The sequence below is a fragment of the Lissotriton helveticus genome, chromosome 5_1, assembly GCF_964261635.1.
Source record: "Lissotriton helveticus chromosome 5_1, aLisHel1.1, whole genome shotgun sequence".
NCBI classification, from domain to species: Eukaryota; Metazoa; Chordata; class Amphibia; order Caudata; family Salamandridae; genus Lissotriton; species Lissotriton helveticus.
Window position 1 is genome coordinate 1209819563 of NC_136065.1, and position 144179 is coordinate 1209963741.

General features: G+C 46.2%; 1 protein-coding gene across 1 annotated transcript; it reads right to left on the reverse strand.

Annotated features, from left to right (window-relative positions):
* Positions 1-42331: 42331 nt before the first annotated feature.
* Positions 42332-110535, reverse strand: PRDX3 (peroxiredoxin 3). Its single transcript, XM_078641200.1, has 7 exons — positions 110392-110535; positions 104725-104839; positions 102415-102556; positions 90628-90763; positions 82847-82950; positions 49795-49960; positions 42332-42618 (listed from the first exon to the last, which is right to left on the reverse strand). Exons 1-7 carry the CDS (start codon positions 110425-110427, stop codon positions 42568-42570), a joined length of 750 nt encoding a protein of 249 aa, XP_078497326.1. The 5' UTR covers positions 110428-110535; the 3' UTR covers positions 42332-42567.
* Positions 110536-144179: the final 33644 nt, after the last annotated feature.

Genomic DNA, 144179 nt, shown 5'->3' on the forward strand with positions numbered 1-144179 from the left:
TCCTTGCCCTCATCCTCGGTTTTGCGTATGGCTAGTATTTTCTTTCTTATTTTGGTCGTCATATTGTCTGTCTGTCCTACCTTATCATGTTTGCCGGCATCTATGTTATCACTGCATTCTATTAAACCAGCTTCTACATCCCCATCGCCCTCATCGAGTTCCCGGATCAAGCAGTTAATAATAAAACGGAGAATATCGTTCTTAGCTTTTATTTTTCTACCTTCCATAGCCTGAGCTATAGATTCGGGATTTTGACCACTTCTGATGAAACTGTATATATTATCCAAGAGATCTTTCATGTTAGGTATGTCGTCTAATTCTGTAACAGCCTGTCTTAATCTCCTCGATATGACGAGCATTGTCCCTTTACCCTGCTCGGGGTCGTATCTACACTTAGGGAGTACAATATCGTCTTTGTCTTCGTTATCCACCCCTCCTCCCCCCGCCCCTCCCTCCGCACCCCCGGAAGCCTGTTGGTCCGGGACTTGTTGGTTCTGAACCTCCGGTGGGGTTGGAGGAAATGGCGCATCAATGTAAGCTGGGGGGGCTCTGCTAGTTAGGCTGATAGGAACGCCTCTGGTGTCGTGTGTTTTTTAGTTCTACCGTATACATCCTGGGGAACCTCTCCCGTAATTTCTTCTGAGAGGACGGGGTAGATGCCAGTAACAACAGCGTTCCTTTCTCTGCCCATCTGTTCTGATCGGACCTGTTCACCCTCTTCTTGTAGTTTCTCCTCTTTCGCCTGCTCCGACATTCGTCTACCTTTCTCTATTTTGCTAAGTTCTTTCTGGGCCCTCCTATTCGCCTCTCTGCGCTATAACTCGATGGCCTCTTTTTGTGAGGGCCTAGACTTCCTTTTGTGTAATTGCTCCTCTATTCTCATAAAACATTCCGTATCCCAGGTGCCAGTAACAGGCCATTTTAAGTGTGTCCAGTTTGTGTGTCCCCATCCCGTTCCCGGAGTATTGGTACCTGTGTCATGTGGTGGTCAAGTTGAGAAATCAGGGGCGGTAGAAACTGTCTTACCAGTCTTGAGAGGGGTTTGGGGAGGAATGTGTGATGCGCTGGATGAATGTGAACGTCCCAGTCCCCGGTCCCGGAGTAATGGTACCTGTGTCACGTGTGGTCAGGTTGAGGAATCAGGGGCGGTAGAAACTGCCTTACCAGTCCGAGCTGTGTGGCTGAATGTCGTGTTGCACTGAATAATTGGGTGAAAGTTCTCTGGTATGGGGAGCTTGCTGAATCAGCGATAAGGGTGTCCCGTGCATGTGTTCCCCGTCCCGTCCCGGAGTAATGGTACCTGTGTCACATGGTGGTCAGGTTGAGAAATCAGGGGCGGTAAAAACTGTCTTACCAGTCTTGAGAGGGGTGGGGATGGATGAATGGTGTGTTCGGCTGAATACTTTGGTGTAAGTGATGCGCTGGATGGATGAGAATGTCCCATTCCCCGTTCCCGGAGTAATGGTACCTGTGTCACGCATGGTCAGGTTGAGAAATAAGGGGCGGTAGAAACTGCCTTACCAGTCCGAGAGGGTGTGTGTGTGGATGAATGGTGTGTTGTGCTGAATACTCTGGTGTAAGTTCTCTGAGATAGGGAGCTTGCTGAATACTTTGGTGTGTACTCCGGTTTTAGCTCAGACACCTAGGTCCCCTGTGTTAAACTTTTCTCAAGAACGTCCGCGAAGTGGAGCCCGCTTTGGATTTCTGTGGTCTGTTTAGATACAGCATGTTTGAGTTGGTAAGGTTCTGTGAGGAGGGAGACATAGAGACGAAAGGTTCAGAGTAGCTCAGCTAGGCCTGGGTGTAGGGGCTCACGTCCTGTCCTAGAGGAGAAGGAGTGGGTGGGACTGCGTGTCTCCAGGTGCCCGAAACCCAGTCTCAGGACCTGGATTGTTTCTTCAGGGAACATCAGGTCAGGGGCCTAGGCTGTACTAATAAGCCGTTTGAGGAGGATCTTTCAGTGTGTAGAGAATGTGGAGCACCTGAAAGCAGGTTTCCAGTAGTTCTGGTGTCTGGCAGTACCGTTCCAGTTGGGAGGGTGCGAACTCTGGAAGGGGGTGCAGAGGGAGAGAGACCTCGCCTCTGACCCCTGTACGTCCGGTGAATTTGGATCCCAGGATGTAGACCGGTTGAGGGAGAGAGGTCCTGAACTGGTGGGAGTGTGGTGTTCTGGAGGGTGCTTCTCCTGGGAGAGTGCGCAACCCCAGAAGTAGAGGTAGGGTGGGGCATTCTTACCCGTGACCCCTGGTCAGCCTGAGGGTGCGGACCCCAGGTTGAAGGATCAGTGGCGGTTTGGAACTACACTGAGAAGGGGAGTAGAGAATGGCTATTATATGCCAGGGGTTACCACCCCCCACTCTGCGGAGGGACAAGGGCCAGTGGTATCTGGGTGGACTAGGGCCTGGTCCTAGCCGTGGACAACTAAGGGGTACCGGTGGGGTAGCCTAGTTGGGCCTGAATTTTTTGTAGTTGTTTTTTTAGTGTGCTTGTTTTGTTGAACGATGTGGCGTAGAACCGGAGGGTGTCCTTACCGTGCGGGCCCGCGTCCATGTTCTATCGCCCAAAGCAGGGAAGCCCATCACAGTGGTGATTGGTCTGCCCTGCGTTTTGGCTGGAAGGGGGTTGTGTTGGACTTGGCCCTTCTTCCCAACCTCTAGGACCTTTTGTGGGATGGGAACGCTGGGCTCCTTTCCCTTGTGGCCCCTTCGCCGCAGGTGGCCACCCAGCATTGGTCCCGCATTTTTGTGTTCTAAGTCGCATGTGGCCACCCCACTATTTACTTTGTATGGCGAGGGAGCCTACCCCTCTAATTCTGCCCCTGAAAATAACCGCGGCCCACCTGACTGTGGGCGGGGCCGCAGGACGGAAGTCCAGAGGGCGGCCGGAAGTGAGGTCAGGGGAGAGGAGGTGGGGAGCTCGCCCGCCTCCTCGCCAGAGAGAGCAGGGAGGCAGCGTGGACAGGGATGGCGCCGGCCTGTGCGGGGCTCCCATGCGGAGGGGGAGCCCCGCCTGCACTAGCAAGTGCGGCAGAGTCCTGAGGAAGCTGTGTGGTCTACGGGGAGGAGGACGGGAGCCTACACCGCCTCCCCGAGAGGCCATGAGGAGTCCGGAGCCTTGCGGGCTCCATCGGCGAAGTCCCGGTCCCGAGATGGGGGACCGGGTGAAGATGCGACCGTGTGGTGGCCTGCGGGGTTCCCAGGCAGAAGGGAGAGCCCCGCGATGGCGCCGGGCCAGGAGAGGAGCCGCCCCGTGACCCCCCGAGACAGCCGGTAAGCGTAGACGGCTGGGGGGCGGAAGGTAGTGTCAGAGCGGCCCCGGGTGTTCAGTGGGCCACTCCGACGTCTGGCCACATATCTTCAAAGCTACGAGCCCCCCCCCTGATTTGGGGGCAGTTGTATGTTGAGCCTGTGGCTCCCACGCCATTTTGTCCCCCCCGAGCCCTGTAGCTCCAACGCCATTTTGTTCCCCTGAGCCCTTTGGCTCCAACGCCATTTTGTCCCCCCGAGCCCTGTGGCTCCAATGCCATTTTGTTCACCCGAGCCCTGTGGCTCCAACGCCATTTTGTCCCCCCGAGCCCTGTGGCTCCAACACCATTTGGTCCGGCCGAGCCCTGTGGCTCCAACAAAGGCCTCCATTGTGCTCAGAGCCTAGATGGCTCCCCACCTTTGGCGACCCGTCTTTGCCCAGGCCCAGAGGGGCCCACGCTTTATTAGGGGACCACAGTTTTTTTCAGAGCCTAGAGGACTCAGTTTGGCGCAATGTGTTTAAAGTACCCGTGAGAGCCCATGGTGCAGTTCTCGCTCCAGAGGGCCAGGAAGGGCCCATGTCGCAGTGCTTCACAGCTGCCCAGCAATTAGTGGGCAGCTGCACCGTTTAGGTTCTTCTATTAGGGGGGACATATCTTTTTTAATTCAAGAGCGAGGCGCACTCCTTTGCCCCAATCTCTGCCTGCAGAGCTGCGCAGCACTTAGTGCCAGCTGCAACGTTTAGGCATTCATTGAGACTCCCAGCTGCCCAGCAAGTAGTGGGCAGCTGCCACGTTTAGGTCTGCGCCAAGTGCGCCCCCGTGACTGTCGCTGCTCAGGCAGCAGCCCTGACTTTGTGGACAGAGGGCATTTGAGCCCCTTATAGATGGCCAGTTGGCCCTGGGGACTCTCAGGGTTATAGGGCGCAAGGCCCTAATGTCATTTTTATTTAGGTGCTAGGCAATGTAATGTTTGTAGAATGATTTTTGCACCTTGATGTATGCGCATAGATGTGCTTTTATGATTATTAGGTTTTACCTACTGTCTGATGTTTTATTGTGATTCTCTACTGGGGTCTAGGGGTGATTTATTCCCTACTGCAGGGGATGTGAGTAAGTGTTTCCTGATGCACGTTATGCTAGGAGATTATGGTCTACTATGTCTAGGCTTATGAGGTGGCGTAGAATAGAGTTCTCGCCTTAGATGATACTGTGCCTGTTAGGATTTATATTACAGGTTGACGCTGAGTATAGTGTCTTGCCAGTGATTACTGGCTGTGTTCTAAGTTCATATCTTCTGACTTTTACTAGTTCTTCCCAAGCGCTAATTCTGACAGTGGCCCACGTGGCCCTGTCTTGTGTAAATAATTCGGACAAGTGGCCCCCGTGGCCCTGTCCTGTGTAAATAATTTGGACAGTGGCCCTGTCCGGTGTCCATATCCCCTTGTAAATATTGCCCCGTGCCAGATGGCACCGTGTACATGATGTGGTTACTACTCTAAGGTGTTTTGAGAATATAAAGGCTATTCGTGCGATAACCTTGTGTGGAGTTCCTTTTGTGGGGAGCCTGGGATGTTGTTGTTGGTGGGTGCGTGCGCAAATACTTAACTCACAACGCCTCCGGGATCAGCCTTTCTACTCGTGTCACGTTGCCAAGGGGGTGAGTAGGGGTTATCGTTGGAGTGTAATTCCCTTGCCCTAACTAGAGTGGTGGTTTTTGCCTTGCTTTGGCGCAAGCCTCAGTCCGCCAGAAATCCCATTTCTAACAATAATAATACAAAACGTGGTGAACTTTAAATGTGATGTCACTTTCTTTGACATTATTGGGGCGTTATGCGCTTGCGGGTCATATGGTGTCACTTCCTGCGATGCTATCAACTCTGATAATTAGTACTAAGTCATAAGGATTTCTGAAACTTGAGAGTTCTGCTACTGTTATGGAGCCTTGCTTCTAGAAACAATTTTAGTCGGTTTATTCTTCATCCTTGTCAAGCCCTTTCAACAGAGACAGATTTAAGTCAAAGTGCTTACGTATAAAAGATAAAGCAGATGTCCCTGTGTGAGGGCCGACTAGGAGTAGATGCTTGTGTTTGGGGAGATAATGTTTAAAACACATGCTAACATTTGGATATAAAAAGAATTTGAAAAATATAAGTGAGGGGATTTATTTTCTCCATTGGCTTCCATTGAATTGGGGAAGTTTTGGGCGGGAGAAAGCCAAATTAAAGTTGTTTTGGGCTTTAACAAACATTAGTCCCCGTCCTGAATTGGGTTACTTACATACATGGCAACATTTGGAAACAGGAAAGAGGGGGATTTTGGGAAAAATATTCGGAAGGATTTATTTTTCCCATTAACTTGCAATGAAGAAGGACAATTTTAGATGGGATTGAAGAACCTTTCATTTGTTAATCAAAATTGTGCATTATCACAATGTGCAAAATAGTAATTTACATTCAAATTCACATGTGTATACTGATTTTCAGCTATTGCCTTTAAAACGATTTTGATATCATCTGTGCAAGTATATTTTCCTGGCTTTTGTGCTAACCAGGTCTCAGCTAGGCCTCGATGCGACCTTGTTCCAAATGGATGTCACATTCATTGCTAATGTTTCTGCTGCAGATAGTCAAGCCAGTTGACTACCTGCAGCAGAAACATTAGCAATGCATGTGGCATCCATTTTGAACAAGGTTTGATCGATGACTAGCTGAGAGCTAGTTAGCACAAAAGCCAGGAAAATATACTTATTGGGCTCACTATTGTAACATTACTCCAAGGATCTTCTGCTTGTACGCATTATTGCATTTTTCATAATGGTTCACTGCTGTTTGTGTAACTAGTTTGTTCTGAGATCTTTGGATGACATTAGGTCAGAAGCTCTGAATCAATATTAATGTAGTAGATTAGTGCTTAGATGGTAGGGCAGTATGACGATTTTAAAATCCTTATTCTGATTGGTTAAAAATATATTTTGCTCGCACCTCAAGGATTCTAAATTTTCTATGCCGTTCTATAGGGACATTTCCAATGTAAACTCTCGATTTTGGGAGCGAGCAAGAGACCTTTCCAATGCTGCTAAGGATGCTGTGTGGATCCTTAGTGATTTTGCTGCAATTTGGGACTTAGTCTCATTTCGATTTTGCCTATAATTATGTATTGTTCTATTCCTGAGAGCCTTAATGTCAATGAATTTATACTAAATAAGATGAGTTTAAAAATAGGGAGTCTATCGCCTGGGTCTGTTGGCAAGGATGCTGTTCGTATGCATGGCATACCTGCATTAGCATAGCTCAGTGCAGTACTTTGTCTTGCTGTGGTACCACGCACATCTATGCGATCAGAACACATGCCAACATTTAGGAACACCTATGAGAGATTAAAAGAAAAGAATTCAGAGAATGTAATTTCTCCATTAACTTGAACCGGAGTGGAGCTAAACAGTGTTATGGAGTGTGAATGGCCTGAATCATAGTTCAGGTTACGATTACAGTGACTTGCTATATGAAGCATTCTGCACATGCAAATAGCCTCACCAATCGCATGTCACAAGGCTTTTTCAAAGTCCAAATATGAGGCGAGATACCTATATTCCTAGAGAAAACGCCTGACTCGACAGAGGTAATATTCGAACACCAAAACACGTTGATGGGAAAGAAAAGTACGGTCCATTGTTTAGCCCTCCTGAGCTCAGACTTCTGGTAGGGAGACACCAGTAAAAGACCTTCTTAGCTCCCTCACATAAAATGAACATAGGTCAGACAGCTTAACAAAGGGAGATCATATGTGACATAACCTCACCCAAACTAGGCAACTCATAACTAGTAGACTGTACAACCAGTGAAAAGTAGTACTCTCAGATGCTTCCCAACAAAATATGTAAACCACCTATAAAGTATACTACACTAGGTAAGTAAGCATTCATCTTATAAGGGTTTGATGACAGAATAACGTGTAAAAAAAACAGAGATACAAAAATATAACCTCAAAAATATCATGGACATTATTATCATCTTCATATATATATATATAACAGGAATGACAAAAATATTGTGGCAGAAATACAGTGGAAGGAAATATCATCAAAAACAAGGTAAGGATATCGATTTTTAATAAATTTAAACTGTAAAGTTATATTTAAAAAATACTTCAGTTAAACATAATACATTGTAAACAATATCGTTTTAATCAATTATATATCTAGCTATATATTTATATATCTATCTATCTCTCTCGCACGAATTAACAATAAACTGTACAAGCAGTATTTTTGACACAAAATATAACTATTGGTGTATTGCTGATATATCATTAGCCCACTAGGACGGAATTGGAATATATGGATCTAACAATATTAATTCGGCTGAATTATTGATATTGAGATCATTTGAATTTGCATCAGATTGATGAGCTGTACATCTGAACAATGTATATAAACAATGATGTAATGCTGATAAATTCACTCAATACTAAGCATCAACATGATATTGCCTAATATTTTAAAGGCAGAATAACCCTTTTAAAATGGATGTCAATTAGCACTATGATGTGGATGATTTGGTAGTCCTACCTTAATTTTTGTAATTATGTGCATTGTATGTGAATGGTGGTAACAAACGTTGTTAGACCCATGACCAAGGAGCAGTTACTCCGAACCTCCTCAGGCGTTTTTCGCTGTAGGAAATAAAATACATCCACGCTTTAAGGAATTGGTTATGGCATTAGTTTTGTACAAAGAAACTAAGGAGTTGGTTATATATATATATTACTATTACCACAAAACAGTAGGGAAAGTGTTGGACTCACGACGGGTTAGATTTACTATTCAAACTGCTGTGTAACCAACAGTATTGAACTACTGAAGGGGGAATGCTTTATGAAACCCTCTGGCTTTTCCCAAGGGTGGAGGGATCTTCTTATTCTTTTGTACTCCCTTGCATGTGATCGGGTAAAAGAACTCAAAAAGCCAGAGCAGCATCATGTCTCCACTAATTCATATACCTAAATATTTAATTGTGTCCTCCACCCACATCCGAGGATATTTCTTAGGGTATCAGGCTGTAGCTTTGGCTAAGGGGAACATCACCTTTTTTGGACCAGTTTATCATGACTCCAGTAAGGTCACAGAATAATGTAAATTCATGCAATATTGGATTTAGGTTTCGACTGGGTCTCGCACATATATTGGAAAGAGATCCACATATAGCGACACCACTAATCTGTGGGCCGTTTAGTTAAGGCTTTGGTCCGAGTGGTGTCGTAGATATCAGCAGCTAATGGTTTCATGATAATTGCATGTAAAATGGGTGAGAGTGGGCAGTCCTGTTGGTTGCCTTTGCAAATTAGTATGGGTTCAGAAATTATGCCATCGACTCGAAGCCTAGCCGCAGGAGATGCATACAGGAGCTTAATCAAATGAAGGAAGGAAGGCATGAGCCATATGCTTTGCAATAATACGAAAAGGAACTGCCACTCGAGTGAGTCGAAGGTCTTCATGGCATCCTGGAAAACAGCTACTGCCGGGAACTGAGGTTGCAATGTATGGAGCAGGGCAATGAGAGTTAGTAAAAATTGTGAGCAGTGGAGCACATGAAGACAAGACGCGATTGGTCTGGTCGAAAAATGAGGGGGTGTATCTTGGTCGCAAGTATGCGAGCCAGTATTTGTGGGAGCAAAGGTTAAAGTAGTATTCTAACTTGAGAAGAACTTAAGTTTTTAGTTTTGCACTGGTGTCGCAACTATTTCACCTCTTTCAACCAAAACACTACTTTAAAAGGAGCACACACTTGGGCTTCTCATCATAGCACAACCCAATGTATTCCTAAATTTGACATTTTTAGGATATAGCCAGTAATGCATTACTATGTTCATCCCTTATTCGAATTCCTAGGGGTCACGAAGAGAGGGAGGCAAAATGAAATATAATAATAAAAATGAAAAGAAACGTACCTGCAGCCGGCCGCATCTGCATCGTGCCCTTCTGCTCCTCTTCTTCAGGCACAGGCTCCCAGCCTGACCTGCGGCCAATCCAGAAGCTTCTCTCGCATGAGAGCAGCTTCAGGATTGACCTAAGTGCTCTTGATTAGCGCTCCAGGACAGACTGGGAGCCTGTGCCTGCTTTCTCCAACCCCAGCAATGAAGCTGGGGTTGGCGAGAGCTTCACTGAGCATGTGGGTTTGGCCGACCTGAAACGGCCATCCAAACCGTCATGCGCAGTGACGGGAGTGCACTACCACTCCCCTCTGTGCTGTCTCCCCCCAGGCCCCGCTTGCAATACTGGGCAGGAAAGGAGAAATAAAACGAGTATTAATAATAATAATAATAATAATAATAATTTTTTCTTTCCTGACTCTTTTTGTTGGGGGGTGGGGGGAGGCACATTCCTCGGCCATAGCGGAGGAGCTGCCGCTGATGCCACAACTTTGTACAGATTTGTGTCACTGTGTCACCTTAGCTAGTAAACATCTCCAAGCCTGCCACATGTTTTGGGTACTATGATCACAAGACAGCAAGTCTGAGTCCTACTGGACAAATTCGCCATTGAGACCCTTCAATGAGCCCTTAGTCTAGGTTTCTCTCTGGTCCCAATCTGGTTATGATTGCGTATAGACCAGGGCTATAACACAAGCGCAGCAGCCCCAGTGGCGCAGGTAGGCCCCCTAATCCTTTAGGGGTTCCCAAACATTTCAGAGGGACCCCGGTCAGCCAAGGCCAATAAATATTTGTGACACATGGGGGACTCAGAGGGCCCTTTTTTTGACATCCTGCAGGTGAGAGGCCTTCATTTGTTGCCAGTGGACAGTCTTCTTCCTGGTCACAGCTTCAGCAATCTCTAGTATGCACCTCTAAGGTAGGCAGCTGTCTAGTACCCTATACAGTTCCCTGACAGTACCCCTTTAATATTATAAGAATGTTCTGGTTTATCATGAAGTTTGTCATACAAATGTGGTATCAGCTGGTTATTTTAAACTTAGTCTGCTCCTTCATGTGACCTACTCTCTGGACGAAAACCCTTCCAAACATCAGATAGTGCATACCGCAGATCAGTGAGTGAAAAACAGTTGTAATATTATATTTAGAGGCACCCAGAAGCATAACTACAAACTGAGTCTTCACAGCAAACATTCTAAATGCCAATAATTGTTCTGTAAAAAGAAGAATTGATGGACAGAATAAAGAACAATATCATACATACACCCCAGTACAGAGACCTAGGCCTAAATCCATCATTTGTTTGTTCTGTGACAATCTAAATAATGAGGCGCTATCTCTGCAAACACTAGAAGAGCTTTCTCAAAAACTGTATACCATCTTCCCAATGATCACGGTAAGAGAAAAAACGTAACTAGACAGATTTAATGAATTCTGCAAATTTAGAAGATTTATGTAAATACATTCTGTGCCATGGTATTAACTAGACTTAAAAAGAATGAAACAAACAGTTACCATGTGTTATAAAAAATATGGCGTCCAAGAAATGGTAATATATAAGGAATTGATGAGGTTCTGCCAAAAAGCCATGAAAGAAGAAAACAAAAATAGCGAGGCTCCACTATTGTTTCCTCCAAAACAGTGACTCATATCTATCCCTTTTATAGGACAGACATGCGTCTTAGAATCAGGTGCATTGATGGAATGGGTAGGCATTCCCCACTGAAGGTCATCAGGGCGACGTCTAAATCCTAATCCCTCTCAAAAGCGCAGCTGCAAATGTAGGAATACACTCTAAATGGGATGAAAGGAACTTGGGCCACACAGGGATGGACTGAGAAGCCTCGAATGGCCCAGGCTGGACATCCTCGGGTGAAGAAGTGCCTGTCAGGGCCCAACAGTTCCTTACTGGGAGGGAGTGTTAAGAGATTTTCATGGGCTTGCATTTTTTTGAGTATCATCAAAAGTGTGAAGTTTACATTTGAACACCCCAAATTCACATGTACAGTCCGATATATGACTGGGTTTTAAACAAATTTCCAATTATGTGTAGTAGTGAATTTTTCTAAGGATATTAACTATGATATATATATATATATATATATATATATATATATATATATATATATATATATTTGTATAAAACACAATCTTGTCCAAGATGGAAGACATCACTGCCACTCATTCAGTGCTTCTACTCCTTTGCCTCTCCCCTCAAACTCTGCAGCTCAGTCAATACAGTGTACCGAGGCATTTTCCATTGTTAATATTGCTGTTCTACTTTAACTTGAAAGATGTATTATTTCTTTCCGCTGGTTTACTATGACCTATTCATTCACATAAGATGTTATCGTTCATGGATCTTGTTCTGTTCTAGCTTCTCCAAATGACATTACCGTAGAGGGTGCTGAATAATTATTCATGTATTGGGTAAGTGTATAGGTGTTACACAATATGACATTTATTTTTCATGTGCTCTGATTTGCTGAATAAATTATACATTTGCTAACAGCACGATGAATCAGCAGAAATGTTGAATTAATATGCACGAATAATGTATAAAAACCTCTTGATTTTGGGGGTGAGCTAGATTTTTAGGAGCTTCCCTAAATTCTGCTAGGGATTTTACATACTCTGTTTAACACTTGAAACTCGTTATAATACCCTTTAACTTCTCATTGAACTAGAACTCAGTTCTTGTTTGGGCCCGTTTAATGTATCCATTCGATTTTAAATTAGAATTATTTAACAAGCTGTATTTTTCTGTTTTTATGCTTGTGATGTGCCTTAACGCAGGGACACATTGCCTCATTAAATGGAGGTTCAACACCGTCTCTGATCTAATTAAATGTAGGAACACTGTACAAAGTAAATTTTGGGGTGTCTTGATTTTGGTATACAGTGTTTTACTCCCACAGGAGGTACCACATCACAGATGACGTGCTACAAAATGCAGTTTCAGGACCACGTTGTTGGTAGTAGGCACTGGCTCCAACAATCCGAAATGTATAGTTGCTTTTTTGTATGCATGAACTATCGTGCCTTGCTGCTACGATGTACAGGAGGGAATAGTGCCTTCTTGCCCTTACGCGGCTCCACTCTCAGCACGATAGTCCCCACGTTAAGAGCCTCATGAGGCATTTCAGATGGAATCAACAAGTTTTGCGATTAGCAGAAACCATCGATTACCGAGCTGTAGGTACATTTTAGCCTGCATTACACTTCACTTTTCTGTAATATTAACAGATTTTTTAATACAAACACGTGAGTAAGGTAGGGGATTTGGTCACCCCGTCCTGAAGAAGGGGCCCAGACCCCGAAACATGTTGACGCACACAGGAGATATTGCATATAATACTGCATAAACACCTCCAATCTCACACCTTTTAATAGTACCAGCCCGGGGGCGCATTACATTTTTGTGTCTACCCCACGAGCCAGGTCCTTTTTAAATTTTCACTCACCTGAATAACCCCACCACTCACGCACATTACTCTTTTAAAAAAAACCTCATAAGCACCACACATAGATACCAAAGTAAGTACTCCCACGTAGTCATAGGTCGCAGCACGCCGCATCCCGTAGAGGGGTGCGAAGACCCCAATGATGAAGTATGACACCAAGGGTCCTTTTGGTGCGTGAGGGGTATTTTACAAACACTGTGTGCTCCCCACCACTGTAGGGAACACCACCCCCTTTTTCACAGTTGGATTCTCTTTGTTTATACGTATACGGTTAGGGAGAACAAATCCATACGTTAACACTCTCTCTCCCCCTTTTGTTACTTATATGTTGATCTTACACTACCTGATTATTTAATACACTTCAATTAGTTCAAAATGAGGCCACAAGGTTGGTGCTGGGACTAAAAGGTAAAGACCACATGCTTTGGCTTCTTTTCATTGGCTCCTTTTTACAGAGTCCATTGTTTTGAAATCACTCTGACTTGTTTACAAAGCAGGTATTCATCTAGCTGTTCTGTTCTTAAAAAACATTTTAAATTGTATCATCATTTATGCTCCCTAAGATGTAGTGATCAGTCCCTGCTAGTTGTCTGTTAGTCCATCGTTCTTCGCTCGGAGGTTGTGCTTTTTTGAAGCACAAAGATGGAACGGATTATCTGTGTATCCTAGACAAAGGAAACCTCTCCTGAGGTTCAGGAATGATCTGAAGATCTGTTCACCCCACCAGGTCCCAAAAGAGCCCTATCAACTGCTAAGTCGTCGAGGGTTCCATCCCGTCCAGTCACATTTAACCTCTACATGGAGCCGCTTGGTGCTCTACACACAGACAACAGTATCAAGATTAACGAATATGCAGCTGGTACAAAGCTCTTCTTGAAAGTCTCCCCTGCTTCAGCTAACGAATGTCCCAAACACTGTCGGCACATCGTCCAGTGCCTACCTGAAGTTCAACCCAACCAAGACTGATTTCCTGTAATTTGCCAACAAGAAACAACATACATTGCTGCACAGCAGAAGTCTCCTGTGTACCAGAGTACAACGTTGTAGCGGGATACTTTATCACAGTGGCATGCACACTCCACAGCAAGGGCTAAGACAACTTTTGTGGAATTGCACCAGTGTTCTTCTGCATGTTATTAGAAAAGGAGCCACTTGTGTCATATTACAGTCATTCTGTAGCTAGTGTACACTGGACTTTCACTTCAGATTAGAAACTTTGCTTAGTCAAGCAAGCTTGATAAATACATTCGGATAGGTCTCAGGAGTTTGGCATTAAAACGGCTTGCCTCAACAGGATTTTTGTACTTAAAATTATTTTCATGTGTATAGAAGAGCATGTATGAGGGAACTCAAACTACTCTGCTTAATGACTGCTGTGCGTCTACTCCTCTTTCCTTTTTAGGTCTCGTTTGAGGCAGCGCAAACGCTGCTCTGGCGAGACATTTAGTTAGTGGGCTTTAAAAAGCCAAGCACAGCTTTTTGTGTGGCCTAGAGCGCGCGGTTACGCGCACAGTTACACGCATTCCTCACATCGCTCGCGGGCACCCTTACAGCGCGCGATCAGGCGCCATCTGGCTTTCTTCTCATAGCTCATTAAGCGTATCGCTCGTGGCGTGCGATCACTTTCACTTACGCGACCACATCACTTTCAAGGCCAATGCTTGTCTGACAACTTGCTGTAGCTCCCTAGCCCCTCAAATGCTGTGTCTGCTTCCCGACTTCTTCTCTGGCTAACTGCCCCCATATGTCATTTCCTGGCGTTCCCTATCTAGCACAACCTTCTCTGCCTTGGTAATATTTATATCTCTCTCATTAACATGTGCCTCCCGCCCGTACAAAGGCAGCCAGTGTTAACTTGGTGTACCTCCCTAGCCCCTCAAATGCTGTGTCTGCTTCCTGACTTCTTCTCTGGCTCACTGCCCCCATACGTCATTTATCCACCCCATCACGTTTTCCCTTTGTCGGGAGCTCAGCCTTGCGTGATACGGCGCACGCAGTCTGCACTCATTGGCACCTGCTGTCTAAACTGGTCACGTTATGTCTGCCTCCCATCTCTCTTCTATGCTTCTTCCCGCCTCTTCCCCTTACTCCAGTCTCTTTCCCCCTCGTTCAATATCCCTCCTGCATTTTCCCATTCCACCCCACTCTCTGCCCTCCCTATCTCCCAACCAATCCTTTCTCCCCGATTTCCTTCTCCTAAGCCCCGTCCACGTTTCCTCCTTCCCTCTCTCTCGTCCTCCTTACCTCGCCACCCCGCTACTCCCCCTCCCCTCTTTCTTTCTGCTCCTCCTCTTGTTCCTGGAGCCCCTCATCTTGCCCCGTGTTGCCTTGCCCCCCAATGCTGCCCCTCTGCTGGCTTGGGGGCGGGGGGAAGTTTCTGGGCTGAAAGCGGACACCCCTCTGGGCTTTACTTGTGATGACGTTTGAGTCAGTTGGGTGCACACTATGCCTTGTGTGTAAACATCCCAGACAGTCCTGGGGCTGCAGGCAGAGACACACCCTTTGCACCTCCCAAAAGGCCCTGGCTCTCCGGAGCTGGGCACTGCCTGACCTCCCTGGCTGGTCCTGGTAAGTCCCTCGGAGTGCTCCCCGTGCAGCATGGCATGGTGACATCCGTGCCTATGCATGCCAGTGGCGCGTCTGTTCTCACCTCTGGCCGGTCTTACCTGTCTGCCCTCGTTGTGCTAATCTCTGCCTGTCCTAACTTCCGCCCTGCCCTATGTATGTCCGCACCTTTGAGGGTCCTTGCCTGAGGTGCGTCAACTTACCTGTGTGCCCACCTCTGATTTGCGTCGCGTGTCCTCGCCTCTCCGTGTCATCATTTCTACCCTCGTGGTGCCCACGTTCTCGCCTGCCTGCTCTTACTGTGCCCACTTCCGTCTGCCCTCTTGAGCTCTCACCTGCCTGTCCTCACCCCTGTCCGCCCACTTGAGCTCTCACCTTCCTCTCCTCACCCCTGCCTGCCCACTTGAGCTCTCACCTGCCTGTCCTCACCCCTGCCTGCCCACTTGAGCTCTCACCTGTCTGTCCTCACCCTGCCTGCCTACTGAGCTCTCACCTGCCTGTCGTCACCCCTGCCTGCCCACTGAGCTCTCACCTGCCTGTCCTCACCCTCACCTGCCTGTCCTCACCCTTGCCTACCCACTTGAGCTCTCACCTGCCTGTTCTCACCCCTACCTACCCACTTGAGCTCTCACCTGCCTGTCCTCACCCCTGCTGGCCCACTGAGCTCTCACCTGCCTGTCCTCACCCCTGCCTGCCCACTTGAGCTCACTGAGCTCTCACCTACCTGACCTCGCCCCTGCCTGCCCACTTGAGCTCTCACCTGCCTGTCCACTGAGCTCTCACCTGCCTGTTCTCGCGCCTGCCCGCCCACTTGAGCTCTCACCTGCCCGCCCACTGAGTTCTCACCTGCCTGTCCTCACCCCTGCCTACCCACTTGAGCTCTCACCTGCCTGTCCTCACTCCTGCCTGCCCACTTGAGCTCTCACCTGCCTGCCCACTGAGCTCTCACCTGCCTTTCCTCACCCCTGCCTACCCACTTGAGCTCTCACCTGCCTGTCCTCACTCCTGCCTACCCACTTGAGCTCTCAACTGCCTGTCCTCACTCCTGCCTGTCCACTTGAGCTCTCACCTGCCTGTCCTCACCCCCGTCTGACCTCTTGAGCTCTCACCTGCCTGTCCTCACCCGTCTGACCTCTTCGGCTCTCACCTGCCTGTCCTCACCCCTCCCTACCCACTTGAGCTCTCAACTGCCTGTCCCCACTCCTGCCTGCCCACTTGAACTCTCACCTGCCTGTCCTCACCCCTGCCTTCCCACTGAGCTCTCACTTGCCTGTCTTCACTCCTGCCTACCCACTTGAGCTCTCACCTGCCTGGCCTCACCCCTGCCTACCCACTTGAGCTCTCACCTGCCTGTCCTCACTCCTGCCTACCCGCTTGAGCTCTCAACTGCCTATCCTCACTCCTGCCCACTTGAGCTCTCACCTGCCTGTCCTCACCCCTGCCTGCCCACTGAGCTCTCACCTGCTGGTCCTCACCCCTGCCTACCCACTTGAGCTCTTACCTGCCTGCCCACTGAGCTCTCACCTGCCTGTCCTCACCCCTGCCTGCCCACTGAGCTCTCACCTGCCTGTCGTCACCCCTGCCTGCCCACTTGAGCTCTCACCTGCCTGTCCTCACCACTGCCTGCCCACTTGAGCTCACTGAGCTCTCACCTGCCTGACCTCGCCCCTGCCTGCCCACTTGAGCTCTCATCTGCCTGCCCACTGAGTTCTCACCTGCCTGTCCTCACCCCTGTCTACCCACTTGAGCTCTCACCTGCCTGTCCTCACTCCTGCCTGCCCACTTGAGCTTTCACCTGCCTGCCCACTGAGCTCTCACCTGCCTGTCCTCACCCCTGCCTGCCCACTGAGCTCTCACCTGCTGGTCCTCACCCCTGCCTATCCACTTGAGCTCTCACCTGCCTGCCCACTGAGCTCTCACCTCCTGTCCTCACCCCTGCCTGTCCACGGAGCTCTCACCTGCCTGTCCTCACCCCTGCCTGCCCACTTGAGCTCTCACCTGCCTGTCCTCACCCCTGCCTGCCCACTGAGGGGAGGGCAAACTAAATAACTATCAAACTCACTCTTACATACTAACTCACTAAATCCCACACTCTATCACTAAATAACTAACTCTCTAAAAAAGTATCTCAATCTCACTCACTCTCCTACTACTTCAATAACTCGCAAAAAATCGAATAAAACAATTAACTAACTGTAAATATTACCCAGTGTTACCTGGCACAGTGTATATTGTATAAAAACTATTCTAATAGGTTTAAAAAAATACAAAGGGTATTCTTCATATAGCCTTCTATGGAGTACCTTTGGTGGGGTGCCTACTATGTTGTTGCTATGTAAATTTGGCACAAACGCTTTATACTAACTCCAGGGTAAGCCTAACTGCTCGTCCAAAACTAACAAGGGTGTAAGCAGAGATTATCTTTAGCCTATCGCTACATTGCACTCACTAAAATAATGGTTAAAAAAATACATTCAATTAGACTATAAGAGTAGGGTGAACGGTAAGAATGTAGTGGGAAGGAGCAATTACAGATGGGTAGAGCCAGTGTTTAAACTGGGCTGGTACTGTTTCAGGGTTAAACTTTATTTTATTTTGCTTAACTAATTAACGACATTGCAAACTATGTAAAACAGCATACTTCGATATAGTTTCTAATAGGTTAGAATATTTAAATAATTGATATAAATCCATACCACATTAAACAAACATTGGCATAGCCAATAGGTCTCGCCTTAGGAACCTTATACATGTTTAACCATTCAACAGTTAATTTTGTTGCACAAAGGATATTGTGCTGGCTAACTAAACACTTATAAGGTCCTAAAAGTGAGACCTATTGGCTATGCCAATGCTTGTCACAATCTATCTACGATCACTGTTTTCTGTTTATTATCAATATGAATGTTAAGAGGTTTAAGGTACCAACCTGAAAGCAGGCACTTGAAAATCCAACATAGTGCTAAAGTCTGTGCAGATAACACGAGGAGCAGGTGTTCATTTATGCTATTCCTAGTCAAAATGTCACTTCAAAATAGCTGTATAGTGAAAGTCAGATCAAGATCCACAAATAGCTCCTTTCAAATTCAGATGGGCAATATTTTACTAAGATAGTTGTATGAAGGGCATCAATATTGACGACTTTTGAGCATGAGAACTCACCTCTTTTTATAGGGGCACAGGTCCACGGATCAATTAAAACCATTTTGCAGTAGAGAAAATACATAAGCATATAAAAAAAAAAATCCTAAAATCCCTCGCTCTAATTAATTGAGGTTTTAAATGGAAAGCACTGTACACCTGGCATATTACAATTTCCAGTAAGATGTAAAATTGGATTGAAAACGTTTAATCAATCCCTTTGACAAATGTTAAACTCAAATGCCCCCAAAGATGTTGCAATCTAGAGGTTAGCAATGTAAAAGTGCTGTCTCTCCACCACTCTAGAATTTATGAACTTTCTCACATACAACATTAGAGGTAGCACAGCAGCTCAAGCCCGAATATTAAAAAAACAGGAGCTGCTTAAAACTTATTACATGGATGGCATTATTTTAGATTCAAAAGGAAAAGCTGGAAATGTCAGGAATTTAAGAGAGACAATCAGAACCCTGATTCGAGATAGATTTGTGATCCATATGAAATACCTAGAAAATATTGAATACAGTTTCACATGCTGGTGAAGATGTAGAAATATTACCAAAAGAACTATACATTTCCATTACTAAACAAAAGGGAGACATAATGGTATACGAATCTACAATAGCAGAAGATATGAAACAAACATAGCAAGGAAAGTAGAGTAAATCTCATTAATAGGTCAAAATAAAAAAATGCTTGTATTAAAAAAAAATAAAAACACAGTTGCACTGACCCTAAATATTTGCGTGACAGACATTTGGATAGTTTAAATGAAATTACATTCAAGGTACAGTAAGAAAGTCGTATTTGTAGTGTATATTTTTCAGATTGGAAATTTCTATGACCTAAAATATTCAGTAACATCCAACTACACCAATATGTCATGCTACGTATAATACAATTGGATATGAAGCAGGTATTTATAAAATTGTGTAAATCATATAGGGTCATAAAGTTTGGCATATATTTTGAATTCAAGCACATTGTACAATCCAAAATACTCTATTTTTCATGTACCTACGATCCGTGTGGCTTTCTTTTAAAAAACATATGTCGACATCCTAAAATACCATTTTCAGAAAAAGGGTAAGTTGTTTGAAACATGCTACTGCTGCAGCTAAATGTCTTTTCCTAGTCCATCCTGTATTCCTTTTTGAAAGCAATTCCACTAAGAATGATTCAATTTAACTGTAAAAATCTGACAAACATTTGTGTAGCAGCTATGCATGATGGGAGTCTGTTAACCCAGAGGGTATATTACATTTTGTGCCATGTGTCACAGAAAGGGTCTACCACATATTGTGGAATGTGGCCTTGCTGTTCCATTTTTCCCTATTCTACCCATATGCATCATAACATAACCCCTCTCTCAGTGTGCACACCTCCCTAGCCCAACCCAGAGGGGTGGCTACAGGCCCCTGGAAAACTGGTTTGGCAACTGGTTTCCCCTCTCTGCCCCTAGTGCCAGCCTGTCTACCTAAACAATAGAGCAATTCCTCTCACAAGTGTTGGCAATTAGCCCTTTAAAGGCAGCTTCTCCGTTGAAGCTCGCCGTTAAGGGCGAGTTGAAGTGCTGTTGAAGTAACACCGATCCCTCTTGCAGATTTCTATTGTGTTCTGTCCTAGGAGTCATTTGCACATCTCGACAGGAGGGCAGACAACTGTCTTGGGGACAGACCCAGTATGCATCTGTGAATGGGAAAGGAGAATTTGTGCAACAAATTTGCAACTTTGTCAAAGTTGCACACTGCAACATGTAACATTAATTTCAAGTGGAGTTTCAAGTCAGGCTTAATGTAAGAAGTTGTTTGATACCTTGGAGTATCAACTTTGCTCATTCTTTTCACGTGTTAGCACAGCGGAGGGATCCATGTGTATCCCTGTACTTGCCAATGAGGCTACCAAGTCCTTCCACAGTAAACACAAGTTTTATATTTTTACTGTCAGAACAGGCAACATACATGTTCTGCTCCTAAAATATGTTCCATCCTGCCTTAGGGCTCATTAGGCTTGCCACAAGGTTGACTTACTCATATTAAAAAGCGAGGTTTGGACTTTCACGTGCATTTAAATGGCAAAGTCGGGCAAGTAGTTTGAAACTGCTCTTCCAGACCGGTCAGACGGAGAGGCTTCGTCACACCCATGATGGCATAATTAGTTCTGCAATCCCTGGGGAGAGCCTCTAACTTACAGGCTCTAGGTACCATATGCTAGGGACTTACAAGTAAGTTAGCTTATGCAAATGTAGTATAAGCCAATCTAACATACATGTTTTAAGGTCAGGGCACTGGCACTGGGGTCTGGTTAGCAGGCCTCGGTGCACTCAGAGTCAGAAAAACAACAGCATCAGTCCAAAATTATGGGGGTTGTGAGAAGTTGGCCTGATATATGATGCTCACTAGTTCTAGTGATCACCTTGTATCAGTCCAAACAACCCTTATGGTGATTGGTTGTAAAGTCAACCGTATAGACCAACTATCCTAGTAGCGTGGACAAAAGCAGTCTTTTAGGCTAATCTCTTTTGGCATGTGAAGCCAGCTGTTTTACCATAGTATAACCCCTTGAATACCAAATGAAAGGACACCACACAGGTTGTTATGAAAATAAACAGTCTATTTATTAATAACAACACCTCTGACCTCTTTATGAGATCAGAGGGCTAAGCACATGACAATACTAAAAAAGAAATACGAGTTCGCACAATATTTACACAAGTGCCTTAGGGGCACGACAAACCATATACTCAAAACAATGGAATGCGAGGAAAGAAAGTACTGTAAGGAGATCCAGAGGCTGGAGGATCGGTGGGACTATGCTACAAACTAGGTAAGTAAGGAGCAGGAGGCCCACGGGACTCACGTGCAGAGTGGGAACTCTCACGCGGGATGCATACCAACGTCTATGGATGCAACAGTTTACAAAGTTACGGATTCCGGACGAACCTGGCTGGATGGAGGGAAAACAACAGTGGACCTGGACACTAGGATAGTGGACACAGACTTCAGGACCTAGAAGCTTTAGTTACCTAACCCACAGGCTGCGGGTGCATAGGGCTGAAGTAGTGTCGGGTTTGCTGCGTTGATCCCGGTGATGCCTGAAACAAGAAGTTGCTGGCAGGCAGCCAGATGGAGGAGTCCGGTGATTCCAAGGATGGAACTAGGAAGAAGGAAGTCCTGAAAAGGAAGGGGACAGAGTCTTGGTCACTAGCCAGTGACGGTGTTGGAACCAGGAGGGAACCAGATGCTGTCGCCGCGTTCAGGTGAAGTAAGGGTCGCTTCTCTCTGTAGCTGCGCGGACCAGGAGCTGTTCTTCACGACCAGGCTGGAGGCACGAGCAGTCCCACGTAGTCTGCTGCTGTTGGCGGTGTCGGATCGTCGATCTGGACAACAAGCCTTGGCTAATGCAAGCCACGCGGTGAAACAAAGATGGCGTCTTGAGTGGACCAGGAGGGTCCGGGTGCTCCTCTTTTACAAGGAAGCAAGGGCCAGTCTGGGGGACCAGACTAGCAGTGTTGAAATCTTCGGGTCGTCGTCTCAGAGGGCACAAGCCAGCCGGCAAGTGACCAGACAACAGGAAGGGCAGCAACCAGGCAAAAGGGCCCCAGGCAGATCACGGGGATGCTGGGGGGCTGGTCTTTGGTGCAGGAGCTGCGTCGGTGTGGGGCTTCTCAGTCCCCAATGCACTCACTTGAGGAACCCTCAGGGGTCGTGCAGGAAGCGCTGTGCAGGTTTCTTCAAGATGGCCGTCTCCACGTTGCTCGTCGCACCCACGGGTCCCAGCTGTGCTGTGGATGTGGGTAGAGGTCAGAGAGGTCTGGAGGTCCGGGTCTTGTCGAGCTGGGTCGTCGGATTCCGGGATGGAAGGACTTTACAGCAAACCGCACAGGAGCTTGATGGTGCCTGCGAAGCAGGATGGTCACTCCCTGACCATAGGGGAGATTCTTCAGTCTTCTGATGTTCAGGAGGTCGAAGGTCAAGAGTTTCTTCGTGGAAGGTTGTCAAGATTAATCTAACTTGGAATGGGACCAGCTCCTACCTTTATCCGGCTAAAGGGGGCTGCACTACGACTAGGTCCCTCCCCTGGGTGGGACCAGGAAGGGGGGTGGCTACACCCCCTTTCCTTTGTCCAGTTTCCTGCCAGAGCTGGGGCTGGAGTTCCCCAGCAACTGGTTGGAACCGGTGTATGCACAGGGCACCTTGTGTGCCCCAGGCATGTCTCATTCCTTTCAGCCTGGCCCTACCTAATACACAAAATGCTGTCTGGGGTGGTGCTAGCACCTCCCAAGGCAGGAAACCCTTTGTCCAAGCCACCCTCGCTGGAAGGACTCCCAGCAGCAGGAGGTCAGACTTGTGTCTGTGGTGGCAGCATCCATTTTGTGATGCTGAGGCTCGAGTTAACTTTAACCGGGGTTTACAGTTACAGACATGTCGTGTCCCTCTAGAAGGGTGGAATGCTAACCCCGTCGCCAGAATTGGCGAGGGGTTAGTATTCCAATTCGTATGACACCTTACTCGACATGTTTTGATAATGCTATGCCAAAGTTAGCATTTAACCGCGAGGATTATAATGCACTTAAGAGTATATGGTATAGCGTTATCATGGAACAGCTATTAGGACTTGGTTCCGCAAGCTGCAAACGGGCTCAGCTCATGCCAGAGCACCATTTCACATAATTCCAAGCACTCTGCCTTCAGGATTGATAAGGCCTGCCATAGGAGTGACTGACAGGAATATATGTGTCCATTTTAGGGTTAGATATAGGAATACTATATCTAAAGCAAAGGGTGTTTACACCACCTTGCCCCAGCTGTCGTGCAGCCAGTTGTGTCAGATTTGGGTGGCCAGCCAGGGGTGGCATAATACATGCTGCAGCCCCTGGTAGGCCCTGGGTACACCTATGCCCTGGATACCTAAGGTATACTGTACAGGGACTGATAAGGTGGCCCAGTACCAATTGGTAAATGCACCTAAGGTACATGCTTGTCAATTTAGAGAGAGAACAGCTAGGCTGTGGGTCTGATTGGCAGGCCCACAGCCAGGGAAAGTCGTAAACCAGTGAAGCAAAAAAAGCAAAAATCTGGGGTGGCCATGGGATTGCAGACCCCACTCTCCTACATACCCCCCCCCCCAAACTTAGGGACATTAAACTAACCTTGACCAGGTGAGTCTTCTTGCTCTAAGTGGAAGTACCTGGAGAGACCATCTGCATTACCATGGTCAGTCCCTGGGCGGTGCTCCACTGTAAAGTCCATCCCCTGTAGGGAAATGGACCACCTAAGAAGTTTGGGGTTTTCACCCTTCATTTGATTTAGCCATAAGAGGGGCTTATGGTCGATCTGAACTTTGAAGTGAGTACCAAACAAGTATGGCCTCAACTTCTTCAGGGCCCAAACCACAGCAAAGGCCTCCCTCTCAATAGCTGACCAACGTTGCTCTCTAGGGGTCAGCCTTCTACTTATAAAAGCAATGGGCTGGTCATGACCATCAATATTCAGCTGAGATAGAACAGCTCCCACACCCAACTCAGAAGCATCTGTTTGGACAATGAAAGGTTTGGAGTAGTCTGGACTCTTGAGAATAGGTGCAGTGCACATGGCCTGCTTTAGGTCATCGAATGCCTTCTGACAGCTAACTGTCCACTGAACTTTCTTTGGCATTTTCTTACTTGTCAGGTCATTAAGTGGAGTCACAATGGTTCCATAATTTCTGACAAATTTCCTGTAATAACCAGACAGGCCCAAGAAAGCTCTGACCTGTGTCTGGGTGGTTGGAGGAGCCCAGTCCTTTATGGCCTGTATCTTGCTCTCCAGAGGTTGAACTTGGCCTCCACCTACAAGGTGGCCCAAGTATACAACTTGACTCTGCCCTATCTGGCACTTACTAGCCTTGATAGTGAGGCCTGCCTTTTGCAGGGCCTCTAACACTTTCCTCAGGTGGATCAGGTGATCCTCCCAGGTGGAGCTAAAGACAGCAATATCATCTAGATATGCTGCACAAAAGTCATCCAACCCAGTGAGAACTTGGTTCACCAACCTTTGAAAAGTGGCAGGGGCATTTTTCAAACCAAAGGGCATCACCACAAATTGGTAATGACCTCCTGGGGTAGAAAATGCTGTCTTGGCCTTGGCATCCTCAGCTAACCTGATTTGCCAATAGCCAGCTGTCAGGTCAAATGTACTCAAGAACTTGGCAGAAGCCAATCTGTCAATGAGTTCATCTGCTCTTGGTATTGGATGGACATCTGTCGTAGTGACAGCATTGAGACCCCTGTAGTCTACACAAAACCTCATCTCTCTCTTACCATCCTGGGTGTGAGGTTTAGGCACTAGTACTACAGGACTAGCCCAAGGGCTCTCTGAGGGTTCAATGACTCCCAATTCCAACATCTTTTGTACTTCAGTTTTTATGCAGTCCCTGAGGTGGTCAGGTTGCCTGTAGATTTTACTCTTTATAGGCAGACTGTCTCCAGTGTCCACCTCATGTGTGCACCAGTTTGTCTGACTGGGGGTCAGAGAAAACATTTGTCTGAAGGATTGAAGGACTTGCTTACAATCCTTTTGCTGATGCTCAGAGAGGCTGTCAGAAAAGACTACACCATCTACTGACCCATCATCAGGGTTCTGAGTGAGCAGGTCAGGGAGAGGGTCACTCTCTTCCTCCTGTCCCTCATCTGTGGCCATGAGCAAGCCCATGTCCTCCCTGTCAACAAATGCTTTGAGCCTATTCACATGAAGTACTCTGTGAGGGCTCCTGGGAGTTCCCATGTCCACCAAATAGGTGACTTCTCCCTTTTGTTCAATGATGATGTGGGGTCCAGACCATTTGTCTTGGAGAGCTGCTGGGGCCACTGGCTCCAACACCCACACCTTCTGTCCTGCATGGTAAACAGTTAGGACAGCCTTTTGGTCATGCCAAGCTTTTTGAAGTTCTTGGCTGGCCTCCAGGTATTAGATGCCTTCTCCATGTACTCTGCCATCCTGGAGCGGAGACCAAGTACATAGTCCACTATGTCAAGTTTAGGCTTTTTGAGAGGTAACTCCCACCCTTCCTTCACAAGACATAGGGGTCCTCTTACAGGATATCCAAACAAAAGCTCAAAAGGGCTGTAACCAACCCCCTTCTGTGGGACCTCTCGGTAAGCAAACAGAAGGCAGGGTAAAAGGATGTCCCATCTTCGCCTAAGCTTTTCAGGTAACCCTTTTATCATCCCTTTGAGGGTCTTGTTGAACCTTTCAACAAGCCCATTGCATTGTGGGTGATAGGGTGTGGTGAATTTGTAATTGACACCACATTCCTTCCACATAGCAGTCAAGTATCCTGACATGAAGTTTGCACCTCTGTCAGAGATCACCTCCTTAGGGAACCCCACTCTGAAGAAAACTCCAACCAGGGCCCTTGCCACAACAGGAGCTGTAGTGGTTCTAAGGGGAATAGCTTCTGGATACCTGGTGGAATGATCCACTACCACCAGTATAAATCTGTGCCCAGATGCTGTTGGGGGGTCCATTGGTCCAACAATGTCAATCCCCACTCTCTCAAAGGGAACCCCCACCACAGGTAGTGGTATAAGGGGGGCCTTTGTTGTGCCACCTGATTTGCCACTGGCTTGGCAGGTGATACATGAACGACAAAAGTCCTTAGTGTCCTCAGACATGTGAGGCCAGTGAAAGTGTGGGGCAAGCCTGTCCCAAGTCTTGTTCTGGCCTAAGTGACCTGCAAGGGGAATTTCATGGGCTAAGGTGAGAAGGAAACCTCTAAGAGACAAGGGGATGACCATCCTCCTGGTAGCACCAGGCTTGTGGTCTCTTGCCTCAGAGTATAGGAGTCCATCGTCCCAATATACCTTATGGGCACCTGTAGCATTCCCTGCAGCCTCAGCAGCAGCCTGCTGTCTGAGGGGTTCAAGAGATGGGCAGTCTAACTGTGCCTGCCTCAAGTCTGCCCTGGAAGGTCCCCCTGTCCCAAGAAACTCAACCTGTTCAGGCTCAAGCTCTTCTAGGACAGTTCCTTCTGGGGTCTTGGGATAAGTCTCCTGAGAGAGCTGATCCTCCACCTGAGGCAGGGGGGAAGAGTCAACCTTACCCCTACTGCTCTTTCTCTTGGTTAGTGTCTGGTCCATTCTTCCAGGATCCAGCACTAGTTCAGCTGGGCATTTCTTGGCCTGTGACTTAGTCACAGCAAGGACATGTGCTGACAAACCTAACATTTCCACATGAGTCCTATACTCCACATCTGACCATAAGGAGGATTCCAAATCATTGCCCAAAAGACAGTCCACTGGGAGGTCTGAACTAACAACAACCCTTTTGAGGCCATTTACCCCTCCCCAGGAGAAATTAACAAGTGCCATACTATGGAAGGTAGTGGCATTGCTCACCAGGTAGTCTGAACCCAGTATTACCTGGTCAGTGGCCACAAAGTTTGGTGTCACCATAGTGACACTGGCACAAGTGTCCCTGTAGGCCTGAGCCATTTTTCCATTAATCAAAGGCGTTTGCCTGTACTTGCCCAGAGTACTGGGACTTATTGTAGGGGTCATATCCATGTCCCCAGTACAAACAAGAACAGCCTGAGTAGGTGTTCTGACTAAGTCAGAGCCCGCCTCAGTTCCCAGGGTTAACCCCACTATAGCCTTAGGAGGATTACTACCACTACTAACTGTACTAGGGGGTGCAGATGCCTTAGGGGCAGTAGTGGTAGGAGTTGGGCCTTTCTTGGTGCACTCACTAAACCAGTGAGTATTACTTTTACAGTATTGGCACCATGGTTTCTTCTGACCATTATTCTTCTTCTTTTGGGAATTCTGGGACCCACCCTCTTTAGATTGTTGGGGCCCTGTTGAAGACTTCTGCTCATTTTGTTTATTCTCATTACCCTTGGGATCTCCTTTCTTCTGGCCACCACCCTGGTTCTGGTTCTGCTGCTTGACCCTTGTCCTGACCCATCTGTCTGCCTTCTTTCCCAATTCTTGGGGAGAGGTCAGATCTGAGTCAATAAGGTGCTGATGCAACAACTGATTTTGACAATTACTTAAGATTTGTTCTCTCATAATGAGATTATACAATCCTGTGTAATCAGTAACTTTACTTCCCAGTAACCAGCCTTCAAAAGCCTTAGTGGCACAATAAACAAAGTCAGCCCAATCTTGAGACTGAATTTTCTGGGTGTCTCTGAACAGCAACCTGTACTGCTCAGTGGTTAAGCCAACCCCATCAATCAGTGTATTCTTCAAGACTTGGTAATTGTTAGCATCCTCAGCTCTAGTAGTGAGGAGCTTATCTCTACCTTTACCTTCAAAGGAGAGCCACAACATAGCTGCCCACTGACTCTGGGGGATGCACTGGACAGTGCAGGCCCTCTCCAAAGCAGTCATCCATTTGTGGATGTCATCCCCTTGTTTAAAGGGGGGCACTATTTTACTCAAGTGTCTAGTATCAAAACTCCTGTCTTTATCCTTAGGGATATTGCTGCCACCAGTGGGGACTACCCCACTTAACTGTTGCTCTCTAGCAAAGGCAAGCTTCTCCTTGGCAAGGGCAAGTTCTTCCCTCTGAATCCTCAGATTAGCCTGTTTCATCCTTGCTTCATGTTCTCTTCTCTGAGGGGAAGTCATTCTCCTCTGGGGAGAAGTCATTCTCCTCTGAGCAGAGGCATGAGAGTGCACAGATCTATTGGGGTCCCTAGAATGAGACCTATCTCTTCTAACTCCAAAGTTAGGCCTGCTTAGGGTCAGTACTGGGGGTCCCCCAGATCCTTCCCTATGTAGGTCTAAGTTGGCCCTAGTAAGTCTGCTGACTAGCTCAGGACCATTGTCTGCCTCATCCCCAGAAATAACCTCTTCATCCTCTTCCTCCTCTACTTCCTCAGTTTCAGGGAGGTCAGGATCACCAAGGGTACCTTCTAAGGCTGGCATGCTCCCATCTGTATGAGTAGCTCTTCTAGCATCATAAGTCTCTAAGATACCTAACAGAAAAGGAGTGGTAGGGTTAGAACCCTGTTTTAGTTTCCTGGAGGTACACAATTGTCTCATCTCCTGGAAGCTAAGGGCTGCATATCTGGAAGTGACCTGTGGAGGGTCAACAACCACAAGGGGAGTCTCTGAAGACTCTCCATGGGTAGACATGCTTCTAGTGTGGTGTAAGTGATGCACCTACCTACACTATGGGTTTACCTACTGATCCCTTGCTAAGAGTTGTAGTCAGGGTGTGCTAGGCCCTTTCTACTACAACAGCTGGTTCAGTAGAACTCAGAGTATTTCTAAGCTTGTCATATGTACCTAGGTACCTATGTGATTTTTCAAATGATATTTTCAAGATTATACGTGGTAAAACAACAGCAAGCTCAAATCCCAACCGCTGCACACCAATGTGAGAAGTTGGCCTGATATATGGTGCTCACTAGTTCTAGTGATCACCTTGTATCAGTCCAAACAACCCTTATGGTGATTGGTTGTAAAGTCAACCGTATAGACCAGCTATCCTAGTAGCGTGGACAAAAGCAGTCTTTTAGGCTAATCTCTTTTGGCATGTGAAGCCAGCTGTTTTACCATAGTATAACCCCTTGAATACCAAATGAAAGGACACCACACAGGTTGTTATGAAAATAAACAGTCTATTTATTAATAACAACACCTCTGAACTCTTTATGAGATCAGAGGGCTAAGCACATGACAATACTAAAAAGGAAGTACGAGTTCGCACAATATTTACACAAGTGCCTTAGGGGCACGACAAACCATATACTCAAAACAATGGAATGCGAGGAAAGAAAGTACTGTAAGGAGATCCAGAGGCTGGAGGATCGGTGGGACTATGCTAAAACTAGGTAAGTAAGGAGCAGGAGGCCCACGGGACTCACGTGCAGAGTGGGAACTCTCACGCGGGATGCGTACCAACGTCTATGGATGCAACAGTTTACAAAGTTACGGATTCCGGACGAACCCGGCTGGATGGAGGTAAAACAACAGTGGACCTGGACACTAGGATAGTGGACACAGACTTCAGGACCTAGAAGCTTTAGTTACCTAACCCACAGGCTGCGGGTGCATAGGGCTGAAGTAGTGTCGGGTTTGCTGCGTTGATCCCGGTGATGCCTGAAACAAGAAGTTGCTGGCAGGCAGCCAGATGGAGGAGTCCGGTGATTCCAAGGATGGAACTAGGAAGAAGGAAGTCCTGAAAAGGAAGGGGACAGAGTCTTGGTCACTAGCCAGTGACGGTGCTGGAACCAGGAGGGAACCAGATGCTGTCGCCGCGTTCAGGTGAAGTAAGGGTCGCTTCTCTCTGTAGCTGCGCGGACCAGGAGCTGTTCTTCACGACCAGGCTGGAGGCACGAGCTGTCCCACGTAGTCTGCTGCTGTTGGCGGTGTCGGATCGTCGATCTGGACAACAGGCCTTGGCTAATGCAAGCCACGCGGTGAAACAAAGATGGCGTCTTGAGTGGACCAGGAGGGTCCGGGGTGCTCCTCTTTTACAAGGAAGCAAGGGCCAGTCTGGGGGACCAGACTAGCAGTGTTGAAATCTTCGGGTCGTCGTCTCAGAGGGCACAAGCCAGCCGGCAAGTGACCAGACAACAGGAAGGGCAGCAACCAGGCAAAAGGGCCCCAGGCAGATCATGAGGATGCTGGGGGGCTGGTCTTTGGTGCAGGAGCTGCGTCGGTGTGGGGCTTCTCAGTCCCCAAGGCACTCACTCGAGGAACCCTCAGGGGTCGTGCAGGAAGCGCTGTGTAGGTTTCTTCAAGATGGCCGTCTCCACGTTGCTCGTCGCACCCACGGGTCCCAGCTGTGCTGTGGATGTGGGTAGAGGTCAGAGAGGTCTGGAGGTCCGGGTCTTGTCGAGCTGGGTCGTCAGATTCCGGGATGGAAGGACTTTACAGCAAACCGCACAGGAGCTTGATGGTGCCTGCGAAGCAGGATGGTCACTCCCTGACCATAGGGGAGATTCTTCAGTCTTCTGATGTTCAGGAGGTCGAAGGTCAAGAGTTTCTTCGTGGAAGGTTGTCAAGATTAATCTAACTTGGAATGGGACCAGCTCCTACCTTTATCCGGCTAAAGGGGGCTGCACTACGACTAGGTCCCTCCCCTGGGTGGGACCAGGAAGGGGGGTGGCTACACCCCCTTTCCTTTGTCCAGTTTCCTGCCAGAGCTGGGGCTGGAGTTCCCCAGCAACTGGTTGGAACCGGTGTATGCACAGGGCACCTTGTGTGCCCCAGGCATGTCTCATTCCTTTCAGCCTGGCCCTACCTAATACACAAAATCCTGTCTGGGGTGGTGCTAGCACCTCCCAAGGCAGGAAACCCTTTGTCCAAGCCACCCTCGCTGGAAGGACTCCCAGCAGCAGGAGGTCAGACTTGTGTCTGTGGTGGCAGCATCCATTTTGTGATGCTGAGGCTCGAGTTAACTTTAACCGGGGTTTACAGTTACAGACATGTCGTGTCCCTCTAGAAGGGTGGAATGCTAACCCCGTCGCCAGAATTGGCGAGGGGTTAGTATTCCAATTCGTATGACACCTTACTCGACATGTTTTGATAATGCTATGCCAAAGTTAGCATTTAACCGCGAGGATTATAATGCACTTAAGAGTATATGGTATAGCGTTATCATGGAACAGCTATTAGGACTTGGTTCCGCAAGCTGCAAACGGGCTCAGCTCATGCCAGAGCACCATTTCACATAATTCCAAGCACTCTGCCTTCAGGATTGATAAGGCCTGCCATAGGAGTGACTGACAGGAATATATGTGTCCATTTTAGGGTTAGATATAGGAATACTATATCTAAAGCAAAGGGTGTTTACACCACCTTGCCCCAGCTGTCGTGCAGCCAGTTGTGTCAGATTTGGGTGGCCAGCCAGGGGTGGCATAATACATGCTGCAGCCCCTGGTAGGCCCTGGGTACACCTATGCCCTGGATACCTAAGGTATACTGTACAGGGACTGATAAGGTGGCCCAGTACCAATTGGTAAATGCACGTAAGGTACATGCTTGTCAATTTAGAGAGAGAACAGCTAGGCTGTGGGTCTGATTGGCAGGCCCACAGCCAGGGAAAGTCGTAAACCAGTGAAGCAAAAAAAGCAAAAATCTGGGGTGGCCATGGGATTGCAGACCCCACTCTCCTACAGGGGTTATCTACCAACATGATTCCTCCATCCACCCAGCAAATTTTAGTTTCCATCACTTACACACCCATGGACACCTCTGGTCATTTTCACTCCAGGGTCCCTACCACCTCTACAACTGCACTCACTCTCACACAAGCCAACACTCTAACATCAACCATTCTTTCTTTTCCATCTTTGTAGTAGCTACAACACTGCAATCTCCAATTGCTTAGTTTAAAAAATACATACGGTGAGGAAGCAAAGAGTTTCTTAGGTGCCCACCAACAGTGATGCCAAATGCCAGTGTTGCCTGAACTTGATTCAGCCTTGTGCCTTTTTTCATCACCCTGCACTTCCTCGCTCTACCTCATTCTTGCAAGTACGGGTCATCCCTGCTTTCTTCCTTAGGTGTTGGCTTCCGGTAACCCTTCTTTCTTAATTTTATACTTTTCTCTCTTGCTCGGTGTTAGAAATCAGGTCTCTAGTAGGCAGTGAGTTGCACCCTATCCAAGTAAGCATCCGTTCTGCATCATGTTGACTTGCTTTTTGTCTGCTATGCTTTTTGATGCTATTATCATGATCCTGCATATCTTTTAATGTATTGTATAACTAAACTCATTTACTGTAAAGCGCTCTGATACCCGCAAGGGTCTTGTCCGCGCTCTATAAAACATTCTAAATAAATGAATACTCTAGTCTGTCAGTGTAGTACACACTAAGTTTACCTGTGCTCACCCTCGGGTAGCTTGGCTCAGAGCAGTCAGGCTAAACTAAAGAGGCAATGTGTAAAGAATTTGTACACACGCACACACAAAAAAACACAAAAGTACTACACACCAGTTTAGAAGAAAAGCCAATATTTAGCTAAGTAAAACAAGACCACAGCGACAAAAATCCAACATACAAGAGTCAAGATATGAATTGTTTCAAGATTAAATCAAAACAGTGCATAGAAAACAATAGCTCCAACTGGGGCTATCTGGTCACGCTTGACCAAGACAAATCCACAAGTTCAGTGTGACCGCGATGGAGCACGGGCCACCTACAGGAGTCGCGCGGACCATGGTACAGTACCTCGAATGTGTCAAAAAGTCAAAGACAGTGCGATGCGCAGAGGTGGTGAGGCGTTGCGAAGGAAGGTGATGCGTTGGTTGTTTACTGCTATGCAGGTCGTTGGCACTCAGGAACGGGGCATCACTGTAGCAAAATGCTGAGTCGGTTCTTGGAGCTGGTCAGGGTCGTTGAGCCACTAATGCCCGGGACGATGCAGGCGCAGAGGAGGGGATGCAGCGGTTGCAGGTGAAGACCTCAGGTTCTGATGGCAACACAGTGTCTATGTGACAGTGTGGTGCATCGATTCCACGGAGTCGATGACGAACCACCAGGCTGCAGGCTCTGCATCAAAGCAGGGAGTCAAAGACTACAGTGAAGCCGTGCTCGAGACTCATGTAGCAGCGGTACTTCAGAGGTACAGTGGCAAAGTCGGGGTTGCATTGTAAGTTGCAGTCGCTGCGTACTCAGTGAGCAGGGACCATTGCTTCAGTGCAGGCAGCAGCAATGCATCGATTTGCGAGATGCGCCAGTTCCGAAGTGGCGCTTGGAGTCGATGCATTGATTTCTTGGTTGCACCACCAGAAATTACCTCAACAATTTGGACCCCTGCTATTATCATTCTATTTCCCTCACTGATTCGTCGGCGAAAACTCCTGGGAGAGTGATTTTTTAAATCCAATTAGATCTTGGACCGACAATCGAAATATTATTAGTTCTTGTCAATTGGTTTTCAGGAGGGCCTGGGTACAATTAGAGCACTGCCAGAATCTCCATCTCGTAGTTAAATTTGTGGTACCCAGGCACTGACCGCTGTACCTAGCCTTTATAGTACCTTTGACTAGGTTAACCAGTCTAAAGTTTGGCATATATTAATAGAGGTCTGGATGCTGCTTTGGTCAACTTTTCACTCTGATCTAACAAGAAAGGTTCGCTTCGGCTCAGTGTGTACTAAGCGGTTTGTGTAACAGGGGGTTCACTAGGAATGCATTTTAATGTCCGTATTATTTGTACTATATTTAATTTAACAAATCATTTGATCCTAAGTGGACAGGATGTACTAAAGATAGGTCAGCAGCATGTTCCAGCATTACTGTAGGCTGATGATGCTGTGTTAGTAGCTCAGATACCCCGTTGTTTAAAACAGTTAATACAGTCCTTCCTTCTTTTATGTCAAACCTCGAGATGAACATTAACTACTCCATGTCCCATATTATGGATTGTGGTGCCCAAAAAACGAAATCTGAGACCTACTCACTGTAATGATAATATCAGCTGTGACTGAGGAATTTTCTGGGAGTCTATTCACTCGAACAGGACTTGGAACACAAGTATCACTGCTAGGCGTCTCAAACACTCACAGGTGGTTGATGTTCTCTTTAATCTAATACCTCTGGTCCGGGACAAACAGATAGTGGCCTTCCTTGAAATTTATAATGCACAGTGTGTGCCAGCAGCTACTTATGGTGCTGGAGTTAGGGGGTTTACAACAGCCACTTGTCTTTAGACAGAAGAAATTCGCTTCAATCAAAGGTTATTGTCCCAACCCCTTGTCCCCATTTTTTTGCCATGAGGAACTTGGTTTAAGTTTCATTGAGGACCATGTAATACTTGCTCCTCAGACTTTGGCTGACAATTTGGAAGATTTGTAAGGCCATCTTAAACCAACAAGTTATCATGGACTGCATAATTTGTGGTAAGGGTGGGCATATCCCTTAGCTTGCATATTTCACATCAGACTTATCGTTTGGGTAGGCCATCTCTTGTTAATGACCCTAAAAGCGTTACCAAGTCTGACATGCATGGATGACGTGCACTTTCCAGCATGACAGCAAGCGGCTGAGGGATAAGGTTGAACTTAAGTCGACTAATAGGCAATATATTCATTTGTTATTAGTATCAAACTGTATTTGCAGTTTATATCAAACCATTGGGAACGTGCACCGTTGTTGAGATTTAGTTTCGGTACTATACGGAGTCTTCTCTATTTCCCTTTGGGCCAATATGGGAAGTCAAATGTTCCTGTTGACACTAGTTCTCGCCAAACACTTTTGCATTTCATTCTTTTCCTGTAAGTTTTACTTTAAATATACAATGTTTTTTCTTTTCACCAGCTTTGAAAATGTATAAGTTTAGATTATGTAGGCCTTCTTTATTTTTTCTTCAGATTCTATAGGATCCTTATATCGTTGCAGCAACGTGCTAAAATGTACTACCCGAGGTCATAAAATCATGCAGTTTTAATGTAATTATTTTTGCTTTTAAAAGAAATCCTTGAAGCATTTTGAGCGGTCGTACTTTTATGATAAATTTATTTAATCAAATAAAGTATTTTTGATTGAGTGATTAATATCCCCATTCATTTTTTTTTTTTTTTTTTAAAAAGACTTTATTGTAAGTATGCCAATAATACAAGGTAGTAGTCAGCGAATCAACAGTTACTGATACACATGCGATATCACCTCTATGAATGTACACAGCTGTTTAGCCGACAACTCTCTGGTCCGGCAGCAAATTCGAACAATGTTGCTAGGCAATACATAAGTAGTCTCGGATCATGCATCGTCTCATTTTTATATAAATCAAACAAAACTTTAGACTCTTACAGATCAAATAGTCATCGTTAGACATTTCGTGGCATCCCTGTCGCCACTTGCCGGTGTAGGTGTTGCAGTATGTGTCCTAATCCCCTCCTGAGCTCTAGGCCGGGCGTTCCCCATGTCATACGGTCGCTATCTTCCCTTCTGCCCCTGTCCCACCTCCCAATGTTCATTCATCCAGTTCCCCTTCATCTCCCGAACTGTCTTCCACTTCCTCAGAAAGGGGTTCACACAGTCCCCCTCTATATCTATTCCATGCTTTCCAGATCTCGTTCCATTTGCGAGGGTTGGCTCTCAGTTCGTACACTGCCCGTTCAGTTAACATGAGTTTATCCATCGTTCTGCACCACAGTGTCAACGTAGGTATGTCAGGCACTCCCCACCGCTGCGCGATGTCTCGCTTGGCTACCATGAGCCCAATAGTTATCCACTGCCGCTTCCGATGTGTCAAGTCGGTTCCCTCCCACACATTCAGCAGACACACACGCGCATCTGGCGTCAATGAGGTTTCAAGGGTTTGGGAGATAGTGCGCATGATCTGTTGCCAATATGTCAAAATAATGGGACAATCCCAAAGTGTGTGCAGTAATGTCCCCTCCTCCCCACATCCCCTAAGACAATACGGGTGTTCTGCCCTGTGCATTCTATGCAGGGCGGTTCTGGTGTAGTATACCCTGTGAAGTATTTTGAATTGTATCAGTCGGAATCGAGCTGAAACGCCCGCCTCTCGAGGTGATGCTAGTGCGGCGTTCCAGTCTGTCTCATCCATGGCCCCTAATTCAGTTTCCCACTTCTCCCTCAGCTTGAGCAGGGGGTCTGGGAGATTATTCAGCAATTTACGATAGGTGAGTGAGGTGGCACCTGTTTGCATAAAATCTGTGAGCAGTCTGTCTTCCAGAGGCGAGGAGTCCGGGACAGTCGACCCTGGCTCAATCGCTGCCATCAATGCATGCTTTATTTGTAAATATCGGTACGTTTCATTGGGGCCCAGCTCGTATTGCTGCTGTAATTGGGAGAAAGGGATCACACCCGTAGCGGTCCAGAGATCTCCCACTGTCGAGATTCCAATGGTGTCCCACTGATTAAAGCCTTTGTATGTCCGAAGACAGCCTAGGCGCTCGGTGTCCCATAATGGAGTGAGCTTAGTTATGACCCCTTTCCATTTAAGTCGCGACGTCGCCCTGTGCCACAGCGATACGGTATGTTTGGTTGGGCCGAACAGCGTCGCCATTTGGCTAGAATTGTAGAGAGGAGCCAACATGCTGCGCGTTCCTAATTGCGCTCTATCTGCTAAATATGCTGGGTCAGCCTGTGGTGCGTGGATCCACTGATTAATGACTTTGAGCTGTGAAGCCCAATAATAAAGCTGCATGTTTGGCAAAGCTATCCCTCCGTCGTACCACCCACGATTGAGTTTGGCATGCGCTATTCTGGGAGGGCGTTCTCCCCACAGCAGGTCCGTCATCACCGCCGTTACTTTCCGGAAATAGGAAGGCGGTATCAAGACCGGAGTGTTTTCCAGTACATATAGAAGGCGCGGCAGAGCCATCATTTTGAATAATGCCGCGCGTCCCAGCAGTGTGAGAGGCAGGGCTTTCCAATGTCTCACGTCCGCCTTCAGGCGGGCAAGTGGGGGCAACAGGTTCTTATCATAGAACACATCCACCTCACAGGCAATGTGTATACCCAGATACCTAAATGAGGTGGCGGCTATCATCAACGGACAGCTATCAGGAAGAATGGGTAGCGGACCTTTCAGGACATAAATGACAGATTTTGTCCAGTTGATTGTGTATCCGGAGGTCTGACCATGAGCATCACAGATCTCCAATAGCTTTGGAATACCAGCCATCGGGTCCGATAGGTACACCAACATATCGTCAGCGTACAGGGAGACTCTATCCTCCCATCCATCACCCCATTGCAGTCCTTTCAATAACGGGGTAGTCCGAAGGGCGGAGGCCAGAGGTTCCAGTACTAGTGCGAACAGTAGGGGGGATAGCGGGCATCCCTGGCGCGTCCCCCTAGCCAGGGGGATCGTACGGGAGACGTGGCCGTTGGCCGTTACATGTGCTACAGGGCTCGCGTACAACAATTTAATCCAAGAAAGGAACTTGGGGCCGAAGCCCATGCGAGCCAATACCGCAAACATGTACTGCCATTCCACCATGTCAAATGCCATTCTGGCATCCAATGATAGTATGGCCGCTGGTTCCGATAGTTGATGGGCTCGCGCCAATACTCCGTGCACCCGCCGGAGGTTCAGTGTTGTGCTCCTATGTGGCATAAAGCCCGACTGATCCGGGTGGATTAAGTGCGCCAGGTACGGGAGCAGTCTGTTTGCTAGAAGTTTCGCCAGAATCTTCGCCTCGGCGTTAAGCAGGGAGATTGGGCGATATGACGTACAGTCTATGGGCGGTTTACCTGGTTTTGGGATGGCCACTATGGTTGCCACCCGTTGATCTAGGGGTAGAGTCCCCACCTCCCGGCATTCCGTGAACATGGCCAGCAGAGGAGAGCTCAGGGTGTCCGTCATAGCCTGGAACCACTCAATCGGAATCCCATTAGGGCCCAGCGCCTTGCCTGTGCGCAATGCGCCTATCGCCGCTCGAATCTCGTCCTCCGTCAGATCTGCCTCTAGCTCAGTAACTGCTTCCGGAGGTAGAGTCTCGACCCGTGCAGCCTGAAGCGCCGACATTGCCGCTTCAGCCGTAACCATGGCTCTGGGGGTGTAGACATCTTGGAAGTGATCAGCTAAGATTTCTATAATCTTAGAGGGACATGAGTGAAGTAAGCCGTTTGAGTCTTTTAGTTGCAAAATGTGCCTAGTGCCCTCTTTTTTTTTTATCTAGCCATGCTAGTAGTTTACTGGCCTTGTCCCCTATGTCATATACCCTATGTGTAGTCGCCTCAATATTGCCTAGTGTTTGTCGCCTGAGGAGATCGTCATGTAATTGCTGGCAAATGTGGAGTGAATGAAGTGTGTCCTCTGACGGGTGCGCCATATGGGCCGTATTTGCTTGTTCTAGCTGCAGTTCCAGATGTAACTGCTCCTGCTTTTGTGAGCGCTTGTGTCCCGCTATTGTTGTGATCGCCTGCCCCCGTAACACTGTTTTGTACGCTTCCCAGAGGGTCGTCGGGGAGGCCACTGAATCTGAATTCTCCGAAAAATAGTACCTAGTTGTCCTCTTCAGATCCTTACGGATGCGAGGTACTTTAAGGTACCCCGGGTAAATAGGGTAGATTCTCCTTCGGGCAATCGCCGAGCATGTCAGATTCATCGTCAAAGGGGAGTGGTCTGAGATACCCCGGGGCCCTATCTTCACATCAGTAATCGCGAGGCGGCCGTCCCCAGTGTAAGGAAATAGTCAATACGGGACAGACAGTTGTGAACGGCTGAATAATAAGAGTATTGCTGATCCTCGGGGTGCATGCACCGCCATATATCTACTAGACCCTGTGCTTCCAGGAACTCACCGAATCGGGTTGGACCGGATGTGGGCGCCCGAGCCGGGAACCTATCTCGCGCAGCGTCAGCCACCGCATTAAAGTCCCCTCCCACCACTAGATCTCCATCAGGGAGTTCTAACAGGAACCTTCCCAGGTCCGGAAGTGCAGCCGCATGTAGCGCTGGTGGGATATAGACAGACACCACGTTAAGGGATGTTCCCTCCCATTGTCCACATACTGCTGCAAAGCGGCCATGAGCGTCAGTCTTAGTAGTCTGTAAAATAAATCGGGAGGACTTCTTCATCCAAATGCCCGTTCCCCTGGACCCTGACGTGAAGTCTGAGTGTACTAACATGCGGTACCCTCGCCTATCTAGAGCCCTGCTGGCCGCTCCCACTAGATGAGTTTCCTGAAGGAGGACTAAGTCACGATTCACCCTTTTGATACTCTGGAGCACCAACCCTCTCTTCACCTTGTCTCCCAGACCTCTGACATTCCAGGACATCAATTGCAACGGTGGCACAGGCCCCGTGTTAGGATTGTCTACTACGGTATCAGGCTGTGACATGTGTGCCATTGTGTGCCTACAAGTACATACATGAGATCGACATGGTGAAGTGTCAGCGCATCCACGCCGCATTCATTCACACGGACGCACTCACTCGCTTGCAGAGACGGGCCGTCCCTCCCCGGGCTATTGCCGGCCTGGCCAGCGTGCAGTCTCCGGCGTATTGTGACTATTGCTGCCATCTGTGCATTCTGCAGAGTCAAACAATTCAAACAGTTAAACATTACCATTACCCCAAATCCCATAACTCCCCCCCTCCCTGCTCCCCTGCTACACGGACTCAAAACTGCCCGCCCCCCCAATTTAGCAGAGTGCTTGTCCCCACCCAAACGGAAACACAGAGTTACTTGCTCGTTGGGGGTGAAGAGTTCTCCGGAGTCAGCGACCTCTCATACCCTCAGCAGAGGTCCACAGCCCGGTGTCCATGGCAGCCACAGCGGCAAGCACATTAATAATAAACAAGGGGTGCCATTGTAACTGTCGGGTTATTAATCTTGTTCTTCCAGAGTCCCAGTCGCACTGTCTCTCAGCGGTGAGCGTCGTTCGTCTTCCGGTCCCTCTGATCGGACGTCCCCCTGGTCCCTTACATTGTGGCCCTTTTTTGTTCGTCCCACGCGGCGGGGTTGAGAGGCAGGTCGCCAGCCGTCCAGCCAGTCCCGGGCCACCTCCGGATTGTCAAAAAACCACGTTCTGTTTTCTGCCACCACTCGCAGTTTAGCCGGGAAGAGCATGGAATATTGGATCTCTCTCTTCCTGAGCTCCTGTTTTATGTCCAGAAACGTCTTTCTTTTCCGGGCCACTTCCGCCGTGTAGTCTGGGAAGAAGGCCAGTGTGGAGTTCTGAATCTTCACAGGGGGGGGACACCCGCGCCGCCTGCAGGATGGCATCTCTATCTCGGAAATTAAATAATCTTGCCAGGATAGGCCTCGGAGACGCCCCGGGCTTTGGCTGGCCACCCGGCACTCTGTGTGCTCTTTCAACCGAGAAGAACGCCGACAGTCCTTTAGGTTGGAGTTGTGACTTGATTACCTCTTCCACGAAGAGATCAGTAGCTCTAGTTCCTTCCGATTCAGGAACTCCAAGAATTCGGATATTGTTCCTTCTAGAGCGCCCTTCCTGGTCATCAAGCTTGTCCTTTAGCATTTTATTTTCCGCCGTTATTTTCTCCATCGCCGTCTGAAGCTCTGAGACATCCTCCACCAGCGATTTCGTGACCAGTTCCAGCGAACCCACCTTTTCAGCCATTTTGTGGAGATCCGCTCTGATAAGGGTTATTTCGGTAGAGATTGAGCCTACCGTGGTCTGGACTTGCGTAAGTGCACGCATCACGTCGTCAAGCGTCGCTTTTTTAGTCCCCGCGCCATCCACTGATTTCCCAGAGGCGTGCCGTCCGTCTGCTGGAGGGGACGCGGTTTTGTCACACGTGTAGCGTTCAATGCGTGTTTGCGTTGTGCCGCCTTTGGGGCCTCTTCCCGCCATGACGTCCAGAAGTGGTCAGGCAGTTGTGTGTAGAGTTAGCCTGTAGGAAGGACGGAGCACGGAGAGGGAAGGGGGGGCGGACCAGTCCCAGTTGTGGTATAGCCTGTGGTAGAGTTGTAGCGCTCAAGGCAGGTCACTAGTCCAAATCAGACAAGGGCCCCTATCTGTGATAGTATGAGGCTGGGGCCTCGGTGGTCCGTCCCCCTCAAATGTATCTCACTCCCCAGCGCTACAATCGCGACAGTGCGTGGAACCTCCTGGCTATATTAAACAGTGTCCGGTTGCAGTTGGGGACACACACGTCTCTGGCGGTCTCTAGTGGTGTCAGAGCGGGCCAATGTGTATCAGCCAGGCATGCCACCAGTGATTCCTGGGCCCGGGGTCAGTTAACGAACGGTCCCTCTGTGCACTGCTGCCCCCCCGGTCCGCTCCGCGGCGGCACCTCCAGGCTTCAATCAGGCGTGTTGTTTCAGCAGTTCTTGCACGGGAGGGAGGGTGGGGGGGGCCTCTCTCATCCGCCCGCGGCCCCCGCTGGTCAGTCCCGCTTTGCCGGTATGGGTATGCGGTGCCTCACCTCCGTAATGCAGGCTGTTGCAGGGTGGCGTTCTGGCTGCAAACACTTTCACTGCCCCTCCAGACGCATCGCAGCCGTCGGATCCGGACACGGGCACAGGAGGGGAGATATGAAATGACGGCCAGAGCTCCTCCGACGCCGCTCTCGGGTCCTCGGCCACTTCCGGTCCACCTCCGCCGTCCAGGGCTCACTTCCGGTCGGCGCTTCCAAGCACTGGGCTCCCTGGTTACCAGCCTGTGCTCGGGCCTCGCGGACAGCCGGTCAGATCTTCGTCACCCGGTGTCCGATTTTCATCCGGATGCTCGCCGCTTATGCCGCCCGGTCCCGGGCCTTCGGTCCCTCCGACTGAGGTCTAAGATAGCCACGGATAATGGGTCGGATCAATGGAGAGGCCGCTTCGTCTGCCGGAGCTGGTCTTCTAGGCTGCCGCCATGCTTGGCTGCTAGCCACGCCCCCCATCCCCATTCATTTTAAAATCATTATCACTCCATAACCATCAACTCACCCTGCAGTAGTTGTCCTCCATCTCCAAGGACATCCTTACATTGCACCTGCTCTTTCAGTCACTTCTCCTTTTCCTGTACAAAGCTTCCCTATTGTGAGTAGGGGTGGGCGGAATTTGCATAACCGCGTTAAGCAAATCTCCGCGAAACGGTAAAAAATCTCAGCAAACACGCGGAATTGCTTGTCTGCGATGCTTTTTTCCTGTTCACAATTGCTGTTTGCGTGCTCGGGGGAAATATCTTGCAAACATGCATTTTGAGAACGCGAACAAGCAAAAAATTTCGCGAAGACGCGGAACGCCGAATTTTGGGCAATTTTGCGTTCGAGGGGAACGCAAAATTCCACGAGCGGAACAGAATTTACCGACCAGACCTAATTGTGAGTTAGATTCACTTAGAGAGGTCGCAGCAGGCACCTGTACCCATCGCTCTCAACCAGCTCAGCTCCGCTTTTATACTATCCGTTCACTTGGTCTGTAAATTATGAAAGGGCACGGTCCCTACACCCCTGCCGCCGTGATCAGTGTTGGCATAGTACCTACGAAGAAACCCTTACTGTACGCTGAAGTTACTTCTGTGAGATACTGTTATCATACAGTCGTGTTCTCTAGGCAACTGCAGAACGCCTGGTGCAGCACTGTTATTTGAAATGTAGGAGCCAGACAAATGGAATCCATGATCTTTAATTACAATAAAATCTCTCAGCCATCTACTTAGCAGTCACAGAAAATCAAATCTCTTCTTTTCCATTATTCTTCACTGTGAAAATGAAATGTTATGCGCCAGGTCATTTCCTAATGCCATCCCTGGAAACAGGCACAGCTCCTTCAATATGGTGATCTGGTTCTTTCAGCAGCAGCAGACTGTCTTCATCAGCAGTGTGGTGACCCAATCTTGATACCCTCAGTTCACCATCTCAAAATACTCCTTGGAGCCCTGTGGGCTGGGTTTGATCTGCAAGTGTGAGATGAGAGACGGGGACAAATGTTATTTGCGCAAACTTTGTTCAAGTGAATTTTAAACATTGCAGGTGCAAAATCCAAAGAACACTAAACTTTGAAGCCCGCCTCACATTTAGAACATCCAGTAACCCAAATCCCTCAGTCCATTCTCCTATGCTACACGGAGGGTACATATTGGAGGCATCTCTGGATTTAATCTCAAACTGACATCTGTTATGGACTAGCTTACTAGACAAAATACACCAGACATGGCTTTGCTAAAAATGTAGAGGTGTTGTAAAGTCACCCTACCTGCTCCTTAATAATTGATGTATCAAGAAAAACCTCCAGCTAATTTTGCATCTCTGTCCAATGAAAGCCAGCACACCTCTTTTCGTTCTACTCAAGGAACTACAGGTCTAGTTTTCAACCAGGGGCCGGGAAGGGTGGGTTTATGGTTGGTATTCATATGTGTTCAGACTCTTCATGATCGCTTCCCCACCTGCTTGGCCATGATCCCATCACTCTTCCCTCCCGGACATGATCTAATGGCCTGGGAGCAAGGAATGGTGGTTTTACAGAAAACATGATGTGGCCCTCAGCTTTCAACTTTCCCAAGTGTATGTTGTTCATACAGAAGATCTATGTTTAACCGCATACAATGTAACTGCATCTCGCAGTGTGATCCACAAGAACTGGTGTGTTTTGTCTTTCTTGAAAAATAGGCAGAGACCAGCCTAAAAGCGCAAAAAAGGTATGGGGAAAGGATATGCGCACAGCAGCAGTCCACAATGAGGTGAGCCAGTGGTGGTGAGGGGCACATGGACACTGGATTTCCCCCTGCTCATTTCCTTACATGGACAGACTCAGCGTTCAAGCTTGGATAAGTTCACTTTTTGTTTTAGTTCTGTGGCCTGGGATCTCTCATATCATTAATGAAATAGGACGAATTTTATAGTCTACTTGAGATAATGTCTTCAAAGGCCGTAGAAACCACCTACCACTCGGTCGCCTTTTTATGCAGAGCACTGAAAGGACTGCTGTGTTTCTATCCTGGTGTAGTTTTGGGATATATCAGGTAGGTTACCAAACTCATTTACAAACAAAACATGTTTATGCAAAATCAGCACGAAAACAAAGCTGAATCATACTGGAAGTTCAACAGGATCGACAGACTGACAGCAATTCACCCATGAATCTTACGACTCCTTGAATAAGAGACACTGGCTCGAAATGCTTTTGAGTTATTTTAAATCAAGTCCACACAAATCTAACACACTACACTTTTACAGGATACCTTACACAGGAAGAATAAAAAAGTGAAGCATTACTTAATAAATCAATGCTTTGAAGTATTCATTCTTGTAGCAAGCCATCTTTCAAACTGAGCAGGCACCTCTATGAGCGTTATCAAGCAGGTCCTTACAATTCATCATGGGATAGCCTAGTTTGCCGGAAAAATGAACTAGGTGGACACTCCAGATGTCACGTGTTATACATTGCTACATTCTGTTAAGTACATTTATTTGTGCTGCTTAGAATTTTTGTTCTTAGGGAAGAGTTGGTATGTGTTTGAAGCTTTTAATGACAATATACTTTTTGTAAAGCTGTTTATTACAACATGTGTACAAAATATTATAACCTGAAGCTTGATTACCAATGACAAAGGGTACTTGAGCGAAACAAATATATGTGGATTGCGATCTAAATATGAAACATTTATTTATTCATTTTGAAAGTTTTATAGAGCGTGGACAAGACCCTTGCGGGTATCAGAGCGCTTTACAGTAAATGAGTTTAGTTATACAATACATTAAAGATATGCAGGATCATAATAATAGCATCAAAAAGCATAGCAGACAAAAAGCAAGTCAACATGATGCAGAACAGGAGCGGCCTGATGAGTCATGGGAGAACAACAATGATAAGAACATCGAATATATAGAACATCACTGAGCATACAAAAAGCAAAGCAGCAAGGTGCAGAGCTAGGGCGAACAGCCGAAGAATGGTAATGGCAAATATATTGATTAGGTTGACAAGTTTGATAAAGGGTATGGAAGTTCTCACAGACACATGAGGCTGTGTTTACGTGAATTTTGCCATAAGGATGCCTTTTACTTCCAATTTGAAGGATGAGGTGGAGGGGTTCAGTCTTGTTTCTGGTGGAAGGGCATTCCATATCCTGGGTACCATTCCTGAGGATCGTTTATAAGTTTTTTTCTTGTTGAATTTTTGTGGTTTCAAAAGGAGGTTTTTCGCACTTCTTGTAGATCTTGTCCCACCGGATATTGTGAGTTTTTGTGTGAGATAACTGGGTGCATTATGATGTAAGGCCTTATGCATCATGCATGCTATCTTCATGTGGATTCTGGCTTCAAATGGCAGCCAGTTTAGAGGTTTTAGGTCAGGGGAGATGTGGGCCCTTCTTTTCGAGCCATTGATGAGTCTTGCTGCCGCTTTGGTAGAGGCTCTTAGGGGAGCTGTAATGGCTTGGAGCACATCTGGACACGGATGCATCCTTTAAAAGCCTTTGTGGCCCTTTTATGGCAGCTCCCCATTGGTCAGTATGTAGCAGCAGGATGCCCTGAGTCAAGCACTTCAAACTTGCTTTTCTTCAAAGCCATGCTTTTCTTTGGTATGTATTTATTTACGCTGGAAAGTGACTGTGAATTTTATCACTTTGTGCATTCCACAGAGTGTTCGTGTTTTCATTTTCACTCCCTCTGTCCTCCGTTGCGCCTTTACCCCTCCCAATAAACCCCAGCCAGACCGCCCTCACATCCAAACATGCTTTATTCAAACACTCTACAGAGTGCATCTTTTCATCCCCCCCTCCGGAACCTGAAATAACTTCTTCCATTCCTTTTTATTTTTTTGCATTTTTATATAGCACAAATAAAGATTTCAAAGCGCTTTACATGAGCACTAATTCAATCACAGAAATGTGCCCAGTGGGGGGATAATGTGCTGCAATGGCTAATGAGTATAATGGCCCCAAAGGAGCGACCTATTGGCTATGCCAATGTTTGTTTTCTCCACTTCCGGACATGTGTCCTCTTAACTTTCCTCCATCAATGGCTGAGTGGCTAATCATTTTCTAAAAGTTCTATTAAGACTGAGGTTCTGTTCAATTCTGGCTAATCTCCCCCCTCCTTCCCCAAAAAATCATTTATTCTTCCTCTGCTCTTAGTTTCATCTTCAATAGTCCCCTTAATTTCGCTCTGATACCCGTAAGGGTCATGTTCGCGCTTTATAAAACTTTTCAAATAAATAATATCCCAATTCTGTTCCTATGTACCAAACTGTTTCTCTGGTCTCCCTTAGCCTGTTTACTATTAGCCCTCTGACTTCCCTGCACACCATCGCACTTGTACTCTTTCGAGCTTCTGGCCTGCCTGCTGTTTGATCTGTATCTTATAACTTTGTTTATTCGTTTTCTAAAACAAATGCAGAGGAATTGGAGGAGGTGGGAGACCTGTGCCGCAGGCACACCCTCGTGTGGTTGACACTGGGGGTGCAGCTAAAAGCGGTTCGGCGCTATGGCCTACTTAGCCCGCACTGAGTTGCTTCCAATTTTGTGGTTCAAAAGACACCTCACTGCCCGTGGATTGAAATGAAATACCAGCATCTGTAAAGCGTATAGCTACGTCCGGAGAGGTGTCCCTGCGCTGGGGGCCCCCGGGAAGATTAAGCGAGCTATTACCCAGAGTCACATGGTGCTGGGCTAACCTGCCGCCGGCACCAGGGATCGAACAGTGAACCCCGTGGTACAGAGTCAGGCACCCTGGCCGCTGCGCCACACCTTTTCCGCCTGCACTTCCATGGTTGGCTCACCCATGACTGGGGAAGGGGGTTTTCATGGCACCCAGGACAAAAGTGGGTTACAGAAGGACTCAAAAAAGTAGCAGACTACTTTGCGAAAGGCAGGGCTCACAAGCTCGATGAGCTGAGTGGGGGAAGATGGCTTGCCACTGATGGAATTCCTGACCTAGGCCGCACTTATGCAAATGAGCAGTCTTTTACCGGCAGGCCCCACTGAGGCACCCACACATGACTTGCTGCAGACCATGCGGACTTTCGGCGGTGGACGCAGACTCACCGGATTGATTTATCAAACTACCTGGCTTATCCATGGTGACAGACAACTTACCTGCATTATGAACCTTGTGGAAAACTGATTTGGGTAGACCCGGGGCACACGTTGAGGATGATACACGTGGGTAGACAGCATCTACCAACTATTTTCACAGGGTAGACGCTGTCTACCCGGCAAAGAGGTAGGGCCCCACAGAAATATGCTGAACTTGTTCGGTGTAATTTTCAGACACCAGGACACTTTCAGCAGCGCCTGCAGGCTGTCTGCTTTTGTTCTGAGCAGCAAAGTGCAGGTGGGGGAAGAGGCATATCAGATTTCAGCTGCGCCTATAACAAAAGGCTAAGTTAAGGGGCAATCAGAACTTTAAAAAATAAAATAAATTATATAGCGCAAACTAGACCCGAAGCATTGGGTATCCGAGCGCTTTACAGGCATACCAGTTTCGTTACAGATGAACACATTCATTTTTGTTAGGCACAATTTTTTTGGGAGTATCCTGCTGGGAGCTATTGGGAGCCCCACACCTAAATGCAAAGGAGGGGAGACAAAGGCTTACAACTTTTTACTTTGAAGGTAGTTAAGAGAGGGATGCTTTTGACTTTGTTCAGTCCCTGTATATAAGAGATAGGCTTGCTCTGTCCGATGTGTTGGTCTAATGGTATTTATACAAATAATTTGAATACCACGATTTTGTTTTATTTCATTTTAGCACTACTTGCCCCAATGCAGGGTGTCACATCACACGTACACATTCTACATTGACAATAAATCATATGCGTGCAAATCAACGTACAGGTTTTGTTAAATAAGACAGTCAGGGTTGGCAGGTGTAGGAGTCACACGTCCTTCATAGCTCGTTGTGGTATAGAAGAATTACAATTAATGAACTGCAAATAAAAAAAGTACCTCTGTATTAAAAGCAATAACCCACTTACCCTTTTACACAAAATAAAAGTCGGTCATCTGCATGTTATATTATGTGCTTTGCAAGAGATTAACCCTCTGTGCTACTTTGATTCAAAACTGGGACTAGACAAAACCTAGATCTCTTCATTAAATGCATTATCCTCCAAAGTTACTTTACCATTCTTATTATCTGAGATTTAGCTGGCCCACCCCATAAGATATTTTAAATTCTATGCAACAAATTAAGCATGACAGATTTACTATCACATTTCTCTTTGTTGCCAACTTCTTTATAACAGGGTTTAAAAAAAATGTACAAGTTGCGTGGTTGCTGTGGCAAAGGTATAGAGAGGGCTGGTAGTGGGAGACTAGCGATGTATCAGGAGATAGCACACCTGCCCGCTCTATTCATGAATGTGTTGTCATTGATTCTCGGTGTTCAATAACTGATGTACTTATGGCATTGCTTTTGTATGGTATGGTCTCTCGAGCTTTGTTAATAATGAAAACAAAAAGTTAAAAAAATTAAATTGGCAAGTTGAGGCCCAGATTTTGCATCAGGGTTGCATAAAACTTTTGGTACAACCCCAACGCAAAATCTAATTTGTTAAATACTGTAATGCGCACACATGTACTCATGATAGACCTGCTAAACATATGGGAGGTCTTCCGATCTGCTGTCACTTCCTGGGAGGTCATGGGTTGTAATGCCACCACGTGCGATAGCAAGCGCCATGATGTCACTTGCATACTACCTAACTTGGTTAGTCATTCCACTTCTTTTTTTAGAATTTGTGCCCTGGGTAGACCGTTCAGAGGAAAATATAGGGAGCAGGCCATAGAGAGGGTACACAGGATATCTCTGAACACATGATACAAATACACACAATTCAGCTTCTTAGATCAGACTTACCTTACTCCACATAGGCTAAATACTATAACGCAAACAGAGACCATATGGTGCCCCCACTGTGCCCAGACACACATGGATTTTATTCACATGCCTTGTAGTGCTGATGTTCTGGGCCAAGGCAGAAGGGAATATGGAGCGCATCCTGAGGAGATGCAAACTATACATTCTCGAGATCTGCATGCTTATTCACAACAGAAGATTAAAAAAGCGGGCAACAGATTCATAGACGTGACCCTAGTTATTGGATATAGGGATATACAAGACACTGGAAACCTCCGGAAGGTCCACCTCACTGTAGATGGAGGCTCAAGATGTAGCCCTGGGCTAGGGTCTCAGACGAGCTGAGGAACTGTAGGGGATTCGTAGTAAATGCAATGCAGACCTATGGGTGGAAATTCTCACGGCCTTCATGGAGACAGAGGGCTGAATCCCCAAAGTGCTCTGCATTGTAGCTTCCATGGGGTTACACACTTCTAACCCCCTCCAGAGACAGTTACTCACTTTTTGGTGGAATACCACTCAGAAAAAAACACTGTGATGTAGCCCATTTACATATTTACTGAATCAAAAATGGCGCTGCTAGCGAGTGTGCGACTGCTGATAACACCTATCCTGGAATATGTGGGCAGATTAAATGTTCTAGTGCAGATATATGTAGATGGACATCGATTACCCTCCATCATATGATAGTGTGCCACTGTTGTACTCCTTATTAATGTTTTGTAATCTAGCATGCTAAATGTGAACATGTACTACTTGGTGCGACTTCTCCACTGCCAAATTATTTGTTTTATACCGAAAAACTTTAAGAAAAACATTAAAAAATTGCCAAACAACTTCTTTTTACTACCTCTTCAACTTCTTGACCAGGACCATGGCTGTGTTATTGCCCGTTTAATGCGTTTACTGGTTTTGTTTGGATAGCTTTTGTACAATGCTTTTGATAAAATGTACTATAATAGATTCAATAAATAAACAAATAAAATCCCATGGGCAGTAAAAGATGGTGAAGCCAATCAGTTCCATTTCAGAGGTTTGTTGTGCATGAGTGTTATATAGAGTGCAACATAGAGCCCTACATAGCTCAATACCACAGCCCCACCATGTTGCTATACCAATCTCATCCTGCATGGGTTGTGTGTTCATTATGTTACATTGTTTGGACCTATTGAAATTGTGAGCCTTCACTCTTTCGTGATGTTCCTACCTACAAGGACTGTGGCTACAGCATTCAAATACCTCCAGCATTGCTCACCCACTCTATTACATACCGTTGGGGAATCTGGCTTCCAATTGGCAGGGCACACCTCCCCATGCGTCTCCACATACTGGAAGGCTTTTACCAGGCGCAGTGTTTCTTCCACACTGCGGCCAACTGGGAGGTCATTCACACTCAAATGTTTCACAATGCCATTTGGATCAATAATAAAGAGCCCCCTGTGTGAAAAGAAAAAGAACTAAGTATATTAAATGACACTGCAAGCTTTCACAAACATTTCTTAAAGCAACAGTGCAACTATCCTGAACACAATTGGAAAATGTAGCTATTGGAAACTAGACACAGTTGGGATAGCTTGTGCTTGTAGACGTCTAAAGCATAGATAAAGGAGGAAAAGTTAATTTATAGTAAGCATAGTAGATGGGAACTTTGTAATGAGTTACATGCCAAATTTGTAATATATTCATTTCCTAAACAGAGCTACTTTCAACACGCGTAGAGCCACCATTCGATACAAAATTTGTATAACAAAGATGACTTTACATCAATTTACAGCATTTAGATACCTATACAGACCACTGATTTGTACATTAAGACTGCATGGTCAAACTAGTGCAGGATAGAGGGCTGTTTCAGTTACTGTTGGTTGGGGATGAAGTCCCCTTGACTGATGAGGGACTTTGGGGTGCAAGAAGCACTCCTGTTACCTCCAGTAAGTCCCTTACAGCGGGATTCCGGAGTGCTGGCCAGAGGTACTGCCCCCTTTCTCCACCACTCTCCAAATGCGACTACTAGTTAAAAAACCATAGAAATGCACTAAAAAACCAGAGGTTAAAAGGATGTTATAGTTACCAAATAGAATTTGAAAAACCTTAGAAATTCACTTCACTGAAGAAGAAAAAACAAAGTTTACCGGGACGTTATAGTTTGGCTCAGATTTCACTCGTACAAAACCAGTGAAATTCAGCAGTTAAAGTTACCTGAGCTAACTATAAATAATCCCACGCAATGCACTGCTTATGAACTCACATATTACATCACTCATGACATGGTCTGTAACTCACGCCCTCGCTATGCACTGGTAATTACCCCACATATTACATCAGTCATGACATTTTCTATGACACCATTGCTAATATAACTAACATTTGCAATAAAATTCATGAAAAAAACTGTTTGGCAGGGCACGAGTTATAGTTACCTGGGGGCACGAGTTATAGTTTCCTTAGATAACGCAAACTAGAACTGCTGAATTTCTATAGTTCAAATTCAGAACCAAACTAGAACATCCCTGAAACCGTTGAGGTTATATATATATATATATATATATATATATATATATATATATATATATATATATATATATACACACACACACACACACAGACACTGGCATCTGATTTTGAAGCGCAAGGAGAAGGCGATTGACAGCGGTGAGTACGAGCACGCGGGCGGTGGGCTCTGTGTCCGTCCTAGGGTAGCGGGGTGTTGGGTGGCTCACGCCATTAGGCATCGCGTCTGCCCTGGGTTAACGGCGCAGTGCACTTCGTCAAGCAGCAATACTCCCGCTGCACAGCATTGGCGTCTGAAGAGCGTTTGGAACCAAACACGCCGTGCGGTGGAATTCCACTTCGCCACTGACTGTCCTTCCACGCTAACATATAGCAAAACGCTCACGCGTTGCCAGAACTGTACAGCAGGAGGAACTTTGTATTTTACAAAGGGAGGCAGCCTAAATACGCCACAGTAAGCCACCTTGTCCGAGGGAGTTCCAACATGGAGGAAGATGACGAAAGAAGGGCAGCAGCACACCTGTTGTTTGCTAGAACTAAGAAGGGGACCCCAACCGCCATTGTGACCAGACAAGACCCTCCACAAACTATTAAAGATAAAATCAACAAGCTTGAGAAATTAAAGAGAGGAGAAATCTCCAAGTGGTGGGAGGCGACCTCGCTACAGAATTATATAGATCAAGAGATGGTACCGAGGGGGCTTCGCATTTTCATCACTCCCACCTATGAGGCACCCAATCCTGACATGCTGGCGGAATGGTCAGTTAACTCAGCCAACAGTTCCAGAAAGATGCTGGAGATTTTGGTCAAATATGCGTGGCTAGACAGAGATGGACTACTAAAAGAAATTGCAGATCTAATGGAGGAAATTAGCAAACATGCTGACGAAGAGAATGTTAAGAAACTGGTATCAGAAATGATAGAACGCCTCAAGAGCTATGAGGAGGACATAAAGACTCGCAAAGAGAGAAAACTAGATAGAGACTACAAAGACTATGACACGGGCAGGATTTTGACCTTCAGCCGTAAATATGATCATTTATACGCCAACACAGCCAATAACACGCTGATGGTGACCGCAACACAAGGCGAAGATGATCTCACAACAATGAGCGAGAACCAATCAGAAGTCTCGAATGTATCCATAGAAGAAACTTCTCGAGCCCACACCCCAGCACGCAAGCCGAATTTTTTAGACAAATATCGTCTTCTGCGCCGGAGCAGACGGACGATCAGACCGACAACTCCGGCACCACCACCACCGCCCAGTGCACCGAGAGGAAGAGGACGACCCAGAGGACGTGGAAACGTAAGAACCGCGGGAAGAGGTTACATCAACGGTGGGAGAGGAGGCAACACAACGGGAGACGTAAGAAGAGTATACACCCGATCCAAGAAAGGCCAATAGTTGATGATGAAATGGTAAACAAAACTGTAATCAATCTATCTAAACGTACTATCACCGAGACTGAATTACTTACCCTCAGTCTGGGTTTGTCTTTTTGTCCCTCTATGTCCGTCAACTACAGTGAATCCAGGATTGATGTTAATATGTTCGAAAATTAAAACTCAAAAAATGGCATAAACTACGGGGTGGGGTGGGGCAGCATCTCACACCCACGGAACCAGCAGTTGAGTCTGACCTTTTTAGGATAGGGGATGTCGATGCCCTTGTTAACATCATACATCTCGAACAAGAAAGTGACAAGGAGCCCATTGCATCTAGCACCAGGGCTCAAGCAGCAGATTCTGAATTGTACAGTAACACCCAGCTTCTTACTGATGCCAATTTCACTACAGACCACAGTGCTGCTTCTGGCTTCAAGCCCAAATCGACCTTTATTCCCATGATGGCTCACGATGCTATCGACACGTTCCATGAATGTGTCAACAAGGAACTCAACATCTTTAGAAATAAGAAAAGGCAGTACAGACCTGGACAGGACAACTTGACATTCAATCAAAGGAGAGCTCTGAAATCTCTTACAGAAGACAAATCTATTGTCATATGCCCCACTGACAAAGGGGGTAACATGGTTATCATGGACAGGGAGCAATATGTGGCAGAGGCCCTGAGACAACTGTCGGAAAGCGACTATACCACCACCACTTTTGAACTCTACAATAAGAGCATAATTGAACTGTGGGACAAACTAAGTGGTTGGAAGGATAAGGGCATTTTGGAATGGGAGGAGTTTAGATTTTTGAAAAACAATAACCCGATTCTACCTGTGTTGCATTTACTCCCCAAAATTCATAAAAACCAGGAACAACCCCCTGGTAGACCCATTGTATCTTCCAGAGGGAGTGTGGCTGAGCACATTTCCGAATACGTGGACCACTATCTTAGGGAGTGGGTTCAGGGATTGACTAGCTATGTCAAAGACACCAAAGATTTTTTGTCCAAACTCCATAACATCACCTGGGATGAGAATTATCTACTCATCACCATGGATGTCCAAGCTCTCTACACCATCATAGACCACAAACAAGGCTTGGACGCGTGTAAGCATTTTCTTGAGGGACGCCCATTACGTTTCAGGGAGCATAGCAAAATGCTCCTCGAAATGAAGGAATTTTGTCTGACGAATAATTTCTTTTTATTTGATGGTGCCATCTACAAACAGGAGATTGGCACCGCGATGGGTTCGTGTTTTGCCCCAAGCTTCGCGAATCTCTTCATGGGGCATTGGGAGCAGACGATCTTCACGGACCCATCGTTAACGGAACACATTGGCCACATTGTCACATGGTGGAGGTATATCGATGACCTCTTCATGGTTTGGAAGGGCACAGAAGCTGAAGCCTTGTGCTTTATTGACATCCTGAACAACAATAATTACAACATCAGACTTACCAGCAACATCAGCAGAGAGATGGCAGAATATCTGGATGTCAGAATTGACATCAAGGATAACACCATTAACACCACTCTCTTTAGAAAAGCCACCGCTGGCAACAGTATTCTTCATGCCCTCAGCAGTCACCCAGAACCGCTCAAATGGAGCATTCCGTATGGTGAACTGTTGAGGGCAAAAAGAAACTGTAATACGGAAACCAGCTACCAACAAGCTGCTTCCGAAATGATGGAACGCTTCAGGCTCAGGAATTATCCTGCCTGGGTTCTCAAGAAAGCGAAAACTAGGGCTGACTCCGTTGCTCGCATTGACACCTTGCGCAATGAACCCTCAGAAGAGACGTGGTGCGAAGAAAATAACACACGACTCATTCTCACATACAACAGAGAATCAAACAAAATACACAGAATTGTAGCCAAGAATTGGAACATCCTAAAAAGTGACACTACCATTGGCCATCTCATTGCAGACAGGCAAGCATCACTTGCAGGAAAGGAAGGAACATCAGGGACCTGTGTGTCCACAGTGACATAACGGTTTACCCCAACAGCCAGGACCTTGGTCTTAAAGGGTTTTTTCCATGTGGCCATTGCAAGGCCTGTCGTTACAGCACCTCGATCAAGAAAGCCACATACAATGGGGTCACCAAAGAAATCAATCAATTCCTTACCTGTAATACCATGTTCGTAGTCTACGTCGTTGTTTGTCCCTGCGGACTATGGTATATTGGCAGTACCATCGCACATGCCAAAAAACGCATTCTTGAACACTACCGCGCCATCATACACAAAGACCTCAAATACCCAGTGGCCAGACATTTCACTGAACAGCATTTTTCCAATCCCTCGCTGATGAAATTTTTCATCTTAGAACAAGTTATCAGGAATCCCAGGGGCGGCAATAGATTACTCAAATTGAGGCAGATGGAATCTAAATACATCATTTCCTTTCACACCAAGGCGCCGGGAGGGCTGAATTACGATGAGGAACTTGCTGTTCATCTGAAAGATGATTATCTCTAATTCTGCAGTCCTTCTTCGTCCATTCGTGTACTGTAACTTCATCTCTCCATGTTGTTTGATGAATATGCTACTTACCAGTATGCATCTGTTCTTGGCATGTAGGGCTGCTAACATTCATATCTGTAGCATAGATCGCCGCCTAGTGTTGGGTCCGGATGATTGCACATTGTTGTCCTGGAAGAGTCTTCGAAGTATCACGAGATAGGTGGCTCCTCCCCTGGACTACAGTGCGCATGGGCATCGACTCCATCCCCAGATTGTTTGTAGCCATTGTAGTGCAAAGATGGAGTTGAACAGTGAAAGTGATGGCCATGCTAGAGATTAAATGCAAGAAAAGTCTGCAGCCGCTACGGGCGCCGGGGAGGAGGGCGGGCGATATGAATGTTAGCAGCCCTACATGCCAAGAACAGATGCATACTGGTAAGTAGCATATTCAGTTCGAGGCATGTGGGCTGCTAAATTCATATCTGTAGCATAGAATACAGAGCAGTCCCTCCATTAACGGCGGCCGCCCGTGCCAGCTGCAGAAGTCTGAAAAAGTGTTTTAAGAACAGCCTGTCCTACAGCTGCCTGCTGTTTGGAATGCACATCTACACAGTAATGTTTGGTAAACGTATGTGGTGTAGACCATGTGGCTGCCCTACAAATGTCTTCCAAAAGAATGTTACCCAGGAATGCCATGGAGGCCCCCAACTTGCGTGTGGAGTGTGCTCTGGGGGGGACCGTTAAGGTGCGCTTAGCCTTCTGATAGCAAATCTGAATACACTTAACGATCCACCTGGCTATTCCTGCTTTGGAAATGGGGTTGCCTTTATGCTGGGCTGCGAAGGCAACAAAGAGTTGCTGTGTCTTTCTAAAAGGTTGTGTTCTGTCAATGTAGTACATAAGCGCTCTTTTGACATCAAGCGTATGGAGCATCCTTTCTGCTACCGTTTCTGGGTTGGGAAAGAATGCGGGCAGTTCGATTGTTTGATTGACATGAAACTGCGACACCACCTTAGGGAGAAATTTGGGGTTAGTGCGCAGCACCACCCTGTTTGAATAAATTTGTATAAATGGCTCTTGAATGGTGAGCGCCTGTAGCTCACTAACACGTCTTAGAGACGTTATGGCAATGAGAAAAGCCACTTTCCATGTGAGGAACTGAAGCTCACATGAATGCAGAGGTTCAAATGGGGGACCCATCAATCTGGTGAGCACCACATTGAGGTTCCACACAGGAGCTGGCGGGGTCCTGGGAGGGATGACCCGCTTCAGCCCTTCCAGGAACGCTTTAATGGCAGGCACCCTGAAGACAGAGAGATGCTGCCTGTTTTGGAGATAAGCTGCTATGGCGGATAAGTGTATCCGAATGGAAGCGTATGCTAGATTGCATTTGTAAAGATGCAACAGATAGCAGATGATATTAGGAATGGATGCATCGAGCAGGTTGATAGCGTGCTCGGTACAGTAGATGACAAACCGCTTCCATTTTGCTGCATAGCAAGCTCTGGTAGTGGGCTTCCTTGCCTCCCGGATGATGTCCATGCATTCAGGGGGCAAATCAAGGTAGCCAAACTCTAAGACCTCAGGAGCCAGATCGCCAGATTGAGCTGCTGCGGATCCGGGTGCTGAATGTCGCCACGGTTCTGCGTTAAGAGCCGGGGTGTGAGGTGCAGTCTTTGATGCGGTACCACGGAGAGTTCGAGGAACGTGGTGTACCACGGTTGTCGCGCCCACGTTGGAGCAACTAGGATGAGCGTCAGCCAGTGTTGCTTTAGCTTTCTTCCCACCAGCGGAATGAGAGGCGCTGGGGGAAAAGCGTACACAAATCTGCCTGACCAGTTCATCCATATCGCATTGCCCTGCGATAGTGGGTGAGGGAACCTGGCGGCAAAGCTTTGGCATTTTGCGTTTTCCTCCGTGGCAAACAGGTCTATCTCTGGATGACCCCACTGCTGGAAGTACGGGCGGAGTACTGATGGATGTAACTCCCACTCGTGCATCTGGTGGCTGTACCTGCTGAGCAGATCCGCCATCTGATTGTCCGTGCCCGGGAGGTGTTCCGCCATGAGGAAGATGTTCCTCTGAATGGCCCACTTCCACATGCTCTGAGCCAGATGAGACAACTGTGGAGAGTACGTACCTCCCTGCTTTTGAATGTAGTACATGGCTGTCATGTTGTCCGTCCGGATCAACACGACTTTGTTGCACAGATGTACTTTGAAGGACTTGAGTGCCATGAAGATTGCCATCAGCTCCAAGTAGTTGATGTGCATCTTCCTTTGTTGCGTTGTCCATAGTCCCTGCACCGTATAGTGGAGCACATGAGCCCCCCATCCCTGGAGAGATGCGTCCGTTGTTAGTGTAATCTGTGGCACAGCTCCTGGAACGGTCGGCCATTGCAAAGGTTGTGTGGATTCCACCAATGCAGAGAGCTGTATGCCCGACCCGTCACCAACACTAGGTCGTTTAGTTGTCCTTGAGCCTGAGTCCACTGATGCGCTAAGCATTCTTGGAGCGGACGCATATGGAGTCTCGCGTGCGGGACTATGAAGATGCAGGAGGCCATCATGCCTATCAACTGCATGAACACTCTCGCTGGGAGTGAATGTTGTGGTCTGAACTTTAGGATCAGCGCCTGGATGTTGTTGATCCTCGCTGGGTTTGGCTGAGCTGTGGCAGCCAGAGTATTGATCGTCGCGCCTAAATACTGCCGCACATGGGCTGGCTGAAGGTGTGACTTCGGGTAGTTCAGTGTAAATCCTAGACTGTGAAGGAGGTGAATGGTGTGGGACATGTCTGCGGCGCACTGCTGGGCTGACTTTGCCTGCACGAGCCAGTCGTCCAGATAAGGGTAGACATGTATACTCTGTCTCCGGAGGTGTGCCGCCACTGTCGCCTGACATTTTGTGAACACTCTGGGAGCAGTGGTCACTCCGAAGGGGAGTACCTTGAACTGGTAATGCCTGTTGTGGATGGTGAACCCGAGGTACTTTCTGTGGGAGGGGTGGAGTGGAATGTGAAAGTAAGCATCCTTGAGGTCCAAGGTTGCGAGGAAGTCTCCCCGTTGTAACAAGGGAAGAACTTGCTGCAGTGTCAACATGTGGAAGTGTTCTGAAAGAATGTACTGGTTCAAGGGGCGTAGGTCTAGAATCGGTCTGAGTGAGCCGTCCTTTTTTGGGATTAAGAAGTACAGGGAATAAACCCCTGTGCCTTCTTCCTCCACTGGCACGAGCTCTATTGCGCCTTTTTGCAGCATCACCAGAACCTCCTGCTGCAATAAGTGCAAGTGCTCTGCTGACATAGGACGGTGTTTTGGGGGCATGGGTGGTGGGGTGGATGTCAGTTCTAAACAATAGCCGAACTGGATAAGTTTCCTGACCCACCTGTCTGTGGTGATGGACTTCCAGATGGGCAGGAACTGTTGGAGTCTCCCCCCGACAGGTGTTGGATGGTCGGGGGGCAGTGACAGGGAGTCACTGTTTGTTGGCGGCAGAGGAACGGGAACTGTTGTTGCCTCTGCCTCTACCCTTGGCACTGTTTCCTCTGTATCCACCTCTGCCCTGCTTGATGTAGGAGGATTGCGCACCACTTTTATTGAATGGCGTCTGCTGCGACATGTGCCCTCTGTGAGAAGTTGGCCTGATGTGCAGTGCTCACTATTCTAGTGATCACTATATATCAGTCCAAACAACCCTTATTGATGATTGGTTGTAAGTCAACCTTATAGACCAGCTATCCTAGTAGCATGGATACGAGCAGTCTAAGGCTAAGACTCTAGAGGGCGTGTTAAGCCAGCTGTTTTACCATCACATTACCCCTTGAACATCCAGTGAAAGGACACCACACAAGTTGTTATGAAAATAAACAGTGTATTTATTTATAACAAGACTACCCTGGCTCTTTATGAGTCAGGGAGCTAAGCACACAACAAAACTCTTACGAAAATACTTTAAGTCGCACAATTTACACAAATGCCCTAGGGGCACGAAAAACCATATACACAGTAAGTGGAATGCGAACTTGCTAGCAGGTAAGTACAGTACTAATAGGCTTTGGAATCGCTAGGACTTGACTATGGAATCGTTAGATTACTTCTAGGAGGCCCAGGGGACTCGGGTGCAGAGTGTGCACTCTCACGCGGGATGCGGGACAAAGTCTATGATAGCTAGTAAAGGTAAAGTTAGTGTTCACGGGCGAACCCGACCTGGTAGGGAGAAAACGAAAGTGGATCCTGACCCTTGGATAGTGAGGCTATGCTGGGGCACCGAAATGCCGAAGTTACCTAGCCCAGGGGCTGCAGCTGCATATGTCTCAAAAGACGTCGGGAATCCTCGTAGACGAACCAGGAGCCTGGAAGAAAGATGCTGGCAGGCGACCAGTGAAGAGAGTTCGAAGGGATCCAAGCCTGGATCTCGAAGATGGATGATACCTGAAAGCAGAGGGGACCAAGTTCGTGACTACTAGCCAGTAGTCAGGGGGCACCAGGAGGGCACCGGATGGTAGTCACCTCGGCTAGGTGAGTGGGCGACGCTGTGCTCTGCAGATCTCACGGACCAGGAGGCGTTGTCGGTGACCAGGATGGAGAGGCGAGCTGTCCCACGATGGATGAAGCTGTCGGCGTCGAAGAACCCAGGATTGGGCAACAAAGCCTTGGCTAATTCAAGCCCACGCGGTGGACTCAAAATGGCGTCTTGAGTGGACCAGGAGGGTCCGGGGTGCTCCTCTTCTGGAAGGGAGCAAGAGCCAGTCTGGAGCAACCAGACCAGCAGCAGTGATGTCGTCGGGCGTCGTTCAGAAGGCCACAAGCCAGCGGGCTAGTAGCCAAACAACGCGGTGAGCAGCAAAAAGCAGAAGGGCCCCACGCCGATCGTGGAGATGCTGGGGTGCTGCTCTTCGGTGCTGGAGCTGCTCAGGGTTGGGGCTTCTCGGACCCCAAAGCACTCGCCAGGAGATTACTCGGCGGGCTTGCTGTGAAGAAGTCGTGCAGTCTTGGCAATAGTCGGTCCCTTGAGGTCTCGTCGCACTCACGGTTCTCAGCTTGGCTGTAGAGGTGAGTAGAGGTCGGAGGTGCCAGGGAAGCCGGGTCTTGTCGAGCTGGGCAGTCGGATTCCGGAGGAAGGACTTACAGCAGACCGCAGTGTTCTTAGGATGGTGCCTGCGGATGCAGGGTGACTACTCTTTAGTCACAAGGGAGAATCTTGAAGAAGAAACCTTGAAGTCCTTTCGCAGAAAGTCGTGTCTTGATTCCAAAGATGATCTAATTTGGAAGGGGGCCTGCTCCTACCTTTATCTGGGAAAAGGGGGCTGGCACGCGACTAAGTCCTGCCCTATGGGTGGGACCAGGAGGGGGGTGGTTACACCCCTCTCCTTTGGCGGGCTTTCCCCAGGCCAGGGGCTGGAGTGCCCCTGGAACTGGTTTCAGCCGGCCTATGCACAGTGAGCACCTGGGTGCCACTTGCAGTCACCTTCCTCTGTAGCCCTGCCTACCTGGAATACACAAAACCCTGTCTGGGACGGTGCTGGCACCGCCCCTGGCAGGAAACCCTTTTGTCCTTGCCTCCTGCTCTGGGAGGACTCCCAGCAGCAGGAGGGCAGACTTGTGTCTCGGTGGCAGCATCCATTTTGTGGATGCTAAGGCTCTGTCTGACTTTAACCGGGGTTACAGGTTACATACATGTCGTGTCCCTCTAGAAGGGTGGAATGCTAACCCCGTCGCCAGAATTGGCGAGGGGTTAGTATTCCAATTCGTATGACACCTTACTCGACATGTTTTGATAAAGCGATACCAGAGTTGGCATATAACCGCGAGGATTATAATGCACTTAAGAGTATATGGTATGCGATATCATGGAAACGGCTAAGGGATAGATCCCGAAAGCCGCAGACAGGCTCAGCTCATGCCAGAGCACCATCTCACACGATTCCAAGCACTCTGCCTTCAGGATTGTTAAGGCCTGCCATAGGAGTGACTGATAGGAGATCTGTGTGCCCATTTTAGGGTTAGATATAGGTATACTATATCTAAAGCAAAGGGTGATTACACCACCTTGCCCCAGCTGTCGTGCAGCCAGTTGTGTCAGATTTGGATGGCCAGCCAGGGGTGGCATAATACATGTTGCAACCCCTGGTAGGCCCTGGGTACACCTATGCCCTGGGTACCTAAGGTACACTGTACAGGGACTGATAAGGTGACTCAGTATCCAATTGGATATGTACCTAAGGTACATGGAATCCATTTTACAGAGAGAGCAGTAGGCCTGGGGTCCTGAATAGCAGGGCCCCAGGTCAACTAAGTCAGAAAACCAGCAAAACACCAGGCAAAAAGTTGGGGGCAACCATAGTCAGGGATCTACCTTCCTACACCCTCTGTTAACACCTCGATTGCCTGAGCGACGAAAAGTGTTCCCTCGAAATTGTTGTGACTGGAGAGCTCCCATGGACTTGGCAGTCTCGGTATCTTTTTTGATCTTCTCTAGGGTGGTGTCCACCTCTGGGCCAAACAACCTGTCTGGATTAATGGGTTGGTTGAGGATAGTAGTTTGTATCTCTGGCTTGAATCCCGAGATGCGGAGCCATGCCTGACGTCTCAGCATCACACTAGTGTTGATCGCTCTCGCTGCTGTGTCCGCAACATCTAGCGCACACTTTATAGCAGCGTTGGAGATGAGCTTCCCCTCCTGACTAAGCATTTCAGCTCCCTCTTTAAACTGGTCTGGGAGGTGTTGTAACAGCTGCTCTAGGGTGTCGTAGTGCGCCCTATCGTATCTGGCCAACAGAGCTTGCGTGTTTGAGATGCGCCATATGTTGGCCGCCTGAGCTGCTACCCGCTTCCCAGATGCCTCCAGCACTTTTGACTCTTTGTCTGGGGGAGGAGCTTCACCCGTTGTTTGGGAGTTTGCCCTCTTGCGGGCATTAGAGACCACCAAAGAGTCCAAAGGCAACTGGCCCCTTATGTAAGTGGGGTCGCCAGGTGCCGGTCTGTATTTCTTCTCAATGCGTGGGTTTACAACCCGAGATCTTGTGGGTTCTTTGAAAAGGTATGCTGCATGCTTAAGGACCCCTTTCGACATTGGGAGAGTCTTGACAGTTTTTTCAGCAGTAGAGAAAGTGTCAAAAAGGAAGTCCACCTCTACGGGGTCAGCATGCATCTCCACCTTATGGTTTGTAGCTGCCCTTTCAATTAAGGCATTAAATGCCGCAGAGTCCTCAGTGGGAGACGGCTTCACGTTATAAACCTGAGGATCCTGGACCGTTTGCTGGTCCCCTTGATCACCAGAGTCCATCCACGAGTCCTGTTGCTCATCAGGCTCTGTATGAGCAGGAAAATTGTACTCCTCATCTTGCTCCCCTCCATCCCCATCAGAGTATGTGGGTGAAGGGGTTGCACTCCTCCTATGCTGAGGAAGAATCTGCTCCACCAGAACCCGTGTTTCTGCTGCAGGCTTCTTACGTTTCAGAGGAATGGTAAACGACCGCAAAGGTTGTGAAGTAATCTTCCTCTTGTATAGCGTGATTTTCCCGGTGTCGGCATCGATGAAATGCTCCGACCGTTCTTCAACCAAAGGGTGTCGAAGACCCACAGTCCCAGCCGGGTGAGTGGACGTCGACACAGTGTCCTTGGGCACCGACCGCGGTGCAAAGGCCTTCGGCGCCACCTTAGGCGGCAACGTGTAGAGGAGCGGTGCCGATGTGGTCTTCGGCGTGTCTGCCGGCTTCGGTGCGGAAGGAGTCTTCGGTTCCGATGCCAAAGCCTTGTCTTTAAGGCGCTTGAGGGAGTTCGAGACCTGCTTCGTAAAGGAAGCGGACGGCTTCGTCGATCCGACCGATGTTCTTGGTCCGCCCCCAGGGGAAGACCCGAGCGTGGATGACTTGTGCTTGTCCGTTCGAGGCGCAGGAGCACCCTTGACTGGTGCGCCACGATCACCGACCACAGCTGCAGACGTCGATGCCGACGGCTTCAGATCGACGGGTTTCCCCTTAGGAGTAACGACCCCAGACTTTGGGTCGGTGCCCTTCACCGACTTCGCGTCAACGGGCCCCTTGGTGTTCGGCGCGACAGATTGTTCCGATGTAGGCTCGACAGCCTTCTTGGACGTCGGCTTGGCTACCTTGGTTGACACCGGCTCGACGGACTTCTTCGAGCTTGGCTCCTTAACCACCTTCGGCACCTTTGCCTGGTCGCCAGCTGGCATCGGTTTGGAGGCCCCCGAAGACGACTGCGTCGGTACCGGAGCAGACGTCTTCGGCTTCGATGGCATGTCGGCCATCTTTGTTTTCATCGATACCGAGTGTTTCAGTTTTGGTTTCGATATTAGTAATGGCGGCTCCACGGAGGTGTCTGTAGCCGGGCCGGAAGGCGGGGCCGTGGATCGAGGTGTAAGGTCTTGGGTAAGGCCGCGTGGCGATCCCGTGACCTGAGCCTTAGTAAGAGTACGAACGGGGCATAGCTCTTCCTCCGAGCTATCTTCCATGGCCCCGTATGCTTCGTCGTCGTCCCCTACCTTCTCGACGAGTTCCTCAATGTCTTGACTGTGGATGTCCGCTCCGTCGTCGGACTCGACCTCCACCGGGGTAGGGGAAATCTGCAGGTGACGCACTTGCTCGTCTGCTTCTGGGTCGTCAAAGATGTCCACCGGTGCCGGAGCCGATCGCTGGGCCTCAAGGCGCGCCACGCGCCGAAGCTTGATCGTCTTCTTCGATCGAAATCTGGAACAGGCCATACAGTTGGCCTCGTCGTGGTCCGGCGACAGGCACTTGTTGCACACAGGATGGACGTCAATGTGTGGGTACTTGGATCCACACACGGGACATTTCTTGAATAGACTCCTCTCCATGCCGTTGAAGTATTGCTGCGTCGACTAGGCCCCGATCACCGAAGAGTCACACGACCCCCCGGATATCCGACTCCACGAGTTGGAAGATAGACGGGACCGAACGCGAACAATACCGACGGTGCAAAGAAGGCCTTTTGGCCTTGAAAAAGTTCTATCACGATTCCGAACAGGAGACGTCGAAATCACATCCGAACCCAATGGCGGAAAAAAACAATCTGGGGATGGAGTCGATGCCCATGCGCACTGTAGTCCAGGGGAGGAGCCACCTATCTCGTGATACTTCGAAGACTCTTCCAGGACAACAATGTGCAATCATCCGGACCCAACACTAGGCGGCGATCTATGCTACAGATATGAATTTAGCAGCCCACATGCCTCGAACACTTGTTTATGAATATGTGTACATGATGTTGTTATGTATGATTTTAACATTGTTCTCTTTTTTACAGAGCACTTCTGGAAACTAGCCCTTCACAGCACTTTGCACAGGGCTTACCAGTCACCATTTTCCTGCCTACACTTTAAGAGCACGCCCACTTGGGCATCACTGAACACATCACGGACTGCCACGCGAGCACTGGGCATGATGTATAGACCAGATCTCCACTACCTTGACCACCTGGGATTGCAGCACTGTTCTGCAAGTACTTTCTTTCGTTTTTGCTCATAGCATTAGGCCTTTTAATCGGCCCGCATCCACCTGGGTTCTGTCTCCTCTAGGCACCCTGGCACTTGCCTATGACTTGCATGCTTTCACCATGTCTTTCATTACACAGGGCATGCCCCAAGCGCCACTGCAATGCGGCGCTGTCTCTTTAATGACAGAGACAGCACAAGTCACTTTTCTGTCCGGATGGACGACCGTGATAGACTTTCTCTGACTGTTTATTTGCCATGCTATTGTAGAATTTGATATGTTGAGATTGTCTCAAGTTGCTTAACATTGTGGAACGCATCGCGTTTTACTAATTTTCATTTACGACTTTTGACGCCGCTAATTGCACCACATGTTCGTGAACAGTTTTTAATTAATTTTTTTGTGACATATGATTTAATATCAATTCCGATAACTGTGGCCTTGAGCTATGTATTTTACTTTATCAAGGTTCTCCCAGGTTATTGTCTTGAGTTGCATTGTCAAGCCCTCATAAGATGTCTGCCATCAGTGCGTTGAGCAGTCCCATTTCTATTACGATGATTTGTTTTATTTAAACTTTGTGCACGATGTATCGTTTGCGTGATCAAGGCTTGTGAGAAGCCGAAACATGTAGCAGATGATTAAACACCCTTGGACCGATTCTGTTTAGCGTATTTTTGGCTGCCACAGAGCGTGTGTTACGTGTAACACTGACCTACATATATATATATCTATATCTATATATCTATCTATAGATAGAGAGAGAGCGAGGAAATGTTACTTACCCTGTAAGCATTTGTGTAGTGCTGTACAGTAGATTCAAATGCTATACATAAGTTTGCCATCTAGTGTTGAGTTAGGAAGTGTGAAAGTTGTTTTTCTTCAAAGAAGTCTTTCGAGTCACAAGGTTCCTTCACCCTTCCTCTTGCATGCATGCAATGCGCATGGTCCTCTACTCCAATGTTAGATGGTTTTCCGCTTGGTGGATGCGGACGGAGTGTAAAAGAGGATGTATCCTAGTGAGATGACCATAGAAATATAATGCAAGTACGATAAGTGCAACCCCCACATGTTTCCGGGGAGAAGGGAGCATGCATGTGGATCTACAGCAGTACATGCCACAAACAGATGCTTACAGGGTAAGTAACACTGTTTGATGGCATTTGGCGCTGTAGGGATATATGCTTAGAATAGACTGTAACACAGTTTTCCTCTCAAAGCGATAATATGTGTAGAACCGCTTGGCCTACATTGGCTTGTTGACGGGCCATGACATCTACAAAGTAATGTTTGGTAAATTTGTGCAGTGTGGTCCATGTAGCTGCCTCACATGTCAGCCATGGTTATATTTCCTAGGAAAGCCATAGTAGCTCTTTTTTTGCGAGCAGAGTGAGCTTTTGGAGGGATTGGGAGAACTTGTTTAGCTTTTGCATAACAGGCTTGCATACATTTTACAATCCAATACACTATGACCAATTTAGAAATTGTTCTTTGTAGGAAGCGGGCTCTGTAGATACTTTACCAAAAGGAGGTATAGTGTGCACAAAGTCCACTGGGACCAAAACGGTAGGCAGAGGTAAATGTAGGTAGCACCTTACTCTCTATTTGTGGTTGTGTGGGCGAGCAGTGAGGCTTTATCAGAGGGTAGGGTTAAGCATTTGTTGCAGACAATCAGCAAATGATTTCACACACTCAAAGACTGAACTCAGACCAATTTGCTTTGTATAAAAATATTATTTAGTTATATTTATTTCTTAGAACCAAGCAAGCAGGCACAAGTAAGTGATTTATACTTTGCAGTAACAATACAGATTGAATTGCAGTTTTATATATACTTTACTGGAAATGCAATACCTTGAAATATTGAACATAGACTTTGTAATGAATTTTCAATAATAGATCATGTATATTACTTTACAGATTACTTTTCTTACACAGTGTAGTATCCCTGGATACTACACTGGGACATTTCCTGTACAAAGGTAGTTAAATGCTTTTTGGTTATTTGTACACAGTTGTATAGACTTTTATAGATGTTCCAACTCCACACTTTCATAGTAAACAGTCAATGTTATCATATGGGAGGAAATAGAGTTATCGGTTAACATGTAAGTACTTTGTTGTGGGAGTTGGTTTTCCGGGATTAGACTCAGGGGTCCCCCAGGATTGAGGATGCACTCTCAAAGCACCCTCAGCAGCACCAGGGCGGCCAGGTACAGAGTGCTGAGGCCCAATGTTATCCAATGGGGGGCAGTGGGCCTCCGGTTGGTGGCTGCCCAAGAACAGGCCACGAGGTTGTGAGAGCAAAGCTCCTGGATTTAACTCAGGGCAATTGGGGGTTCAAGTTCGCACCAAAGATACACCCTCAGCAGCACTAGAGCGACCGGGTTCAAGGTTTGGCGTTGGGTGCCCTGTTACTTTCAATGGGGATTCTCCGGTTTGCAAACAAACTGCAGGCTCGGGGACGGAGGTCTTCTGGGAGTGACCACCACTTAGAGAGGTAAGTTTGGATGCTGGGGGTTGGCTAGACAGTCGATTGGGCCACCCAAGGCCGTGGGGCACCGGGGACAGGGGTGTCTTTTACTGTCAGATCTTACCAGCTCCTGGTCACTGTTGGGGGAACCCTCCGGATTGAGGGTGCAGGCATCGGCTGGAGGCTTAAGGCAGGTCAGGGATCACTGGATCTAGGCTCAGGATCGCCGGGGGTACCTCCTCTTTGTGTTGGGCCATTCAAATTCGGGCCATGGGCGAAGAGTGGTGCAGACTCGCAGATTGTGCCGGAGCTCGAGTCTGTAGATTAACAAATTGGGTGTTCACAGGAGACAGTCTTTTCTTTGGAAGGCAGGGCAGGTCCTCGGGGTTCTTGAGGTTGCTGGCTGCAGGACACATCTGAGTTTCGCTTCTGCAGGTTCGAGTTGGGGATGGGCAGATAGGGCTGGGGCCATGTCAGTGGGTGTCATACTCTTCTTAGCTTCGGCACGGCTGTTCGGTCCTTCTTCTTTAAGTCGTTTCTTGTCTGAGAAGGCAAGGTTCGGGGATGACCCGAAATACTAGGTTTAGGGGCTTTACAAGCAAGTAAAAGGTTGCGACCAATGGGTCCCTTCCTTGGGGTGGGTACACCCCCTATTATGCCACAACTATGGTTGGCTGGGTCCCCTCATCTGCAAGATGTCGGGGACAGAGTTGTGCTTCACCTTGCCTCCCCCACCTGAGGAGTGGGGTTAGCAAAGGTGGGCACAACTCCCTTCCCACCAGTTCTCCGGTCCAAAGTGGTGGCCAGAACCGGTAGGGACCAGTTGCTGGAAGCAGCAAAAGGCCTGGGGAAGCTCACAAAGGTGGTAAGCCTTTGAAGCTTCCCCTTCTTTACCCTGCCCATCCTGATTGAGGAGGATTGGCACCTCGTCCCAGGATGTGCATTGTTTCAGACCCCCGAGAGAAGCAGGCTCTCAACCTAGGGGTCCAGAAACATGTCTGGTGGTGGCAGCTGTGGAGCAGCCACTCAGCCTTGGCACTAGTGTTAGGTCATTTTTCAGGTGGCATCTCTAAGATGCCCTCTGTGTGCATTTTTCATTAAATCCCACACTGGCATCAGTGTGAGTTTAATGTGCTGAGAAGTTTGAAACCAAACTTCTCAGTTTTCAGTAAAGCCATTATGGAACTATGGAGTTCGAAATGACAAACTCCCAGCACCATATACTCTTAAAGGCACTAACTGTCTAAGAATGGGCTTAGACACTGTAGGGTACAGGGCTCATGCACCTGTACCCTCACCACTGGTATAGTGCACCCAGCTCGAGAGGTGCTTGATCAGTGCAGTGGGTTGTAGGCATGGCACACAGGGATGTGTGCCATGTTGACTCTTCACTTTGTTCTGCACCAAACACGCAGCCTGCAAATGCAGTGTGTGAGTGTTATGATACAGGGCCTCGAAGGGTGGCACAATAAGTGCTGCAGCCCTTAGAGGCCTTCCCTGGTCACGGTGCCCTGGGTACCTGTGGTACCATTTACCAGGGGTTGACCTGTGGCCAGAGAGTGCCAAGTGGGTTTTATCTTCAATTAAGTTTTAGGGAAAGAACATAGGCCCTGGGTACATGATTGGCAGGAGCCCAGGGCACACTCAAAGTACATCAGCAGTTCAGCAAAAAGTGGGGGCAACCATGCAGAAAGAGGGCACTTTCTCACATTCTTCCTTTGTGTGGCGTGTTGAATTCAAGAAAGAGTTGTTGAGCCTATCTGAATGGTTGAGTTCTATCAATATAGTTAATAAGTGCCCTTTTTTAAAATTAGTGTGTGTAAAGCTCTTTTGGCAACTGAATCTGGTTGAGGAAAGAATACGGGCAGCTCAATAGATTGTTTTCAAGTGGAATTGAGATACAACGTTTGGAAGGAATTTAGGGCTGGTATGTAGTACCACCTTGTCTTTATGAAGCTGGAAGAATGGTTCTTCTAGAGTTAATACCTGAAGCTCGCTAAGCCGTCTGAGTGAAATGATTGCAATGAGAAAAGCAACTTTGCATGAAAGGAACTGGAGAGGGCATTTGTGGAGAGGTTCAAATGGGGGTCCCATTAACCTTGTTAGCACAAAGTTGAGACTCCAACTTGGATTGGGAGAAACTCTGGGTGGGATAACTCTTTTGAGGACCATAAAAGAAAAAAAAGCTTTACCTGAAGATAGGGTGTGTTCTCCATTTTGTAGATATGCAGCAACTGTTGTTAAGTATATCTTTATGAATGTAAAAGCTCACCCCAAAGTTCGTAAATGCAGCATGCAACAGAGAATGTCTTATGTCTGTGCTGTTTATGTTTTAATATCCTTTGAATGGCAATAGTGTACAAAGCGTTTCAACATGGTCGCATAACAGGCTCTAGTGGTGGGCTTTTTGAATTCTTTTAGAATGTCCATACACTCTTGAGGTAAATTTAAATATATGAATTCTGGGACCTCATGAGCCAGGCTGCAAGATCGAGAGATCTGGGGTGTGGATGCCTTACTGCTCGCTGGCTTTGTGTTAGAACATCTTGCCAGTTGGGAGGCATATGGTGTTGAACCACTTTGAGTTGTAATAGTGTGGGGAACCATGGTGATCTGGCCAATGTGGGAGCCACTAGGATGAGGGTCTGGGACGTCTGCTGTAGTTTGCGAACCACATACGGAAGTAATGGGAGAAGCGGAAAAGCGTGAGCAAATATCCCCGACCACCTCATCCATAGTGCGTTGCCCTTGGACTTTTGGCGTTTGAACCTGGAGGCAAAGTTTGAGCATTTGGCGTTTTCTGCTGTGGGAAGAGGTCTATGTTTGGGTCACCCCACTCTTAGAAGAATGGGTAGATGACTAGTGGGTTGAGCTCCCACTTGTATACTTGTTGCTGTCTCCTGCAGATATTTGCTAAATTGTTGTCCACCCCTGGTATGTATATCGCTAAGAGGTTAATGTTGAGCTGGAGAGCATACCTGTAGATGGTCTGGGCTAGTTGAGATAGTTGAGGCGATCTGGTGCCTCGCTGTTTTTGCACATGGTAATCATGTTGTCTGTTTTAATGAGAATCACCTTGCTTTTGAGGCGAGGAAGCAATGCTTGCAGTGCTACATGAACAGCTAGCAGCTCTAGGTGACTGATGTGGAGATAGGTTTGGCATGATGTCCAGTGGCCCTGCACAGTTAGCTCCTGTGAGTGCTCTCCCAGAACCACAAGTGATGTGTCCGTTGTTATGGCTCTAGGAAAGGCTGTCCCTTTAGAAGACTGTGGGAGTTCCACCACTACAGAGTGACAAGCTTGACGGATGATCAACACTAAATCCTCCAGCTACAATCCGCTTTAGACCATTGATGCGCTGCGCAACGGACGCATATTGAGTCTGGCATGAGGTATTATTGCTATGCATGATGTGAGGGATGACATCCTGCAGTGACTATGTGAAAATGCTCTGATAAAATGTACCTATATAGGGGTCTTAGGTCTAGGATTGGCCTAAGAGACTTGTCCTTTTTGGGTATTAGGAAGTAAGGTGAATAGACCCTCTGTGCCTTGTTGGTGTAATGGCTCAAGTTCTATTGCTCCTTTTTATAGGAGAGCTTGGATTTTCTGTCAGAGCAGCTGATGATGGTCTGTGGACAGTGTGTTTTTGAGGTTGAATGTTTGGCGGTACGGAGGTGAGCTCCAGGCAATAACCATGTTGGATAATATCCAACACCCACTGGTCGGAGGTGATAGTCCACCATGCGGAAAGAACTGTTGAAGTCATCTCCTGACATGTGTTGTATGATCAGAGGGAACAGCAGGTAAGTGAATGTTTAGAGGAATTTGTGGTAGGCTTGGTAAAGCCGCCCCTGCCTAATGAATTGTTGTCCCCATAGGAGCTTTTGTAATGTTCTATGGGAGAGGATGTTTGGGTATGTGTCTTATGGTATGCAGTAGATGTCTCAGAGGATGGTGCCTTGGATCCTCCATGATAAGATGAGCAGTAAAAGGAGCCCCATTGTGATGGAGTTTGTAGCTCTACCATTGCTTTAGCCATTTCGTTATCTTTTTTGATTTTCTCCAAAAGGGCATCTACCTGAGGGTCAAAACTATGTTCCTCATCGAAGGAGATAGTTAACAGGTTCTTCTGAACTTCAGGTTTAAAGCCGGACACCTTTAGCCAGGCATGGTGTCTAATTAAGCTACTGATATGAGCTTGCCCTCTGAGGCGATTTAATATGACTGCTTTTGTATTCTTTTGGGAGATGCTGGAGAATCTCCTCCCTCTCTTCCAAATGCGCTCTGTTGAAACAGGATAAGAAAGATCAATGGAGTTGCCCATTCTCCAATGGTTGGCAGACTGTGCAGCCGCTCTTATCCGCAGCATCAATCTTTTTACTTTATTTGTCTGGTGGCGCAGCATCAGCAGATGTTTGAGAATTTTGCTCTTTTACAAGCTGTGGCCACTACCAGTGAATCAAGAGTAAGCGGATGCTTGATTTAAGGTCGATAGGTGAGGGTTTGTACTTTTTAAAAACAACCCTGGGAGCAGTTACCCTAGCTCTGACTGGGTTATTAAATATGCCCGAGGATACCGTTGAGTGTAGGTAAATCCTGTGCTGAGCGCAGACTGGATAAGAATGTTTCAAATGAATCCTCTTCTAATGGCTGTGGTGTAGAGGCACTTTAGGGTATGTGGCAGCCCTACCTTTGAGATTATATTATGTTGCTGTGTTATCAAGAGGGAAAGGTCTAGATGGATACACATCTGGATTGGTATTATCATGTGGATCTGTATTGTAAGCATCTCAGAGATCATCTTGACGTGGGAGTGAATAGTGACATCCACCTCCTCCCCATCCCCTGTATATAAATGCACTCTGGAGAGTGTGTGTCCAAGTGTGAACTGGAGAGAGTTGTGGAGAAGAGCAGTGCACAGGATGCAGCAGTGGTAAAGTGTTGTGCAGTGGACAAGTGGCTTTGTCCTCCTCCTTTGAGGCGGCCTTCGACACTGTAAACAATGATACACTCCTGACCCGACTAGCCGAAGTAGGAGTTCATGAGACAGCCCTCAAGTTGCTATCCTCATATCTAACCGATAGAACTTTCACAGTTAAATTAGGAGAGGCCACATTCAAACCTTTTTACTTGCTGTGCAGTGCAACTCAGGGGCCTTCCTTAAGCCCCACCCTTTTTAATATATATGTTGCCCGATTAGCAGCTATGATAAGGAACTGTGGATTCCTACGAGTCTCCTGTGCAGGCGACACCCAAATAGTGGTTTCGGTCTCAAACAACTCCGAAGAGACAGCAGGTAGATTTAGCAACTACATGAGACAGATTAATCCCTGGATGCAGTGTAACTGCCTAAAACTAAATGGTGATAAAACCGAAAATATGCTGCTTGGGACAGACATGAATTTCTGGTCCCCAAAATGGTGGCCAGACAGCTTACGCGACTGGCCATCTCCAGTGGACAAAGTAAGAAACCTGGCCTGGGAGTGATACTGGATAACAAACTATCTTTTAATGCCCAGATAAACAAACTGTCTTCCACGGTGTGGTATATCCTCAAAATGTTAAAAAAAACTATGGCTGTTTCTTCCCCAAGACTCTTGTAAAACATTAGTAACAGCACTGGCCTTATCTAGGGTGGGTTACGGGAATGCCTTGTATGCTGGGATACAAATTCAACATCTAACATAATTGCAGCGCCTACAGAACGCTGCAGCAAGGCTGGAGCTGGACATTCCCAGATTCGAGACAGTTGCCCACAGACTTGGCTACCTATGTAAAAGAGGATAAAGTTTAAGTCAGTCTGCCTGGCCTATAAAGCCCTCCACGGGGTCGGATCCCACTTTTTAAAAAAGCATTTGAAACAGTATGAGCTATCTAGGAACCTGAGATTGAGCCAGGCAAAGCTAATTCAAGTTCCTAAATTCAAGCAAGTTAGGTGGGGAGGGAGAAGCTTCCTGCTGCAGGCAGCTAAGACCTGGAACCTTCTCCCTATTACAATCAAAAACAGCCCATCGCTACTCATTCAGGAAAGAGGTAAAAACCTGGCTGTTTACTTCTTAGTTAGAACACCATTCTCCGGCAGAACTAGACTTTTACATTGATTAAGCGCCAAGACGCCCATGAGCATTCGTGCGCTTTATAAATTCGTAAATCAAATCAAATCAAATCCAATCCTTCGGAGGAAGAGGCATAGGCAGATTTAGGGCTTCCTCAAAAAACAAATGTCTTTCAGCAGGATGCCCCCGGAGTGAGGGGGTTTGGCGATGACGTCCTGGTGAATGACCAGATGATTTTGGGGAAGAGTCAAATTCCTGGTGAAGTCTGTCTATCACTGGTTCTACTGTTTCTATAGAGGGTTTCGAAAATGTATGCTTTTTCAGCTCAGATGCTGGCTTCGGCACTAGGTTTTTTGGGGCCGATGGTTTCAGTTCCAACGCAGATTTTTTAGTGCAGGTGCCTGGTGGTGTTTTGGCTCCGTCAGCTCGATGGTGGGGGTGGGGGGATGGGGGGGAGGTGAAGGAGGCACAGTACTTACAGGCTGCAGAGGAGAATGTCCTGTTCCATGTTGGATCATGCGCTCTGATCCGGAGAGTAAGTCTCCACCTCTTCTGATCCGAAGAGATCTGGCTTATAGACCACAGCTTGTCAAGACATCTTCATTCGCCGAGCCCTTCGATCCTGAATGGTTTTATTCGATTGAAGAGACCAGCAGGCTTTGCAGGTCATCTCCTTGTGGTCTGGGGAAAGGCACAAGTTACAGACCTGGTCTAGATCAGTGCGTGGAAACGTGGCGTGACATTTAGGGCAGAAACAGAAAGGCATCAGTTTCATCACCAATTGGACATTGTTTGTCGAGAACGCCGAAAAGTGAAGGGCCAAGTGGGCTGCGGCTGAATCGAGTCCCCCGGACTAATTTGACGTCTATGTTAGACAAAGTGATGTAAGCATCGAAGCAAGTTCGCAAATGATACAGATGGTTTTACAGGATTGACCGACAACAATGTTGAACCAGAGCAGAGGAGAACACATCTGAACCAGACAACGGAAAAAAAACAATCCAATAATGGAGTTGAGGACCATGCGCATTGCAAGCAAGAGGAGGAGTCATGGAACCTTGTGAATTGAAAGACTTGTTCAGAAAAAATCACCTTGCACACTTCAGATTCATGTTGGGAGCATTTAGTGTACGATACTATCTAGTGTACTCTTCAAAAATTGCAAAATTGTCTTTGAAAATAATTTTCCAGTGGTATCTTCTCCTTGCTGTTCCCCACTTGATTCTGGGGTTGAATCCAGCATCTCTCTATTACGTTCTAGACTGTTGATGCAGTAACTTGAGATGGCCTTCAATTGAAGCGGACAGACTGCATTTGGCTGGGGTGTCTTAAATTTTAAAAATAAGAATTTTTTGGTGCCCATTCCGTGTTTATTTTTTAATTCCACATGCCCCTTCTTCAGCATGAAACATGCTGAAAGAATAGTAATGTGGAGGCAACCGCAGAATGAGGATTTGTTTACTGGTTCGAGGGGAGAATGACTGACCACCTATGTCTAAATGGTAATGTTAGAAGAACGCGTGAAATTACTTTCATATGGCTGCTTTGCAGATCTCGCTACAGACCTAGCCAAGACACTCTGGTTTACTACCAGGCACACTCAAAAGGAGTTCCGGTTCCTTAAGGGTACCACCATGATTTGAGACAATTCTTTTATTAACTTGCTTCCCTACCAACAGCTCTAACATCCCCATCAGACATTTGCATCAAAGCCCATCTTCACTCTACCTGCCTGAGCAAACCAGCAGTTTTTTTTTTATTGCAGTCCCCGGTCCCCTTCTGGTAACACATAACCTAAGCCATGAATAGTCTTCAATTAAGCTACATAGATACAGCCTTTCTATGATCATACAGAGTATGATTTAAAGTAGTTTATTTGCATTTAAATGCTTATTTCAATCCACACATCACCAATGGGGGCCCATGCCTAAGCGGCATGAAAAGTCTGCTCAGAAAGGACAGCAGGGATTAAGAAGTAAAACTACAATCCATTAGCATAAAACACCAAAACAAGATTGGACAGAAAACCCACAAAAGTTCTACTAGACAGCTTATCCCTATGAAAAACATTGAGGTTTTGATCGGACATAGCGCTCGGCTAATTAGACTGTGGAGCAGATTAAATTGCTATGATGAGACACAGTCTTTTTCAGGCGAGAGACCGGTGGCTCAAGATTCAGTGGCTATACTTGGTGACTGTAGTGGTAGGCCTATTCCTGCCATCAAGTGAACATGAAATTGGTTGCTTCTGCTCCACAAACTCATAACGTGGTTTGATGTCTGCGTTGAGCAAAGACAACAGACCCTCTATCCACGTTGAACTTATTTAAGAATTTGTGCAGGTAAGCAAAGTAATGAATGAATGTACGTCAGTGTTAAGCAAATCATGCACGCAAATTAAACATTTTTTAGGTTTCGCCCTGGGCGTTGCAACTATCTTGGTTTTAATGTGATCGATCAGCTATTTTTGTATGCACCATTCTTTTCTTCCTATGTTTTTTTCTGTTTTTGTTTTGGGTTTTCAATTAAATTAATTAATGGGACTAATGTAATGGGATGTATGTCATTACAACGCATGCTTTCACTCCGCATGCTATTACGACGCAACTTTTACAACGCAAGTCGTTACAACGACTTGCGTTTGGGGTGCTGGATAGTGAATAGTTTAATTTACTATTCCAACTCCAGTCCCCGTAGATAGTAGGGAAGGTGTTGGATAGTAATTATACTATTCCCTATACTAGAGCGCCCTCCAGCGCAAGTCGTTGTAATGACTTGCATTGTAATAGTTGCGTCGTAATGGTAGTGCGGAGTAAAAGTTGCGTTGTAAAGGATGTTTCCCAATGTAATGTGGACAGCCACATATCCTATTTTCCTCTCCCCACTGATGGTGCTTTGGGTGACATATGATTCCTCTCACTGCAAAGAAATACTTGCTGCCCTTAATTTACTCTATCATTTTAATTGCTGGGCTTGCCAATGGTATTTTAACACACATTTCCACCTAACTGTAACTTCACTTTAATGGTAGTTTTTTTCCGGCTAATTTATACAGTTTTGTTTAATGTAAAGTAAGGTATTTCTATATATAAATATAAAATCACTTTCACTTTTGTTTTTTTCAGTGAATTTTCTAGGGTTTTATTAACATAAAGTAAGATTTTATTATAATATTTATCTATCACATATCCCCTGTTGTGCACAGCCTTTGGCTGGGCACAGTGGGGAGTTGGGTCAGACCCCGCTGGTGCCAAACCCACACCACACACGGGCTTCGCCCTTTGACTGTGTGCAGTGTGGTGGCAATGCCAATAGCTCTAACTTTTACAAAGGCGAAACCGTTGCATTGTAAATGCTTGTTTAGTTCTGGTACTTGTGCTAAGTAGAACAACATATTACTTCCCTTGCCTCCTCATTTCCAAACAAAATTCAATTCTAAGCCCTGTCTAACAAGAAACTTTCCATTGCGCAAGCCTTTGAATCTCAACTTGAACACAATTACCTCACACTCGTTGTTTGGTAATATTTGCTGAACATTAAACAAAAGACACACAATTGATGGACGGAATGCAGAACAAATCAAAACATTCACCCCCAGTCAAAAGATCTGGGTTAAATTCATCATTCTTTTGCTCAACATGCCATGAACATTAAACAAGACAACGATTGTGAAGTTTATTTCATGTTCATGAGTTCATCCTCTCTGGATCGGTCATGAGGTTTTTGAATGAAATGCTTAAACATGCTGTGCTGCCAAAAGGATTTTTGAACATATGCGTGCATCGACAGCCGCTGCAACCAAAAACTGCATACTAATCTTAAATGTAAAAGCAGTTAGGTAAACATGCACTTCTTGTTTACTGTTAATTTGATGCAAGCAGTCATCTTGCTTGTAGCAATGCTCTGTACAGAGTTTGGACTCTCCCAAAACACCACGTGATTCCGCAGGAGAGGATGAACTGCTCTATTGTATCTAAGTTCACCCTAGCATGTGGGTGAGAACACCCAAATGTCGAGACGTCTATACAGGAAATACTCATAGATTTTTACCTTCTTTGCCTATTAGAATACTGATTATGAAACACAGTTTGTGGCCCTTTCACAAGCGTTTTTATCACAAGCGTTTTTAATCGCAGCATAAGAAGCTGTCCTAAAAAAACAGGCAGAGCCATAAGGGGCATTCCTGTATTTGCTATCAGACTTTTTGAAGGATGGTCTGTAATTTGGGTAAAGACGGACAGGCGTCTAACACTAGCGTTCATCCGTGTTAATGCCAAACTCTTAACGGACCCTCTCTGTAAACTGAGAAGGTAAGGAATCAATTGACGGCTTTAAAAGGGTTGGACCAGGCATTGGCTCCATCATCGGACAAAATGCCCATGGGCTTCTGGGTGAGTAAATGGGATCCGTTGAATTCATCCTACAAGTAACCCTCATCACCTTCTGCATCCAATGAGAAACACGGTGACAAATGTGCTATCATATTCAAGTTGACTATCAATCCCATCGCGTTTACTGAACACTGTGTGGAACATCGTTTTGATGCCAACTAATCACCTGGGGGCAATTTCCTGGAAGCTAGCAGATTTCTAAGCCACCATCTCTCAGGGACATCAACAAAGAAGATTTAAGTGGTGTATCCACTGTCAGGAGCTTCAGTGTCTAGGACAGTTTGGCAGGTAGGTGTCCATACACGTTTGGATAAGATAGGGACTATAAGGGGTTCACTTTAGCTATTACATTGTGACCAGAAGAAGCTACCAGGAAAGCAAATTCATTCAGGCATAGAATTATTCGCTTTATTTTCTCAAGTCCCATACAAACTATTTTCCGATCTTGGACTTGTGTTCCTAATGTAAAGGTAGCAAATTGTGCTGAAATTTGGCATAATTTACATGAGACATACACAACACATCAATAGATGTGATGTTATAACTGAATCGATTACACAAAGATTCAAGTGAAAAGCAAAACGGGAAGAAATAAGGGCCACAGAGCTAATTAAACAAGCATTTGCAATGCAATAGGTTTCGCATTTACGCAAGTTTAAGCTAATGGCATTGTAAATGACAATGCGTTTTATTTATGTTTTAAAAACCAAAGCATAAATAAAAGGCATTGTTATTTACAATGCAAATAGCTCAAACTCGCGTAAATGCGAGACTAATTGCATTGAAAATGGTAGGCATCATGAACGGGAGAGCGGGCGGGGGGCACGGTGTGGGAGAAGGCATGGACAGCAGGTGGGCGGGGAGGGAGGAAGAAAGCATGGACAACGGGAAGGAGGGCGGGGGATAAACCTGGCACGACAATGGGAGGGAGTGGGTAAAGAAGGCACCAAAGCACGTTGTGCCTGCAGTAAGAGAAACTGAATAAAGAAAATAGTGCTCACAGTCCAAATAACATGTACCGTGTCACAACCGAAGTAAAAGGAGACAGTCGACATGGGAGGTGTCAAATGAAGAGGAGACTACTAAGGAGGGACTAACAAGCCTATTAACAAACATTTAGTAGTGACACAAGCCAATGGCAAATATGGGCGGAGAGTGGGCGGGGCTTCTATTCCCTACTTCACCACAACAAGTCTCGCAGGGCAGCGCAATACACGCCGGCTCTGGGCACGTCCTAAAAAGAGGATGTAAAAATAAACAAGCATTTACAATGCAACGGTCTCGCCTTTGTAAAAGTTAGAGCTATTGGCATTGTAAATGACAAATTTTGTATTTATGTGTTGATTTTGAAAACAGATAAATGGCATTGTCATTTACAATGCCAATAGCTTAATCTCTCACAAATGCGAGACCTATTACATTTGCGCACACACACAGAGCCACACACACACACACACAGAGCCACACACATACACACACACAGAGCCACACACACACACACAGTCACCCGCACAGAGTCATTCACATAGAGCCACCCACACACACAGAGCCACCCACACAGAGCCACCCTCACACACACAGAGCCACCTACACAGAGCCACCCACACAGAGCCACCAACAAAAAAAGCTATCCACACAGAGCAGGGCACAGGCACTTCCATGAAGTGTCAACTTATGCCTGTGGGGTGAGGGAGTGTGTGGGGGGGGATGCACCCCGGCCCCTGGCTCCAGGCTGAAGGGATGGGTCTTCCATGAAGTGTCAACTTATGCAGATGGGGCAAGGGAGTCTGAAAGGGGGGAGCTGGGAGGGGGGGGGGGGTCACCCCTGGCTCCAGGTTGGAGGGGTGGGAGGTTCAGGAGGGAGAGTCCACAGGGACTTCCATGAAGTGTTAACTTATGCCGGTGGGGAAAGGGAGTGTAATAGGAGAGAGTTGTAGGGGGTTCGTCCCCGGCTCCAGACTGGAGGGGGGGTCTTCCAATTCAAGAAGTGTCCATGTGTGCCGGAAGGGGAGCTGCCGGGTGTGGGGAGAGGGCAGGGTTAAGGTAGTTATGGGCGAGAAGGAGGGGTTCAGTGTGAGTCACAGAAGGTATGACGAATGAGGGCTTTGTAGGTATTGAAGGAGAGGTCAAAGGTGAGCAGTGACGTGTGGGTGACAGGGAGGCTGGAGAGGGGAGACCGTGGTGAACCTGTCACACCCCGGGCCCGAGATCTCAAGGGGGAGGGGCACCGACTAGAGAAATGAGGGGGGGGCACTGTTTCACGCAATGTGGGACGTTTTGTTATGTCGTTTAAACCTACTGTTTGTATTTAAAGCTGGACACAGATAACCGATCCCTGCAGACCTTTAAGAATCTAACCACTGCAGTACCACTAATATACATCATAAAACCAACCGCGAAGAGCTCACTGCTGCAGGCGTCCACGACACCTTAATACTTTGGCCCTCTTTACACCATTCTTGCGGCCTCTGCTACTCCATCCCCGCAACGCCCCCAAAAACCGACCCTGAGGCCGCAATCGTAACAACTCGGCACATGCAGACAACAACAACCCAGCTTGCGTAGCCCCCATCAACACTCAGCAGTTCGATATCCACACCCAGTCCAGTACTCCCAGGCCCCATATACAACTCAGCACCGCAGCCTTTAATAAGCCTTCCATGCAGCCTTCAAATTGCCAGTGTTACAGCCCTTAAATTGCAATTGCCGCCCTAAGTGCGCTGGGGATGCCCAGACGTGGGTCCCAGGCACTCCACACCACTTGGAGTCAAGCTAGCCGGGCTGAAGAGAGGTGTTACCTCGAAACCGGTCCGGTCCTCGGATGCTTGATTCCGTTCTGGGAAGGACATGGCTTTTGTAGTTCGGACTGGACTGTTCCCATGGGGCAACAGGGTCAGAGCTGATTTGCATATCGCCATTGTCTAACCCAGGGTGGTGTGGAGTGCAAAAAAACGATGGATTTGGGCCCAGATCTTTTGACTGGGGGAGTGTGTGACATTGATCCACATTCAGTCCATCACTTGTTGTTTTTGCAATTGCCGCCCTAAGTGCGCTGGGGATGCCCAGACGTGGGTCCCAGGCACTCCACACCACTTGGAGTCAAGCTAGCCGGGCTGAAGAGAGGTGTTACCTCGAAACCGGTCCGGTCCTCGGATGCTTGATTCCGTTCTGGGAAGGACATGGCTTTTGTAGTTCGGACTGGACTTTTCCCATGGGGCAACAGGGTCAGAGCTGATTTGCATATCGCCATTGTCTAACCCAGGGTGGTGTGGAGTGCAAAAAAACGATGGATTTGGGCCCAGATCTTTTGACTGGGGGAGTGTGTGACATTGATCCACATTCAGTCCATCACTTGTTGTTTTTGCAATTGCCGCCCTAAGTGCGCTGGGGATGCCCAGACGTGGGTCCCAGGCACTCCACACCACTTGGAGTCAAGCTAGCCGGGCTGAAGAGAGGTGTTACCTCGAAACCGGTCCGGTCCTCGGATGCTTGATTCCGTTCTGGGAAGGACATGGCTTTTGTAGTTCGGACTGGACTGTTCCCATGGGGCAACAGGGTCAGAGCTGATTTGCATATCGCCATTGTCTAACCCAGGGTGGTGTGGAGTGCAAAAAAACGATGGATTTGGGCCCAGATCTTTTGACTGGGGGAGTGTGTGACATTGATCCACATTCAGTCCATCACTTGTTGTTTTTTCTTAAATTGCAGCACGGCACTCACAATAACATGACTGAGGAGCTGCAGCTCTCCAATAAAAACACCTTTGTTATTCCCCAGCCCAGAAGCTTCACAATATCTCCAGGGTTGTGCTGACCAGTATGCCAAAACTGCAGACCCCAAAACCTCAGCACTGTCCCTCTCTTTCTTTTCCAGTCACACTGTCCTATCAATACACCAACACTGCATGAGATACCCAATATCACTTGCAATACTTGGGAAGGCTTCGGGCAACAGGGCAACAGCACTACAGCCCCCACCCCACGACATCAGACTCCAAAACGCAGCACATCCACCATGCCCCTTCAATGCTACCCAGCAGCGCAGTCTTCCAGAGGCCCAGGCCCCAAGTGACCAGCACTACAACCCCTCATAACCCATCACCGAAGTCCCCCTGTGACCCTGTGCCCGTTATCCAGTAATGTGGCCCTCAATACCAATTCCGGCGCCTCCGACCTTCAGAACACCTATTGCTCCCCTCCTGTCTCACTGTACCTGCATGCTGCCCATTACGGTTTCCCCCTCGCTCCGCCTCCTCTTGCCTCCCTGTCCTTCCTCCTCCTCTTCCTCTGGTTCCCGTTTTGTTCCTCGAAGAAAAAGCTGCAGAGTCTCCGCCATCATCTCCAGACAACGGGGTGTGCGGGCGGGCCCGAGACACGGGAAACTAACGGAACTTGCCCGACTGCAGAAGGTTGAGCACCAGAGAATCAACCAAAACATGCCCGACTGCGCGGTTCTAAGAACCAATTCGTACTAGGCCGTAAATCAACTAATCAACCAAAATCGGCTCGACCGCGTTGGTCCCAGAACCAGAGAGTCAACCACAACACAGTTGTCGTTGACCTAATAGTGATAGAATCCACTCGTGCGTCCACGAGAACCGATAAATTAAAGGGAACAGGGCCGCGCGGGGCCGAAAACTACAAACTATGCAACCACGCAACACTGAGAATAAACCCCCCCCCAAAAAAAAGGAATGTCGCGAGGTAAACAACCAAAGATTTGACGAACAGAGAACGACCGACTGCACGGGATCTCAAATATAATATTTAATCAACCCAATTAGCTTTTAGGACCGGAGGTTCCGATCATGGTTCTCTCTCTTTACTCTATGTTTTACAGCAGCCAATTACAACCAAGAAAACTTAAAACAACATTTCGAGGGGGGGGGGGGCGGGAACAAGCGGCGACTGTAGTGATCTGTGAGGGGGGCGGGAACAAAGACAAGGACAGCGGGAGGGGGGACGGACAGCGGGAGGGTGGTCAGGATACAACCACGCGGAACAGGGACGAGGTTAACAATGAAGAAAAACATCGGTGTAAAAAAAAAAAAAAAGTAAACGCCCACAACTTCATGATGGAAAAAAGGGGCGTGGCTTAAAAAAGACAGGAACGCCCACGAATCTGCTCCGAGAATGATTGCCACATCTCTCTACCAATGGCTAGCCTCCATTTATGGAGCTAGCCAATGGAAGAGAGAGGCGGGTTAAAGCCCCATACTGGAGATCAAAAAATTTCGCCTGCGTGACACTGCTGTGCAGTGAACGCCAGGCGAAACCTAACAATTCTAATTTTTAAGCACCAAGGGGGAAAAACGGTTTACTGCAAAGTAAAAAGAGAAGGAAAGGCACCCAAAACAAATAAAAATAGCTGAGGCGATGGGGGCATGGAGTAACAGAGCTGGAGCAGAGGCCTATCAAGAAAGCTATCGTAGGGCATCATCAGGGAGGGGACAGAAGCATTCTAGAGAAGAATACTGCAAGATGAATATTCACAAGTGCATGATGTCAGCAGCTGTTGCACACTCACATACTAATGATCAAAAATGCTCTTTACCTCAGTGCGATCCCTGCACCCTCCAGAAGGACTCCATAATCTCGAGAAATCTGCTTGGTAAGATCTGACAGAAGCGAGATATGCATCTTTCCCAACCCGCCATTCTAGAAAGAAAAAGCGAGATAAACATGACAATATTCGTGTTCTTTTAAGATCGGTGCACCCACTTCATGCAATCATTTCCGATCACAAATACATATACTTTCACACAGAGGAAATGCTTCAGACAGCAACGCAACAGATTTTTAACACACCAGTCCCCAGGCTTAACTCATTAGCACACACTTATACCTAGTCGACCATGGTATTCAATCAATCATGTCTTTTGCTGAACTCAGATCTTAAGCACATGTAACATTTTTATTTAGTGGATTTAGAAAACATAAAACATCCTGCATTTGAGACTGTTCAGGTGGGTCGGGCAGCTGCCCTTTAGTTTTAGAAGCTGTTACAGGTCATCTTTTCTCAGCAGACACATGTATGGTGGGTTCTTGTGTGTAGTTGGTGGGGCTTAGCCCCCCCCCCCTCCGTAAGGAGTTGTGGGGTGGTTCCGTAGATAACTTGATGGATTATGAATACCTCTTTAAAAGGATTTATCTTCTTGGCGGGAGGATAGTTACTTTTCGCATCTGGGTGTAGATATGGATTTAGGGTGAATTAGGCAGCACTGGCTAGCTAGCACTTTCCTATCGTCTCTGTGCACTTTAGAGATAGGACTACTCGCGATTTGATTTAGGGGTATATTTGTTAACCAGCTTTTGCAGGTATTTGGTTTATATTTTAACTATGCAAGGTATTCTTAACCCGATTCTTTGTTCCAGTTTCCTGCCATATAAAACAACTTCTGTATGACTCGTTTCCAAAGAAAGGCAGGTATGATTTAGATGTGGTTGGTGGGGTGTATCTGATCTTTTTTTATTTTTGCCTTAAGGCTGTCATGTTTTTAGTGCTGGGATAAAGAGTAATGCACTTTCTTGGTTGCTTTGAGTTTTGTCACTTGTTGAAATATTTTTAATTACTTTTTTGTTTTTATGCGTGGTCCGGCCATAGCATATATTGTGCCTTTTGTGGCCCTCTGGCTTCATTAGGACTACTCATGTGCCCTAGAGCAGGTATGGTCAGTTGTCTAGGTTCCCCATGCCAGGATGTGCCCCAGTCTCTTCACCTTGGCCCGATGATAGCAGATCCACTTATTGGCAGCCTTCACAGTCTGATTAGTTTTTGTAGACTAGTTGAAGCTAGAGCAGTGCAGTCTGGTGAGGTGTTCATTTAACAGCTCAAGGAGTTGTTGAGGCTTTCCTAACTGGATGCAAAGATCTGAATTAGTTGAAGAGCTCTCGGTGTGGTATCTTCCTCAGGTTTCTACATATAGGGGGTGTTTGCCAGCTAAATAGAGTGTAATTAGATCAGAGAACACTGTGACAAGGGGTTGGACTGCGCAGCCAAAGTGTGATATTTGCAAGCCACAGGTACTACATTGTACGGGGATTTCTACCTCTATTACTAGAGGCAGAGATCATGTTAGCGATACAAGTTTCACAGAACCGGTCAAATCCTACTGTGGGTTGTTGTTTGTGCAATTAATCCACCCATAGCTGAAGCTTTCCAGTAGTACAATATATTGTACTAAGGATTGAGTGGCTAAAACTAGGTCCGTGATTTCTATCAAAAAAGATGTAGAGCTCAATCCTGACTTTGCGCAGAATATTAACAAGATGAAGGATGAAGCTGGACTAACAGAGAATCTGGTGGTCATGTGTTCAATGGAGCAGTAGTTGGCATCTGAAATTTCAGTGCATCATGGATTCTCGGAGTAGAATATTGTCACTCCACCACCTACACCAGTGTCTCTAGCCTCTCAAGTTTCTGCGGGAGATATTGTACATAACAAGAGGTCATCAGAGATAGCAGGTGCATAACTTGTCACCTGGGGCTCAGTCCGTTATCACATGACACAGATTCCCTACGTCAGCAGGACATGGACTTTCAATGAACACTTTTAGCTCAACAGTGCTTGTAGGTCACTGTGGCACCACTGTGAGGGTTCAGCAGAGGAGGTATTTGTGAAAGCAGGTAGGCCTGTGGCGGTGTCAAAATGGACTTGTTGCCCGCTTCAAAGTGCCACTGTATGGAAGAAGTCCATAAAGTGCACCATTTTGTCTTAAGAGTTTGTTCTATTTCAACTATGCTTTCTGTTTGGTTTCATTCAACACATTCTGTTTGGGATCAGCTCTACTCCTCAGATTGAGCACATCTCTTCCGCAAGTTAAGGACCAGTAAACATACTCATTGGGATGGTGAGCACAGTCCACAGCTGCAACTGAGGCTGTGTCTGATATTGTCACAGATGAGCACTCTCCCTCGAGCACTTCGCATGATTAAAAAAGGGTTAAAAACAACTGCATTTGTCACAACTTAGGATCACGATGAGGTGACAGACTTATTGTACCGCACCCATTGCTTAGATATCTTAATCTAACCGTCACGCATGTCCAATCCTTAAATCAACGGCTTTAAAGAACATTCACTTAAACGTCAATATTTTCATGGCAGAAATTAAGGATTTTTTTATTTTAAAACAATGAGACATGTTTAGGATGAACAATAAGACTTTACCTCTGTCTTCAAATTCAAAGTTTTGATTCAATGTGACCAAGTCTTTACTGTTTCTTGTTTAAAGACTTTGTGATCTGCCAACATTGCACCTCTGATGTGTGCAGCATCTCGACATAAAAACTTACAGTGTTCACTAGCACTACTCCAAGTGAAGGAGGCGTGGCCTTATCACTAAATAGTGAAGTACGAAGGCAGGAAAGTGAGGTTTGTTTTCCGGCTTTAACATTTCAAAACACTTTGGGATACTGTACAGATCCCTTTTGTCTCCACTGTTTCTACTGTGAGGTTCATTCATCGCCCTTCCATTAAAAAAATTATTATATATATATATATATATATATATATATATATATATATATATATATATATACACATATACACATACACACACACATATACATACACACACACATGCATTTTTTTTTAAAAAACAATTGTTATTAGTTTTTTAGCATGAAATACACACCTCTTGGTTAATTATCAACCACACATTTCAATTTCACATATACTTGTCCAGCTCCACAATTATGGAACAGCCAAACTTATTACTTCAGCCCAATAATACTTGAGCTATTCATAATCCACCATATCATACATCCCTATGCTATGAGCCATAACTTTCCTACAACATTTCCCCATCACTTAGTCCCTTCAACCCCCCCCCCCCTCCCACCAGTGTGTCACACACACATGCATATATACATAAATATATAAATAGTTTTTGTGGTAACTCGTTTTCTTTATTGAGCCTGGAATCAAAGAGAGAAGGCCTTAGGTGATTAAACATTTTGAACATCTACTTTTTTTTTTTAGAAAAACCCTATCTAGATTACCTGGTTGTTCTTTCAATGTTTTTTTTTTTTTTTTTGGAAAATCTTTTTATTGTGGTAACAAGCTCCATACAATAGCACAACAGTCGGCTTCGGAAGTTCATTGGGATTCACAAGTAAAATCAAGCATATAATCATGGTAAACATAAGGTCCTGTTTACATAAATCCAAGTCCTGGAAAGACATTTATACAGTAACTGTCGCCCCGGAAGCTGTTCTTTCAATGTTATAGGGGTTTTCTTGCTAAAATCATTGGAGTTTCAATTATTTTTTTTAATGTTTTTATTGACTTCCATTTGCACTTGAGGCTTAAATTAATTTAACATAACAAAGCTGTATATAGTACCGACATCTGCAGTCATCAGAATAACTATCTTCCAATTTTATGTACAGTTTTAATCTGTGTAATGTGAAAAATGTTTAAAACATTGATTATATCAGTTTTTATGGCTTGGTATCCGAAATAAAAGATATATATACATACATCTCTATATATCTATATCCTTGTTTCACGCTTGAATCATGTATATCCAGTCTATTCACTTTAACCAGTAATTCCCTGCTAAAAAACAATCAACCGTTTGCTCTGTGTTGTCATTGTCCTAGCCATGATCTATGTGTGGGGTGTGTCTTTTACTGGAAAGTGTGCGGAAAATATAACGGTAATGCGTTTTTACTTCGTGCTTTATTATTATAAGACTTCAGAGGAACTGTTTCACGTGAATCTTAAATATCAACTTTTGCCAAATTTACTGTACAATTTCACATAGATCTAAAGACATACATTAATGTAATGTTAAAATCACTGTCAACAAGGCTATGCAAGCAGCCATGTTTCTCTCTCGGATTCTTTTAATTTCATGAGTATTTCCAGAAATATATGTGAAAATTATAGACAAAACAACCACTTTGTGAAATATCTTTTTTAGGTCGAGCGACCTATCTCAAAGCGCATGCGCATTGAGAGCGGGAGCTCGATCTATTGCGGCTTAAACAGAGCTTACCGAGATCAGGCGATTCCCAGGCGATTTCTTCCAGTGCACGTGAAAACGCGTGCACAATGCCACCAGCCGCTTGCCTTGCATTACCACATCAAAGGCAAGGCGGCCTCGTCTCAGGCCCCTGCTGCTTCACACCCTCATGCCGCTCTCCCCGCTCCGCCCCCTCCCCTGCCCGCCGTGTCCTCTTCACTTTGACGGCCGCAGGCCGTCTCTCGTGTTTCTGCTTGCTTAATTGATCTCCGTTGGTCTTTCTCTACTCCCTCCCCCCTCCCCACACGTGCCCGGTCTCTCTTCCCGTCTCTCAGTTCTATCTGTTCTTTCTTACTCTCTACCTTTCTGCCCCGTCCCTCTCTTTCGTTTCCATTCTCCTTCATCTTTAGTTCCTTTTGTGTAGTTCTCTTATGTCACACTCGTTCTCTCTTTTCCTCTTCATTCTCGCTTTCTTCTATGACATCTCCCTCTCATCTCTCGCAAGTTCGCTGTCTCCCGCTCTTTCCGACCGATTCGTTTGGTCATTTCTCTCTCCTCCTCCCCTCTTTCCTTTCTCTTTCATTATCTCTCTCCAGCTCACCTGCTATTGATTTTTTACATTTACTTAACATTTTACTTTTTGTTTGCACAGAGAGGAAGTAAACTGATTCTTCCCCAACTGTCTAATTTCCATCCTGTGTACTTAGTTTACTGTACAATGTAAATCAGAGTTACTGCTTATGGAATGAATTCCCTAGCCAGGCAATCATTAGGACTCGGCTAGACAAAACATGCGCCGTCTCTTCGAGAAATTGTGTTTACATAAGGTGGGCTTACTGCCCGCCCATAGTTTACCATTGGTTAGTGTCAGTGTCCCTTTCATTTACGTCATTCCCAATTGCCATAGCATGCCTGCGTCATGTCCTCTTCTTGCGTTTGGCCCTCCATTATAGTATGGATCAAGTACTTGTGTCCTTTCACTGTTAGCGTTTTTGGAGCTACTTTTTATTGTGTTCCAGCGCTCCACATGAGTACTTGTGTTTATAACGGCTTGAAAAATATGGGGACACCCCTTAATGTCTCCTCTGCTGGAACTAGCTTTAGCTATTTTAATCGATGTTAGACTTAGTGTAGCATGCTTTTTACCAAACAACACAAAACATGAAGTGTGATTATTAAGATATTGTCTGCTGGATTGTCTGTACCAAATAGTATTTCCATGCTTCTCACCTACTTGTGGTCAAATGCTACCGTGGGGTGTTTGTGGGCTGCCTCTCAAGAGCACATGCCTTGGTGTACAGACGCAGCATGGTGCCGCCATCACTGCTTCTTTGATCTTAGCTTCGTGTTTCGGCCTCAGAGGAAAGATGTCCGGGTCAAGCTTGGGCATTGGCCTCCTGTGGTGGCATTTTGTGAGGGCAGCGTGCACGACGCCTCAGCACCTCGCCCCTGGCTCCAGTTGTATTCCTTCGTGCAATTATGTGCCCACCATGTTATCCTGCACCCACGTGCTACATTTTGGCTGCTCTGGCGTTGCTGCACTTGGATTGTTAATTTGTGACAGCGAGGCTCACACTTGGTTCCTGAGCTCAGGAGTGAAATGATCTGAAGCAACAGAGGGAATTAATGTGTTCTTTGTTGGGAAATGACCGGACGCCCTTGTGCCGTTTTGACCTGCTGGGTCACTTTTTAACACGACTCTGCCCTAGTCACGACTCACGAAGAAGGCAAGACAGAAAATGACTTGTTGTTGTAAGCGAGCCGCCTCGACCTGGTAAACGCATGTTTCGGTGCTCGATGCAATTTTAAAAGCACATTGAACGTGTTGTAACGTAGGCAAGCCTGCTCGGTTTGTTTTCTTTTCACAAACAGTATTTTTGTTTAAAACTATATGCAGACATGCCAACATTTTAGGGCAGGGAAGTGGGATATTTAAAAATAGAAATCGGGTGAATGTAACTTCCCCATTGACTTCTATTGCAGAAAATGCAATTTCAGGCGGGAGACAGCTAAACGAAAGCCATTTTACTTGTAAAATCGGGATTCTCCCGCCGGAATCAGGTCTATATGCATGTATGACTATATGCATGGTCTCTTAAACCCTCTGGTTGAAGTTCTGCTGCTTTAATGCGTGAAAGAGAGCTTTAAGATATGTCAGAAGCGCTTGTTTATTTGCATGCAGTGGTTTACAACATCAAGTACGTTGCATATCGGGTGACCGGATTTTGATATCAATAACTGGAATATTTCACAAATTTATGAGTTTACTGAAATCTGCCTGGACAGATGATAAAAAAATAGGGCTTGCCATCAGTAAATCCGGGTTGCTTGGTCACACTGTTCAATTTGTTAACGGTTTTAGTAATTTTAAGAGTCATAACAGATCACATTTTTCAGTGTTTTCTGTTTTGCTCCCCTTCCCCCAATCTGTTGTTTAGCTTGCCCCATCCCTCCTGCATTGTTTCTTGCCCTGCCAGTGTTGGCCACTGCATTGCGTTTTCCCACCCTAACTTTCAGCCATGCTGCTAATCAGCATGGCTAAAAGACATTGACAAAGGCAATTGCTGTTACATAGGCGAGACCTATTGACTTTGCCAATGCTTGTTTAATTTGTGCTAGTGTGTCCAAGCCGTAAATTTGATAACTTATCTCCGATTGTTTGAGAAAGCAGAGATTTTACATTGTATAAAGACAAATATTTGGTTACCTTTTTTATAAACTAATTTATTCAAAATCTATGTGAACAAGACAAAGCCCAAGTCATGCTAGGTCTGTCATCCAAATATTGAGCCTTCCCACCCACCAAAACAGCTGGTCTTGATATCCTAAATTGAAGTTTGTAGTGAATGTGTAAAAGACATCTAATAGGGCTTAGTTCTGCACTGTTAGCAAGTATTGTATGCTATGCATTGGCTTTGTAACATGCAACCCTATCTAGCAAAGTACTGTACAGGAGAAGGTTAATATTACAAGTGGATGCCAGGAAGGTAGGGTAGTGGTTGGGGGAGAGGGCGGGGAGGAAAGCTGTGGAGCTCTCTCGGCCAGATGACAAGCGGGCAAAGTCTATGTTGGAAGGAAGTAAGGGGCGCATTGGAAAAGTGCCCTTCTGAGTGATAGGCAGGAACACTTTAAGACATTTGGGACTCCCCTACTCAAACTATACACAGAGAAAAATGAACTGTCCTTCCTACGATGACAGACAGCCAGTAAGCTGTTTCAGTTGGGACTGTTCCTACTGTCAGGAACAGTCCGCACTAGGGCAGTTTCTATGTTTTTTGTTTGTGATGGATATAGTCAGAGAGAAGTATGGCAGCTTGCATACCCTCGTTGACAGTCAGCCTAATGAAAAGGAATCCGCCCTTACCTTCCTTGGTGTATTGATCCAGGCGAGATGGCTGAAGTGTGAATCCACCGACACAGCCACAACTTCACAGTTCACATCATGAAATTCATTTGCTTTGTCACTGAAGGCCACAATTTCCGTAGGACACACGAAAGTGCTGAAAACAGACGTATGCATCAGCGGCACAAGCAAAAACAATCAACTGTCATTTGGAGCAAGTGTCACCAGAAATAGCCCATTACTATGCAAGGCGTTTCTAAATCTCTGCTCTACGGACACATTTACAACTTGTACATTATAACCAAATAGCACAAAATATTTAGGAGATGTTCTATAAAAGGAGTAATACAAGCTCAATTTTTCATTTCTTTTGCACTGTTCATATGAGGGATTAAGAAAATACCAAACTCAACATACTGCACCCCCTCACACAGCTTTAGCAGTGAGCCCATTATATTATATACTTGTAGCACACCATACACAGTGTACTGTTTAACCTCCCCATGCGGACTCAATTATATTGGCAGCACCATTCATGAAACAAAGAAAAGAGTTTTAGAGCACACACGTGCCATTCAGAACTGCGATATGACATACCCAGTGGCCTGCCACATCCAAGTGGAACATAAAAGCAACAGGGATCTGTTGAGTTTTTTTGCCCTAGATCATGTACCATTACATCCCAGGGGGGGGGGGGGGGGGGAAGACAGACTGATGATGCTAAGGAGACTAGAGTCTCGATATATCATCGATCTGCAAACCAGACACCCTGAGGGACTGAACACTCATGAGGAAATGTCAGTGCATCTAGGCAAATAAAAGCAGCCACGGATGATCATAGAGTTCTGGGAAGGTTCAATGTAAGCCAGGATGTTACCCTTGTATTTAGAATTGGTTTTAATATGACTGACAGTAAATGCATCATAGAGAAAATGTGTACTGTAAAGTTATCCATGTAGGATGCAATTGAGTGTTTATGGACATATAGGAATGAGATAGACGGTGCTCATTCAGGGCTTTATGCAATTGATACATATCACCCGCTCAAACATTTATTTGGGAATGGTGAAGATTAAAGTGGAGGGGATGGCCCCTTAATGTGCCAATATGTATGTGAATATACACGAAAACACACTCAAAGATGGCACTCAGGAAAAAACACGCAGTCCTCTTTCTATGTTATGTGTCGGTCGCATAAAGATGTAATAAAAATGGCCGTTTGAGGCGCGATCATTTACCATCGAAGAAGGCTAAACGCTGAAACGCATCTGGTAACTTGAAGCAGCGAGTTCGTAATAAATCTTTGAACTCACCCCTTGAGAGTGTTTTCATTTCTTCAAAAATACGGAGTAAGTGCGAGCGCTAATATATATATATATATATATATATATATATATATATATATATATATATATAGTCATTGGCTAGACAATCTATCCAATCAAAAAGCAAAAAGGTTTACCAACACAGGACGGGGCTAACTGTGAGCAAGCATGTAAAAAGATCTCCATACCGGAGACTATATTAATAGAAAGGAGGAGGTAATCTGCTCACAGCCCTGAGGTCCATGCACGACATAACTAGCTTCTTTTAACCTGTGTTTTTGCTAATAAGATGGAGAATGATACTAGGGGCACAAAAAATTCTTACCCGTGACTTATCAGCCCTTGTGCTTGAAAGTGTGTGCAGACAGATGCACCCTTTAGCTGACACCCCATTCCAGGGCAGAATGTGGCCACTTATGTACCCATTGCTCAAGTAATATCACTGGGTGGGCACATATCAGCCATAATAAGTTAGATAGGTGGTCATGAGAGAATGTTTGAAACAAATGTGTGCATATAACATGCATCTTTTGTTTAGCATAGAATACTGGTGTTCAGTCTTCCTGTCAACTGATTAGGTTAGCCAGGTTTCAAAACGGAGGCACAGGAGGTAAAGGAATTTCTTGTGGACCACACCATGTGGTCAAGCCAGGATTATTTAAGAACCCAAGTATGCCTGGACTACTTGCCAGCTTTCTACGGTCTAGAATGATGCAGAAGATACATTTTCTGTGGGTGACATATAGCTCACATTACCCCCAACATGGATGCTTTATTTGTGCAATGATAACGTGTCCTCTTTCCTCCAATAATTCAGCACCTTGTCTTTTCAATAGTTCACTTTGAGTTTGCTGGTCTTTGGGTCAGTATAGCTACATACCTCTGTGCATCGATAATGCATGCATAGAATGTGAATTTCAGGAAGTGGACCTCCCCTGACTAACACCATGGCTGAATGCCAAGGCATATGCCGACATAAAAGCACCCCCCATCAATCGCAGACAGTTTGTATCTGCTCTGTACAGATGCATGGTGTTCAGGTTAATTTATTTATAAAGTTATCCCACTTTCTCAATGCCCCTGCCTCCTTTTGATCAAATCCTTTCATCCAGATACCGTTTTTATCTTTGCCGCTTCCTGCTGCAAGCCATTCCCTACTTTGTTCATCAATAGTGTTATTAGCTTTTTGAGCAGGGAATAAGAGAGAAATAGGTCCCTGCTCTCCTTTTTGCGGATAACTCTACTCATATCGAAGTCGCCGTAGGGGCTCCAACAGCTTTTATATGATATTCAGGCATTCTGCCTGGAACGGGGGTTGGGGCTGAACAGCTCCAAAACAAAATGTATGTTTTTTTCAACAAGCCTTAAGACCAAATGCAAGAAGCGTCTGTATGTGGGTCGCGACCCCCTAGCACTAGTGACAGAGTTCGATTATCTTGGCATCAAACTCACACAGAACATGAGTTGGGTCCCACAACTGGAAAGAGTGCAGCTATCCCTGATTCTTCAAACGGTGAATATAGCAAAAATTCATAGGAAAACCATGTCCAGAAAGATGGCACCGGCGTTAGAGATCTACAACATCAAAGCCCTAGGTGCAGCCCTATATGGTGCGGAGCGGTTCAAATTGTAGTGATCTCTCAGTAATTGAACAAAAATTCTTTAGAACCCTGTTGAATATTCCGGTGTCCACCCCGTTGATTCCACTCTATCTAGACCTAGGCCAGAAAAGAATTGCCCATAAAATTGCTCTTAGAATACTCATATTTTGGCACCGGCTAAGGTTCACTGCAGCACTTGCGTCTTACAGGCTGGGTCTCCGTGAATTAATGACACCAACTTGTGTGGACAAGATTCCCTGCTTGCACACAGCTAAGACTTTGTTACAACAACTAGGATTAGATGCATATTGGAGTCAACCAGAAACCCTTAGTCAGATTAGTAAACTCAGTCTCAAATCTGTATACTATCAAACTGCTGAGACTGATTTTATAACTAATTGTAAGGGATCACTTTTGGTTGCTTTTACGAATTTTACACAAGATCGTCATTTGAGGCTACGATAGATGAAATTGAACCCCTGCTAGCAAGGAAACTATACTTGCAATTTAGGTATGGCTGCCTATCTGTAAATCATTTTAAAACAAAATGGGACAAAGCAGGAGTCAGGGTTGAAGGAACTTGTCCCTGTTGCCAAGGGGTACCGGAGTCACTTGAGCACGTTCTATTTTTCTGCCCTTTGTACTACCAATCTCGATCCAAATGGATAGCCCCACTATGCAGAAATCTGGGAGTAAGAAAGTACAAGGAGGCCTATAGAATACTGCATACAAATACAACGTGTATGATCGTATTTTGTACAGCCAAGTTCCTAATGGCTATGTGGATCAGGTATACCAAGTATTCCCCCGATAGTTGCTAGGCTGTACCATACTGCATGGTTCCTGCTAAAGCCGTTATTGTGGGCCTTGTGCTATTTTAAGCAAACATTGTTCTTTTACATTCTTTAAGCTTTTTCATATATTTTATTGCTGCTTTTGGAGTATCCTATGATTAAATTTTAAGCACAAATGATGTAATTGTTATTGCTCCACCATGCTGCAATAGTAATGAACTCTCCTAGTACAAATAATGATACATACTGATCGCTTTATTGTGCTGCTATTGTAAATAGATTGGGAATTATTATTTATAATGTTATGTCTTATTTGTATCTGTATAGTAAGTGTCTTGTTTAATGGAGTACTTTTATGATCTACAGTGATCGAAATAAAGATCTTTGATTGATCGATGCAGGCCATTCCAAGACCGAACTGCCCTTAAAATAGTCTAATGTTGCAAGCACTCTCCTATTGTGCCCTCTAGTCGTAAGTGCATTGTACTCTGACAGATGTACGTTTTTATTCTCTCTCCAACAGGGACACCTACGCTCATTTCTTACACTGTATTCACACTGGAATAGTTGATCCCTTCCTTCATAGCACACATGGTGAAATCATCCTCCATTTAATCACTTGTATACAGGCTGCAATTACGTTGTCTTTTTAGAGAGGGGTGAAACTCTCTAGAAACAAACACAATGCTCTAGTTGAGCAAGGATATTGGATGATGTACCAAATATGGCCCCCAGAATGCGATTTAGTACTGTAGAGGAAGTCTGATAAGGCTTCTAGAACTGGGCAATATACTCCAACATAAGGCTTCAAGATAGGACACACATGTGTCTACTTTTTAACATCTATTTGAAGCCCTTAATAGCGGTCATCAAACATTTTAAGATCGAACTTGTTAACTACGCTGATGACACGCAGCTGATTCTGTCCTTGGAGGGAAATGATTCTACCTCCCTGGAGGAATTCCACAACTGCATGCGAGCCACTGCGGAATGGCTGAAAGCCAATTCGCTGCAATTTAACACAGGGAAGACCGAGGTGTTATACTGCCCAGGATACAATCTTCTCTACCTAGTAACTTCTGGCCAAGGGACTTTTCTACACTGGTCCAGCCTGTGAAGGTAGTCCGGAACCTGGGTGTGATGTTCAGCAGCGATCTCTCCCTGGAGGCGCAGGTCTCAAAGGTGGCAGCTAGCTGTATGACCATCATCCGCCTCCTGAGAAAAATCTTGCCCCTGTTACCGCCCACTGCTCGGATAGAGGTGGTGCGCTGCACCGTGCTTAGTAGGTTAGACTACTGCAACGCCTTGCTGCTGGAGTCCCCAAGTTAACTTATGGATAGGCTTCAGAGACTCCAGTCTGCAGCTGCTAAACTAGCCTTAGGGTGGTCTACGAGATCCTCCTCCTCAGGGGCTTTGGCTCAGCTGCACTGGCTCCCAGTGAGGCAGAGGGTGATTTTTAAGTCTTTATGTCTGACCTGTAAAGCTCTTCACGGTTTCAGCCCGGCATGTCTACAAAGGAAGTTCTCTTGGCATGTGCCAGCCCGTAACCTACGCTCCTCCTCGGCCAGGGTGGTGACCGTACCGAGGTTCAGGAGATCCAGAACAGGAGGAAAGTCGTTCAGTGTGGCTGCGGCCAAGCTCTGGAACTCTTTGCCCATTGAACTTAGGCAGGTCAACAGCCTTCTTGCTTTTAGAAGGCAGTTAAAAACCTGGCTTTTTCCCCTCCCTCCCTAATCCTCAGCCTGTTAATAGCTGTTCTCCTGTCTTCCTCGAGTCTGCTAGCGCCAGGATGCCTCTCGAGATGATAGTGCGCTTTATAAGTGAAATAAATAAATAAATAAATGTCTATATGATGGCCAACAGATGGCATTTACATTGCTAACAAATTCCCTTGCCTCCATGTTTTTCATCTTCCTGTGGATCCAAAGTTCTCATACCCTCAGCATGGCATCATTGCAATGTTTTGTCAAGCTGAGACGATCAGACAGAGTAAGCAAATACTAATATTTTGGATACCTTACTTCGTAATCTCTATTCAGTCTATTTATTTTCCTAGTGCACAACTTTACACACAAGTCAATGTAATCAAGTCCTTTACCCATCCCATTTCCAGAAGCCCCACGTCTTTCAAACATGTTAAAAAAATTAAGCAAACAAAACAAGGCAGATGGCAATTACTTCAAATCTGATGAAACATCAATGACATGGCTCCTACTCTAACACATTAATTCACCACCATAACTGCTGCATCTACCACCTCCATTTCTAAAACACCCTAGCTTCAACATGGCTTTTCTGAACGGGGCAATTCAAGTAAAGATTCAAAACAAGTGATAAACCACAAGGCACCCCCGGGAATCAACTGATTCAATGACCATCTTGCTAAAAATAGCAACGAAAGAGCAAGGAGAAAACAACAAATCAGAGAAGCGACATGAAATCCAAACAGGGTTCTGCAGCTTTTCCCAAGGCCATCTTCATAACAACAGGAGTGTTCTGGATAAACTGCAAAATCTGAATATCACCCACAAACTATTCAGCTTGATCACCAAACCATCAGCTTATGCTGCATCGAGATCCTTTTAACGAATACAAATGGTAAATGAACAGCTGTCTGCTTTGTTTACTAAAGTCATATAATGTTCTCCAAGCCCGGTAAGAAGACAACAAACTGAAGACTAATTTACAACCATATAAAGCAGAAACCTTGAATCTCGTCTATGCCACACCAACATCAAGATTACATCACCTCGACAAAGAGGAATGAAGTCATATTTTAAAAGAGGTTATTGTCAGAGCTTCAGAAAATACTTTTAACTGTCAGAGTACGAGCAACCTAACCATCATGAAAATGGTCGTAATCCGGATGAAATAATATCCGAAGGCTTCGCCACAATCAGACCCCTTGTAGTTCAGCTCTTACCAAGGACACAGAGGAAGGTCTTTGATCACAGCCTGCGATGATGCTCTGGTGCCGGGTACGTGAGGGTGTTTTGCCCCTGCAAACAGGAGCACTGCATTGCATAGTGTCCTCTTCTATGGCTATACAGAGTAACAAGCATTTCTAGCTCTGTCCTCAACTGGGAGGTCTCCCTATTATCAACCAGTCTAAAATTCCACTCAGTGCACACTTGTCCTCCTGTCCTATTGAAAGGTCAAGGGAGAAGCTGTTCTACAGGCACAAGTGCAATCAAAGTTTGGATGATCCCAAATTCCCTACTGCTCAACGGGTTTAACAGGAGGGGATTAGAACCGCCCACACCAAATAGGTGAACCCACCAACCCTTCGCATCTTTCCTTGCACAGCTTTTTAATGAGTTAAGGGGGGAGATGCCTGGGGCATCACTACGGCTACTGGCACTTGGGATACACTACACCACTGATATTACAGGAGCGGTGCCTGCAGATTCTTTACATTTTGCCTTCACAAGCATATGTATGAAAATGTGGCTTACTGGCCCTTTTCTATAAAGACTGAAGTTGCTTCCAAGAGACTGCCTTGTTTACTTCATGAATTAAGATGCCATTTTGAAAATGTTACATTCCCTAAACGCTCAAACAGCATTCAGGTAGATGGACAATGCAATATTCTTGGAAAAGGAGTAAAAAAAATCTACTCTTTCCATTGTTTGTGTAATTAGTAACGATTATTAGAAGGATACCAAAACTAGTATCTGCCATAAAAATATTCTGAGGCTTGTTTTACTTTTATAGCTGTTGGAAAACAACGAATCTCACACTCGGATGGGAAAGAAAAGGCTAGTTATTGCTAGGGCCGTTAACGCATTAACATGCAAATACTTCCTTTTTATACAACTTTCAAATAAACAGATGGGTTTTTCAAAATAATTTTTCATAAATATGAAACCTCAGAATGATAAACACAGAGGTATTGAGTCAGAGAAATAAAGACCCGGAGTCATGCCTGGATTTCTCAGACTCTGCCTCTCAGTTTCACATGTGAAGAGGAGAAGGGGGTGCCAAGCTGTTTTTCTACTTACTGTTTTTGTACTCTCTATGATCATCAGACTCCCGGCCCACAATATGGGCATATACACAAAACCGGTGTCCGTTTTTTATTTTTTTAAAGATTTTCTTTTGTTTAAGCAACTATTCTTGTATGTAGCGTGACCAGATCACACACATTTAGGTAAATTCGAGTCAGGGAAGAACAAGGGGCTCCAATGACCGGATTACCAGATGCTCCATCACCAGCGACATCACCCTCCAATTCCTGGATTGTCATTTAACAACCATATATATTTTAATACTCTTAGTACTGGTTAACTTCAATCTGACTAACATTTCGAAAAAAATGATTTGTAATAGGAAAGGTCAGGAATAGAACATAGTGGCTCTGCTGATATCAAGCAACATTAACTTCTTAAAGTACCTAAAATGGTCTTCGGGCACTACAGAGAGAAAACACCTCCCTTTACATTGGGATGAAGCTTTCACGGCTGCTGACCAACCTCACTGTTTCATGTATATGAAGGAAGCTTGTCCTGCCACTGCTAGTGCTGCTTAACTGCTGTGTGAGGGGAATCACTCTTCTGTGACTATGCTCTATTAGTGATCTGTGCGTGACAGAACCTTTCCTGTTGTCTGTGCTTTGTGTGACGTTATGAGGGATGTTGCAGGGCTGCTGCCTGTGCTGCGTGTATGAATGAAACTTGACTTACTTCAGCGCGGGATGAGTTTTGAGAACCTTGCAACACAGTTGTTCATGCGGAGATCTGGGCTCCTCACATAAAAAAAAAAGCTTGCGCTACAGCTGTCAATTTTGTGACGGCTCTGTGCCTGTAACTAGGATCGCACTACAGTTGTCTGCCCCACACTCCGTGAGCGAAAGTGGCGCTTGATAAAACCTGTGCTATACAAAAGCCAACAAATATTGCCTTCCTTGTTGGCTTTGTTTACTACATGAAAAACAGTTCATTGTTGGAAAAGAAGCCAGTGCCCTCTCTTGGGCACCCTCCCTTTTGAATGTTATTTATTGGTTAATCAAAATGTGACAGCAAATTTTAAAAAGGTGATTGTTGGCTACAAGTGACTAAATTAAAGTTTTGCTTGAGGGGGACATTGGAAGAGACACTAGTTAAAACATGGACCAAAAAATGCACTGGCTCTCACTAGTACCTTTTGGACTTGCATTATATTTTCAAAAGGTCCCAAGTTGAGGAGTGGAAGGTAAAAGGGCAAACCAGTCACAACAGTTAACAATAAAAAAAAGGGAGCAACTGAGGATCACACAAAATATAGAGCGCCTTGGCACCTCAGTTTTGGCAAAGTAGAAGCCACTGAAGACATGCAGAAATTGGTATAACATATTTAACAAATAATCCCAGATCACATGCCAAGTAGTGAAACTCACCACAAAATTAGAAGCAGAAAATATCAAGAATTTGATAAATCCTCAATTGGTTCCCCAAGAAAATGTATTAACTTGAAGCTCAAGTTTTTACAGTACAGGGCCATTAGCGTTGCACATAAGCAGTTTAATCTTGCTGTGGTTCATCACTGGAGAGCTGACCTACTTCAAGTGATGAATGGATGCCCATCTGTGGCTGGGATTTAAGATACAAAAAGTCTTGTACTACATACCTAAATAGATACCCCAGGCCATACCTCTATCAAGACAAGATATTAGGCCTGGGCTATTTTTGCAAGTTTCCGTTCACTTGGAATGTAAACTACTTAGCCAGAAGAAGTCGATAGCTCACCACCGAAGGCAAGATCCTATGGAACTCTGCAACCACAGCAGAACTATAGATGGCAATGTATCATCTCATAATTTATGGGAACCCTCAGATTGCACATCAATCTCCTAAAAGACTTTCTGTAGTTTTACTCTGCACATATACCCTACGCACATACGGCCACATGCATCAACCTATTTAGGAAGTGCAAACGGTGCGAATCGGTAAATTCGGCCGTTTGCGATTCCTAAATAAGTTTTTGGGATGAATCATACATTTTTGTGAAAATCGCTATTTTTAACGATTTCCAAAAATGCGATTGCTTTTAAGGAATCGCAAATTTGCGATTCCTTAAAAGCAATGCATGATTGTTTTTCAAATTGCGAATTAGCAATTAGGGGGTGCAAATTAAACTTTCATGTTACAGACACACATGTCCTTAGGACATGTGTGTGTGAAACATGCACTTTAAAATACATTTCAGGGGTGCAGGGGGGGTCCTTTGGACCCCCCTCTGCACCCTTGCAATGCATCAACAAATTGCGAATTGCAAAAAAAAATGCAAAACGGCATTGATTCCTATGGGCCTCTAGGCCCATAGGAATCAATGTAATGCCATTCCTTAATTGTGATTCGCAATTAAGGAATCGCAAATTCCGAAAATTAAGAAACCCTAAAAAAAATTAGGATTTGTTGATGCATAGGATTTTGCAATTCCTAAATTGCGATTCCTTAATTTTCGCAATTTAGGAAATGCAAAATCCTACAATGATGCATGTGGCCAATAATGAAATGTCCAACTCAAACGGTACTCATATGGACTGTGTAAAGATGTCAAGCTGAGTCGACACATAAGGATCCATACACAACAACTCTCTTGATCAACAGATTTCCCTATTCAGATAATGGATCCCAAGGGGTTAATGCAGCTGCTCTCTAGACTAGTGTGTAACCATCAAATCTCAACAATGTCAACTAAACATTTCCTGATGCTTAGGTTGATGAGTACACCGAGATGGATGACAGGAGAAAGTAATTTGTTTACAAAAACGCAAGAGGCCAAAGCTTTCCTTCGAAGTGCCGCCGGATGCCCGAGTTATTGAATACCAAGTGTTCCTTGCCTTTATTCTACCTCATGCCTCTGTCTTCTACCATCCTACACTTTAGCTCCATCTCTTCCTTATAGGTCTGTCATTCCAGAGTTCTCTCTTTGTCCCCTTTTTCTCTTTCCTGACTTTCTCCCTCTCTCTTTAAAAGTCGGGGGACGAATAAGTTTGTCTCCAAAAATTAAGCACTGATTGAGGAACATATTATTAGTGTCAAAACACAATGTAGTCTTTATTCCATGCGATATAAATTGTTTGCATTTTTCAAACTACATAATATTTTTGCAGAGCAACACAGCGTTCAAAACAGGTAACAGAAGCATTTTCCACATCCATCCAAATTATCAATGAAACCGCCACGATACAACCACTCAAGCCATCAGCAGGGTGAAATATTCTACAATATATTATTTATCTATGTTGCCTCGTTGGCATGTTAAATTTTTTACATAATGTCAATTCTACAACAGCACCAATATTAATACCCTGCGGCAACTGCTGTTACAGTACAAGAGCAAGCAAATGGCCGGTCCACCACTCACACAGTGCAAATTCTCCACAGGAGTTAGTTACACTGAAAGTTCAAAATAGAGACTAACTAGCACTGGAAAAGCCAAAAGCCTGGCTTTTTGTTACGACAAGGGTTTGAAATAGTGGGGTGACTGTCTGTTGCATCCGCTGTCTTAGAAAGAAAATCGCATAATGAAGCAACATCTTGGGCTACAATATGGAAGCTGAGAGGGTAGCCTCTTTTTCAAAAATACCGTATTAACATAGTTAAGCTGTCCACTCAAATAAGAGTGTTTGAGTCAGAAAATAAAGCTTCAGAGTTAAGTGGTGAACTAAAAAGGGATATGCAGCTTACTTTAGCCTACTAGGTATTTTTGACAAAGATACAGTACTTTAATGGCCAATTTCCGAAAGTCTAGTGTGACTAGGTCTTTGCGTTTTAAACAAAAAACATCCAAAAAAGCAACTGCATGTTTTCATGATAGCAAAGTATCTCAAATTCATGACCGAGGTCAATTAGTGAATAACAATATTTTTATGAAAGGGTACATCATAAAAACAGCAAACGCTTTCTAAACAAAAAAGCCATCAATCAGCAATTCAAATACCATCACGTCTACAAAGCAAATACATCAAAGAAGAGAAATGGGCTCTCAATTACAAGCTACACGTCATGTTGCCTCATCTGAATATGCAGAAAAGAGGGCTACCTGAATGAATCACAATGTTTGGGATCAAAAGTAAAAAGCCTGCTGCCAGGCAGTCATACTCACAAGTCGAGGGGGTAGAAAAAGAGCACCAGATACTTTCCTTTGAAGTCGTCTAGGTTCAGGTCCTTGAACTCGCCGTTCACCACAGCTGTACCTTTGAAGAAAGGTGCATGCTGGGTGACTGCTGGCATGAACCGCAAGCAACCTGTGAGACAAAAATCCACATTAGAGAAACATTCAACTGATGGTCAGACATACATCGTGAAGTTGGGCTGGTCTTCTCATTTTATATGATGGACAGGCACTGTAAAGCCTACAGGTGTAACCCATCAGACTGTGCCCTACTGCTGCTCCATCTCTACCATGTTCTTTACACCAGTATTGCTCCTTGGCTAATCAGAGCAACTTCTGCCTTTTTTGTGCTGTGTATTGGTGTTATTACGGAGACACCCCACATTCATCAGTTTCAATACACTGACAGATGGATCCAGACCTCTGGCTTTTTGTTTCTCAAAACTACTGCAGCAAAGAATCATATCAAACCCAGACGTCCCTCTCCTTGTCAATGCTGTAAAAATTCCACAAGAATTAGCAAATAATGATGATCAAGACATTTCCAGTACTACACTCATCTCTGCGATGCCAGAAGTAAAAAAATGTATCCTGCGTGGAACAGGGGTTCCTAAAGATCCTGTATAATCCCACACCTCATTTAATCGGGGGATTGTATTTTGCTCTCGGGTGTAGCAGATTATTGGAACCAAAAATATAGTGGGACAAAATATTAGGTCAAGAATACAGAGGACAAAAATATTACAAAGGTAAGTTTCTATAGCTAAATAAAGTTTTACTATATATAGCTCCTCATATATGTACCTTGACGAGATTATATAGATCTTCAAGGTACGTAGATGTGGAGTTAAGAATAGTAAATCTGTACTTACCTATTTGCACTGATCTTTTCAATACTTTGGTCCTAGATTTTTTGATAAGATATTCTGTCCATGCGATATTTTTGGGTCCGATATTCTGTCAGTGATCCGTCATGGCTTATGGGTGGCCAGCAGACAAAGAACACTTTAACGGAGTCAGCAAAAAATTAACAATAGTACAGTGAAAATTACCTTAATGAAATTAGAATGTGTTGTAAACTTGGTTTACACATGAGGGCCTCTATTTTGAGATCAGCATAGGTATTTGACAAATTGTATTCCTGAGTCAAAAGTGAAGCTGTTAAGGGTAAAATGATTAAGTTACCAATTTTTGTTAAATTTTACTAGAATACTAACATGGAATTTAATTATAGGTAAATCATTAAATATTTTACCTCCAGAGTTGAAGTGGTTTGACGCCTGCAAGTTTCTATCCATGTGACATTCGGAGAAGCAAAGCTAGAGCTTGTTGCATCTGGAACTAGGGTGACCACCTCCATCAAGGTCATTAAGGACAGTGTGTATATCACTGGACTTTTCATTATTATAAATAACTGCTATCTGTCATGTCTTGTTTTACTTCCATTGAACTGGACTGACATCTCAAAACAGTGATTTGTAGGTTAAACTTTTATTGTTCTAGACAATGCCCCCTATTGACCTGGAGTGAGAGGGTCATGCTACTGGAAGGCCAGCTGGTGGCCTACAAATGTGTGCTGCTGCCATACCTGGGAACTTTCAGATGTGGCACACTGCTATTTATCACAGAGTGAGCCATTTATAGAATCGAATGAGCACAGACTGTTCTTATCACCACAAAATATGCAACTTATTGCAATGTATTTCACATCCTGACCCACGTGGTTACCATTAAAAACCGAAGCAGGTTTACTAAGCTGCAAAGATAAGTCAGAGGCACACAATCTATCATTTCTTAAGTAAACTCATTTACTGTAAAGCGCTCCGATACCCGCAAGGGTCTTGTCCGCGCTCTATAAAACTTTCAAAATAAATAAATTCAGAAAAAGGGAGGATGGCCCCGATGACAGCAACTCCATGCCCGAGAGAGAATTACTAAAACTCAAAGCTAAACCCTTACAGGGTCTAGGCACAGCTGGTATGAAAAGAACTAAATGTCATTGAGAAAGTTGTTAATGCAGTGCGAAAATGAAAAATCAGATAAAGGTATGCATTTCCCGAACCTATGTTCAACATGATAAATGCAAGTGAACTGGTAAGCCTCCCATGACCCTCCGTGAGCTCCAAGCTGGGCTCACACCAGTTGCTCTAACTCGGGCATAGCTATCAAAAGTGCAGCAGATGCAGTAACCTAAGGGGCCACTGCGTGTAGAGACCCACTGATCCCCAATTATAGCTGTATTTACTGCATAACCAGTGGAAAGGGGCCCATCAGACACCCTTGCTATGATGCTGTACTCACTAGTGCTGAAGGCTGGCTTCTGGAGGACGCAGGCTGTAGGAAGATGGGTTCGAGCGCATGCCTGGAAGGCGACAGGGGAAGGAGCGGCAAAGGACACAGAACGGGCTTTAAGAACCTGCAAGGTTTAATTAATAATGACGAGGTTAAAAGACGAGCACCAAAATAATAAAAGAATTAAACATAACAAGGAACCTGCAGAATAAGTTATTACCACCAGCTAATTACAATTACATTTTGTACGCCTATCACTCAGACCTACTCCTCAATCACAACTCTAGACACTGTATCACACGATAAGACCACTTCTCTGATCACTCAGGCAAAACACCAACACACTTCCCACATAACATCACAGCAAATACAACACTCTGCCTATCACGCACTAAAGCGTAGTGTGCTATATACCCAGGGGCGCAACTAGACCAGGGTTGGGGGGGGGGGGTGACACACCAAGCAATGAAGACAGAGCCAATACGTCAAACAATTGGGAGAGGACTTATTCTAAAAGCCAATAAAACAAAAAAGTGACAAACTATGCATTTAAAACATATTGGACGAACCTGATACTATTAGAACAAACATGAGTATGTGGATTTGACGTAGACTACTTTCACAAAACATTAAATGAGGGGTTGAGAGAAATAAAGTAACAGGCAGGTGGAACAGATTAAGTAAATTAAACAAGTTTTCATAAATCTATTTTAAAATGTTGGCCCTTTCTGCCTATTCTATGAGCATTCCTTCCTAGCAGGATAACGTGCCCATTAAGTATTTATTACTGCATGTATAGAAAGGCGCTCTTGCCAGATTGTTGGCCAAAGGTATGTTTACAGTATGTTTATCAGGATGTTGCAACATATGCTTGTTAGAGGCTGCACTCATGCACAGGTCTAAAAAACTGAGCTTAGGGAGTTAACACACCTGGTTGGAGTATATGACTAGCAAGACACAGATTTATTCCTGATTCATTGTTCATTCCTCCTGAAATAGGCTGAATACCACTTCATTGGTAATATTATAACATGTTATTTGCTGTGCCATGAATCTGCACTATCTTAAGCATAACATAATTTTTGTTAACACCCCACTTCGAGCAGTTCTCATATGTAATGCATGACTGAGCTTCATCCATGCAGTCAGCCACAAGGCTGGTGCTTTGTCCTGTGCCTAAATGTACCACAAAAAAAATTATGTCTTGAAATAACATATTATAACAACCAGCTTTCAATTCTCTTCTAAGACCCACTTGACATACAATATCAAATCCACAAAAATATATTTGTGGTAAATCTTGAATGGGCAATGTGCTTGATAAAATGTGCAATTTGCTACTAATTTCTTTAAAACGCCTTCTGGGGGAGCGACTCTGGTATCTATAAAGGTGGTTCTTAAATGTCTTTTAGTAATTACAGGAGAAAGTGTGATGTACACATTGAAACGTGCTGCGCACAAAGAAGTGTGTTTTCCTTGTGTAAAGCATTGTATTGGTAATCTATTATACTCAGAGTTATGCTGCATCTGACAGATCTTGCTTTGACAGTAAAGTTAGGCTTCACAAGTATTTTGCTGCCAAACTACACTAGTTAGAAAGGAACCACACAGTGATACCATACCTATAATAGGGAAGTGCTGCTGTTACGCTGTACGGCCTCTTCATAGATACCCTTTCAGCTATTTTTACATCTGTTTGCCCTATGAGAAACTGATCGGAGTGGATCCATGGGATTTAATTTGTGCTGCAAGGTAAAATCACAGTGAAGAAGACGCTTGATCATAAGAAAGTTGTTTCTAGGTGTAAAGCATTTGGAATATGAAATCTGCTCCAGCTCTCATGAGTTTTACATTTTTAAAAGAAAAACATTCTGTCCATTGGGGTTTGGCATGGCACATCGAAATGGCATGAAAGCTGGCCCATCAACTGAGGACAAAACGAATGGGAAGGGGGTCTAAAAAAGTAAAAATAGTGATGTTTCTCATTTAAATTCTTACAGGAAGCTGTTGACAGATAAAAAAAACAGCTGAGGGAATTATACCAAACTTGGCTTGAAAGTAGAACCTAACTCAAGGGTGTACCTTAGCTTAGTTTGGTGTAAATCTTTCAAGTAGTTTTTGAGAAAATTGAATTGGAGAAGTAGTTTTGAAGGCCTCTTGTCTTGACTGGTCACAGACTACCTTTGGTGTGGGTTTTACCAAAGAACTTGATGCATCTTGCACTCTACATAACAGAGGGTGCGTGCCGTATGGTACAGACTCAAATAAAACTGGGCCTGGCATGGATCTCTCTAGCACACACCCCTCTGGCCCTGCAGTCATGATCTCTGTTCCAGTCTTTCAAATTTTAGAGAACAAGGGGTAGTCTTTAGAGCCTTTATTGGCATTGGTTCGCATTTTCTGCTCCTTCGTGACAATCTTTTGCAGGATCATACTGGCCATCTGCGTCTCCCCCTCTCTAGTAACCAAATGAGGGAGATTAACTGTCTCAGTGTTGTCAGCTGGAATACTTGTATTAGAAGCCACACTCATAGATGATACTCTATTGTCCTAAAGTAGCCAGGAACACAGGGGACATCAACTCCATACTGCTAGACTGCCTCAGTGTGAGGATGCCTTTTCTCTTCAGGCTGCAATAATGCGTGATGGTGCATTGCACCTCCTTCTAGCTTTTAGATTGTGCAGTGTGGTACCTTGTAACTCCCCTCTGGTGCATCTGCTACATACTCCTCTCACAGAGTTGTTGTGTTTTATCCCTCTGCAACTCAAATTATTCCTTCTAGGGCATGGAGTGTAGAGGAGAAAGGAAGGGGTGGGGCCCTAAATAGGGACACTAAGCTGGGAAGGGCAGACTCACTGTGTTGACTCCTCAATACAGAATGTCTCATATTGCCTCAGTGAGGCGCCTGGTGGCTCCCTCCTCACCTCACTTTGGCCATGCTGCAATTCCCAATGGCTCAGCTGCTACTGATGACCAAGCTGGCCATTACTCAGCGGTGAAATTGTTGCCGCTTACCACCACATCGGGTCGATGACTCCGGGGTCCCTAGCAAACAGTTGTTCACCAAGTGCCACGGCAAAGTTTCTCAGCAGGCTTCCTCTGTACAACAACAGTGTCCACTGACGGCGTTCTACACCGGAAGCTCTGGCAGCCGTGCCATCTAGCGGGGAAGGGGGGGGGGGGGGGTCCAAGAGCAGAGCCAGAAGAACTGAGCCAATGGCTTTGCAAATATCTTAGAGCTCGTGCACGAGCCGAGCCCTGAAAATGTTCGCTATGTAAATCATGCAACAAATATGACTTAAAATATGATAAAGTTGTTCAAAATTAAAAATAGTGTATTTCTTTAACATGTGAAGCTTTGACATCAATAGGTCACATTATCCCACTTCATTAAGAAGTACTTAATAGATATGAGGAAATAAATAGTTTGGGTTCTGGCATGAAGACGTTCAGGTCTTCCTTTGAAGAATAAATCCACTTTGAAATATTACCAGATCCTCTTGGTTTATTTATCATAACAGGGTTAAATAAAATGTTTGCATAAGATCACACAAGTTAACAGAGGAAGTTGCGATTTATTCAGGTTTTCTGGTTTCACTTTGTACAAATCTACCAGGAAATGGGTATCTCTTTGTAAATGTAAATGTACTGGAATTTATATAGCGCAAATCACCGAGCGGTTTCTAAGCGCTTGCTTAGGGAACCCGTCCTGGTATTCCCCTGTGAGATAACCCCGGCAGGGTATCCGCAAGGTGAAAGCCAGGCATCCCACCGCGAGGGGCCATTGTGGAGATTAAGCAAGCTATTGCCCAGAGTCGCAGAGTGTGAACCCGTGAATCGAGTAGGCACCGGAGCGAGAATTGTCGAGTCCATGGACATATTAGGACTCAAGACCCCGATCCAGGAATTGAACCCTGGTCCCGGGCTGACCTCTGCTTCCAGGTCTGCCTCCTCTAACCAGTGAGCCACACTTCTCCACCACTGTTAAGGCTTTGTTTTACCTCTTCATGACCTCTTAATTTCTTTTTCAGATGCAATAGCGGCTTGGGCCTCATAAGCCTATATAGGGAAAGCGCTATAAAAATGACAATAACTATCTTGCTCAATTACATTTTAAAATAAAGGTATGCATGCTATTTCCTCTTTTTAAAAGTTAAGCTGTGACAAGTAACCACTACTGTGTATTTGTCAATGGGGAGAGTAGAGATATATGCTTATGAGGTCTTTCATCTGTACCCACTAAGTCTTTGACACCTTGCAAATGGGCTGAAGAGGGGTCGACCGCAGGCAGCACAAGAAGAAATTAATGAGAATAAAAACCTCCTCCACTTTTTAAAGGTGTTTGGACTGCCTGCTACGTACAATAGCCCAGCGTACACGACTGCAGAAAGAATCCTGTGTCCTGAGGCTGCAGCAACGAGGGCTATAGAGATAGCGCACGACCGAGGGAGGGGGATATTAAAGCCCTTTAGTCACAATGGGCGTTGCGCGCCTGTATATACCCGATAATCCGCTGTCGTGCTCAGTGAAGCTCTATAAAATTTGCTACAACCCCTCAAAGGGCTGCTTTCCATCTCTACTGTAACCTGGCAGCTATATTCCCCCGCGCCTGCTCTAAAGCTGCCCTCCTCTTCCCGGCGGGTCATCTCACTAACTCCACTTAAATGTATCTACAAATAATTAGGTAGGTCAGCGCCTAACTAACCCCCCTTTGTTATGTTTCTTAAAGTTGCTCACTCTCTTGAACCTCTTTGGATTCTATCTTTGTCGACGCCGGTCCCTCTTCTCTCCCGCCCAGGTCATCACACTCTCTTCGAAAAGACTTGCAACATCGTAACCAAGATTGAAAGAGCTCCCTCTCTGCCTCTAACACAACCACACTATCTGAATGGCTGCGCAAGTGTCACAAGTTTGTATAACACTTAGACCCACCCAATCCTGGAGATTTTAGCCAACAGCACGTGGCGTTCGAGATTTGCAGGTTTTTTTTAACAATGCAAACATAAGCTAAAAAAAATTACAGCACTATTGGTGGCTAAAACTGACCTGGATCAGATAGTCCCTGATGTCAGGGAGCAACCCTAAAGCTATTTCATCCCCATTTTCCAGTTTCACCAACGTCGACTGCACCCCCGCCTACCGCCATAAGAGAGGATTGGCCTTATTGCTAGAGCAGTCAACCACAAAGCTGGGAAACCGGGTTCGATTCTCGGCAGGGACGCTCAACATCCTGTGATCCTGGGCAAATCACTTACTCTCCCCGTGCCCAACAAAAATTCCCGTGACCGTCTGTTATGCAACTGGTGCTCATGTAAAGCGTTCTACCATCGGGTCAAGTTCCTTCGATATGAAACTCCGAAAAAGGAAAAAAATATCACTCAACAGCTGCAAGAGGAACATTTCCGAGCCCCTCTTCAACCACATTCCAATGCTGTACCACTAGGTCTCCTCCCGCACAAGGCTGAAGCTTCACCCTCCTAACAGAAAGTCAGGGCGCCAGACCCAACGTTACCCCATGCCATGCTCGGGCTGCAGTCTCACGTCGTCTCTGCCCCAGTCTCTATTGTCACTCCTATTTTTGCAGTAGTCTCGCTCGCTACCGCCACTCAGCAACATCACCAACTCTGCTGCAGTCTCATGCAATAATTCCTACAGCCCCAAAGTTGCAGTCTCACCCCAGCTCGCAGTAACCTTCCCCAGGAGGCAGCCATGTTTCCAATAGACAGCTTGGATGACCTGCTAAAGGGGTGGGGCTTGACGCACAAAACACCGAGTAGTCCCGCCCCCACGGTTAGCGAATAGGAGGAGGTCTACGTCTGTCTCTGTCGGATGAACATGGTTGCAACTTTGAAGTGCGACTGTTTCAGATTTAGCGCTGATGAGGAGCATTATTATGGCACACGTGTGGCACTTCAAACTAGAGGTGGGCGAGCAAGCATATTAACAGGGAGCCAAGGGGCTAGTCGGGCTCTACAAGTTCGAACCGAGTCAAATATCTGGTAAAATTATAATGGTTTAAAAATTCAAGAAAAGTGTCTTCCTTTGCCATGCGGAAAGCGTTTCACCATAGTACGTTTAAGTATGTATATATATATATATATATATATTGTAAGGATACACTTTTCATATAGATGGACAGAGGCCTTTGTAGTTATTTGCAAGGTTATTTATTAATTATTCTGCGCACACAGAGCGCCGAGCGTGTTCACCTCACACAGCTCCGGCACCCGAATGATCGCGCTCGGAAAGCGCGATCCCCAAAATGGCCGCTGTTCACGCTACGTCATCACGTAGCGTGAACGACTAGAGCGGCGACTCTACATATCTCCCCTTTTTTGTCCAAACAAGTAACATAGTCTGTGGTGGGGGGATTTAGAGCCCATCGCCCATTTCATAGTCCCGGTATCTGGATGGTCTCACCACCAAACGCCCACCTCTGGTGCACCTTACTGGAGTGGATGTTGCTTCCTTCTCACCCTGGATTATGGACTCCGCCTCCTTATCCTTGTGGACCAACACTCTCTCCTTGTCCACTGGCTCTTTCTCTACTCGTCTTGTAATGTTCACACGTGGGGTACCTCCGCCTTCTGGTTCCGATCCTAGTTCTGTGCTGTCCCCTTCTGTATCCCCTTCTCCTTCCCGTTTGTCTGTATCATTTCCCGATGTACCGTGGTCCATCACTTCTGGTTCTCGTGCCTCCGGTGCCCACTGCACTATTTTGTTACATCGAGCCATGAGATCCTGGGACCCCACATTCCCATCACTCAACCTAGCTGCTCGGCCAAATACTTCTCTAACTTGGAGCGGCCTGCTGTATTTACTGTCCCCTTTTCGTTGAAGTGTGGACAGTTTGACTCTCACCCATTCTCCTTCTTCCAACTGTGTGTCCTTTACATTCCTCCTCTTATTGTAGTGCTCCGAATATATTCTCTGGGCCCTTTCTAAATTTGCTTGTACTACCGCCGGAGACCACTTACTGGTCACCGTCTTGTCTTTCCACGCCATATTGTCCTTAGTAAATGGATCTCTTCCTCTAAGAATCTGGAAAGAACTGTACCCCGTTCCTGTGGGGGTGATGCGATACGCCCATATCATATGTAGCACTTCCTTCTCCCAGTCCTTCCCCATCATGATGGCTGCTTGGATGGAACCCATCAGGACTCTGTTGAACCGTTCTACTTGTCCATTCCCTGCCGGATGATATATGGACGTGTGTTTGGAGCAGACTCCATTTCTTTCCATGAATTTTAGCCACTTGTCTGAAGTGTATTGCGGGCCGTTGTCACTTAATATAAATTTGGGGATGCCTTCTCTGAGGAAGATGGTGGTGAGGAACTTTAGTATGGTGTCCGTGTCCATCTCTTCATTGACATGTACCTCTGGCCACCTCGAGTATTTGTCCGCTAGGACACATAGGTATTTAGGGGTCCCTTGATCGTTCAGGATAGGTCCCAAAATGTCAATGGAGAGTTCTTCCCATGGATTCCTCGGTGTGTCGAATTTTCCTATGGACGGCCTCAATGGTGTCATGGTCTTATTAGCTTGTTGGCATTGGTTACACTCCCTTACGTGTCGTTCCATTTGCGTGTCCATGCCTGGCCACCAGTAACCCTGTTTGGTTCTCAGTTTGGTCTTCCCAATTCCTAAATGGCCTTCGTGTAGTAGTTCTAATAGTCTGGGGACGAGTCCTTCTGGGGGTACCACTTTGTCCCCTCGGTACATAAAGACTCCCTTGTCGGCAAGTGAGTGCTCCTCTCTCACTACAAAGTATTTTCTCATGTCTCCGCTCAGATGTTTCTTTTCCGGCCATCCTCCCGTGATGTTCCCTTTCACCTCTTGGAGGCTCTTGTCCGCCAGATATGCTTCCGTCCATTCTTGGTTGCTGATTACCTTCTCTGGATCCTCCATCAATGCCACCATTTTATCCCCTTCTTCCTTCTCTTCTTCCGCTAACTCCATTGCTGCTGCCCTGCTCAAATAGTCAGCGACTTTGTTTTTGCTGCCCGGGATGTACTCTACGTCATAGCGATACTCCAGCAATTTTAGAGTCATTTTCGCTATTCTTGGGGTGGCACTCGCATGCCCACTGGACGTGAGGACCCACACCAATGGCTTGTGGTCTGTTCTTAGCCGGAATCTTGTGCCCCATAGGAACTGGCAACATTTTCCAAAGCCCAAACCACTGCCAGCATCTCTTTTTCAATAACACTGAACTTCTTCTCAGTGTCTGTCAGGGCCCTGGACGCAAAACTGAGGGTCTCCATCGCTCCTCCACCTCTGTCTTGCATAAGGACTGCGCCGAGTCCTTTGTCACTGGCATCTGTTGTTACCACTGTCCGCCCCTGTGGGTCGTACCCTCGGAGGGGTATGGCTTGAGTCACATCCTTCTTGACGCCTTCAAACTCCCTCTGAGTTTCTTCTGTCCATGCAAACGCCGTTTTTCTCTTGTCAACATCCGCATGTGATGGGTTTTGGATGCAAAATGCTGTATGAATTTGCTATAATACTCGGCCATGCCTAGGAAGGACCTGACTTCCTCTTTGCTAGTAGGCGGCAGAGCGTCACATATTGCTTTTACGTTCTCCTTCTTCGGTGTGACCCCTCGTTCTCCAATTTCGGGCCCCAGGTAGGTGACGGATGCCATGCCTAAGTGGCATTTCCCCCACTCAGCAGTCAGCCCTTTGTCTTCCAGCACCCTCAGCACCTTGGTCAACTTGGCGTCGTGGTCCCGTTGATCGCTCCCCATGACCAAAATGCTGTCTTGGAAGTATTGGACCCCTTTCAAGTCCTTGAAGAGACGGTGCATCAGCTTTTGGAAGACCGCCGCTGCCGATGCTAGGCCAAATGGCATCCTGCAGAATTGGTAACATCCAAAAGGGGTGATGAACGATGTCAGCCTCCTGCTCTCCAGGTGTAATGCTATCTGGTGGTACGCCGACGTCAGGTCGATGGTGGAGTACCATTTTTTCCTTTGGTGTTCGCCAGCATTTCCTCGATGCGGGGCAGCGGAAACTTCTCTACTACGATATTTTTGTTTAGTTCGCGTAGGTCCACGCACAGCCGGACCTTGCCGTTTGGTTTCATCACCACCACCAGGGGGGCCAGCCACTCCGCACATGTGATGGGTTCAATAATGCCATTTCCTTCCAAGTCGCGCAGCTCTTGTTGCACCGCCTCTCTCACGGCTATCGGTACATTCCTCACTTTATGTGACACCGGTGTGGCATCCGTCTTGAGGATGATTTTGTGCAAAAACTTCTCCAATTTCCCAACTCTTCCACCGAATACTTTGGGAAAGTCTCTTTTCCATTTCTCCATGTCTGGCCACTTTTCTGGTTCCGTCAGTAGTACCTGCACTGCTCCGCCAGGGTCCAGCTTGATGCCTAAATCTCCCTGGTCCATCCAGCCTAATACCGATGGGCCTTTCTCCGTCACATATAGTTTGCAGTCAGCGCTGCGTCCTCTGAATTCAAATGTTAATGGTCGATAGCCTGCTATGGGGATGCGGTTTCCCAGGTATGTGACTGGTCTGATGTCCGGTGGTTCCAGATGTGGGCCTAGAAGGGGCATGAATTTCTCTGTCCACACTGCCCTTTGTACCAACGTATACGGTGAGCCTGAGTCCGCCACGATGCTTATCATCACGCCACCTATCAACATGTCCAGCACGGGTTTGTTCGATCTCCTGGTGCCTATACTCAAAACTTGTTCCTCGATGCACAGTATTTCATCCTCTTCCACTTGGTTTCTTCCTTCCCCATCTTCCTGGTCCATGTCAACGAATTTCACCGTGTTGCCGGCCATTTTCTTCCGACAAACATTTTCGTAATGTCCCATCACTCCACAGAACATGCACTTAGCCCGGAAGGCCGGGCACCTTTTGTCATTCGCCTCGTGGGTCCAGCTGCCGCATCGGTAGCATGATGACTTACTTCCTTTCGCCTGCCTCCCTGGCGGTCCTGGCTTTCCTTGCCACTTGTTGGGTCCTTTGTAGGTTGAGCTCGTGTTCCTGCTCCCACCTTTTGGCTCTCCGTCCTCTATTCTGTTGACCATGGGCTTTGCCGCCATTTCCCTTTTTGCTGCGTCCGCACATCTGCGTGCCAATTCTGCCTTCTTCACCATCGCAATCGCCTCTTTTAACGTGGTGTCACCGCATGACCATAGTTTGTCCTGTACCGATTTCATTGTCGTATGCATCACTATTTGGTCTTTGATGAAATCATCATGGAGTCCGCCAAACTGACACGTGGATGCCAACTTCTTCAGTGCTGCTACATACTCATCGATAGACTCGCCCTGTTCTTGCTTCCTCTGTTGGAAATTGTATCGGTCTATGGACACGCAGACTGCCGGTCGGTAATGTTCATCGAGCTCTTCTAGGGCGTGCGCATACACATCATCGTCGCTCGATTGTCTCTGCTTGGGTACTAGGTTCTTGAACACCCTGATCCCCTCCGGGCCCAAGTTGTGTAGTAAAATTCTCCTTTTTCTGACGCTCGTGAAGGCTTCTTCATTCTCATCCTCCAGGACTACAGTGTAATTGGTGATGTATTCTTTCCAGTCCTCCCACTTCATTAGGGGCTCTCCTGGTTTCGGTAGGAATGGAACCGGCGCCGTCGCCGAGGATGATTGAGCGCACATGGTCTCCCGCCTTTTTGGCGCAACGCTCTGGGTTCTGGGGCTGCCCGGTGCGCTGTTCTCTTCTTCTTCGCCTGGTCGGAGCTGGGTATCTCCCTCTTCACCACTGTCTGTGGCCCCTGGATCCGCCAGTGCTACTATCCAGCCGGGTAATCTAGCAGGATGTGACGCCTGTGATGCCCTGCCGTCCTTCTAGCACGTGGCCCGTCACAGTAGTGCCCCTTGTGCCTCCGTTCGACATCCAGTATGTGCTTGCATAGGATAAAACTGCTTCTGCCACGCTCTGTGTGCCTCCCTGCGTGTTCCCCCGCTCATCCAATAATGCAGCCTGCTCAATCGGCCTCTCTGACCTGTGGGAGTGCTGTGGGGAGATGATCAAGGTTCGAGTAGTTCTTCCCTGTGGGTCCTCGTCGTGCTCGAGTTCACCTCGTCGCCATTGTAAGGATACACTTTTCATATAGATGGACAGAGGCCTTTGTAGTTATTTGCAAGGTTATTTATTAATTATTCTGCGCACACAGAGCGCCGAGCGTGTTCACCTCACACAGCTCCGGCACCCGAATGATCGCGCTCGGAAAGCGCGATCCCCAAAATGGCCGCCGTTCACGCTACGTCATCACGTAGCGTGAACGACTAGAGCGGCGACTCTACATATATATATATATATATATATATACTGACTTTGGGACTTCAGGTACCAGCATGCATAGCGAATACTGCCCACAGAGGAAAAAACTTTTGCCTGTGATTTGATGCATTGGCACCAATGGAAACATCGGGAGCAGTATGAAAAGTCCCTGCCTACACCAACATGTTTTTTAAAACACGAAGCTGGCAATGAATAAGGCACACGCCGAAACGCGTCTGCCAGGTGTTTTAATCTTTACCTGTCAGGATGGTGGCAAAATAAATCTCCCTGAGCTTTCCAAAACGCATGTGTCGGACCCATTTCTTGGCTAAGGAGTGGGAGTGGTGGAGGATATGATTTGCAGCTGTCGACGCTGCAATACCGGCACGCCTCTCGATCTGGAGCTCCGCTTCAAGTCGACATCTCTGTGGTGTTTGGTGTGAAAGCACATAAAGCGGCGCCCCCTCGCCCAAGACACTGTTCCTGGTTCGGGGAGAGAGCGGCAGCATGCTGCCGATTTGGAAGGCGATGGGAGATGCCTGTGCTACCATGGTCCCTGTGGCGGTGGATGAGCGGACTAATGGGCTGGCAAAAGCTGGGGCATCACTGTATGCACGGACCAATCACTGCATTGGAGTTCGCGATGTGAGACCGTGACCATGCAATTTACTTCGTGTGGGACCCTTACTGACTTTGGGACTTCAGGTACCAGCATGCATAGCGAATACTGCCCACAGAGGAAAAAACTTTTGCCTGTGATTTGATGCATTGGCACCAATGGAAACATCGGGAGCAGTATGAAAAGTCCCTGCCTACACCAACATGTTTTTTAAAACACGAAGCTGTCAATGAATAAGGCACACACCGAAACGCGTCTGCCAGGTGTTTTAATCTTTACCTGTCAGGATGGTGGCAAAATAAATCTCCCTGAGCTTTCCAAAACGCATGTGTCGGACCCATTTCTTGGCTAAGGAGTGGGAGTGGTGGAGGATATGATTTGCAGCTGTCGACGCTGCAATACCGGCACGCCTCTCGATCTGGTGCTCCGCTTCAAGTCGACATCTCTGTGGTGTTTGGTGTGAAAGCACATAAAGCGGCGCCCCCTCGCCCAAGACACTGTTCCTGGTTCGGGGAGAGAGCGGCAGCATGCTGCCGATTTGGAAGGCGATGGGAGATGCCTGTGCTACCATGGTCCCTGTGGCGGTGGATGAGCGGACTCACGGGCTGGCAAAAGCTGGGGCATCACTGTATGCACGGACCAATCACTGCATTGGAGTTCGCGATGTGAGACCGTGACCATGCAATTTACTTCGTGTGGGACCCTTACTGACTTTGGGACTTCAGGTACCAGCATGCATAGCGAATACTGCCCACAGAGGAAAAAACTTTTGCCTGTGATTTGATGCATTGGCACCAATGGAAACATCGGGAGCAGTATGAAAAGTCCCTGCCTACACCAACATGTTTTTTAAAACACGAAGCTGGCAATGAATAAGGCACACGACGAAACGCGTCTGCCAGGTGTTTTAATCTTTACCTGTCAGGATGGTGGCAAAATAAATAAAATAAATCTCCCTGAGCTTTCCAAAACGCATGTGTCGGACCCATTTCTTGGCTAAGGAGTGGGAGTGGTGCAGGATATGATTTGCAGCTGTCGACGCTGCAATACCGGCACGCCTCTCGATCTGGTGCTCCGCTTCAAGTCCACATCTCTGTGGTGTTTGGTGTGGAAGCACATAAAGCGGCGCCCCCTCGCCCAAGACACTGTTCCTGGTTCGGGGAGAGAGCGGCAGCATGCTGCCGATTTGGAAGGTGATGGGAGATGCCTGTGCTGCCATGGTCCCTGTGGCGGTGGATGAGCGGACTCATGGGCTGGCAAAAGCTGGGGCATCACTGTATGCACGGACCAATCACTGCATTGGAGTTCGCGATGTGAGACCGTGACCATGCAATTTACTTCGTGTGGGACCCTTACTGACTTTGGGACTTCAGGTACCAGCATGCATAGCGAATACTGCCCACAGAGGAAAAAACTTTTGCCTGTGATTTGATGCATTGGCACCAATGGAAACATCGGGAGCAGTATGAAAAGTCCCTGCCTACACCAACATGTTTTTTAAAACACGAAGCTGGCAATGAATAAGGCACACGCCGAAACGCGTCTGCCAGGTGTTTTAATCTTTACCTGTCAGGATGGTGGCAAAATAAATCTCCCTGAGCTTTCCAAAACGCATGTGTCGGACCCATTTCTTGGCTAAGGAGTGGGAGTGGTGGAGGATATATATATATATATATATATATATATATCAAGCTCACTGGGGTAACCACAAATTGAGAGGCACGCGTGCACAAACCAGCCTTTCCCCATTCAAAGCTTTATTTGGGACACGCAGCTTTGCATCTTAGTCCGCGCTGCCACAGCATTCCGCCTGACGCGTTTCGTGATGAAATCACTTCCTCAGAGGCTCACGGAGCAGTACTGGCCACACCCATTTAATCCCTTATACGCCTATTTCCGCATTTCTGGGAGATGTAGTCCACCTTTATAGTCCTGAATCGTTGCTCCTGCCGTGGCACAATCGAAAACCCTGAATGGGCACCAGGATGTTCAGCAGCGTGCAATTCCAGGGTAAGTGCTCCGGACAGAGCTCCTAAGATGTAGCCCCTCGGCCTCCTTCCCTTTACTAGCAGTGGTGCTCTCTCGACGGCTGGTCTGCCGCTTTTAACATCAGGCTCACTGGGGTAACCACAAATTGAGAGGCACGCGAGCACAAACCAGCCTTTCCCCACTCAAAGCTTTATTCGGGACACGCAGCTTTGCATCTTAGTCCGCGCTGCCACAGCATTCCGCCTGACGCGTTTCGTGATGAAATCACTTCCTCAGAGGCTCACGGAGCAGTACTGGCCACACCCATTTAATCCCTTATACGCCTATTTCCGCATTTCTGGGAGATGTAGTCCACCTTTACAGTCCTGAATCGTTGCTCCTGCCGTGGCACAATCGAAAACCCTGAATGGGCACCAGGATGTTCAGCAGCGTGCAATTCCAGGGTAAGTGCTCCGGACAGAGCTCTTAAGATGTAGCCCCTCGGCCTCCTTCCCTTTACAAGGAGTGGTGCTCTCTCGGCGGCTGGTCTGCCGCTTTTAACATCAAGCTCACTGGGGTAACCACAAATTGAGAGGCACGCGAGCACAAACCAGCCTTTCCCCATTCAAAGCTTTATTCGGGACACGCAGCTTTGCATCTTAGTCCGCGCTGCCACAGCATTCCGCCTGACGCGTTTCGTGATGAAATCACTTCCTCAGAGGCTCACGGAGCAGTACTGGCCACACCCATTTAATCCCTTATACGCCTATTTCCGCATTTCTGGGAGATGTAGTCCACCTTTACAGTCCTGAATCGTTGCTCCTGCCGTGGCACAATCGAAAACCCTGAATGGGCACCAGGATGTTCAGCAGCGTGCAATTCCAGGGTAAGTGCTCCGGACAGAGCTCCTAAGATGTAGCCCCTCGGCCTCCTTCCCTTTACAAGGAGTGGTGCTCTCTCGGCGGCTGGTCTGCCGCTTTTAACACAAACCAGCCTTTCCCCATTCAAAGCTTTATTCGGGACACGCAGCTTTGCATCTTAGTCCGCGCTGCCACAGCATTCCGCCTGACGCGTTTCGTGATGAAATCACTTCCTCAGAGGCTCACGGAGCAGTACTGGCACTTACCCTGGAATTGCACGCTGCTGAACATCCTGGTGCCCATTCAGGGTTTTCGATTGTGCCACGGCAGGAGCAACGATTCAGGACTGTAAAGGTGGACTACATCTCCCAGAAATGCGGAAATAGGCGTATAAGGGATTAAATGGGTGTGGCCAGTACTGCTCCGTGAGCCTCTGAGGAAGTGATTTCATCACGAAACGCGCCAGGCGGAATGCTGTGGCAGCGCGGACTAAGATGCAAAGCTGCGTGTCCCGAATAAAGCTTTTAATGGGGAAAGGCTGGTTTGTGCTTGCGTGCCTCTCAATTTGTGGTTACCCCAGTGAGCTTGATGTTAAAAGCGGCAGACCAGCCGCCGAGAGAGCACCACTCCTTGTAAAGGGAAGGAGGCCGAGGGGCTACATCTTAGGAGCTCTGTCCGGAGCACTTACCCTGGAATTGCACGCTGCTGAACATCCTGGTGCCCATCCAGGGTTTTCGATTGTGCCACGGCAGGAGCAACGATTCAGGACTGTAAAGGTGGACTACATCTCCCAGAAATGCGGAAATAGGCATATAAGGGATTAAATGGGTGTGGCCAGTACTGCTCCGTGAGCCTCTGAGGAAGTGATTTCATCACGAAACGCGTCAGGCGGAATGCTGTGGCAGCGCGGACTAAGATGCAAAGCTGCGTGTCCCGAATAAAGCTTTTAATGGGGAAAGGCTGGTTCGTGCTTGGGTGCCTCTCAATTTGTGGTTACCCCAGTGAGCTTGATGTTAAAAGCGGCAGACCAGCCGCCGAGAGAGCACCACTCCTTGTAAAGGGAAGGAGGCCGAGGGGCTACATCTTAGGCGCTCTGTCCGGAGCACTTACCCTGGAATTGCACGCTGCTGAACATCCTGGTGCCCATCCAGGGTTTTCGATTGTGCCACGGCAGGAGCAACGATTCAGGACTGTAAAGGTGGACTACATCTCCCAGAAATGCGGAAATAGGCGTATAAGGGATTAAATGGGTGTGGCCAGTACTGCTCCGTGAGCCTCTGAGGAAGTGATTTCATCAGGAAACGCGTCAGGCGGAATGCTGTGGCAGCGCGGACTAAGATGCAAAGCTGCGTGTCCCGAATAAAGCTTGTAATGGGGAAAGGCTGGTTTGTGCTTGCGTGCCTCTCAATTTGTGGTTACCCAGTGAGCTTGATATATATATATATATATATATATATATATATATATATATATTGTGTCCAGCTCTCCTTTCAAGAAGGGGAAATGAAGACGATGTCAGTAATAGTTTCCTTCGTGATTTATTTTCCAAATGGCATTCAGATGTTTAAGCAATAAAGCACCGACGCGTTTCGCTGTGCACACACAGCTTTCTCACGGTCAATACAGAACACATTAGAGAGCCCCTCCTATATCTGTAGGGAGTCGCCAGTAAACATTTACAAAACATCACTTCCTTTGAAAATAATGGAGGTGATGTGGGAGTTGTAGTTTATACATATAATTTTCCGACTGTTTGTTTAAATGCTATGCATTGCGCGCATGGATGTTACATATGGATTAAAGTTTCACATTTTGTTCATTGAGTTACCCAATTGTTTCAAAAGCGCAGGGTCATCTTTTCCTAACCGCTTTTAAGCGCTACATACAGTGCACGTCCTAATACCAATACACATTCCTGCCCTCTAGTGGGCAATTTAATTTGGTATTTTTCAATGTTATCCATATTCTAATTCCCTCCAGTGGGCATATTTGAATACTGTGCACTTATGTAAATTTCTGTGACAAACATAGTGACCTCTATCCAACCATTGCATTTTTTCTCAGTCTCGTTGGCCACATTCCCACTTATATTTTACAATCTACTGAATCATACTGTTCGATCTGTCTATATTTTAAACAAAGGATCATAGTTCATAGTAAAGACTTAATTTTCATAGATGTACATAAAGTTCTTCACTTTGGTTAAGACCTGTCGGAGCCATTGTCCTGAAATTAAAAATTTGTCGTGACTCACGGCGTCGTAAAGTTTTTTCTCGATCCCCCCCTCTTTCATGTGGGAGGACTGTTTCCAAGGCATAGAACTTGAGAAGTGTCCAATCTGCATTGTGTAACTGTTCCATGTGTTTGGCTACAGCGTTGTTGCGGTCTTTGTTTACTGTCGCTCTCACATGTTCCAAAATTCTTTTTTTCAATTCCTTTTTCGTGCTTCCGATATATTTAAGTGCACACGGACATTCTATCACGTATACCACATGGGTGCTTACACAGTTAATTAGCTCTTTCATTCTCCATATTTTGTTGTTGGGCATTGTCACTTCCTTTTTATTTACCGCGATTTGGCACACCTTGCAGTTTTGACATTTAATGAAACCTTTTGTTTTCATCCATTGTATGCCTTTCTTTTTCTTGGTGTTGTCTCTGAAATGGCTTTGTATCAATCTGTCTTTGAGGTTTCTTGATCTTCTATATGTTACCTCCGCGTGCTTGCCCATTATTTTGCTTGTGACGGGGTCTAATTGTAACAATTTCCAATTCTTCCTGATGATTGTCACGATTTGTTTAGATTCCCTCGTGTGAGAAAAAGAAAGGCATACAATGGATGAAAACAAAAGGTTTCATTAAATGTCAAAACTGCAAGGTGTGCCAAATCGCGGTAAATAAAAAGGAAGTGACAATGCCCAACAACAAAATATGGAGAATAAAAGAGCTAATTAACTGTGTAAGCACCCATGTGGTATACGTGATAGAATGTCCGTGTGCACTTAAATATATCGGAAGCACGAAAAAGGAATTGAAAAAAAGAAATTTGGAACATGTGAGAGCGACAGTAAACAAAGACCGCAACAACGCTGTAGCCAAACACATGGAACAGTTACACAATGCAGATTGGACACTTCTCAAGTTCTATGCCTTGGAAACAGTCCTCCCACATGAAAGAGGGGGGAATCGAGAAAAAACTTTACGACGCCGTGAGTCACGACAAATTTTAAATTTCAGGACGATGGCTCCGACAGGTCTTAACCAAAGTGAAGAACTTTATGTACATCTATGAAAATTAAGTCTTTACTATGAACTATGATCCTTTGTTTAAAATATAGACAGATCGAACAGTATGATTCAGTAGATTGTAAAATATAAGTGGGAATGTGGCCAACGAGACTGAGAAAAAATGCAATGGTTGGATAGAGGTCACTATGTTTGTCACAGAAATTTACATAAGGGCACAGTATTCAAATATGCCCACTGGAGGGAATTAGAATATGGATAACATTGAAAAATACCAAATTAAATTGCCCACTAGAGGGCAGGAATGTGTATTGGTATTAGGACGTGCACTGTATGTAGCGCTTAAAAGCGGTTAAGAAAAGATGACCCTGCGCTTTTGAAACAATTGGGTAACTCAATGAACAAAATGTGAAACTTTAATCCATATGTAACATCCATGCGCGCAATGCATAGCATTTAAACAAACAGTCGGAAAATTATATGTATAAACTACAACTCCCACATCACCTCCATTATTTTCAAAGGAAGTGATGTTTTGTAAATGTTTACTGGCGACTCCCTACAGATATAGGAGGGGCTCTCTAATGTGTTCTGTATTGACCGTGAGAAAGCTGTGTGTGCACAGCGAAACGCGTCGGTGCTTTATTGCTTAAACATCTGAATGCCATTTGGAAAATAAATCACAAAGGAAACTATTACTGACATCGTGAGTGCGTCTTCATTTCCCCTTCTTGAAAGGAGAGCTGGACACAATTAATTAAGGCTGGGCTCAGCCGAGGAAAACGCACCGAAGCGAAGCAGCGCCAGGGGTCTGCAAAAACGGAGCCTTTTTGTGAATATATATATATATATATATATATATATATATATATATATATATATATGAGAGGCATTTAATAAAAGCGGTAGTTTACTTACTTTAATCCCCACCTTTGCATTTTGGCTAACATCAATTGCGTGGTGGCATACAACTTTATGCCTGTGTTTAAAGTGAAATTACTGGTTCCAGAGTCCAATAAAGTGTTGATTATAAAAATCCGAAGCATAGCTGCTTAGTTTCCAAGGTCCAGGCGTGATGTGCTAATGCAGCCCAGGTTTTTTCCTTTGAAATATGGGACTTGGAATCCTGCCTTATAATGGAATAAACAGACTACAAGTCGCAGAATTCAAAGAAAAAACTTGTACTTAACAAGCACATTACGCATGGACCTCGGAAACTTGGCAGCTATGATTCAGGATGCTGCTGAAGTTATTACACTTGAGATGGGTACATTTGGCAGGCATGTGTGCACAAGTCTCAACCTTTTGAATCTCCAAGAATGATTGCATCAAGGCCTTTTGGAGGGTATTCTCATTGAAATCAATGGATAACTACTGTTAACAGGTGACCCAATTTCAGTCAGTGGGGTTCACTTAATTTATTTTGACAGTGAAGGTCTAGTAAAAGAGGGTGGCCAACTCCTAAATCATTTAACCTGAGAGACATGTATAATAAATCCTCTGGGTGCAGTGTATTTTACCTGCCCAGTCTGTATTTTTATGTCCCTGCCAGTAAAAAAACAAGAACAGTAGTGAAATCCAGTATTTTCCCCCTTTGAAACAGAAACACAAAACAAAAAAACTATTAAAATAAACTGAGGTATTGTTACAAATGTTTGCAGTGAAACTGTAATTATAAAATCAGGACTCCTCTTGGCAAGGCAAAAGCAGGTTTGCTGTTGTGACACGGAGACTAGCTATCCCATTCCCCACACAGGTAAATAGCTGGTCCCAAATGGATGCTCGCAGGCAGCCTAAACATGAACAATGTGATTTCGCAAAAAAGGTAAAGAACAAGTTACCCAATAATTACATATTTGTTACAAAATATCACATCACCTGTGTCTTCAAACTCCTGACATTTTCTCTACACATTCTTTAATGTAATTCTAACAATGCTTAACAAACCATTTATTTGCTTCTTTCGTTTGCATGTATGTTTTATTGTTCTTCTCCCAAGACTTTTAATCAGATTCTGTATACTCTTAGCTAACTCTATCTCCTTCTCATATCTTTCAGTCACGTTTTCAATTTACCAAGAACATAAAATATGCGCTTGTTGTGGTGTGACCATATATTCCTTTAGGCTTGCAAACATGGGGTTTCCTTTAACTGAGACCTTGCTGATCATTCACTCTATTTCCTAGTGAACTCTTTACCTGTCTTGCAACATTGTGGAACTTAGGCCTGTACTGCTTTTTCACCACGTATAACTCTGTGACACTGTCTACTGTTGTCTGCGGTAGGGCAACTTAGTCACATTTAGTTTCCTCTCTAACATTCCCCCCTCTAGTTTATATTTCAACTACTGGCTCTAATACTGTGTTTGTACTTGGCACTAGACAATATGTATTGCCCTGAAATGAAAAGACCATTTATATTTTTACGGAAGACGAGCAACTTGGGCTCTGATCGGATTTGGAGAGGGAGGGAGTTCCAGAGCTTGGCCGAGTTGGGGGAGAATGAACGGCCTCCACACCTGGCTCTCTTGAACCTAGGTATTGCGGCCAGGAAGGAAGAGCCCGATCTAAGCTGTCTGGATGGGTGATATGCGATTATCAGAGGTTGGTTAATGGCGGCACCTGTTCCCCAGAAGGATCGGTGTGCGATGCACATTGCTTTAAATTGAATTCTTTCCCTGATTAGGAGCCAATGGAGATCCTTGAGTCTGGGTTTGACAGGAAGGCAACGGGGGATTTGGAGGAGGGTTCTGGCTGCACAGTTTTGGATAATTCGCAGTTTGTTTAAGGCGCCCCTAGATACAGGGTGTTTCCAAAGTCTAGACGGGACAAGATAAAACCCTGGACCATTGTCTGTCTTGCGTGAAAGGGTAGCAAGGGAAGGACTTTTTGCGCAAAAGTCTTAGCAAGCCGAAGCAGGTGGCCGAAAGTTTGGCCGCCTGACAGTTAAGCTTAAGGAACTTATCAAGCCAGATGCCCAGGCTTTTGATTGTGTCTTTAGGTGCGGGGGCCGATCCTAGGCAAGGGGGCCAGAATGGATCAATGGTGTTGTTGATGGAACTGCCCAGGAGCATAAGCTCCGTTTTGTCCCCATTCAATTTGAGGCAGGAAGATGTCATCCACTCGTGTAGTGCTTCCAGGCAGTTCTTGAGGCAGTTGGGTGCATTTTGTGGGGGTTGAGAGCCACCACTAGCTGAGTATCGTCCGCATAGGTGATGATTTTTACTCCGAAGGGGCGGACAATCTCAGCTAGGGGCTCATGTATATATTAAATAGTGTAGGGCTCAGGGAGGAGCCCTGCGGTACGCCGCAGCCAAGGGGCTTGCTGGGAGAGGTGTAGTCGCCCTCAAAGACCTTTAAGGAGCGATTGGACAGGAAAGATTTGAACCAGGTGATTGCCGTACCCGAGATTCCCTTGTTGCTGAGTCGGTGAAGTAAGGTGTTGTGGCTCACGGTGTCGAAGGCGGCACTTAGATCAAGGAGGATGATGGCAGCGGATCCTTAATTGTCTAGGATCCTCCTCGCCTCCTCCGTTACGGCGACCAGGGCGGTTTCGGTCCCGTGTAGGGGGCAGAAACTGGTCTGGGCGGAATCTAAGAGGTTGTTGGACTCTAGATACTCTGTTAGCACCGCACTCGCGTGTTTTTCAAGGATTTTACTTAGCCAGGGCAGCAAAGAGATCGGTCGGTAGTTGGCAGGGTTGTTTTGATCTAGATTTGTTTTTTTTAGAAGGACTTTAACAATGGCTTGCTTCCATGGGAGAGGGACAATGCCGGTGGATAGGGAGGTATTGAGTAGTTCCAGAATGGTGGGTAAAATATGATTAGTGACTGGGAGTAAGGTGCGTGGTGGGCCAGGGTTATTAGGGGAGCCGGATTTTACCTGACGCATGATAGACTCTAAGGTGGTAGGGTCTAAAGAGGGGAAGTGGTCAAGTGTGGTGGGAGGCTGAGGCTCAGGTTCAGGAGGTTTGATTGTCTCGGTCAGGGGTTGGTGAAAAGAAGTATAGATAAATTAAATTTTGTGACTAAAAAAGTCAGCCAAGTTGTCACAATGGGTTTGGGCGTCCAGGGAGTCTTGGTGTTTTTCTGGTAGCTGAAGTAGGGTTTTTGCGATGCAATATATTTCTTTGGGCTTGGAGGCAGCTTCGGTGATTTTTTCCTCAAAAAAAGATAGGAAAAAAGGTAGGAACTCACCCACCTCCCTGCGGGGAGGTGGGTGAGAATCTACTACTAGTGTAGGTGTCCTAAATGTAAACAGCCAGCCCGCCTTTGTACTGATCCTTCTACAACATGCTATAATTATTTGAATGAACCCACTGAATTGGTGCATTACAATCACTAATTTGGTAAGTACATGGACCCATTAGGTGTACTTAAAAGACCCCTCAAACACCAACCTAGTTGGTGTCATGCTTCATCATTGGGGTCCCAACCGGGTGGCCGAGTGCCCCCTGGTTGTTCTACAATGCCTGATTACAGCGGAACTGGTGTGGTGTAAATACCACTTAAAACTAAGGGTAATAACTTCCTAGTAGTTGCATCACATATTTTTAACCATATCCTAAGCCGCCATCAATACATTTTATAGGCAAGGATTCGCAGAGATATTTTTAATAAAAATCACAACACTTCACATATTTACACCACACCAGCTCCGCTGTAATCAGGCGTTGTAGCACAACCACGGGGCACTCAGCCACCCGGTTGGAACCCCAATGATGAAGCATGACACCAACTAGGTTGGTGTGTGAGGGGTCTTTTAAGTACACTTAATGGGTCCATGTACTTACCACATTAGTGATTGTAATGCACCAATTCAGTGAGTTCGTCCACATTGTTTAGTCTAGTATTACGTTGGGGATAAGGACGTACCCCTCAATTCCCTTGCTCTCTCCTTGTTTTCCAATAATTAATTGAATACCACAACATATCAACAACAGTGTCCCAAGGGCTGGCAATAAAGCTTTTAATAGTCCTGACATCCAGGATGGTGGTAATGCAAACCACCTGTTAAGCCAATTATCTGGGGCACCTCCTTCATCTACCATTTTCTTCTGTAGATTATGCAAAGTTTGTACAGCCTCTGACAAAGTTCCATTGTCTGCATTATTCTCAAAGCAGTTCCTATCTTGGCACATGCTACTCCTTCCATGGCCGTCATAAGGTCAAGTACATAACGATGCTGCATGAACATCAGTCTTTTGACACACAGCTCCTCTTTTATGGCATTAAATCCATCTTTTGTAGTATTTATTGATTTTAGAAGTTCCCATCTAGCTATTTTTAGCCATTGAGCAATTGCCTTTGCCTGAACGAACAGCAGAATGCTTCCAAAGAACAACTGAGCATCTTTAAACAACCTGTATGAGTCTGGTGGCTTAGTGGACTAATGCGTCCACTGTAGGGGACTGTGTTTGACCTCATGGTCACAGGTTCAAATCCTGGCAGGTCCACTCAGCTTTTCATCCTTCTGAGGTCTATAAAATTAGCACCATTGACCTGGATAACAAAAAACATCTGTTATTCAATGCCAAGATGCCCATTGGTGAACGTGCGCTTTACAAATACACAATATGTTACTCTTGGGGAACATCATTCCAAGTAGTAGTGCCAAAATATTCTGCAGCTCTACTTCTTCGGTGATGATGTATTGATGTAACAAAGTTGTTGGATGCCTCATGGGGTTTTTTATGTAGCTTTGTAATATTAACTCCTGGAATTACCTAGACATGGGTGTGCAAAATCACAAGTGAGAAGAGGCCTCTCCAGTTCAGCAGTAACAGAGTGTACAATAGTTCTTCACGCTATCCATGAGGCAGGAGGTTTCCTCCCTGCATATTGGCATTATCTATTGTGGCACTGCAGTTGATATTCTCTCCTACATTAATGGTGCTGTTTCCTCTGAAACATAAAGAAACAGATGTTAATCTCATGACTGTCTGAGGACTTACTGTACTATCCATCCAAGTGTATTGCACAATATTATCATCCCATATGCGTGCACACCTTTTTACTGCATCTTGACTAATATCAGTACCATTCCATAAAGAGATAGCCCTACAAGAGAATTCAATATCGGAATGCCATTGATCATGGGTATAAACTGATCCAGTAACTTGAAATCCTGGCCTACGAGCACAATCTGGAAGTACAGGATTTACTAAATGTAAGAAAGTGCCCTCTTTTTGCATGGTTGCCCCCACTTTTTGCCAAACTGCTGATGTACTTTGACTGAGTGTTCCTGCCAAACAGGTACCCAGGGCTTATGTTCTTTCCCTAAAACTGCATGGAGACAAAACCCAATTGGCACTCTTTTGACACAGGTCAGTCCCTTGTAAATAGTACCACAGGTACTAAGGGCACTGTGGCCAGGGAAGGCCTCTAAGGGCTGCAGCACGCATTTTGCCACCATTAGATGCTCTGTAACTTTACACAGACACACACTGCCATTGCAGGCTGCGTGTTTTGGTGCAGAACAAAGTGAAGAGTCGTCTTGGCACACATCCCAGGGTGCCATGCCTACAACCCACTGCCCTGGCATAAGTCAGCCACCCTACTAGCTTGGTGCACTATACCAGGGATGAGTGTACAGGATCATGAGACCTGTACCCCTACAAAGTCTAAGCCAATTCATAGACATTGTAAGTGCAACAATGCCATTAAGAGTATATGGTGCTGGGAGGTTGTCATTACGAACACCCCAGCACCATAATGACTTTACTGAAAACTGGGGAGTTTGATATCAAACTTCTTAGCACATTAAACCCATACTGATGCCAGTGTGGGATTTAATGAAAAATACACTCAGAGGACATCTTAGAGAAGCCCTCTGAAAATTGACCTAACTCTAGTGTCCTGGCTGAGTGGCTGCTCGCCAGCTGCCACCACCAGGCATGTTTTTGAAGAACCCCTGGGTCAAGAGCCTCCTACTCTTGGGGGTCTGAAACTATGCACTTCCTGGGATGCCAAGCCCCTTCCCCCAGGATGGGCAGGGGCCACGAAGGGGAAGCTTCAAAGGCTTGCCTCCTTTGTGAGATACCCAGCCCTTTGCCGCATTCCAGCAACTGCCTCCCATTGGTTCTGACCCCCTCTTTGGGTGGGAGAATCAGCGGGAAAACCAAATGTGGAAGGGAGGTGTGCCCACCTTTGCCAACCCCACCCCTCAGGTGGGGGCGGTGAGGTGAAGCACAACTCTCAGTCCCCGCCATCATGCAGATGGGGGCACCCAGCCAAACAGAGAGAGGCATATGCCCCCTCCCACTCGAGGGTAGCATAATAGGGGTGTACCCACCCCAAGGAAGGGACCCATTGGTCCCAACCTTTATTTACCTGTAACACTCCTAAATCTAGTATTTAGGGACAATCCTGAACCTTGCCTCCTCAGATAAGAATCAACAAGAAGGTGAGAAGAAGGACCGAAGAAGTCATGCTGAACTAAGAAGAGGAGGATGCCCACTGACTTGCTCCCAGCCCTACCGGCCTGTCCCCACTTCGAAATTGCTCCTCGGAAATCCTGTTGTGTCCTGCAGACAGCAACCTCAAGGACCCGGAGAACCTGCCCTGCCTCCCAAATCAAAGACTTTGTCTCCTGTGAGCCCCGGATTTGCTCAACCACAGACTGGCCAAAACCGCGTGTCTGCACCACACTGCACCCGACGCCCACAGCCCGAGTTCTAGAGGCCCAACACCACGAGGAGGTCTACCCAGCGATCCTGACCTGAGATCTGGGCAACTCTGACCTGCCTCGAATCTCAAAACAACGCCTGCAGTCTCTTTCTGGAGGATCCCCCGACCGGATCTTGTAAGAAAAACCAGACGCCTAAAGACACCCCTGCACCGACATCCCACAGCCTTGGGTGGCCCAACGACGGTGTCCCAGCATCCCCAGGCATGCCAACTTACCTCTCCTGTCACGAACCGCGCTTGCATCGCGCCGGTTATCACGCTGCGTGAGACTCAGCCGAGAAACATGGGAAAGACTACATTTCCCATGTTCCTCGGGTTCCATGCGTAGGGCGTAGGCGGTGCATCACGTGATGCCGTGATGATGCATATGGAAACACAAAAGATGGCAAACCAGCCGACTACGCTGCCGATAATTATGGTGTAACTCGCAGGACGCGGTTACGAAGTCTCCTGGGGTCGGACCTCCTGTAATTCGCCCAACGCTTCCTAGAGTAATACTTTGCTGAGACTGCAGACCAGGGACGCTCTCGGACCCTCATTCCTTCCGGACTCCTGGAAAGTCAGGTATCATAGAGGGGCGGCTTGATTCTCCTCTGTTGGCTGAGACGCTACTCTCCTGCGTACTCGTGCAGAGGAGGAATGCGCACATAGAGGCGCTTGGGTAGTGCGACCTCTCTGTTGGCTGAGACCGGCTGGTCTTTTGCAGGGCGGTATATACACCCGCGACAGCTGCCCCCTAGTTTGCTACAGCTTCTTCTTGACTGTTATCATTTGTTTGCACGTATTCCTAAGAACTCATTAGGCTTACGTTCCTGCTTTGGAGTGGCTTCTGCTGGGGAACAAAACATTCGTTTTCAAGAGTGTACCAAACTAACTGAGTTTAAACATCCAGGTTTTATGGTTCTGTCAAAAAGAGTGTGACTTAACTATCTGAGATAGACAGCAACCGCCTTAGCCTGGAACAGACCCTCTTATCTGTTGATCTTATACTTTTGAGTACAGAGAAGTAAAGAGACCCGAAATACATCAGACATTGCCTTCTCTCTCTTCTCCTTCGTTCTACTCAGTGTTCTATTTTCTTTACCAGGTATGAGACTAGCCCAGATAGGCGAAGGGTGGGAATAGTCAGAACAGGAGTGTGCAGGTTATGATCTTTGTTGTTTGTTTTTGTCGCCCTTGCAGGTCTCCATCCCCCGCAGTCCCTTCCCTTCTTTTTTCCCCCGCTCAATCGCGCTCAAAAGTCTGTGCTTATTGCAAACCGGACTTGGGTCGATTCAGAGGTGGGCCCCCATAGAGCATCACACAACCCTGAGGATCCGGATTCGGACGGCCTTGACAGAATTATCGGCCCAAGAATTGTATCCCTCCTGGTTGTGTGTCACGCACGATGGCTACCATAGACAACATGGTGGCAGCCTTGGCTTTAGTGCAGGCGGAATTGACCGCCTCTCGCCAAGAAACCACTGCGTTACACGCTCGGGTAGACCAGTTGCAGAGAAACCCTTTTGACTTCGGGGCGACAGCTCGTCCCACCCCAGTAGTAGTAGAAATGCCAGTACAGGTCCCACTAGCCCCTCCCGAGAGGTTCCATGGGGACATCAAAAAGGTCCAGGTATTTCTGACACAAGTACTGCTACATTTCACATGCAAACCCAAGCTGTTTTCCACCAACCAAGCCCGGGTAGCGTTTCTCATTTCCTATCTGGGTGGGGAAGCGGCACAATGGGCAGTTCCTATCGTACGCCAAGACGACCCGTTGTTATACGACTGGGATGAGTTTAGGGCCAGCTTCGAACGCACCTTTGATAGAAGGGCGGACACTTTCTTCTCTGCTGACAGAGACTTACTGGAACTACGCCAGGGCAACACGGAGTTGGTAACATACTTGAACAGCTTTCGGCGTTTGGTTGCAGAAACAGACTGGCCAGAAGCCAAGAAATCTGCTGTGTTTTACCGTGGGTTATACCAACACACGAAAGATATCAAGGGTCTTATGCAATAGTTATTGGACCCGGTACCAAATTGTGGTATCCGAATTCACAAGATACCAAATGGTTATCAAAATGACATAGGAGAGAAAAGAAATAAGTGACCTTCAAAGAGAATTTCAAAGAGAAGGAAAGAAACCCATCAGCCCACCAGTTGGCAGAACTTCATCATCTGGGTTTGGTGGAGAGATATAGTATCCGCTAGACTTTTCCTTAGTGCATTTTTTGAGGACTGCTAGAAACGGATCATGAGAGAAAACCATCCACCAGAAGATGAGTTTTTGAGGGCTGAAAGGGTAAGTTGCAGTGCTCAAAAAGTGTAAAGAATATAAACCAAAATAGGTAGTGATATAAAAATGCCTGTATTGATGTCTAAAGAAATCTTTTATTGGGAGCGACCATCAAGACGGCATGTTTAAAAGCAGAGTGAATATAGTATGTGAATTTTTTTTTTTACTATACATCAAAGATATAAGTTGGTCGACATGTTTCAGCCCCTCCGGGCTTTCATCAGGACCTATGATGCGCACTACTGCAACACTTACCACAAATCGTGATAAAAATGGATTGTGTAGACCTACCAGTTGTATGGTCTTTTGATTCAGAATCTCTCCTATGTAACAGGACACACAAAGAAAAGAGTATACACAAAACAGAGCAAATATCAAAATTTTGACAAATACATTTGATGTGTTATGCTTCATGTGTCCACAAAGGTATGATCCACTCACCCAACTTTGTAGGGAGGAAAGACCTCACCTCGCCTGGCACTCGCTCAGGAAAAAGAGGCCACGCACTAAGTAGAAAAAAATTATCCACCATTGTTTATGGCATTTAAAACATGTATTGAGTATGTACCTCTGGACATCAGAATGCAAACAGGTAAGTAGAGAAGCAGGTACATGGCAGCTATAGACAGAGAATCAATGGTAAATTCCCACAAACTTAATCATAAATTGCAGTGAGCAAATGAAAAAATGAAGAAGCCTCTGAAGACATTTTGCCTACACCAGCTAAATGGAGGCAAGGTTTCTCTTACAAATAAAGTCTACAGGATCTAACAAAAATGAATGTTCTAAGTAAACGCTTAAAATTAGCGCCTCCAATTCGAGTAGACCTTCTATTGACTAAAGAGAAGAGAAAAGCCATTAGAACTCTCAGCCCAGCTCTCACTCACCTCTCCGTCGTTACCTCGGTCTGGCAACTGAGCCGAGGGGGAGGTGGTGAGACTGCGTGCCGCTATGCGTTAAGAATAAACATGGCGGACCTGATGGAAAACTCATGTACAGGACATCTGTACGTCGATTGGTTAATGGATTGTGGAGAGGGCCCGTGACAGCAAGGTTCAGATGAGCTACATCTCGTTATCGTCGATGTGAGCACTGCTCTGATAGGAAAATGGGCTCAAAACCGGAAATGAATGTACTCAAAACCGGAAATAAATGTGCAGCCCTTCAACGAGCCAATGCGAGCCGGCGTGTAAAGTAAATATCAACATCGCTCGGTGGTGACCTGTATTGGAGGTGTGCAACTGTCAAAGAAACAGTTCGTCAATCGCGCACTTCCCATTGAACATGGGAATGAACGTAGAGCGGACCACTGCGGAAGCTCCGTTATTAGGTGTACTGTTTCCCAGATGAGACTGAGACGCATGCGCACAGGTACGCTCAGCAGCCCGAATCAGGTGCACAGAAAACAAGGAACAAAATGTCTCGTGTATTCGGACTACTGTTAGTTGTAAATGTGCTGTGATACAGCAAAAGAGGTGGCATATGTGTGGACCCTATAACTTGATGGCTATGCTTAAGAATACCGCTCTATATAGTGTTGTCTCATCATTATGTGTGCTCAGACATGCATCAAGCAGTAGCGCGTGGTGGTGACCTGTATCGAAGATGTGAAACTGTCAAAGAAGCAGTATATCAGTTGCGCACTCCCTACTGGGTCTGGGAAATGAACGTAGAGCGGACCACTGCGGAAGCTCCGTATTGCGGGGTACTGTTTCACAGATAAGACTGAGACGCATACGCAGAGGTGCTCTAAGCCGACCGATTCAGCAAGGCAGGAAACCAAGAGCAGAATGTCTCGTATATTTAAACTGCTGTAAGTTGTAAATATGCTGTGGTGCAGCAAAAGAGGTGGCACATGTGTGGACCCTATGTTGCTTGATGACTATGTTTAAGAGTAGCGCTCAATATAGTGATGTCTAATCGTTATGTGTACTCAGACATGCATCAGCGAGTAGCGCAAGCTTGAGAGCATGAGCCGAATAGAGTCAGGATATCACTATAAGGTGAAAGATACTTGCCAGTGGGCAGTCTCAAATGAATGGTCTTAGAATCATGTTATGTATAAAGATCCAATCAGAGGGATACAGATATGCAAATTCGTGTTTAGAGACGGCAGTATGATACACGTGTAGGCATATTTCAAACCAAGGGGATCAAAGATGGAATAATCATCTTTTCAGTAGTTGTGTATCCACTCATAAAGGTAGTTCCGGTTGGTTAGAGCTGTAACCAAGGTATTTCGTCATTTAGCCCTTCTGTATCGCATTTGAGTTTAAAAACCCATTTCTGCTCTTTTCTGAGCAGGAAGCAAGAGATATCACTAACATATGGTGGAATATATGGCTGTTCCAATACTAGCCATTCCAACTCATCTGCAGAGTGTTTCATGCTCAGGAAATGGGCCGCATCCGAGTTGCTTGTCTATTGCATCTGATGGTGCTTTTGTGTTCTTGTATCCTCAATTTTATCTTTCTGGTTGTCATCCCTATATAGCGAAGGGCACATGGACAGGTGATCTGATAGATGAACCTTTCGCTATTGCAGTTTGTGTGTTGTTTTAACTGCCAGGGGCGCGCTGTACCGATGTCAACTGATAGTGTTTTCTTCGTTTGAGGACACACCGAGCAATTCCCACAGGGGTGATGACCCTGTACTGGAGGAAGATTCCATAGTCTCGGTGTAGTGTCTCGGTTTCGGTTGATGGGTCTAGTATGAACCAGTTCATCCTTAAGATTGGTACTTCTCTTAAAGGAGAAAAGAGGCAACGGGATGTTGTCTCCTGCACTGTTCAAGATGCGCCACTTTTGTCTGATGATCTTTTGGATACTAGATGAAACAGTACTGAAAGTGGTCACACATGCTAGTCTGTTTAGAGGAGGTTTCTCAACTGGAGGTGCAAGTAGTGCCTCTCGATGGTTATTATAGGCCCTTTTGCATGATTTCTTGATCAGCGTACTAGGGTATAGACGTTGCTTGAATTTATGAGATAGATCTACAGACTGGTTTCTAAAATCTGGTTTCTCAGAACAGTTTCTTCGGACCCTGAGAAATTGTCCGAACGGGAGGTTTTCTCGAAGGGATCGAGGGTGATGGCTGTCGAACCTCAGTAGAGAATTACGTGACATCGGTTTGTGATATAAACTGCTTGATAGATATCCTTCTTTCGGAATGATTAGCAGGTCCAAAAATGGGAGCTATGTTTTACTGTAATCTACAGTGAATCGCAGAAAAGGATTCTGACCATTAAGCCAGGTCTGAAAAGTCAATATTGATTGACTATCTCCACGCCATATCACCAGAATGTCATCTATGTACCTCTTCCACAACACCGTTTGATGGAAATACGGATTGTTGTGGTTGAGGACATGATGAGACTCAAAATGGTGGACATATAAATTGGCCAGACTCGGCGCAAATTTACTGCCCATTGACGTCCCTGACGTTTGGAGATACAAAGAATCTTCAAAACTGAAAAAATTCTCAGTCATCGCTATTCTTGCCAACTCCATAATGAAATGGATGGGTGTAATGCTGTCATGAGTAGTGGTTTCTAGAAGGGTCTGCACAGTTTGTAGAGTTTCCACTTGAGGTATGCAGGTGTATAGCGACTCTACATCAAAGCTGACAAGGAAGTCCAGATCAGTGTTGAACTCTGTCTCGGGTAGTAGGCGCAGGACATCTTTGGTGTCTTGGAGGTACGTTGGCATGGTTTTGACAAGTGGTGCCAAAAACACATCTACAAAAGAAGACAGCGGTTCTAGGAGAGATCCAATGCCCGAAATTATTGGGCGTCCGGGGGGAGGCCTCGCTGTCTTGTGAATTTTGGGCAGCGTGTAAAAGTACGGAGTGACTGGATGTGATGTAATAAGAAATTTTGCTTCTTGTGCTGTTATCCAGCCCTCCGCACTTGCCTCTTCAACTAAGCATTTGATTTCGGTCAGAAGTCTGGAGGCCTCCCCCCGGACGCCCAATAATTTCGGGCATTGGATCTCTCCTAGAACCGCTGTCTTCTTTTGTAGATGTGTTTTTGGCACCACTTGTCAAAACCATGCCAACGTACCTCCAAGACACCAAAGATGTCCTGCGCCTACTACCCGAGACAGAGTTCAACACTGATCTGGACTTCCTTGTCAGCTTTGATGTAGAGTCGCTATACACCTGCATACCTCCAGTGGAAACTCTACAAACTGTGCAGACCCTTCTAGAAACCACTACTCATGACAGCATTACACCCATCCATTTCATTATGGAGTTGGCAAGAATTGCGATGACTGAGAATTTTTTCAGTTTTGAAGATTCTTTGTATCTCCAAACGTCAGGGACGTCAATGGGCAGTAAATTTGCGCTGAGTCTGGCCAATTTATATGTCCACCATTTTGAGTCTCATCATGTCCTCAACCACAACAATCCGTTTTTCCATCAAACGGTGTTGTGGAAGAGGTACATAGATGACATTCTGGTGATATGGCGTGGGGATAGTCAATCAATATTGACTTTTCAGACCTGGCTTAACGGTCAGAATCCTTTTCTGCGATTCACTGTAGATTACAGTAAAACAGAGCTCCCATTTTTGGACCTGCTAATCATTCCGAAAGAAGGATATCTATCAAGCAGTTTATATCGCAAACCGATGTCACGTAATTCTCTACTGAGGTTCGACAGCCATCACCCTCGATCCCTTCGAGAAAACCTCCCGTTCGGACAATTTCTCAGGGTCCGAAGAAACTGTTCTGAGAAACCAGATTTTAGAAACCAGTCTGTAGATCTATCTCATAAATTCAAGCAACGTCTATACCCTAGTACGCTGATCAAGAAATCATGCAAAAGGGCCTATAATAACCATCGAGAGGCACTACTTGCACCTCCAGTTGAGAAACCTCCTCTAAACAGACTAGCATGTGTGACCACTTTCAGTACTGTTTCATCTAGTATCCAAAAGATCATCAGACAAAAGTGGCGCATCTTGAACAGTGCAGGAGACAACATCCCGTTGCCTCTTTTCTCCTTTAAGAGAAGTACCAATCTTAAGGATGAACTGGTTCATACTAGACCCATCAACCGAAACCGAGACACTACACCGAGACTATGGAATCTTCCTCCAGTACAGGGTCATCACCCCTGTGGGAATTGCTCGGTTTGTCCTCAAACGAAGAAAACACTATCAGTTGACATCGGTACAGCGCGCCCCTGGCAGTTAAAACAACACACAAACTGCAATAGCGAAAGGGTCATCTATCAGATCACCTGTCCATGTGCCCTTCGCTATATAGGGATGACAACCAGAAAGATAAAATTGAGGATACAAGAACACAAAAGTACCATCAGATGCAATAGACAAGCAACTCGGACGACGGCCCATTTCCTGAGCATGAAACACTCTGCAGATGAGTTGGAATGGCTAGTATTGGAACAGCCATATATTCCACCATATGTTAGTGATATCTCTCGCTTCCTGCTCAGAAAAGAGCAGAAATGGGTTTTTAAACTCAAATGCGATACAGAAGGGCTAAATGACGAAATACCTTGGTTACAGCTCTAACCAACCGGAACTACCTTTATGAGTGGATACACAACTACTGAAAGGATGATTATTCCATCTTTGATCCCCTTGATTTGAAATATGCCTACACGTGTATCATACTGCCATCTCTAAACACGAATTTGCATATCTGTATCCCTCTGATTGGATCTTTATACATAACATGATTCTAAGACCATTCATTTGAGACTGCCCACTGGCAAGTATCTTTCACCTTATAGTGATATCCTGACTCTATTCGGCTCATGCTCTCAAGCTTGCGCTACTCGCTGATGCATGTCGGAGTACACATAACGATTAGACATCACTATATAGAGCGCTACTCTTAAACATAGTCATCAAGCAACATAGGGTCCACACATGTGCCACCTCTTTTGCTGCACCACAGCATATTTACAACTTACAGCAGTTTAAATATACGAGACATTCTGCTCTTGGTTTCCTGCCTTGCTGAATCGGTCGGCTTAGCGCACCTCTGCGTATGCGTCTCAGTCTTATCTGTGAAACAGTACTCCGCAATAAGGAGCTTCCGCAGTGGTCCGCTCTACGTTCATTTCCCAGACCCAGTAGGGAGTGCGCGACTGATTTACTGCTTCTTTGACAGTTTCACATCTTCGATACAGGTCACCACCACGCGCTACTGCTTGATGCATGTCTGAGCACACATAATGATGAGACAACACTATATAGAGCGCTATTCTTAAGCATAGCCATCAAGTTATAGGGTCCACACATGTGCCACCTCTTTTGCTGTATCACAGCACATTTACAACTAACAGTAGTCCGAATACACGAGACATTTTGTTCCTTGTTTTCTGTGCACCTGATTCGGGCTGCTGAGCGTAACTGTGCGCATGCGTCTCAGTCTCATCTGGGAAACAGTACACCTAATAACGGAGCTTCCGCAGTGGTCCGCTCTACGTTCATTCCCATGTTCAATGGGAAGTGCGCGATTGACGAACTGTTTCTTTGACAGTTGCACACCTCCAATACAGGTCACCACCGAGCGATGTTGATATTTACTTTACACGCCAGCTCGCATTGGCTCGTTGAAGGGCTGCACATTTATTTCCGGTTTTGAGTACATTCATTTCCGGTTTTGAGCCCATCTTCCTATCAGAGCAGTGCTCACATCGACGATAACGAGATGTAGCTCATCTGAACCTTGCTGTCACGGGCCCTCTCCACAATCCATTAACCAATCGACATACAGATGTCCTGTACATGAGTTTTCCATCAGGTCCGCCATGTTTATTCTTAACGCATAGCGGCACGCAGTCTCACCACCTCCCCCTCGGCTCAGTTGCCAGACCGAGGTAATGACGGAGAGGTGAGTGAGAGCTGCGCTGAGAGTTCTAATGGCTTTACTCTTCTCTTTAGTCAATAGAAGGTCTACTCGAATTGGAGGCGCTAATTTTAAGCGTTTACTTAGAACATTCGTTTTTGTTAGATCCTGTAGACTTTATTTGTAAGAGAAACCTTGCCTCCATTTAGCTGTTGTAGGCAAAATGTCTTCAGAGGCTTCTTCATTTTTGTCATTTGCTCACTGCAATTTATGATTAAGTTTGTGGGAATTTACCATTGATTCTCTGTTTATAGCTGCCATGTACCTGCTTCTCTACTTACCTGTTTGCATTCTGATGTCCAGAGGTACATACTCAATACATGTTTTAAATGCCATAAACAATGGTGGATAATTTTTTTCTACTTAGTGCGTGGCCTCTTTTTCCTGAGCGAGTGCCAGGAGAGGTGAGGTCCTTCCTCCCTTCAAAGTTGGGTGAGTGGATCATACCTTTGTGGACACATGAAGCATAACACATCAAATGTATTTGTCAAAATTTTGATATTTGCTCTGTTTTGTGTATACTCTTTTCTTTGTGTGTCCTGTTACATAGGAGAGATTCTGAATCAAAAGACCATACAACTGGTAGGCCACACAATCCATTTTTATCACGATTTGTGGTAAGTGTTGCAGTAGTGCGCATCATAGGTCCTGATGAAAGCCCGGAGGGGCTGAAACATGTCGACCAACTTATATCTTTGATGTATAGTAAAAAAAAAAATTCACATACTATATTCACTCTGCTTTTAAACATGCCGTCTTGATGGTCGCACCCAATAAAAGATTTCTTTAGACATCAATACAGGCATTTTTATATCACTACCTATTTTGGTTTATATTCTTTACACTTTTTGAGCACTGCAACTTACCCTTTCAGCCCTCAAAAACTCATCTTCTGGTGGATGGTTTTCTCTCATGATCCGTTTCTAGCAGTCCTCAAAAAAATGCACCGAAGAAAAGTCTAGCGGATACTATATCTCTCCACCAAACCCAGATGATGAAGTTCCGCCAACTGGTGGGCTGATGGGTTTCTTTCCTTCTCTTTGAAATTCTCTTTGAAGGTCACTTATTTCTTTTCTCTCCTATGTCATTTTGATAACCATTTGGTATCTTGTGAATTCGGATACCACAATTTGGTACCGGGTCCAATAACTATTGCATAAGCCCTTGATATCTTTCGTGTGTTGGTATATTATGAAGTTGGGGGACAAGATACAAGAAGGTCTATAAATATTTAACTATTTCCCCTGTGACCCCCCTTTTCCACATTTCAGTTTTCTGTTTTTTACCGTGGGTTGACGGAAGAAATGAAAGACGTCTTAGCCCAGATAGATCCCCAACCAGCGACATGTTCAGCGCTCATCGAGTTGACCCTAAGGCTGGATCATCGACTGTGAGAACGCCGGGGGGAGAGCAAAGGAAAGGACAGAGTAACGCCATATAGTGAAAAAACCACAGTCACAGAAAAAGCCGCTGGATCCTCGGAGGCCATGGATATCGGAACAGTAAGGGCATCGTTGACGCTGAGTGAGCGAGATCACCGACGGAAACAAGGTCTATGCCTCTATTGCGGCAAAAAAGGTCATTTTTTGAGGGAGTGTCCCGTTAAACCGAAGTACGGAAGAACAAAAATGGGACAAGCTGCGGTTCTGAAGGTTGGGAAGGAGGAGGGAATCGACAAAGCTTGAAGGACACTGAAGGGGGTTCTTCGAGCGGTTGTGTCATCCCTTCATTGAACATCCAAGTTTCTAGTGAACAAGAACATTTCTTTATCCGTCTGGCTCTCATGGTAGGGAATGTGGCCCAAGACGTCACAGCCATGGTGGACTCGGGAGCAACGGGGTATTTTATGGACGAAGGAGAAGCGTCACGTCTGGGGGTGCATCTCATACAGAAAGAGGTGCCTGAACTAGTCTTCGCCGTGGATGGAAAGGAATTGGCTTCCGGACCCATCCTGTATCAAACCGAGGTGTGTGACATGACGTATGATGGACGTTATCGGGAGAAGATAACCTTTAACATAATCCAAGCCCCTCTGCATGGAGCCATATTAGGCCTCCCGTGGCTGCAGAAACATGAACCGTCGGTGAACTGGAGAAAAAAGACACTCAGGTTCGATTCTACATACTGCCAGAACCATTGTCAAGCCACGACCCAACCACAGGGCAAAAGCCGTAGCGAATATCATGTTGCCACTGCAGCCGAAAAAGAAGTAGCATTTCCCTCATGTTACAAAAGCTTTTCTGACGTCTTTAACGATACCAAGGCCGAGGTGCTACCACCTCACAGAAGCTACGATTGCCGGATAGACCTTGTACCTGGATCGGAGATACCATGTGGTCGGGTTTATTCCCTCACGGGGCCTGAAAACGCCCATTTACGAGAGTATCTGGATAAGTTCTTAAGACTAGGCTACATCCGTCCATCCAGATCGCCAGCTGCCTCTCCCCTCTTTTTTATACCGAAGGCTAATGGAGAACTGAGATGCTGCATCGACTATAGGAGGCTTAACGAAATAACCATCAAGAACAGGTATCCCCTTCCTCTCATACCAGTGCTCCTGGAGCAGGTGAGAGCTGCGGCTATCTATACTAAACTTGACTTACGGGGGGCGTACCACTTGGTCCGGATCAAACAAGGCGACAAGTGGAAGACGGCCTTCTAGACGCGGTATGGGCTATATGAGTATTTGGTGATGCCCTTTGGGCTGTGTAACGCCCCTGCAGCCTTTCAATTCTTCTTAAACGAAGTGTTAAGGGAATACTTGGACGTCTTCACGGTGGTGTATATCGACGATATACTGGTGTATTCCGCCACAGAACAGGAACATGTGGATCACGTTTGTTTAGTCCTACAGGCACTACGAAAACATCATTTGTTCTGCAAAATCACTAAGTGTGATTTCCAAGTGTCTACCGTGGAATTCCTAGGTGTCATGCTTACTCCCTCTGGACAAGTTATGGCTGAGAGAAAGGTAAAAGCCATAGAGGTGTGGCCATGTCCGCACAACGTCAAGGAAGTCCAAAGCCTGCTGGGATTTGCGAACTTTTATCGGAGGTTCATAAGGGACTTCTCTGACATGGTGGCCCCGTTGACCAAGCTAACACGGAAAAGAACAACCTTCTGTTGGACGGACGAAGCCCAGAGGGCGTTTGACCGCCTTAAAACAGCCTTCACCACCGCTCCTGTTCTCACCCATGCAAATCCAGCCCTGCCTTACATAGTAGAGGCGGACGCCTCGGACGTTGCTATAGGGGCAGTACTTTCACAAAGGCAAGACACCTCTGGTTGTTTACATCCCATCGCGTTCATGTCATGGAAATTGAACAAGTCCGAAGCAAATTACACCATAGCCGAGAAGGAGCTTCTGGCTATACGTTACGCCTTTCTGGATTGGAGACATTGGTTGTTGGGGGCAGCTCATCAGGCGCGACATCTCACTCCCAGACAGCTGCGCTGGATGCAGTTTTTCGCAGAGTACCATTTTCTGGTTACTTTTCGTCCAGTGAGGGAGAACAAGAAAGCGCATGCGTTGACACGTCAGGACACCGCTCCCATGAGAGAACAACCTCCTGAAGAATCGATCATAGAACCCAGCAGAGTGATCTGTTTGACCCACACCGATTCTTTCCTCCAGCGAATACGCCATGAAACGCGGGCGATGGTATGGCAATGCTGGCTTCGTTCTCATCCTGATTGGAAGACGCGTGATGGTCTTCCTATGCGGTGACGACAGCTGCTGATCCCATCCAACAATCTTAGAAGAGTGGTGTTTTCTTGGTGTCATACCCTTCCTTGTGCGGGACATCAGGGAGGAAATAAAACCCTAGACCGGGTTTTGAGACAGTTCTGGTGGCCCTCTGTGCGCAAGGATGTGGTGTCATGGGTAAAGGACTGTACAGTATGTGTTCAAGCGAAAACCGATCACCAACACAAGGCTGGCCTACTGCAACCCATGCCTACACCCGAAACACCATGGGAAAGGATCTCCATCGATTTTATAGTAGGACTACCAGAAAATCAGGGATACACAGCCATAATCGTAGTAGTGGACTATCTGACCAAGATGGGACACTTCATCCCCTGCAAGCAGGTCCCTTCAGCAAGCATACTAGCGAAGTTGTTGTTACAGCATGTGGTGAGACTTCACGGCCTACCCAGGATTATTGTATCTGACAGAGGGGCGCAGTTCACATCAACATTCTGGAAAACCTGGTGTGCCGAGCTGCGGATGGATTCCTCACTATCTACAAGCTTCCACCCACAGACAGACGGGCAAACCGAGAGACTCAACCAAACGCTCAAAACATACCTTAGATGCTATGTCGATACCAACACAGACGCATGGGTGGAGTGGCTGTGGGTAGCAGAAATATCGTATAACAGCTCTAAGCATGCATCCACATCATACTCCCCTTTCTACTGTACATACGGGTTTCACCCCAGGTTTACCCCGGTAGCCCTACCTAACCTTACTTCACGGATTCCAGACCTCAGATGCAGGCTACAGCGCATGCGTAGAGTACTTTTGTCTACACGGGCCAACCTACACAGAGCCAAGATCAGGTACAAGGCCCAAGCTGATAAACATCGCAGGGCGGGTTCCATTTACAAGGCAGGGGATTGGGTCTGGTTGTCCACCAGGAACATTCGCTTTA

Excerpts from the sequence above, each read along its gene's own strand:
- PRDX3 (XM_078641200.1), bottom strand. The coding sequence starts at position 110,427 with ATGGCTGCCTCCTGGGGAAGGTTACTGCGAGCTGGG. Across the intron at positions 82,951-90,627 it reads GGATCAATACACCAAGGAAG|AATGGCGGGTTGGGAAAGAT; the intron begins GTAAGGGCGGAT and ends TTTTCTTTCTAG. Across the intron at positions 42,619-49,794 it reads GGAAGCCAGATTCCCCAACG|ATCAAACCCAGCCCACAGGG; the intron begins GTATGTAATAGA and ends TCACACTTGCAG.